The sequence below is a fragment of the Microtus oregoni genome, unplaced genomic scaffold (genome assembly GCF_018167655.1).
Source record: "Microtus oregoni isolate MIOR12 unplaced genomic scaffold, Mior012 000015F_ref0000493, whole genome shotgun sequence".
Classification (NCBI taxonomy): Eukaryota; Metazoa; Chordata; class Mammalia; order Rodentia; family Cricetidae; genus Microtus; species Microtus oregoni.
Window position 1 is genome coordinate 11,645,573 of NW_024543074.1, and position 143,480 is coordinate 11,789,052.

General features: G+C 47.3%; 1 protein-coding gene across 2 annotated transcripts; it reads left to right on the top strand.

Moving 5' to 3' along the window:
* The first annotated feature begins 1,745 nt into the window (after window positions 1–1,745).
* On the top strand, window positions 1,746–59,838 carry Ypel2 (yippee like 2). 2 transcript variants are annotated; one of them, XM_041665016.1, is made up of 6 exons: window positions 1,746–1,924; window positions 22,424–22,493; window positions 22,810–23,123; window positions 51,307–51,350; window positions 52,599–52,707; window positions 55,388–59,838. In XM_041665016.1, exons 3-6 carry the CDS (start codon window positions 23,007–23,009, stop codon window positions 55,475–55,477), a joined length of 360 nt encoding a protein of 119 aa, XP_041520950.1. In that variant the 5' UTR covers window positions 1,746–1,924; window positions 22,424–22,493; window positions 22,810–23,006; the 3' UTR covers window positions 55,478–59,838. The 2 variants fall into 2 exon arrangements, with proteins under 2 accessions (XP_041520950.1, XP_041520949.1); XM_041665015.1 differs by lacking the exon at window positions 22,424–22,493.
* Window positions 59,839–143,480: the final 83,642 nt, after the last annotated feature.

The following is a 143,480-nucleotide window of genomic DNA, read 5'->3' on the forward strand; positions in this document are numbered from 1 at the left end:
TGAGAGTTGGAAGGGACTTCAGAAACCATCTTATTTCAGCCTCCTTATTTATTTTCACAGTAATAGGAATTGATTCTAGAACCTCAAGCATAGCAGGCAAGAGGCCTATGAGCCCCATCTCCAGCCCCTTATTTCAGGCTGTGGGAACTAAGGCCTAAGGACACAAAGTAATTTATCCAGGAGGTAGCCTGGGCTGGTAATCAAATCTGAAGAATTTAATATACGTCCTTAAAGCTTAAACCTTTCAAGTTTGTGATTAATTAGCTGAAGGCTTTTTGCACCCAGAATTTAGACTTCTCAAAGTAGTCAACTGTAAACAATGACAGTATTCTAACACCGAAACTGATACCTACCAGCGACCATGAGACAGTTTTGGTTTTACTAACTTTGGGACTGCATTTATACCTAACCATGTGATGTCCATTAACTGAAGACAACTTGGTTGATTGAATGTACATTAGAAACAGCTGGGTGAAGTTCCAGGTGACATTTTGAGTTACTTGGGGATCTACCCAAACACCATACTGGGTTTATGCAATAATTACTGCAGGGCATGAGACAGAAGTTACCTGGGCCTCCTGCAGCACCTCACAGCCAGAAACATACTTTTTTTCACCTAACCTAGGCAGGCTAGGAACTGGCTACTCAGTTGAGCATGACCTTGAACTTCTGATCCTTTTTCTGGCTCCACTTCCCAAGCACTTGCTTGATAAGGCATGGACTACCCTGCCCAACTACCATGTATTTTCTTCTTTATAAAATGTCAATGAAAACATTTTTTTGCCCCCATGCCATGCAGAACCCCAGTGGAAAGGCTAGACCTGCTCTATCCTGTCTCTGGCAGGAATTCTTTATCAAATTGACCTGTTTTCCTGCTGGAAGACTCTGCCCCACTCCACCCACCTGGTACCTCCCTGGATTTCCCGACTGTCAGGAGTTTATTTTTTAACCTTCTCTTCCCTGAAAAGCACCACCCCATTGACCCAGAATGCCGACTCCTCCTCTTTGGTCAGTTTGACCATTCTTATTCTACTTTCTGGTTATGTTAAGCGACCTCATTAACTTCTGAAGACCCTGGAAAACCTATTGCTATAGGGCACCGCAATTCCTCTAAAGTCCTTCTGCATGCTCTTCCACCCCCAGTACTGGGATTGAACGCAGGGCCTGGCACACACCAGACCGTCCTTTTCTGGTTTTATCTGGTCGGAATGACTAGCAGGGCAGAGAGAATTGTCTCTCTGCTTCTGAGCAGGGCATGGGTGGGCCCGCTGAGACTGTTCCTATCTTATTAAATCCACTTGCCTTCAAGTCTGAGGGCCACTTCTGGTAACTTAGGCTCTGGGTCAGGAATTAAAAGCGAAGGGAGGAAGGAATTACTATCTAGGTTTTCCAAGAAGTACTGTAAATCCCAAGTCCCATCGTAGCCCCGGGTCCTGGGAATCGCAGTAAACCCAAACAGCCTCCAGTCTCAGAGAACTCACCCTTCCCAATCCTCTCTCCTCCCAGCCCCGCCCGCTAGCTGACCGGACTGGCGGGACCAGGACCTCGCCACACTCCTCGCACGCGCGCCCCACCAGGGCAGAGGGGCGGGTGGGGGTTGGGGGCGGGAGGCAGGGGAATCAGGGGCGGAGTTCCGTCCTCCGCTGATTGGCTCCTTGCTGATGGGCTGCGGCCGTGCCGGACCAACCGGTGGCGTGTTGCTATGTGCTGAGCTGATGGGATAGGCGCGGGGGCGCGTCTGTCACCCGGCAAGCCCCCGGCCCGGACTCGGAGGGATGCGGAGCGGCAGTGGCGGCGGCGGTGGCGGAGACTGTGGCTTTAAGAGCGCACAGGGAGCGCCAGAGTCAGCCGTGCAGTCCTTCGTAGCCAAGCACTCCGGAGGAGCCGAGCCTGGCGCTGGCGGGACCGGGCAGCCTGCCGCCAGGTAAAGGGATCGCTGGCCGGTTGCGCGTGGGCGTGGGGCGCTGTCCGCGCGGGTTCGAGCTGTTCGCCTTGGAGACGGTCGGGCTCCCGCACAGCACGCAGCCCAGCTCGGTTGGGGCGATGCTGGGGAGGTCCCTCGGGATCTCCCCAAGGGTTCTCGGGGCGTCAGGGGCGGGGAGCGGGCTGCGGCGGCCACGTGACCGGTTTGTTTACAAACACTGGCGCGCGCTCCGAGTTCGGGGCTTGGGGAAGACCGCGAGCTGACTGGCGATGGTGGAGACCGCAGGTCTGGGCGCTGCCGCTTCCCTTGTTTGGCTTGATTTCCCCCGCGGGTGGCACACGGTGACACGGGCTGTGTGGTCTGTGTCTCCACCGAGACACTTGGGTCTGGGGCACACGGCCCTCAAAAGTCCCCGGAGTGCTACGCCAGCTCCAGGCCGAGGGAACCGCAACGAGTTCCTGCCTGGACGCTTCCCGGCACCTCCCCAGCGGCCTTGCCAAGGGGTGGGCGCGAACTCTGCTGCCAGACCCGCTGCGGGGGCCTCTGCGGAGGGTTCCTCCCCGGAGCTGGCTCCTGTCTCTCCCTGCTTCAAGTTTCACCTGCTTGCTTGCTGACTCCTTTCGGGTGATTTTCCTGAAAGAGTGGGGGCACACGACAATACTCGCGTCTTGTGACTGGCACTAAGGAGGGGGACCACGCCTGCTTCTTTGGACCCCTTCTGCAAACAACTGCCTGCCACCTCTTGACCTCACTTTTACCCACCGTTTTTAGAAAGCTGAGTGAGCATCCCCCGGTTTACCCAACCTTCCACAGTCCGGCCTGGAAATGGCAAATTGGTCTGCTCAGGAGCTCTGCTGGGTGTTTGTTTTTTGCCTCTTTGTTGATTTATTTGTTATTGCCACGTTGGAGTGTCTTTGAGCTACCGAGTTGGAAAGGCTTAGGGCTAACAAGGGCCCTAGCTACTAGTCTTTTGTCCTGTCGTTCTAGCAAGATGGGCTCTGCCCAGAGCTTTGGCCAAGACTAGGATTACTTTTCTGTATCCCATTTACAGAACATTAGAGACACAAAGGAATTACGGAAAATCTCAGGCTTGTAGCTCTGCGATAGTCTGGTTTGGGGGTTCAGAATCTGATCAATAAGATGGGGTTCACACTTTCCCACCTTTTTGCCACACACTGCCATAGGCTTTACCTGAATCCAGCCAACTTTCTTTGCTTTTAATGCTGATAATTTTACCTTCAAGGAAGTTTCATTCTTTTTAAATATTTTTTTTAAAATTCTGTAGTTTACAAAATAATGACTTTATTATGCCATTTTCATACATATGTATCTTTGTGCCTGGTTCATACTCAGCTATGACAGTTACCCCATTTTTGTCCTGTGCTGTGAAATGAGTGGCAGTGAGTTCTTTACACTGCCCAGCATCGGGAGAGCTGGGTAAACTTCACTTTGACTTCTACGATCTGCTCCCTACTTCATGACAGGGTCAAAATGGGATGGAGTGGGGGCCTGGGCTCATGCCCTGCCTCAGTTGGGCTCTGCCTTACCAGTTTAGAATTCAGTAACACCATTTCTTGGATCTTATCTCTCTGCTTGAATTAGGGTAGGGATGGAAAATAAACTGCTAGCAATAGTGGTGTACGACTAAGTCCTGAACTCTTGGAGGTAGAGGCAGGGGGATCACTAAGGCTAGCCTGGTCTGTGTAAAGGGATTCCAGGCTAGACGGGGCTATGTAAGGAGATGCTCTTGTCTCAGAAAATAAACAAAAACCTTTCGGTTCTTTAGAACCACGATTTTCAAACTTTGAATCCACAGTAAGGAACATGTGCACTGGCCAGCTATTGAAAGAAGTTTTGGGAAGTGGTAACTATTACCCACAGTACCTGCAGTATGCCGGGATGTTTGTTTTCCCGCTTCATTAGAAAAAAATCAACTGGTGGTCATGACTCATTAATTTGATTTCCTAACCAAATGGGTCATGACCTCCAGTTTGAGAAACATTGGTTTAGGGCGGAGGTCCTCTAGCCTGAATGCACGAGGGCTAGAGTAGGGTTTGGAAATACAGTGGTTAAAAGAAATGCATATGTGTATCTGTGTAATTCCTATACGTTAAGCATACATATGCATATGTATAGCGTGTTAATTACTCCTCTCATAGTACAGCCCAGGCTGGCCTGGATAGCCCCAGCCTCAGCCTCCATAGTGTAGAGATTACAGGCATTAGGCCCCACATACCTGTTTAGAGTTGCTAGTTCGGGGTGCCGCGTGGCCTGTTGGAGGACAATACAGGTAGCTGATTAGAAACCATGGTCTCCCGGGGGAGTTGATGGCTGTGCACACGGAGAATGGATATGAAGTGCAAAGTCAGGAAGCTGTCCCACATTTGGGTGCAAGCTTTCAGATCACTCAGTTCCTAGCTGTCGCCCTTTGAAAGGGGCCCTGGCATGGTGGCTACACCTTTGGTTCCACCACTCAGGGGGCAGAGGCAGTCAGATCTCTTGTTCTGCATCATAGCTTGTTCCAGAGCCACTGGCACTACAGAGTGGGACCATGCTCAGAAGCTTAGGTAAACAGGTGCCCTGCTCCACTCCAGCCCCCGGGAAGCTGTTGCTCCTGGCTCTGTAGCACTGGGTGCTTCTGAGTGCGTGGGGGGATGGAGATGTGAGCGGTGCTGACGCTGACAGCTGCTGTGTGCGTTTTTCGTTGTCATAATGATGTTAATGGTTTTGAGGCAGTCCGTGCCTGGGGGGGATTAACAACTGGCCAGCAGAAGAAAGGATTGATTTTGTTTTGTGTCTGGCTGGTATTCCAGACTGTGTAGCCCGAGGGAAAGGCAGGCTGTGACTTTACTTTGATTTGGGGGTTTGGGGGTGGGTGGGTGGGCGGAATCAGGGACTTGTCTATCATCAGATGTTAATAAGAGACTAAAGTTCCCACCTCTCTTGCCTAGTCAGCTGTCTCTTTGAATTGCATGGGCACAGTGTGTGCAGGTGGGTCTTCTTAGTCATTCGGTTCCTGATGCTTTTACCTCTGCCTTTAAGCACAGATGTACAGAAACACGCCGGTGGAGCTGTACAGTCAGTTTCTCTTACTTTGTCCAAACAGGTTGGTGGAAGAGGTTTCTTTGAATTAAAGCTGCAGTTTAGCTTTACAAAGGACACTTAATTATCCAAATTCAGATTCTCCTCTGGTCCTTCTTGGCAACAAAGTGCCTTCCAGGAGAGTGTTCACTGGGAGATTGTTTAAATTAACTTTAATAACGCTCCATTTGGCCTAGCTGCTCATATTCAGTGTATCCAGTTTTGAGCACAGAGAAAAAATGAAAGAGTGGCAAGGGCCAACAAGTCTTAGGAAAAGCAGAGGGGAAGGATTGGAAAGGAGATCAGGCACAGTTCCCTTTGTAAACTATCTCAGCCTTTCTCCGGGTCTACAAACCAAACCACTGGGTCCTCTTGACAGGTACAAAGCATCATCTTGAATTCTAGCCCACAGTGATGGAGAGGTCACCAGTGCCCTCCTGCCTGCCTGCCTGCCAAAGGTATTTTGTTAGGGCTGACAGGTTTTTGGTGATGTTCTCCATAACAAAAGGTGCTGTCTGCTTGGGTCTGTAAAAGATTGCATCTTCCTGAATTTCCCCGTGGGCTGCAGCAATTTCTTCCTCATGCAGGGTGCAGCTCTGTGTGCCCTCCCCCGGTTCGCCCCACCTTATCACCTGCCTTTCTGCCCTCATTTCTGCTGCAACTATTTGGGCCTTTCTGAAACATGCCATGCTCACAAGCAGTCTTCAGAAGACTTCCTATGTGCCCAGGCTGGCTTTGCCCTCCTGGTCCTCAAGCCTCCACCACTGACTGCTGGATTATAGGTGTGCATCACCACACCCAATTTAAACCTTTTTTTTTTTTTTTTTTTTTGGTTTTTCGAGACAGGGTTTCTCTGTGGCTTTGGAGCCTCTCCTGGAATTAGCTCTGTAGACCAGGCTGGCCTCGAACTCACAGAGATCCGCCTACCTCTGCCTCCCGAGTGCTGGGATTAAAGGCGTGCGCCACCACCGCCCGGCTCAATTTAAACCTTTTTTCCCCCTTCTGGGTCACAGCATTTTCTTTTCAAAGATTTATTTCACTTGTATGAGTTTTGTCTGCATGTATTTATGGTGCCAGGTTAGAAGAGAGTATCATTCTCTGGAACTGGAGTTCTAGATGGTTATGGGCCACCATGTGGGTCAGCCTCTACAAGAGCAACAAGAGACATAATCTCTAACTTTGCTTGTTCTTGTTTGCCTTGTCTTTTTTCTTTCTTTCTTTTTTATTTCGAGACAGGGTTTGTCTGTAGCTTTGGAGCCTGTCCTGGAACTAGCTCTTGTAGATGAGGCTGGCCTTGAACCACAGTACTGCGTGCCTCTGCCTCCGTGCCTCTGCCTCCGGAGTGCTGGGATTAAAGGTGTGCACCACCACCATTCAGCTTGTTTGTTTTTTCTATGGTTCCTTTCCTTTCCCAGGTGAAATCCTGCCCCTCCCTGACTGGTTACCAGCAGCTGCTCTTTGCCCAAAGGCTTTTTTAATCCCTTAACTTTGTTTTGACAGGGTCTCTCCTGTCTGAAGCTGGTCTTGAAATTTATGTCTGGCCTCTTTCTCCCTAATGGTGTATTACAGGCCGAATTCTGCATCTTGCTGGTCTCCCAGTGTCATGCATGCTAAGCTACATCCCCAGCCTCCAACTTTATTATTTTTAAAATCCATTTACTTTCATGCAAAAATTTATTGTTTACTTGTTTATTGGAATGGAATATTGAGCATCAATTCCCTGATGACAATACTTGGCATTCAGCAGGTAATGGATAAATAAATACCTGTTGGTTAAAAGCGTAATGCCCAAAGAAGCAGGCCAAGCTTTAAGCTTTAATCTCTATAGAGCAGGAAACCTTTTTGAGGCAGGTTTTTCTTTGTTGTCTTGCATGGCCTCCAGCTAACAGAGATCCACTAGCCTCTGCTTCCCAAGTGCTGGGTTTAAAGGTGTGCAACTATTTCTAGGAGAATACGAGAATGAGGAATTTTTTTTTTTTGTCTCTTGTAATGAAGATAGTATTTTCTGATTTTCTTTCACACCTTGCATTTTCCGCAATTTTTTTTATTCCTTTATTCCATTGATAGGTTGCCAGTCTCTGAAAGCTCCACAGTCGCTCATTGTTAATAAACATCTCTTGCCTCTTGCACTGACCTCACTCTGGTCCTCCCTCGTTGGGTTTTCTTTCTTTTTTTCTCTGACATGCATTAGCATTTCTATCGGTAATCACACATTTCATTAAAACCAGCAGGCCCTACAGTGGAGCTGAGGGCCTGGCTTCAGAACCAGAAAGAACCGGATAATTAGCTCTGTGACCTTGGGCAATCTACAATTCTCTAAATCTTTGGTCCTTATTTGTAAAATGGGACTAATAATAGTTGCCATCACTCAGGATTTATGAGAGGATTAAGTGAGAGAATGCAGGGGAAACCAGGCCTAGAGCTTGGCACCTAGGAAGCACTCAGGGCCTGCTATTAATAACAGCATAATAGTATGGGGTGGACTCACTCCTGGCTGGCAGGAGTCCATTCCCAGTCAACTGATCTGGCAGTGAGTGGTGGGCAACTACCAAGTCTTCATTTATATTAAGTAAATAAAGGTCAAAACCAGACGCCGGACAGAGCTAGAATGGAAATTATACTAGAGATAAGGTCTCACTGTAGCACTGGCTGGCCTGGAATCTGCTGTGTAGAGCCAGCCTCAAGATCACAGATTCACCTGCCTCTGCCTCCTGAGTGCTGGGCTTAAAGCTGTTCACCACCACATCTGGCTGGAATACAATTTAGAGATCATCAGATTGTATACAGACTGCTGTTCAACTCTTTTCTTCTTCTGGATCTTGAGATGGGGTCTTGCTGTACTCGGGCAGCTGGCTGCTTCCTATTGAAGACTTAGTGTCTTTGGAAGAAGGAATATTGGAAGCTTTAGAAAAGGCATACTGTGAGCTGGGTGGTGGACAAGGAGGAAGGATTAGGTGGGTCTCTGAGTTCAAGGCCAGCCTGGTCTACAGAGTGAGTTCCTGGACAGCCAGAGCTACATAGAGAAAGCCTATGTTGAAACAATAAAACCCAGAGATATATACCACCATAAACAAACAAACACGCTGTCTACTTGTGGCCTTGATTAATCAAGCTGGGTTGACTGGAAGCCACATACTGAGACCCTCTTCTGTCTTTCTTCTCCAGGAGCGCTTTCCCTGAGTGCCTTGCTTTCACAGAAAACACAGGAGAAGGAGCTTTATATAACTTGTTTCTGCAGTTCTCAGGATTTATATTGTTGAAAACTTGCTACAGCCTCCTATAATGTCTCCTTTAAGAAGTTGGAGGGAGAAATTCTTTTAGAACACAGTGCCAGGAAAAGCCTTGGCCCTCCAGAGGAACTGGTATGCTTTTTTGTCTTGAAAATTGGAAGTTTATAACTGCTCATATTTCTCTTTTTGCTTTGACTGCCAGGAGGTACAGAGCCAAAAACTGTGGCTTGATTTAACTAACTCCATGGAGGCCTGCATCATCTTAATATTTTTTTTTCAGGGTTAACCTTATAATTTTTGTTTTATTTCTAATTTTATATGAATGACTTGTAACATTAGGTTCAAACTTGATATATGCTGGATTGGGAATTAAATCTAGTAAGATAATTTTGTTTTAGAAATCTAAACCTTGAGGCTTAAGCAGCTCAGCGGGTGCCGGGAGGTAGAGACAGAAGCAGCGATAACTTGGGGTAGCTGGAACTGATCACGGTGTTAGGTGTTAGCGATGTATAAACTGGCTTGGTGGTGCACTTCTGTAATTCCAGTACTTGGAAAGTGGAGGCAGGTGGATCAACTAGTTCCTGGTCAGCCCAGGATCTGAGAAAAATCAAAGCCCCAAGTACAGATCATAGCTTCAGTTTCTCAGGTCAGAGTTCTTTCTATTCCTGCACATTTTAGAGGAGTACCTAGCCCCCAATTGCCCTAAGCAAAACACGCTTCCTTTTCCATGCCCGTGATCTCTCCACTGTGGTGCAGAGATGCCACCCGCATTTCTGTTGCATGGCTGTTCTGTCTTCACAGCTATAGGGCAGCCCTTCCTTCTGGTCTTGAGAATGGGTTATGTCCAAGCAAGATTGCCAGCTCGGAAAGAAGCAGGCCTAGAGTTTTGCATGCTTCTGGCTGGGAAAGAGAGTAAGTTGATGTGAAAATGGCCAATGGGTACCACTGGGCTCAGAGAGGGTCTCTGGGGGAAACGGCAGCTGAACTTTGTTGTATCAAATTGGCTTTATTTTGTTTTGGTTGGTTTAAATTTAGTCCTGGGAGACAGTAACTTCCTAATCATTGCAGGTTTGTTTTTCCAGTTCCTTTTGGGAATATAATACCTGGGGCTTGGGAGCTTAGCCTTGGCCACAACTACTGGTGAAGAACTTCTAACTTGGGCTGAAATGTAATCTTGGTGTTCTTTGTTTTGTTTTCATGGGTAATAATCATTACTCAGATAATAAGAGCTGGGGGAGATAAAGATGAGTTAGGACATGCACCTGTCCCCTCCAACCAGTGATGAAGGTATATGTATAAGTAAGCAGGGTACGAACTAGAAAGACTTATGGGGACAGGGAAAGAGGGGTGAGCGCTTGGAGGTGAGCCTAAATAAAGAGGTTCTAAAGTGAGGGCAGAATATGCTCTGGAGTGCACACTGGAGAGTGTGGGACCTCTGCCTGGGTTCCATTGCTGTGGTAAGGGACAACTTGATGGACATGAACTGTGACTCTGTTCTTAGGAATAGAAGGAAGTTGGAGAGCTTGGAACAGTGGCTCGTTGGCACGCGCTTACTTGTCCTCAGTGGAAAACCTCTGGAGATATTTATTCATCTCATTTTCCCATCCCCCCTCCCTCTACCTCATGTGGTCCAGGCGACTCTGAACTCCTGAATCTTCTGCCTTCACCTCCAAAGACTGGGATTTGAAGATGTCTAGTTTCTTCAGGATTTCAGGAAAAGGTGGTCTGCACACCTAACTAAAGCCTCAGAACTAAAGACTCTTAATAAGAACGAAAGCCAGTTTGATCCTGTGCCTAATCTGTCACCTTCCCTTCTGGTTCCGGCTGTTCCCCCAGTCCTTTCCCTCCTGCTTCTCCTCAGTTTTGTAAGGATTATTTTATGTGTGGACATTTTGTCTGTATGTCTGTCTGTGCTCTGTGTGTGCACCTGGTGCTGAAGAGGATGTTGGATCCCCTGAGATTGAAGTTACAGATGGTTGTGAAGCCATCATGTGGGTTCTGGGAATTGAACCCAGGGCCTCTGGAAGAGCAGCCAGTGCTCTTAACTGCTGAGCCATCTTTCCTTTTTAGCTATTTATTGTTGAAGTATTGAATCTGATAGTATTCCAGTGACATCTCAGGTCATTATATTATACATATTATATTCTAGCATATATTATAGGTATGTGTTGCAAACCTATAGTTCAAGCATTTGGCGGTCAGAGGATTGTTTCAATTCTGAAAGGCCAGCCTTACCTCACCCCAACCAATAATTTGTGTGTATATAAATTTATTATATTTTTGTGGTGCTGGGAATTGAACCCAAGGCCTTGTGCCTGGCAGGCAAGCATCTGTCGCTGAGCTGTATTCCTCAGTCCAAGGATTAGACTTTCAAAGTTTTCCTTTGCATTTTGAAGCACTTCCCCATCCCTATTAGCTACATTACTATATCTATACATCTCTAGCCCTGTATTTTGGGGCAGCATCTTTCTTAGTAAGTCTCTCAGACTGACCTTGGCTGTGCTAGCCTACTGCTTAGCATGTAGATTCTTCCATTTAGCTTAAACTCTGGAGGACACAGGGACCAAGGCAGCATCTTCCCAGACTTCTGATTTGAAAGGATCCATCCCAGTACTAAGGATCCATCCCAGTACTAAGGAAGGAGGAGCAGAAGGTGCTGGGATTCAAGGTCATCTCTAGCTACATCACTAGATTAAATCCTGCTCAGGCTGGCCTTGAACTTCCAACCTCTTGTCTCAGCCTCCCAAATGCTAGGGTTTCAGGCATGCACCCTCACACCCACCTAACTGAGCTTTCCAGGTTTGTACTTCATGTCCGGCTCTGGGATGACCCACAAACTAGTTTTGCAGGAGCTTCTTAAATGGAAAGGCCGAATTGACAAAGTGCCTGTGAGTCTGTCCTGCAAGGAAAGCAGCTTTGTCTGTGAATTAAGGTCTACCTGCCGTGCACGTACGAGAGGCACTGACACCAGAGTCCTTCCCAGACTGGCCTCTCATTGTCTTAGGCATCCCTTCGATACTGTCTCTTACCTTTCTCGCTCTCAATTTTAAAAGTTCAATTTCTAGATTTTAGCTGTGGAAAGGCAGGGAGCTCAGCCACAGACAGTCTGAATCTAGAATGTGGGATTTATGAGAACTAGGGATAAAAGTGAGAAAGCCAGAGGCACGCTGACAGCTGAACAGCAGAATGGTATTGGCAGGTCTGGGATGGATAGCTTGGAGTTAATTGGGGCCCAGCTGTGCCCTGGAGACCCATCCGAAAGAGAAATCAAGGTCGTGGCAGCGCCATTAGTCCAAAAGACATTCATTAATCCAGCAGATAGTTGAGTTTGGGAAGCCCAGAAACATCAGACAATCACTGACAGAACTGGATAGTTCCTGAGCCTGAGTTCTGAGGGGAGGGGACCAGACTGGAGCTTGAAGGCAAAGGAGAATTCTGAAGAGAGGCCATATCATTTCCTTTGGGGAGTAGGTAAGTTGGGGGTCACACTGGGTCTCCCTATTTAGCTAAGGCTGGCCTGGAACTCACTTGCCTTGGCTAGCCTCAAGTGTACAGCAGTTTTCTTGCCTCTGCCTCTCGGGTTCTGGGATTCCAGACAAGACCACTGCTAGCCCGAGTCTCTTGTGGTCTAAAGCTGTGTTCTCAACAGAGCTTCTAAGTGTCTGTTTTCCATTATAGTTAAGTCTGGCCCTGTCTGGGGTGCTGTATGGGTACTGCTCCGGGTCAGGGAACACAGAATGGATGTTACTTGTTTTATTTTAACCAGGATTTCATCTGGAAGTGTAAAGGCTGACACTAAAGGGGGGCAGAGTTGGCCTGGAGGAAGAAAGGTGAATGGGCCCTCGCCTGCACTTAATAAAGGCAAAGCTGAGGGGTTCTATGCCCGGCCTGAAAGGCCATGATCTGCAGTTTAGACTGCCTGTGAGTTCTGTGGGATCCCCGGGGAGAGGGTGCCTAGAGCAGCCCAAGAGCTTCTAGGGTTCAGAAGGCACATACAGCCTGGGTAGGGTCATGTGGGAGCTCTCATGGGTATGGTGGAGAGGTGGAGGATGAAGGCTCAGGGAGGCAGAGACAGCGTTCCAGCAGGCAGGTAAATACACAGAGGTTCACGCTGCTCAGTGGGGCTATGACCTCATAGTGCTGAGTCTCAGTCACCATCTCCCAGTCCTGGTGACTTGGCCCCTCAAGAGTCAGTTGCCTTTGTTGGAGTAATGCCCAGAATTAGGTATAAGACTTGGGAGGTAGGGTCTGTAAGAGTGCAGGTGGGCAAGCAAGCACAGGAGAAGGTTTAAAACCACCAGCACGGTTCCCAGTTGTCCCCAGTTAACCAGGTTTCAGGGCTCCCTAGTGTGCTGAATGCGGAGTCCCAGAGAAACCACCGTGGAGGATGGGTCAGAAAACTGGACCTTTTCAGGCACTTTCATGCCTTGTGGGATAAATTCTATCTCAGAGAAAGACATTCTTTGTGGGCTGGGATAAGGGGCTGCCAGCTCTGCTTAGGGTTTGATTTGTGCTGGCTGTTGAGGGGTGAGCAGGTTTTTACAGGGCCTGGGAGGTAGATTAGAATGTGGCAAGTAACTGGAATAATTCGAAACAGTGTAGTAACTGACTTGGTCTGTTAGCTAGGCTTGGAGTGGAGTGGGGAGGCGATGAAAATTGGCTCAGGCTCTTGATACCACCAGAGGCGTTCAGACTGTGCCCTGTAATTGGATAGGAAACTGGTACGGGTTTTGAAACACGAGAGAGATGTGCTCAAATTGTTTTAGAAGTAGAATTCTAGAATGAGCTGGAGGCAGAAGAGCTGAGTCAGTAAGGATGGACGGTAGCCCATGGTGAAAGGATGGGGCTCGTAGTGCTACTGCCGAGGACTGCCACCGGTGAAGGAATTACAACCAGGTCTGGGATGTAGCTCAGTGGTAGAGTGCTTGCCAGGCATGTCTGGCACTGGGTGTGATTCCCAGCATCATAAAAAAAAACCCAGCTAATTAACCAAAACATACCAAAAAACAAAAACCTAAGAAGTTTAGGGGACCTGAACTAAGTAAAGGAAAAGAAGTTGCCTGCTTGGTCAGTGGGGTCTTTAAGGAGATGGAGGCTGAACATCTGCCTAGCGTGTAAAGCACTGGGTTCAATCCCTAGCACCTACCTGGTGGTTCACAACCATCTGTAGCTCCAGTTCTAGGGGATCCAGTGCCCTCAGAGCTCTGCAGGCCCCAGGCAGTCTCTGCACATATAAACACAAAGGCAAAACACTCGATACATAAACAAATCTAAACAAACTACTTACAAGGACGAGTGAGAAGACTCAATGGTGCAAGCCTGGAGAACTGTGTTGTTCTTGTGCCCATGCAGGTGCTACAAGCATATATGTATACATCCATGTATACACATTTACATGATAATAAAGTTATGTTTTAAAAGTGAAGTACCTGCAGGGAGTTGAACCCAGGGCCTCATAGGTAGGTAAGTGCTTGTGGTGGTCTGAAAGAAAATGGCCCCCAAAGGGAGTGACACTAGTAGGAGGTGTGGCCTTGTTGGAGGAAGTGTGTCACTGTGGGGTAGACTTTGAGGTCTCTTGCTCAAGCTTCCTCAGTGTGACTTTCAGTTGACTTCCTGAGCCTGCAAGGTGTAGCACTCTCAGCTCCAGCACTGCGTCTGCCTGCACACCACCATATTCCCCATCATGATGAAACTGTAAGTGAGCTGCCCCAATTAAATATTTTCCTTTGTAAGAGTTGCCATGGTCATGGTGTCTCTTCACAGCACTAGAAACCCTAAGATAGTGTTCTTCAGTGAGCTTCATCCCAGCCCATGGTGTCAACTTTGGTAAGCTTCATTTGAAGTGTCTTAAGAGTTTATCAGAAGTGCCTCTTAGAAAAGAGGTTAGCTGATTGTTGGTGGCACACGCCTTTTGGTGCGGGAGAATTGTCTGTAATCTGTCAATCATGTTATAAATAAATGCTGATTGGCCAGGCAGGAAATATAGGTGAAAAAAACCAGACAGGAAGTAAAAATGATGTAATGAGTACAGGAGAATTCTGGGAAGGAGGAAGTTGATTACTCCCACTCCTGCCCAGACCCAGAAGACAGAGGCAGACAGATCTTTTGTGAGTTCGAGGCCAGCCTGGGCTACAGAGTGAGTTCCAGGACAGGCTCCAAAAGCTACACAGAGAAACCCTGTCTCCAAAAACCAAAAAAGCTGGGTGGTGGTGGCACACGCCTTTAATCCCAACACTTGGGAAGGGCAGAGGCAGGTGGATCTCTGTGAGTTCGAGGCCAGCCTGGTCTACAAGCCCTAGTTCCAGGACAGGCACCAAAGCTACAAAGAAACCCTGTCTAGAAAAGCAAAAAAAAAAAAAAAAAAAGGGGGGGGGGTCAAAGGTACAGAAGCAGAATGCACAAGCTAAGTGTCTGGAGAGGAGGAGGCTGGGAGAACATCATGATTGAAGTGAGGCCTATATTTCTTTGTTTTCAAGAAAGAGGGTGTTGCTCAGGCTGACTGGAGCTTGCTCTATTGTTTAGGTCGCTCTTAGACTAGCAATCCTCCTGAGTGCTCTGGTTGTAGGCATGCACCACCTTGCCCAGCTCAGGTCCATAAAGCTTAGGGGGAAGGAGCTGCATGCCTCACTGCGGCCCAATAGTGTGAGCGGTGAATGAAGCATTAGCGCCTGCACCTCGCCTGTTACACTGGCCCGTATTTTTGTTACTCAGTCTTGATTGTGATTTATGATAATCGGGAAGCTTTGCCGGGAACTTCTGTGGCATTAACCCTGGGATCCAGCAAGGCCCTCAGCAATCTGAATTCTTGACCTGCTCTGCTTTGCCGACCTTCCTCCTCCCCACCCCCACATCCCCATTGAGCCATAGTTTGTTTGTTCTAACAGAGGGATGCTCCAAGCAACATTTAAGATGATCACATGGTATGAACTCTTGTCCCAGGGTGGCTTAGAACTCACTGTGTAGGTTAGGCTAGCCCTGGACTGTGCTAGTCCTCTGGCCTCAGCCTGAGTGTTGGGTCACCATGCCTGGCTTATGCTGGGATTTTGTGTATTAGAATTCTCACTGTCTTCCCTGTCCTCAACAGGAAATTTTCAAAAATCTGTACACTCAATTCCAAGATACTTTTATAAACCCTGCACGTTGGGTATTTTCTTTTGCTTTTCCTGATGGTGAGGCGTGCAAAGACAGATTTGCATTTGAACTCCAGTAGTATAGCAGTTTCAAGAGCATTCATTTCAAGCTGGGCCTGACCTCCTTATCATACATGTACACATGTGGTGTATGTACTCCTATATTTTAAATTGTCTGTTTGTGCGTGTGTGTGTGCCATCATGGCAGGGAGCATGGTGATGGAGAAGTAACTGAGCTGTATCCTGACCCACAAGCAAAGAGCAGGACACTGGAGGCCTGTCCTGAGGCTTCAAGCAAGCCTACCTCCACTGACAAACTTCCTCCAACAAGGCCATACCTCCTAATCCTCCTAATCCTTCTCAAATAATGCCACTCCTTGGTGACCAAGCTTTCAGATAGAAGCCTAAGGGGGAGCCATTCTTCTTCAAACCATCCCAAAGCCCTTATTTTGCTATTTTGGAAAAAAATAAGATTGATTTATTTTATGTGGTGAATGCTTTGCTGTCCTGTATGTCTGTGCACCATGTGTGCCCGGTGTGTGTTAGAAGGCATTGGATTCTCTGGAACAGGAGTTAAATGGTGTGTGTCATCACGTGGGTGCTGGGAATTAAACCCATGTCCTCTGTAAGGGCACCAAGTGTTCTTCTGAACCATCTCTCTAGTGCAGCTCTTGGTTTTTTGTTTGTTTGTTTTAAATATATTTAAAACTTAGATTGTACATTTGAAAGAACATGCGTTTCCTCCTCCAAACACCCCCATTCCCCCCTCTCTTCCTTTTAGAACTCTCCCCTAGTCCAGTGCAGACCTTTAATGCTAGCGCTCTGGAGGCAGCATTCTGGTCTACAGAGTGAGTTACAGGACAGCCAGGGCTACACAGAAACTCTGTCTCAAACAAGAGTTCTTTCTAACTCTTTGTCTGCTCTCAGTTCCTTTTCTACTTTCATGACCCATGTATATTTTCCAGTTTAATTCTAGATTCCTCATATGAGAGAGCTAACTTCTTTTTTCTTAATTTTACTATTTGATCCTAATTTTGTAACTATTTTAAATCCTAATTTTTTTTTGAGACATGATCTCATTCTGTAGACCAGAATGAGGTCCAGCTCCTTCTACTTCTTCTTTTTTTTTTTTTTTTTTTTTTTTTTCCTCGAGACAGGGTTTCTCTGTAGCTTTGGAGCCTGTTCTGGCACTAGCTCTTGTAGACCAGGCTGGCCTCGAACTCACAAAGATCCACCTGCCTCTGCCTCCCAAGTGCTGGGATTAAAGGCGTGCGCCACCACCTCCCGGCTTGGCACTAGCTCTTGTAGACCAGGCTGGCCTCGAACTCACAGAGATCCACCTGCCTCTGCCTCCCGAGTGCTGGGATTAAAGGTGCGCGCCACCACCGCCCGGCTTCCTTCTACTTCTTGAGTGTTGGGATTAAGGTACACGTACACACTACCAAAACTGGCCCTGTATACAATTTTGTAAGTTATCTTAAATCCATTTTGGAGCTGGGATTTATGTAAGGAAATAACAGAAGCCACCAGATTTCAGTCAAGTGGCCTTACGTGTCTTCAGATAGTTTTTTGAGTCATTTTCTATTTTGCAGTTGTAGACACAACTTGTAGTATTTGACCTTCTTGATAAGCAGACCCAGCTACTTCTGCCCTATGCCTATTGGAGGATGTTCAAGGGAGCCATTCTTTTTCCATACGATGTGCTAGCAGATTTGAGCTTCCCCAGGTAAAGTGCTGCACTAAGCCATGCCTTACATTGCTCTGCTAACAGATGTGGCAGAGGCGCCATTCTGTGGCCACTCTGAATGGACTTTCTAAGACCTGCGTGCTCTGTGAACGTGCTGAATTGCAGGCCTTAGAAAATGAAGGTTGGTGGATGGAAAGTGCTTTATACTATAGGACAAGGTTCTACTTAAACGCTAAAACACAGAATTAGAGGGGCTGGAGTGATGGCTCAGTGGTTAAAGGTACTTTTCAGAAAACCTGGATTTGATTCCCAACATCCACATGGTGACTCAGCCAGTGGTAACTCCTGCCCAGGGGCTCCTACATCCTCTTCTGACCTCTGAGGGCATCGTACACACATGCAGATAAAATACTTATATGCATAACATTTTTTGTTTTGTTTTAATTTTTTTTCAAGACAAGGTTTCTCTGTGTAGCCTCAGCTGTCCTGATACTAGCTGTGTAAACCAGTCTGGCCTCGAACTCACAGACATCCTCCTGCCTCTGCCTCCCAGGTGCTGGGATTAAATGCTCCACTGCCTTCAAACATTTTTTTTTTTTAGATATAGAAACCACTAAATCAGACTTGGGCTGGCCATGCAGACCTTTAATCCAAGCCCAACAGCAACAAGAAACTATTGAGTCACGATTTTAAAGAGAGAAGGAGGAGTGGTCCTTTAAGTGGCCTTTATTCCCAGAGGCGGAGGCAGGTGGAGCTCTGAGTTCAAGGCCAGCCTGGTCTGCAGTAGTTTCAGGACTGCCAGAGCTGTACAGAGAAACCCCGCATCAAACAGATGTATGCCTGCTCAAGTCAAGACTCAACTCTATGTCCAGTCCAGGTTGTGATGGATGCTGGCTTTATTTCAGAAGGGGCAGGACTTCTTGCTGCCTATGGATATCTATATAAGAGGTATCAATAAAATATGACAGACTTATTTTTTCTGTTGAGAAATTTTTGTTTGGTGTTTTTCTATTTTTTTTTGTGGGGGGGGTTTAAATTTGAGGCAAGGTCTCATTGTGTAGCCCTGACTGGCCTGGAACTTGCAGTATAGACCAGCCTGACTCAAACTTGGAGTGGTCTTCCTGCAATGTCAGAATTGTAGGCCTGTTGTGCCTTCACACTCGTCTCATGGCTGCCCTGGAATTCTCCCAACACCGTGAGTCAGCCAGGGGCACAGGAGCATTGGTGCCTTTGGTCCTGGGAGTGGGAACAATAATTCCTGTGCCCCTAGTTGGCGAGAGTGATTGTAGCTAATCAGGGCAGTTGAGAACCATTTGCCTGGTATTGCTTTAGAATACGTCTCTCACTCTATCGTGGGATTCGTCTCCTTCGGGATGAAGGCGCTGTTACTTCCTTTCAGGCATTTTGCCCAGTGTGAGAAGAATCCAGACCGAATCCAAGTTTACCTGCCTCCAGGTGCTATGTTTTTTGCTATGTAGCCCAGACTGTCCTCAAACTCATGGCATCTTCCCGCCTTGCTTGCCAAAAGCCAGTTTTCCAGTACGGCCACAGGGACCTTTGTTGGCTTAAGTCAGAACGGACGAGTGAGGGCTTGGTCACGGGCTAGCGTAAGGCTGTAGCAGAGTGCAGCGGGAGTGTGGAAGTGTGGATGAGGGTGTGAGGATGGGGGGCTGGACCCACACACATGTTCAGGGTGTTTGTCCCACGCGGCACCTTCTCCGTTTCGCTGGCCCCTAAGAATGGGGAGCCCTGGGCCGTCTCATTTCATTCTCAGGCGTCTCCTGTTATTTGGAGTGGGGAAGTGTGAGGGTCAGCAAGTTGAGGAACTTGCCAGATGTCACCCTGCTAGGAAGGACTAGAACTCATCTGTGACATTCTAGAGCCCACTTCTAGTCACCTTCTGCCTGCTCTACCTAAACAGCACAGGCACATGTTAGGTCCAGCTTCCGAGGCTGTTGTGGGATGCTGCCCGGCTTCTCAGGTTCCTCATTGCTTAGCTAAAGTCAGAGTACATGTCACTCTTCCTCCCCTTCACACCTGGGAGGTACAGTTTTGAATTTCAGTGGCTACTGTGACTCTCCGTGGGGAATAGTCTGTCAGTCAGGAGGGTTCCCCGTGCCTTTGGCTCTCAAAATGGTATAGCTGGGGTCTTTGTTTTTAATCATAATATTTCACATTTTTCTTTCCATGGTGAGCATCATGAGCCAGCTAGGGGTGGTAGAAAGGCTTTCTTTAATTTCCACTGTTACTTCACTTAAAATGCTATTTAAATTGTACACACACCCTAAGGCTTTTGATTATTGTTGGAAATCAATTGGACTTTGCAAAAAATGCTCAACAAGTTGGACTCTTGTAATCTATGCACACGGTGGCACCATTAGCAGGGACCAAAGTTCAGAAATTAAAATGTGCCAAGTGCTGTGCCCGTATATGTAATTCATTTCTCTTCAGGAACTTCAATGCATTTTCTTTATTGAGAATTAAGTCAAGCAATTTTTAAATTTATTTTATTTTACTTTTTTCCAGACAGGATTTCTCTGTAGCCTCGGGTGTTCTGGAACTCCTCTGGCCTTGTACTCAATTATATATCCACAGGTGTATGCATATACACACACCACACATACATACACATGTGCTCATACACACACAGAGCTGGGATCAAAGGCATGCACCATACCAGACAGGGATTATTCTTAATTCATTTGAAATAGAAGACCCACTGTAATCGGGATCTTTCAGGTAGGGAGATTTACCTTTAACCTGGGCCCCATCTAATGCTGGAAGCCTGTATAAGGACGTGGAAGAAGGAAGCTTTTGCTCTTCAGCTGCTGTTCTTACAGCAAGTCTGCTGATGCTGGAGACCAGCGGAGACTTCCAGCCTCTGATCAACTACTGGGTTCTCAGACTTTCTGTTGATAGACAACCATTAGACTAGCTGGACTGCTGACTGCCTGTACTGCTCACTACCTGGATCAGCGTAATAAGTTCCATGTGTGTGTGTGTGTGGGGGGGGTGTGAGTGTGTGTGTGTGAGTGTGTGTGAGTGTGTGTGTGTGTGTGTGCACGCATGCGCGCAGCACTGAGGTCAGAGGCATTGGATCCTCCTAGGCTGGAGTTACAGGCTGCTGTGAGCCATTTGATGTGGGTTCTGGAAACCAACTCTGCCAGTGCAGTGTGTGTTCTTAACCGCCCTCTCCAGCCCTCTCGTTTCACTAGTGTTCTCTCTCGCTCCCCTGCTCTAGGTCTTTCTAGCTGTCCTGACAGTTGAATGAACATGGTTACATTTCTAATACTTTCTGTATGTCTTGCGCACTCCCCCGCCCCCAACTCCCAGAGAGAAGTCCCTTCTATAGGATGCTTGTGAAATTACTAAAGAACAATAATGTAAGACACATTATAGTGCACATCTTTAATCCCAGTGCTCTGGAGGCAGAGCACTTTGGATCTCTGAGTTCAAGGCCAGCCTGGTTTACTAGCCTCAGGACAGCCTAGGTTACTTAGTGAGACCCTGTCCCAAAATACTCCTCCCACTAAGAGGACAGTGAGTCTGCCGAAGACAATGCAAATGTCCACGGCCAGGTCTTTCCAGGGTTTTCCAGCACCGTGCAGCCTGAGCCAATACCTACACCATAGCATTTTCTCTCCTTTTTCAGTTCAGAGTCATGTGAGGTAGATTGCATGGGTCCATGTTTGTGACCTACTCAGCATTTAATGCATGCTGCAAGTGCTGCTTCTGTAGAAGGAGCTGTGAACGCTTTTGGATTTAGGGCATAGCCAGGAACCTCTGCCTGTGTACTTTTTTTAGGCTTCCTACAGAGGAGAAGTGAGAAAAGAAATAATTCTACTCCAGGGAAATACATAATTGAGAAGCTGTCTGCGTGCATAAGAAAACACGCTATGGCCTCTGTAAAGCAGAGAGGCTGCCAGGGCCATTGTTTTCCCTTCTTTCCTTGGTGTTTGTGTAAGCCCCAGGGGTTAATGTTACTCATCCTGGCCCCTGGGCAGCCAAGGCTGTGGACTTGAACCATTTGGCTTAGACAGCTGGGCATGGTGGTGCAGACTTGTGCTCTCAACTCTACAGAACAGAGGCAAGAAGCTCCAGGCCTGCCTGGGCTATGGGAAAACAAGACAAAACAAAAGGAAACAACCCAGACTAAACAAAAAGAACCCTCCTGCTCCCACTCTGCTAATAAGAAAGATGATGTGGACTGGGTGCTGCCTCCACTTCCCTCTTCTTCTGGGATTTTTGTCCTTGCTAACAACTGAACAGGAATATTGGAAATATTGAGGCTATTTCAGGAAAGCAACCCAGTTCTTCATCTTGAACATGGAAGAAACTGAGCAGAGAAGACATCTTGCCCTGGCCCCTGTGGGCCCAAGTCTGAATCCCTTCAGAAATCAGACAGGTCACACAGGAGATGTGTGTTGGGCATGGAGCCCACGTGGCTCAAGGATGCTGGGAAGAGTTGCTGACACTGTTAAGGGCTAGGGACCACTTTTACCTTCATGGTTGTGCTGGGCAGTGGTATCAGAAAAGGGTAGCGCGCAAATGTGATGGCTGTGGTGGGGAGAACGAAAGGCTTGGGGTGGGAGCAGCCTCCCATGGGAAAAAGCACAGTATGATATACAGGTTTTCTGTTAAGTATAGGTGGATCCCAGATAGTCCAGTACGGGAGAGCTTGTTTTATTTGTCTTCCTCCCCCATTTCTCTAAATCATTGAATCTGCAAAGCATGATGCACATGTTAATTAACACTCACGGCTCTCCTGGGAAGACAGGCAAGTGGGAACGCCTGCCTCCCCCATTAGTGAAGTCCAGGGAATAGACAGGTGCCAGAGCCTCAGGTAAGCAAAACTTCAGAGGCATTCTTCCAAGTGGCTCCACTGGGAGCCCCATCCCTCTCCCCCATTCTTAGCAGGCCAGTGAGAAGGCTGAGACCAGGTAGCAATGGGAGATTTGAGAATTGGAAAGGAATTGTGAGTTCCATGGTCATTGTGATTTTTCAAATGTTATGCTTGCTAATTTAGGCCTTTTTTTTTTTTTTTTTGGTTTTTCGAGACAGGGTTTCTCTGGTTTTGGAGCCTGTCCTGGAACTAGCTCTTGTAGACCAGGCTGGTCTCGAACTCAAAGAGATCCGCCTGCCTCTGCCTCCCGAGTGCTGGGATTAAAGGTGTGCACCACCACCGCCCGGCTTTCTTTGCCTTTTAAAATACACAAATAAACACATACACTGGGCTTCTTGTCGGAGCAAGGTGTTGCAGAGAGAATCACTTCTCTCAGACAAGCTGGCTACCACCCTTCGGGGCATTGCTAAGTGGGAAATCTCACACTTTATTCCAGCTGAGGCTGTTGTGCGGTTTGCTTCCCTGCAGGTGGTGGCTTCAAGTGTTGGCGTGCTCCTGGAGTCTGAAAATAGATGAGATTTCTGGACTGTTGGATGTGGTGGGTAGCTGAATCGCTTCCGAGTCTGGGGGTGTGGGTTCCTAAGTGGTCTTCCCTGGGGGCTGCCAATAGCCCGTCTTCAGTTCTGTGCTCAGGGATGCTGATGATGCCAGTTTGCTAGGCACCTGTGTCATTCTTGGAACTACTGAATCTCCAGTTACCTGACAAAGCCAGCAGGCTGGAGTGGTGCAGTGTGAAGGGTCAGAGACAAGGACGGGTCTTCTGTGGCCAGCGTCTGCTGATCCCTCTCAGGTGTTTGCGGTCATCTTGTCCGAAGCTTTGCTCCATTTGATGACAGTGTTTTCCTTTGCCGCAGGCTGCCGAGAACCAGCTGTGGGCCTCTGCTAGAGAGTCCTTCCTCTGAAGACGTCACCAGTGTGTGGAGCCTGCCGCACACCCACCCCCTGCCAAACCACGGCCTTTACCTGTGTCTTCCGGTGTTTCCCGTGCGACCCGTCCTGTGGGAGTGCCTCGTGGGCTGCCCCAGAGTTCGCCCCGCGCTCAGCTGCACCGATGGTGAAGATGACAAGATCCAAGACGTTTCAGGCATACCTGCCCTCCTGCCACCGCACCTACAGCTGCATCCACTGCAGAGCTCACCTGGCCAATCATGACGAACTCATTTCCAAGGTACTGGTGTCTCGAAGGCCTTTCTCGCCTCCCAGTAAAGGTGCATTTCCTGTTCCTGCAGTCACAGACTTACAAGCTCTCCTACAGTCTAGGATGTTTGCACACTGTCTCTAGAAGGAGAGGGCCAACCTGCAGACTGTCCACTGAGAATCAACTCTGAATTGCAGGGACAGAGTAGTGGATCAGTTTGTATTTGTTTTGATTTTTTGAGACAGAGTTTCTCTGTGTTGCTTAGGAACCAGTCCTGGAACTCCCTCTGTAGACCACACTGGCCTCGAACTCACATAGATCCGTCTGCTTCTGCCTCCTGAGTACTGGGATTAAAGGAGGCATGCGCCACCACCGCCCAGCTCGGAGCAGCTTATGTTAGAAGTTAGATGTCAACCCTGTTAGAGGCTTTGGGGCCTGGCAGCTCACAGTTTTGTGGTTCATCGGGGCCTCTGTATGTTAGGCAAGAACTCTACCACAGAGCCACGCTCCATCCCCACTGTTAGCTCAAACGGGAGAGCCCCTGGCAAGCCCCAAGGAAAGTGGCGAGGCTGAGGCATTGTGAAAACTTGTCCTTTGGGGAGGAACAAAAGTGGCCTGCTGAAAGGCTGAGCCCCGGGCCTGAAGGAACCTCTATATAAAGTGATACAGAGTGACATTTGATCATAGCTAAAGAACAAGTCCCTGTTTTCCCAGAGGTGCCTCGACAGCTGCTTCTGAAGTTGGGGCTGGGGGTTACTAATGAATAAACTCGGGTTCTCAGTTGTGTAATACAGGAACTGAATACTTCGGGCGGTATTCTCAGGGGAGCTATCTCCCTCCCGGCCCTGGGTTCCCAGGGGAGGAGAAACAGGTTTTACTAGGCTCGATGACAAAGAGAAAAAGATCGTGGGAGAATTCCTCCTTTAATAGCATCTTTCCTGAGAAGCTAGCCTCCACACAATTAAGGGACAGACAGATACTTAGGCAAAGACTCTTGCTTTCTTCTCCTTGGGTTTGGTAGTCTCGGCCCAAGATGGGTGACAGCTCCAGCCCGCAGTTCAGAACATTCCTCTTGCAGCTGGCTGCCTTGACTGGCGCATGAAGGCTGGCCAGATAATCGAGGCTGCAGTCACAGATTCTGAAATGAGGGCCCAGAACAGAGTCTGCTGTTGTGGGTCTGTTCCAAGCTGCCCAGTAACACACAAGCTCAACCTCGATGCCCCAGGGCCCTGGCAGAATGTCTACCTGTTCCACTCTTCTTCATCCCCAAACTTTGTTATTTACACTTAAGAGAGCCTTTAGCTATCTACTGTATCATCTTGGTGCAGGGTTCTTTGGAGTTTTGGGGTAAACCCTTGACTGGAAATTTGGATGTGGGAGGCCATGTCTATGGAAGAGCTAGCCAGTCTCCTGGCATGGAATGTGAGCCAAAAACTCGTATTTGAGTTGGCGCCGTATCCCTTCCACAACCTTTTCCTGGAGACATTTCCAAAATAAGTGTTTCTATCTAGGGAGACATCTATGGCACCATTTTAACATAAGGAAGAAGTGTCTGTGGTGTAAGAAGTCAAGGCTCCAGTGCATTTTAGCATCTGTGTACTGACTAAAAAATGCTATTCCACTAACCCTTGTGACTCCTTAAGGTGAGTGGAAGGCCAAGCCATACCAGCAGGGAAAAGATGAAAAGATGGATGGAAGTCAGATATTCTGTAGAGATGGCAATGACCTTCGAGGTTATCTCTACTGCATTTGGTCAGGTGGACAGGGCCGTTGGTGGTCTGCCACGTCCTTGCTTTGTTTCAGTTAGCCACGAGACACAAGCGGCCTTCTGTGGATATGAAGGTGGGGGTCTCAAGCCTCTGCCGAGAGCAGCCCCCCTTTCTCATGTACCCTTCCACATCCTTCTGTTGTGTTCTGTCTGACTTAGTCCCCAGATCAGAATTTGACCCATGGCAAAAACTCAGTAAGTGATCAAATAAACGGACAGATGAAGACTTGTGAGATGAGGCAGAAAGAGAAAAGCTTGGTTGGCCTTGTGTCCTCCTTCCTACCCACTCCCGGGACAGGAAGGCTCACAAGTCCAGGCCAAAGTCAGCACAGGCCTTGATTTCATTGGCTGCGGCCAGTGCACAGATGGGGTACATCAGGGCTGGAAGATTTAAAGAGTTGGGTGGAATGCCTGGCTGGGGAAAGAGTGAGGGAAGGGTGCTGGGGAAGGTACAAAGCTTCCTTTATTCCGCTCTGCCACCCCCAGCATTAAATAATCTATACATTCTTATGCACGTCTGCTTAATGGAAAGATCATTGCCTCGGCCCCCTCCTTGGAAAAATGGGCCTTTTCTTTTCTCGTGCCCCCTCCTCCATTTAAGAAAGTTCAAGGAGAGAATGTCCCTCCTGTTCTCCCTCTTGACTTAATCTCCTGTATGGTTTCAGAGTCTGCCCAGTAGGAGTTGAGAGCTGGGCAGCAGATAGCGGGGGTGGGTGCAGTGGAGCAGCTAAATGGGGCTTTGTACGTGAAATGGGGTCCTGAGTCAGAGAGCTGGACCTTTGTTTGGGGGGCTGCTTTATTATAGCGCACGAGATGCAAAGGTCTAGAGCACAGAGTGAGCCTAGGAGCAGGGATTTCAGGCTCCCTTCCTATCAGCATTGCTAAGCCATCAGGGAAGTACAACATGGTAAAGTTTAAACAGCCAGAGTATGTTGATTCTGGTGCTGGAAAGCTGTGCTGGGGTTGCTTCCTTCCCAGCCCTCTTTACAGACCCAGGAGGTAAGCTGCCAGCAGCCAGCTGCCCAACCTCTGAGTCTTTCCTTTCTTGCTCATAAAATGGGCAAAATGCTATTGGCTGTTAATGGAGTCTGACATCTGTGAAGGCTAGTGTAACAATGGACCATCAACAGACACATTGACTTCTCACACTTCTGGAGGCGGGGAAACCCCGGATTTGGAAATTTGGCAAACTCAAGGTTGTCTCAAGGTTCACTTTTCAGTTCACAGAAGGCTTCTTGTTACTGTGTGGCCTTCCATAGTGGGCAGGGCAAAGGATCTTTCTCTGGCTTATTTATGTATTCTTGTATTTTCTGTATGTGTTTTGAAAAAGTCTTGCTGAGTTGCCTGGTATGGTCTTTGAATTGCTGGGCCAAAGTGGTCTTGCTGCTTTGACCTCCCAGGTATCAGGGCATGTGCTACTGAGCTTGGCTTCTTCTGGCCTCTTTATCCTGACAATCATCTTACTTATGAGGGCTCTGCCCTCGTGGCCTAATAACTTCCTAAAGGCCACATGTCCCAATACATGTATTTCAACATGATGGTGGGGAGGCGCCATTCAGACCCATAGCAGGGGGCAGGTAACCACACTTTGTGTGTGCCTCCATAGCAAGGCTTACCTCATGGGGTTGCCACACAGCTCAGGTGAGGTCAGGGGTACATAGGTGGTTTGTAAATATGAATGCAGTATGAAATGGTTCCATTTCTTCTCTTGGTCTTCCCATGCAAATGTAGAGTAGGGGGAGTAAATTGGAGGGGGGTATTCTGGGTAATAGTCACGTGTTTTCCATTAAGACTTGTCTGGGCATTGTATGTACAGGGGGGACAGTTGGGAGCCTAACGTGTCCATAGGAAGTAACACAGACTTTGGTCTGTGGGAGGGGAGACCTCCGGGGAGTGTGCCGAGGTTCCTACAGCCTTTCTCTTAGAGGGTGTTGTGGTCCCCATGCTGGGGTGTTTTGAGTTGACATGAGGAATTGCTCGCAGTGTTGTTTCTTAATGTTGGCAGGCCCAGCATAAAAATACACTGGCTTCCACTGGATCAGTGAGTCCGTATGCCTTAACCTCCCAAGCAGTCAAGATCTATAGGCCCCTGCCACCAAGTCCAGTTTCACAAAGCTTTTGTGAGGATGCCTTGCCTTGCTGTCTGCCCGCCAGCCCTCAACTGAGCGGTAGGGCGTTTGGAAACTTGTGACTTCATTCCGAGACTTGATCCTTATCGGAAGGGCTTTGTGGGAGGCTGTTGGGTGGGTGTCCGGGCAGGTGGAAGGAAGCAATATTTTGCTCACCACCCAACCTACTTGTTACTGTTTGGTCGGATCTGTGGGTCTGATTGTTTTCTGGAGACAGGTGTTCTAGGACTGCAGACTGTCTGGTCTTGATGAGGAAACCATTCTGGGTGTGGCAGTGGACCAGCCTTAGGTCAGGGCACTCTGAACCAGCGATCTCTATCTCAGTCTGGGCCACCTTCTGTGCGAAGGGTCCTGAGCTTACTTGCCTTCTAAATAAGGCTGGGAACTCTGGAGGCAGGTTTTGTTCCTTGTGGGGTTCCTCAGGCTGGCTGTGGTGGCATTTGGCCTCTCCTCCCGCTAAGAGATTTTCTGTGGCATTGCTTTGAGAAGAGGGGTGGGAGGGTGCCGTGTGCTGATGCTGTATTGATCTAGTGGCCGCTAAAGGGCTAAGCTGTCCTTAGTTTCCCGCCTGTGCCTTTGAGCCCTAGTGTTCCACAACTGTGGTTCCCAGCAAGCCTTCTACCTCTCACTCCAGTGCAGTGGCTTAAAGGTTGCGGGCCTGGCGGGGTGCTGCTGTGGTGCAGAGATCTGTCCCACCCTGCTGACCATCCTGTCAGGCAGGACTTTGTTTCTCCTGGTTTCTGCTGCCCACCATTCTGAGCTTTCAGTACCCTAGCTGGGTGTTAGAGGCGCACACCTTTAATCCCAAGCACTTGGAAAGCAGAGGCCAGCCTGGTTTACTCAGCGAGTTCCAGGACAGCCAGGGCTACACAGAAACTGCCCGTCTCAGCAAAAACAACCACATATACTCTTAAGCAGTGGTCCTCAACCTTCCTAATGCTGTGACCCTTTAATGCAGCTCCTCATGTGATGGTGACCTCCAACCATAAAATTATTTTCATTGCTACTTCATAACTAATTTTGCCACTGTTATGAGTTGTAAATATCTGGTGTGCAAGATATCTGATATTCGACCCTCAGGGTCATTTGACCCACAAAGGGGTCACGACCCACAGGTTGAGTACTGATGTTCTAAAGTATTAAGGTCCTGGGCTGAAGATGCATCTAGCATGTAGGAAGCCCTAAATTGGATCCCCAGAACCACAAATATGGCAGTCTGTGTGTGTGATTCCAGCTCTAGGGGTTGGACACAGAAAGGTTGGGAAGTTCATAAGTCATCTTTGGCAACATAGCAAGTTTGAGGCTAACCTGAGCTACATGAAATCCTATCTCAAAAGAGGAAAAAAAAATCACATGAAGAATATAGGAGAAAACAAAATGTCTTTCCTTTTCTTTGGGCAAATCTACAAGCAAAGTAGATGCTGGGGTATAAGATTGGTACTCACGCTCCCCCTAAAGCACAGCAACTCCTGAGTAACGCGTCCATGTCACAGGGCCGTGGGTTTGGCTAGCTTGCAAAGCATGTGGAACGCTCACTTTGAGTATGTGTGAGTGTGTATGTGTGAGTGTGTGTTTGCCTGAACGTATGTGTACCTTGTGTGTGGCCGGCACCTTAGGAGGATGCTGGATCCCCTGAGTTACTGGAGTTACAGGCCTAAGCCGTCATGTGGGTGCTGGGAATTGAACTCTGGTCTTTTGCAAGGCTGACCAATGCTCCTAACTGCTAAGCCATCACTCTAGCCCCTTTTATTTTTTGTTTTTTTAATCCAATGGATATATGCTCTACTGGATTAAAAAATTGAAATAAAATTAGTATTTCTATTTTGACAATGGGGAGGAAACAGGATTGAAGCTTGTTCTATAAATATCTATCTCATAGAATTTTTTTTACTGGGGCTCCAGTTCTACCTGGTAATTAAAGGACTCTCAGAATCGGGAGGTTGAACTATCATTGTGTGGCCTAGTTGGGAATCTTGTGCCTCTGAGTCTGTTTTTCTTTTTCTTTTTTAAGTTCTGTGTATGTGTGTGTGTGTGTGTCTGTCTGTGCTTTCCTGTAGAGCCATAGTCAGTTTCATTGTTGTCCCTCAGCTGCTACCCACCTTTTCTCCCACAGACTTGGCTGCCTGGCTTTCCCAGGTGACCCGGGAAACCTCCCTGTCTCTGTCTCCCAGTGCTGGAATTACAAGTGAATACCACCACACCCCCACCTCCACTTCCACACCCCATACCTCCCTCCACACCCCCCTCCACACTCCACACCTCCCTCCACACACCCACACCTCCCTCCACACCCTCACCTCCACACCTTCCTCCACACCCCCACCTCTACTTCCATACCCCCATCTTCCTCCATACCCCCTCCACACCCCACACACCCACACCTCTCTCCACACCCCACACCTCCCTCCACACACCCACACCTCCCTCCACATCCCTCACCTCCACACCTCCCTCCACATCCCCACACCCCGTACCTCCACACCCCCACACCCCATACCTCCATACCTCCACCTCTGCACCACCACACCCCCACCTCCACTTCCACACCCCACACCTCCCTCCACACCCTCACCTCCACACCTCCTTCCACATCCCCACATCCCGTACCTTCACACCCCCACCCACACCTCCACCTCCACACCACCATGCCTCTCACACTTGGTTTTCTCTCTTTCTCACCCACATATTTTTCCCTTCACACCCAACTTTTCACATGCTTTGTGGAATTCAAACTTGGGTCCCCATGCTTGTGCAGCCAGCTCCGTATCTCCCTAGCAGCAGCATTCGTGAGCTATACCCAAAGTTTATTCCAAAGGATTTTTTAGCAGTTAGGCTTTGTAAAGGGAATCACACTTCCAACTTTAAATTATTTCCGTTATTTCAAGTGCTTACTCCCCAAAAGCCCTGACTCCTAATGAAGTATTAGCTCCTTCATCCTTCTCCAGAGCTGTCTGCTGACCACCTAAGGTGTGTGTGCATGGCGGGGGGGGCAGGTAAAAGAGCTGAACAGAAAAATCTCTGAACCAAGTGACCAAGTGACTTGGTAAAACGCTATTTGGAACTGGAAACACTGTGCCATGTAGTTGGTGACTTCAGGGTGAGACGAGGCTGATCCTCTCATGACAGTGGGGACCAGGCTCGAGTCTCTCCTGAGACAGTTATCACCAGTATGTTGACACCTGTGTCCCATTAGCCCATGTGTTACTTGAGGTGCTTATGATGTCACGTTATCTCTAGTGTAGTGCTTCAAGGTGGCAGATTTTCCATTAGTAAAATATTTGCACCACAAGGCAGGGTTTCAACTAGGGAGACGCAGTCTAGGGTCTGTGGACTGACTGAAGGAATCCCTGAAGTTACGTGTGTAAGTATATACACATGTGTATTTTTTAGGACGATAACTTCCGTCCGGTCTCTGAGGTTGTTGTTTGAACCATGTAAACCCCTATCTGCAAGAGTAAGGGTGTGTGCATACCTCAAGAGTGCCCTTGAACCAGGGGTGGTGGCACTTGCCAGGGAATCCCAGCACTTAGGACACAAAGGCAGGAGGACCTTGTAGAAGTGGGTGGGAGGGGCAGCATGAACAAGAGCAGTGGAGAAAGCTTGAAGGGGAAGCCAATCTTCTGGATTAGTAAGTGTGTGAAAACAGATTGGAGGGATAGGTTGAAGCCAGATTGGAGTTAGGCTTCATCCTGTTGGCAGTGGATATTACTGAAGACGGGATAAGCCCTCTATGGCCAGCTTGTGATACATGTTGCTGTCATTTGGAAGATGAGCTGCTAAGGAGGGGCTGGAAGGCGACTTGATTGTGTCCACGGCTGCGCTGCTATATGGTCTGACTGTTCTGGAGCCGAATGGTGATTCAGGACCCACTGTAGAGTGCTGTTTGGCAGAAAGTGTACAGTTAGTGGTTGAAACCATGAACTCCTTCCCTTTATGGTGTGAACCAGGGGAGTCAGTTCCGGTTCTTCGTCTTCAGCCAAGCGTCAGACTGGTCCCTCAGTCATGGTTGCTCCCTGGGAAAGCGAATGACCTGGCATGTGTCATGCTGCTCACCGGTCTGTTTTCTGGGGGCGCTTCTGGGGGACTGGGGGCCTGATCATCGTCTTTTTGTGTCTTGTTGCAGACTACAGGGAGCCGGAACGCAAATCCGATCCATTGGGATCGTGGGTATTTTAAATAGCAAAAAGGGATGTTGACTTGACCAAATGAGGTGTGTCCTGCAAGCCGGCTCTGTGGCTTATAAATGCCTGCCTGCCAAATTTACCCCTAAGCTATGTGGACACTTAGTGAGGTCGCAGGTACTTAAAAGTGTGCGTTTCCACTCAAAATAACACAGAGAGAGATGTATAATACATAACATTATATGTATCACGTCATATATTATAATATATATTTTTGAGACAGGGTCTTGCTCTGGAGTCCAGACTGGCTTAGAAATCCGTATATAGTGTAGGCCTCAAACTTGCGGTTGTTTGTCCTCCTGTCTCAGCCTCAAATGCTGAGATTACAGGTAGGCATGAACCACTCTTCCTGGGAGAGACTTTCTCAGGAATGCTCATGTTTGGGGATAAGACTTCGCTGTAGGACTGCCCCCTCCTGTGGTTTTGTGTTAGCCCAGGCTCTCCCTCTGGCCTCTGGAATGATAAAACTGCTGGTTTGTCTCCTGCCCAGACTCCCCTGCTCCTGTGCCATCTGTTCAGTGATATTCCTTTTCTGTTATTCGCGCCCTTCCCCCTCATAAAGACAGTCTTGCTAGTTTCTCAGCGCTGCCTTAGCCTGCCTGGTGCTGGGATTATAGGGTGGAGTCCCAGACCCAGCCTGAATAATACTTCTTTAAACACTTGATCTCAGAGCTAGGGAGGAGGAGATGAAACCAGCATGATCCCTGATCCTCGCAGCGAGGAGCTGGAAATCTTAGCAGGTGAGATGGAATGTTGGCCTCACCTCCTGCCGCTGCAGAGGGCCGAGAGTGGTGCTGAGGAGAGCAGCCACTGTTGACTATCTGCTGTGTGTCCACCTCCCCAGATGTGCTGTTCCTTCTCATACTTACCACATCCCTTCTAGGTAGGCATCAGGTGGCTTGCCCAAGGCCAAGGTTACAGAGAAGTCAGGTAGGCCATTTCAGATCTGCCCAGTTCTTCTCGCCACAACCTGTCTGTGTGGCCCGGGCTGCTCCTTTGGCATTGGCTGACCTATGATTGTGTACAAGTGTTGGTGGTAGATACACCCTGTGTTGTTGACATAGCCCGTGCCTGGGGACTCTTCCCTGTTTCTCCACTTAATTTCCACACACTGGAGTTGGTGGGTTGGAGCATTGGGGGTGCATGGCACCTAGGGCCTCACCCGCACTAGGCAGGCTCCTTGCTGCTACTTGAAATCCCAGGGCCTCTATCCATTCTCGAAGATCACCTAAGAATTTTTCCCGGGGAGCTGTGCCCTGCCTGTAAGAGTCCTTCCCCGCTTTGAATTGTTATAAACTCCACCCCCACCCCCAGAGTCTCACTGTGGTCCAGGCAGTTGGGGTCTAGGACCTTAACTCTGGCCTCAGCCTCAGGTGTGCTCTTAATGTAGCCTTGCCTTGCTTCCTAATGAGGAACTTTCAGACCAGATACCTTTGAACCTGAGCTTACTGCCTTGCACATTAGTGCTTCTAAGAGCTGGGCGCAGCCCCTGCAGCGGGGGAAATGAAGGTGTCAGCCTGGGATCTTCCAAGACTGCTCCACTGTGGCTCCCTTCCTCTGCACACATCCCTTCGACCTCCCCCTCCAAGGTTGCAGTAAGGCGTGAACCAGCCCACCAGTGTTCAGATCTTGGCTGTTCACCTGATAGTTGTGCAAATTAAGTGACTTTGGTGTAAGCGACAAAATAAGAGGAATATGTCGAGAGATGTGGTTGGATTTTTTTAGGGAAATTAAATGAGGTGGTAGTGTTCACAGTGTGCTTAATAGCCAGCAGCAGCTTCTGCCGAGGAAAATCAGACGGAACATGGCGCTCAGATAGAACTGGGGGCTGGCACTCTGTATCTTCTGGTCTCGCGGGAGGCTTAGCCATGCTAGCCATCAGTTATCCTGTTATCTACCGAGGCCTTTCCAATCTGGACTCTGTTTTCTTTACAGTTCTAAGGTAATTAAATAGCAGCACCTAGCAACAGGGCCCTTCGGAGGCCTTGCCTCTGAGCAACAGAGGGGCTCCCATCTTCCCTGATAATCTGTCAAGTGAGCTTGGTTTTTTTGTTTTGCTTTTGACCCACATTTCAGCCAGTTACAGAGACTTCAATCCACTGTGACAACCGCTGCCTTGACATCTGGAAGAGGGTTTCCAGGCTGGTGTTAAGTCCCTAGCTGTGAACTGCTCCGTTGGTTTGCTTCATTCTGTGAGGCTGCAGCGTGGGGGTTGGGGCCTTTCTTTTGAAAGGAGCTATTTTCTTTATCTTAAAAAACAAAGCAAAACAAAAACTGATATCTTTGTTCCCAAAGTTCAACAAAACTCCGGAGGGGAGGGTTTGACCTGGTGATCCCTAAGTATTATCTTTGAGGTCAGGGCTATCAAACTCTGTTCTCTCCTCTCCCCGGCCAATGGCTGGTGTCAGGAGGAGGGGGGTGGGGTGGTAGAGAAAGCTCCACCAGCTGCTGCTAAAAACAGCAGCATCCACTTGTCCACAGACACCCTCTCTAGACCACAGTAGTGTCAGGGGCCATAGCAGGTGGTCCCCCTTTTCGTATAGTTCCTCTCCCTTTGGGTCTGTTTTGGGAGGCAATCTATAACCATGAGAAGAAAAACTGCCCAACTTTGAGGAACTAGGAGCCCCTTTTCCTTCCTGTTAGAGTTGGCCCCATTAAAAGCATTTTTCATTTTTCTTTTTAGCATCAGTTTCTCAACAGATGGATGGGGAGAGATGTGTGTGAGCTGCCGCGTGCTGTGAGCCCTGGCCTTAGCTGATAGACCCAGGGTCTGCAGTAGCAGACAGAAGCCTTAGCCTGGGGGAGTGGAGTGGTTCACAGAACCTTTGGCTACTGGTGGGTGACAGCCACAGTGGGGGTCCTCACTCTGGGCCTGACCCTGGAAATTATCTCGGGTACCGAGAAGCCAGTATCCCTATTCTGTTTTCCGTTCAGATTGTCTTTACGTGAGATGTCCCATCGCGTTCAGCTTCCTCATGACGATCCTAGAGTATCAGGACCTTGGTCTAGCTCAGTCTAGTGAAACTGCTTGCCGTTGGCTTCTGTTTGGGGAGACTGTCTGTTCTCAGGGCCTCTCCTTGTTGGCTAGTGGCTGCTTGGTCCCCAACTCTGGACCTGCTAAAAAGCTGCCAAAGTTTCTTCCTAGTAGCCTCCTCTTCTCTCTCTAGACTGAAAGCTCCAAATGACAGGTAGGGCACTGAGGTGGGTTCTTTATTCCAGACAGATTCACCCAGGAACCTTGAGGGGTAGATGCATATGAAATCATATTTCTTCATCCTCCCCCTACCAGGAGAAAGAAGAACCGCAAAAATATATCTGTGGGGGAGGAGAGCGCCTCCCTGCCTGTCTGCTTCTCTGTGAAAACAACAGGCCATTCTGCCCTGGGCACTGAGGGGTGGGGGTGCTGGGTAAGTACATGAGGAAGAAGGAAAGCCGATAAGATAAGCCCTGGCACATCTAGGTCACCAGGCTGCTGCCAGCCACCTGTGTGATTGGTCACCTTGAAACCGAGGGGGGGGGGGTGGACCTCTGGTTCAGGGCTAGACTGGCTGACTTCCCATGCCTTGGTTTATTCAATAAACATTTATTGAGCACCATCAGGTGCCAGGTCATGTGCTAGGTATTTCAGGCTCCTGTATGTCTCTGACAGGCTTGTGGATCCCAGGCTTGCAAAACAGCGCTAAAAAAAGAAATGACTTCATTCAAAAAACCGAGCTTGCAATAGGGAGTTGGGGGTGGGAGTGAGAGAGAGGAGCCTGCCCCAGGAGGGAGGGGCTCTTGAAGCTTGATCTTCTCTTCTCCGGGTTAAAGCCAGGGGTCTGCAAGACTCCATAGAAAGACCAGATAGTAAACATTGGGCTTTGCCGAGCACATGGTCCTCACGGCTAACCTCTGTGGTACTGGAGAAAACATCAAGAGAGGCAGAGAGCCCCTGAAACCTCCTTTACCAAAAGCACGAGTGGCCCGGGCTTCCAGGCCTTGCCAGTGTTTCGGGCAGATGTTTGTTTTGAAATGCCTATTGTGAAGTGAACAGTGGGGAAGGAAAGTGGTGGCCCCACAGGACCCGACATGGCAGGGACAGTGCAGGAATTGAGGCAACTATGGAAAATTCCATTCCTCTGGCTCGCTTCATTTTTAGCCGCTGAGCACCCACAGGTTCCCACCATAGGTTAAGCTGGTGACTGAGCCAGACAGTGTAACCAGGCTCACTATCTAACTGGAAAACATTGCACAGCCCTATTGAGTAAAGAGTCAGTGGCACCATCCTCAAAACCCTGTATGGAAGGGTCCGCTCACTTCTGCTTCAGGCCTGGCTTTGAGCAAAGTTTTCAGCGCTGTGTTGGACAAATATCTTAACCTCACTGATGAAGCATACAGGGAGCACTGCTGTGTGAAACGCTTGGGGCTGTAGAGGTGGCTAGAATCTAATTAACGCCTGTAGACGGCCTGTGTTTCTAGTGCAGCAGCTAAGCTGTTGTAAAATGGGTCAAAATGCAGGCTTTCCTGCGCACCTGATCATTCTGTATACTGCATAGATGGGTACGCCAGAGCTGCGTATGCCAGAGCTGCATGCACGTGATGGGATTCCCTTCTGAGCAGAGAGAGTGTGTTTCGGGTCAGCAGGTGTGGGTCTCAGGGTGCACAAGGCCGTGCTGAGGAGTTTAGACTTAATTCTCTGTGCCATAGGGAACCACTAAACAACTTTAGGGAGGGAACAATAGGATTTTATTAGAACTGGGCAGGAATAGGATAGTGTGGCTGGTTTCAGGCAAAAGTGTGGCTGGTTTCAGGCAAAAGCGTGGCCTGGAGTTGTGAGTGACTAGCATTGTTGATACTGTACAGCAGCTGGAAAAGCATCGATAATGTGGCGTGGATGTTGATAATTAATAACCATCAGGCTGCACCCCCTTCCAGTGATGCCGTCAGGTTAATCATTTGCAAATGACAGGAAGGCAGGGAGACTTTGAGTGGACCTGTAGTGACCCAGAGGCTCCCAGGGCCTGGGCACTGTCGTCTAGCATGTCCCTGACTTATTGAGTAAGGGTACCTGAATGGCTGGTGATTGTAGCCCCTAACCGAGAAGATTTTTTTTCTATTTTTTAAATATATCACATTTATTTGTGCACGTGCACGCAGTGAGTTTGTCTGTGCAGGAATATGTAGAGAGGCCGAGGCCTGGAGCTTGGTAGTTTGGCTATGCTGATCCGCTGTGGGTCCCCTGATTCTGCCTGTCTCCTAGCCATATCTCCCCGCTCCTCCCCCACTCTTCTGCCACCCACTGCCACTGGGGTTATCGGTGTGTGCTACCATACCCAGCTTTTCTGTGGATGCTGGCTCCGGCTTGCACACAATCAGCTAACCACTGAGCCATCTCCTTAGGCCATATTTGGCTGTTTAAAGACAAGGACTTACTATATAGCCTAGACAGGCTTTGAACTCTAGATCCTTCTGTCTTACCTCCAGGTGTGGACCAGCAGGCCCGACTCTATTTGTTTAATTTTGCAACTTTTATTTTTCTGTGAGTGTGAGGGATAGAGTATATATTTGGGCGTGCCTGCTGCGTCCCACGTGTGGAGGTCAGAGGACAACGCGTAGGAGTGTGTCCTGGAAGTCAGGTTATCAGACTTTATGGCGATCACTGTCTCCCAGTCCCTATTTGTTTAAAAGTGGGGTTTTCTGGCTCTGCTTGGGCGCAGGAGGGGATGGAGAGGGAACACATGATCCTCCGCAGGGGTAGAGAGTAACCAGTCTTCAGTTGTTTGCTGATTAACTCCCCGCTTTCCTGAAACTAGACCAGAAGAGGAAACCAGGAGTCAGCAGGGCTTGGGAGCCTTAATTAACTGTGGTCCAACTAGGTCAGGGGAATGTGACCTTTGGAGTGCCCCCCTCCCCCCAGACATGTATGTCCCAGCTCACTGGAGCAGAGTTCCCCACCACTGAGGGGTTGGGATGCCAGCATCCAGCCAAGGGCACCTGTGAAGCACAGACCTGCCTATTCATTCCCTTCCTCCCTGCACTCTGGCCCCGCGGGTGCTGGTGTTGAGTTGCTCTGCCGCCCAGTCTCCTGTTTCACATCCTTAGGCTGAGCTCCTGCAACCAAATGCTGTGTCAGCCTCCCTTTCCCACTTGTCTCTCACTGATAGATAAGGCTGCTGGGGGGAAGGGGAGGGTGGAGAGCCAGCTAACACACGCGCGCCCCCCCCCCCCCCCCCCCCGCCCCAGGTCCCTTTGTCAGAGGGCACAGTACCCTGATGCTGGCAGATGGAGTCTGGCTTGGCCGGGACGGAGGTTTTACCTTTGGATGGGAACGGGAGGCTGAAGTTTGCATCAAGAGACAAGGGAACTCATTTTGAGGTGTGAGCCTCGAATAGAAGGGCTCCCTGAACCACCAGGCCCCTTTCTGCATAATCTCCCTTGGTCCTGCCAGGTTCCCAGTCCAATCCCCTGGGCTGCACTGAAGTGAGACAGGACTGTGGTGGAAACGAGAGGGAGAGGAAGCCAGTGGACAGAAGATTCCTGCTTCTGGATGCCTGGTCCTTGGGAACTGAGATGGAACATCTCCCCTTTCTCTCTTCTTTCCCTGTACTGAGTAATGAATGAGGTTTCTGCCTAGCTGCGCTGGTTTCAGTTTACCTGACAAATGAGAGTAAATAAAGATGGCAGCAGTGAGGAAGCCTACAATGTCACTTCACAGGCCTTTGTGGAAAACCCAGGGACGCCTAGCCGGAAGTCCTTCCCATGATCCAGTCCTCGGAACCTGGTTATAGAGATCACCAAGTTACCCAATAGAATTCATGACCCAATCAGTCTTAAGATACTTTCCCATGGCTATCAAAGATGACCTGTGGGTCCAGTCCAGAATGACAGAGTCCCAGGACCTGGGCCTCCACGTCTGCATTGGTCTCGAGGATCCAGTGTTTTCAGATGTGTATAGAAAGGTGGCAATTAGATGTTTGTTTCGGAATAACCCCAGCCTCTGCATTCTCCCAGGAGTCCTAGCCCAGGGAAGAGGATTAAAAATAGATCTGAGTAGTACTTCCTGCCTGGCAGATGGCTGACAGCAAATGCTAGGGCTTGTGGCTGACCTTTCTTCTGAAATCTGCTCCGTGTTTCCATGATGCTAATTGAGTCCCTTGCTAGACCTAATCAGAGACTTGGTAACGGACTGCAAAACACCAGGGCTTGCCGTCCTGGCTGCATTCATGGAGCAACATGAAAGCCCTGCAGTCTGGGTGAAGCTCCCACTTCTTGGTCCCACTGCTTGGTCCTTGTTTAAAAACTAACAAGCTCTGCTTTGGGATTCCCTGCCCGTCTGGTAGATACTGCACACCTTCTCCGCCCCATCAGGGATGTTGAGGAATAAGGGATGAAGATGCCCGGTGTGTAGACAGTAGACAAGGCTTACAGAAGAATGTGGATGGCTGAAAGGGGTCAGGGTCTCTCTTTGGGGGTCTAAGAGTGGCCCAGACCCCATCTACTTTCCTCACCCTTGGAATGCAAATAATACTACCTACATAGTCCCAGGGTTATCATGAGAACGTCTGAGTGCTTAGTTATCAGGAGTGCTTAGGGGCCTTCAAGATGGTCTGCTGCAAGGCTGATGATCTTAGTTTAGACCCTGCAACTTAGAGTGGAGTGGAAGGAGCGACCTGATTCCTGGAAACTGTCCTGACCTCTGACCTCCATGTATACACAGTCACCAAACAAATGAATACATCTAAAAGATTGCTTAAGACCACACCCCAAGGGTATAAAATTGTGGGAAATATAAGGGGTGGAGTCTTTATTTTGTCCAAATAGCTGATATCTATACTCAGGTGGCTGAGGTGAGATCAAGTAGTCCAGGGTTACCTAGGCTATATATCCATAACAAGACCCTGTCTTGTTTTTGAACATCTGTTTGGACCACTTGCTTGCTTGATTTTTGTTTTTGTGTTTCTGTTTGTTTTTGGGACAGGGTTTCTCTGTGTAGCCCTGGTTGTCCTGGAACTCCCTCTATAGATCACGCTGGTCTTGGAACTCAGAGAATCCATCTTCCTGAGTGCTGGGATTAAAGGCATGTGCCACCATGCCTGGCTCCACTGTTGGTTTCTATAACGTGCAATAGGGAAGGTTGCTGGGCTTCTGACCTTCCTGGCTTCTTAGATTTAATCCTGTTTCCTCTCCGAGGAGCACCCTCTCCTGTGAACAGCCCCAGACTGTTGCTCCCATCCTCTCCGGGCCCCAGCCATCTTTAAAATTTTAACTGTGTTAGCATGTTTTATTTATGTGTTTTAGGCCTGTCTCCTACTTGGCCAGATTGTAATAAGCACCTTCAGTACACAGATGACTAGTTAAAATCCTCCGTGGTATCCAGCAGGTCTTGCAGATTTAAATAAAGAGCACTAGTATGATCACGTGACCACACTGGGTGGTTCTGAGCCCCTCCCTTGCTCCCTGGCCATTTAGACATCCTCAGTTCTTTACTTTCATAGACTGCCCTAGATTGGCACCTTTCCCTTTGACTAGGCAATGTTTTCCCAGGGCCTGATAATTCACAGTGAGCCCAATACTTTCCTGTTGGCCCAGGAAGAAAGATGAACACCAGATTATACGGCAGGAATTTTAGTTTCTCCATCTGAGTGCTGAGAGCCCTAAGCCAAGGGATCATCAGATAGGTCAACCAGTGAAAAGCAAAGAGGACGTTTACCACCACGAGCGTGGAGAGGTCTGAGTCAGAAACCTTCAGTGTGCCAGGTGGCTGTTCTCTAGAGACTATGGACTCGGGGGTCTGCTCTGTAAGAGACCTTTCTCAGCTCCCCCCTTTCACAGAGAGCACTGGGGACACTCTCCTCGGGAAAGGCAGGTTATGGAGTTTTTCCTAGCTTAGGAGCCAACAGGCCGGTTATTCCGATCTGGTTATGTTCTATTTCTGGAGTTCATTGTGTGTGCCTCCTGGCCTTTTCGCAGCGCCTTCCGCGCTCTTGCCTGGTTTCTGTGGTCTGCACTGGGGCTCTCACAGCCCCCACCATGTCCTCTTCCCCTTTCCTGAAACAGGGTCTCTCTCTAGCTCTGGCTGTCCTTGCTGACTACGTAGACAACATCTGGAGCTCAGAGATCTGCCTGCCTCTGCTCCCCGAGTGCCCCACTACACCTGAGTCAGGCTTTTATTTTCTGGCGTCCAGGCTGGCCTGGAGTTCACTGCGCTGCCTAGTCAGTCTCAATTTGTGATATTTCTCCTGCTTCAGCTCCCCCTCTCAGATGCTGATCATGACCTTTTAAGTAATATATCTGACTTCACGCGTGTGTCTGCTGAACTGGAGATGGGAACATGCTAATACGGTAGAAGCTGCCACCGCAGGAAGGAACATATTCATTAGCCTCCTTTAGTTCATATGATCAACCTGAAGTGCAATTAATTGTTGTAAGACCTTGTACGTGGATTAGCATTTCTGGGAGGAGTTGGTGTTTGACATTCAGGGCTGAAAATGAGGTACAGAAGCATAGGGCATGGGCAGGGAGATGTGAAGCCAAGTTAGGTAGAGAAAACACCAAGGATAGTTGAAGGAAAGTAGACACTGTCGTTCCGCTGTACAGAGGAGGAACGTGGGACCAGAGACGCAAAGCTCATGACAAAGTGCTAGAACGAGGAATTAAAAGCCTGGGTTACCCAAGCACAGTCATGTGTCACAGTCTTTCTGAGAAATTTGTCCCCAGAGTTGAGCCTTGTACAGACATCACAGAGCACTTACACAAGCAAACCTAGCCGGTTGTTCGGTCACCATGCCTTCCACTCCTAGGGGACTCTTAGTTCTCCCTTATATAGCCATGGATGGCCCGCAAGTAACCATACACCAGGCTATGTAGATCAGGCTAACTGATTCTGCTCCCGACTTAGCTATACTCTATTACACCAAACCGCTGGATGTCTAGTTCACAGACGCTTGATGCAGACATGCAGACATGCAGAACTTCAGGTAGGCAGCCCTAAGGGGAAGGGGCTCACTCAGCTCATTTAAGAAACTTGGCAGTGCCGGGCTGTGGTGGCGCACGCCTTTAATCCCAGCACTCAGGAGGCAGAGGCAGGCGGATCTCTGTGAGTTCGAGGCCAGCCTGGTCTACAGGAGCTAGTTCCAGGACAGGAACCAAAAGCTACGGAGAAACCCTATCTCGAAAAATCAAAAAAAAAAAAAAAAAAAAAAAGAAAGAAAGAAACTTGGCAGTAGGGGCCAATTGGCTGAAGAAGGTAGTGAGTTTGCTCTAAAAAGTACTGGGAGATTGCGATAAGAGCAAGAGCCATGTGGGTCTGTGAAATAAACAAGAGGAAGTCGTCCTATGTGTTTGGAGGGCTTCCAGGATGCTCAGAGTGCAGCCCACTACGGGGGCTTTCAAGGGACTATGGTTACTGGCGCATTTGCTGTACAAGGCCCAAGCAGCCTTCTAATCCTTCTTTGCCAACGAAAGGATTTTTAAGGAGCTAAAAAGCTAAAAGCCAACTTCTTAGCTTTGAATTATTTATTTCAAGTGTTGTGAAATAATCTTTCAGTAGTGAGCTGGAGAGCTGTTTTTAGCCCCGGGGTGCAGAACATCCCCTGGGTGGTCCCTAGACAGCCTCACACACCATAGGTCCATAAATCAAGTTTTTTGTTTTCCTTTTCGTTTACTCAAGAGCAACCAAACTCTGAAGCAGTTCACTGTAACACAACTCAGAGAGCTGACTGGTAAGCCAGAATTCGAATTCATTAATTTCCAGCGCTTAATCCTGAAAGCTTGGACTGTGTGTTATCTTCCTTGAAGGTAAACCCACTTGAGCGAGAGTTAAATTTAGACTATTAAGTAAACATGGCATCAGAGCAGAGGCATTTGAATGGCCGACGAGATTTCATCAGTTCTGACAGATTGACCCATCCCTCTCTCATTAAAGAGCTGTAAAGCTCTACTCCGGTTAGTGCTACTGCAAGGGACTGGAGATGGAAACACTCAGAGACAAAGGTCATCCTTGCTACAAGAATGCCAAGTTAATTGTGCTCAGGGGAAGCTTATATGGCTCTGGCCACTCCCCAGCTCCCGCCATTTTCCCTGCTGTAGACCCACCAGCCTGCCATCAAGGTCTCGTGCTCAAAGCAGCTGCAGGCTTCTCAGAGCAGAGGAAAACAAGTTGTTTTGCTCAGAGCAGCTGCAAGCATAGGAAAAACAAGCCGCTCACAAGGAATTCAGGGTCCAGGGGTCCACAGCCCCCCATAACTCCCAACAGAGACAGCTTTCCCCAGTGAATGCCTGCTAGGGAAATCTTGGGCTGGGAAGTCAGAAGCCTTAGGCTTACAATGACCTTGACTTGACAAGTTGAGTGACTCTGGGAGGTTCCCAAAGTGACTTTGGGTGTTTCTTGTTCTGTTTTGGAGGTGAAATCTGAATTGTTCTCTCTACACCCTAGTGCCCAACATACATTTGAAACTAATTCCCTTCTTTTTAGAAAGTCACTTATACCATACCCTTGTTACCCCGACTTTGTGCTCCCCCAGATTTTAGAACCAGTTGCCTGAGTCTCTCATGTTGTTGTTTGACTCTAGGCATATTCCTTAAGCATCTGTAAAGTGGGGGATGATTTAGCCTTCCTCACTGTATTGCCTAGAGGACTGGCTGTGTTTGGATCAGTTTGGATCATGCCTGGTCCATGGTGAGTACCAGGCCAGTGTGAACCATGACTTCTTTCCAACCCTTTTTTAACTACATTTTAACTCACCATGTGTGGTTCTCTCCGTCAGGTGTTGGCTCTAGGGAATGAACTCAGTGTTACCAGACTTAGCAAGTGCCTTAACCCGGTCAGCCTCCTTGCCACCCATTCAGTCCTTTTCATAAACCCCTTTAATCTTGTGTTACTGAGCCGGGCGGTGGTGGCGCACGCCTTTAATCCCAGCACTCGGGAGGCAGAGGCAGGCGGATCTCTGTGAGTTCGAGGCCAGCCTGGTCTACAAGAGCTAGTTCCAGGACAGGCTCCAAAGCCACAGAGAAACCCTGTCTTGAAAAACCAAAAAAAAAAAAAAAAAAATCTCGTGTTACTGACACTGCCCAATTTCTCTGAGTGATTGTTAGAAATATTTAGAAAGCAGTTCCTTCTGTATTGCGTGTCGCTTACCTTGGAAGGCACTGGGCGCTTACTGCAACAGGAGTCTGTAGGTTTTAACTGCTGGCTCACGTCTTCTTTAGTTTAAGGACATTTCATTTGCGTACGCCTCATTGACTTTGGGAATAGGAGTCTTTTATATTTTAATTAGTATATTTAAAATATATTGATATTTATGCTTTGATCATAGTAATAGCATTTTTCCTTAAATGATAGCAACCCTGAATTGTTTTCAAAGGCCCGAAGAATTTGAGAGGAATTTGAGCTCCAATATGAATACTCTTTGTTAAAAGTTTTTAGTTTTATAGATGAATGGCATCAAAATTAAAGCAAACTCAAATTTCTTTTTTTTTTTTTTTGTGGTTTTTCGAGACAGGGTCTCTCTGTAGCTTTGGAGCCTTGCCTGGAACTTACTTTTGTAGACCAGGCTGGCCTCGAACTCACAGAGATCTGCCTCCCGAGTGCTGGGATTAAAGGCGTGTGCCACCACCGCCCGGCTAGCAAACTCAAATTTGATTTGAATTTGATGCCCAGTAGCAAGCTGCCATTACATCATTCCGCCACCCCCAGGGGCCGGTTCAGAAAAATGTCATCTTCCTGAGCAGGCCTTGTGAGGCTGACTTGCCGGCCTTTGTCCTGGGGGGCAGGGTGTGTGAGTTTGAGCACTCTCTACTCTGTCCTGTGAAGAACGAGCATTTGCCAGCCCTTACTTCTCCAAGGGAGGAAGGGAGGGAAGGAAGGTCCTGCTAACTGGCAGCATCTGTTTTCTCACTGCCTGGTTGTTTACTTTGGCCTCTACCACTCGAAACCACTGCCGCACACTCAGAATCTTCCCTGCCTTTAGTGCAACAGAGAACAACCACAGCTCCAAGTCCAGCTGAGGCCCTGGGACAGCCGAGGGACGAACCTGAACCTGTAGGGTCTGGAGTCTGGGATCTCCCTGAAAGAACAATGAACAGCATCCCTCTTAGCTAGAATATATTGTGGAGTAGGTAGTTTTCCAGATTCTACATGGTCAGAGACTCAGAAATGCCTTGCCCAGGGACATGCCGCTAGGGAGAACTGGTCCAAGGCTTCCCAAGCACCAAAGCTGCCTGCATCCTCTTTGCCAGACACCAGGCAGTCATGACTGGGTGAGCTGGGGCACCACCTGTCCTTAGGCCCAACCTTGAAACTTCAGGGCACCTGGGTCAACAGGAACAGGAAGTGAAAGGTCTCACCAAGGCAGAGATCCCCAACTATGCCATACCTTCAGCAATAAATCAGGCACTCGGGGCTCTTACCACTTTTTGCAAATACAGTGACCATGAATTATCCCATGCACAGCAACTATTTCTTCCTTTTGAACAAGGCCCTTCACCTGGGCAGTGGTGGTGCACTCCTTTAATCCCAGCACTTGGGAGGCAGAGGCAGGCGGATCTCTGTAAGTTCGAGACCAGCCTGGTCTACAAAAGTTAGTTCCAGGACAGGCTCCAAAGCTACAGAGAAACCCTGTCTAGAAAACCAAAAACAAAAAGTGTCCCTTCTCTGCCCTTCCTTCAGTGAGACCCATAGGCCACAGGCACAGAGGAACGACGAAGCCATCCTGTTGAAGTCCCTTTCCTTATGTTTGTTTGACACAGGGTGTCCCTATGTAACTCTGAGTCACATGGTACTTATCACGTAGAGATGTAGATAGTTCTTCCAGGTGCTGGGATTATAGGTATGTCACACCACTAAGGCTGCCAGATCCCTATGTGAAGGTTTTTTTCTTGGTAAATCATAAAGATACCCAAATGGCTTTGTTTTATCCCAGTCTTCCTGGTAACCTATGTCCCAGTGTGGAAACCACAGCCAGGAAATACCTTCATAATTAACCACCTCCCCATTTCCATGTGAGTCCATTTCCTCGGTTCTTATCGTAGAGACAATGGAAGAAATCCCCTGTAGGAGTCTTTTCCTCTTAACTAAACAGTCAGCTTCTATCAGCTACACGTGTGCTTCGTTCTGGAAGTTTCTAGCATTGTTCATTACTACCATTCTTCTCACTTACCCATGTGTTTCTTCAAGGGTGGCATCCAGGAGGATCTAGCATTGTTTGGCTGGGGTTCCAGCCCTTTGCAATGGCTGTGTTTTATTGTGACCTCACGGACACTAACGATAGACAGAGAAAAAGACGAGAACGAATAATAGGAAAATGGCTGACCTGACCCTTTCTCATAACATGCCACATCTGTTTCCTGTTGGGTATGGGGAGGCGACAGCCACAGTTCCAAGGGGAAAGGTCTTACTGATCCCTGATCCTCCTTTGTACCTGTATCTACATACTTGGCTCCTGTCCTGATGAAGCATTTGAAAGCGTTTCAAAGGTCAGTTTTAACCACCTCATAAGTATAGTTAGTGCCTCATGCAGCTCTTAGAGGTGGGAGGAGACTGGCTGCCAGGGGCTGGGGCAAGAGAGAGAAAGGGTGCTGAGATTTCTTTCTGGAACATGAGAATGTTCTGGAATTAAACATGATAATGATTGTACATAGCAATCCAATGATAATGATTGGACTATAGCAAGATCCACTTAATTTTATATTTAAAGACATATTTCCATCATCCTTTTTATGCCTCAAAAGTATTTTTGAGTCAGAACCTTATATTCTAGCCTAGGCTGATCTGGAACTCACTACCCTCATTCTCATTCCCTCTCTCTTTCTCTCTCTCTTTTCTGGTTTATCAGACAGGTTTTCACTGTTTAGCTCCAGCTGTTCTGGAACTAGCTCTGGTGGATCAGGCTGGCCTTGAACCTGCAGAGATCTGCCTGCCTCTGCCTCCCCAGTGCTGGGATTAAATGTGTGCGCCACCACTGCCCGGCTCTTTTCCCTTTTCATGATGACACCTGAGTTGCAAAGTGGGGAAGCCCCACCTTTCGGCTTGGTAAGAGAGAGGCTGGAGAGCTGTTAAAATCACTCGGTCCCCTTGGAGTGGACCTGGATTTGGTTTCCAGCATCCACGTGGAGGCTTGCAGCCACCCGTAACTCCTTCCATTTTCAGGGGAATCTCATGCCCTCTCCTGACCTCTGAACACCAGGCACACGTGATGCATGAGTACACACATAAACGATTTTATTTTTAATAGTCCCCAAGAGAAGAGCCTTGGAGAGTTAAAAAGTCAACTTCTCTTCCCTGAGGTCCTGAGAAGCCTTGATTGGAAGTAGAACTTTCTGCTCTGGCCGTCATCTATCTTGTGGGGCTTGCTGGTTTCCTTGTTTTGTGGTTTGGTTTGGATTTTGAGACAGGGTTTCCCTGCAGCAGCTCTGGTTGCTCTGGAACTCTTTGTAGACCAGGCTGGCCTCAAACTCAAAGAGATCCACCTGCCTCTGCCTCCTGAGTACTGGGATTAAATGTGTGTGCCCGGCTGCTTCCCCGTCTTAACTGCCCTTTGAAATAGTCATGATTTCCATTTATGGATGAAAATGAGAGCCGAGAGGCACGAGTCAGCAGGTGAGTGGGGGTGTCACAGTCAGGACTGGAACACCAGTAGGTCTTCTGGAATGACGAGCAAGTGCTCAGTCTGTTGCCAGAGGTTGTACCTGCTCCCCACATCGCTGCCTTCTGCCCCCTAATGCTCCAGTGTTCACTCTTTTTGAGGCAGGGTCTTGTGTGTGACCCAGGTTGGCCTCCCCGCATTCCTCCCGCCTCTGCCTCCCAAGAGTTAGGGTTGCAGGCATGTGCCACCACACCCAGCTTCAGCAGCTCCCTGCTTGAAAAAGAAGTTGCTGCCTTCCAGACGCCCAACAGGGCCAGAACTGAGTGGTTTGGGCCCTTTCTGTGTCTTTGAGCCGCCTGGAAGGGCTGGGCCCACTGCTGGTAGTGTACTTTGAAGGACAGAAGAAAAGTTTTGTATGCCAGAAACAAAACAAAGCCTTTGGTTCTGGCCTGCACACCAGCCTTGGTTGACACACAGCATGGAAAAGAACTGCTTTGTTGCCTGGCAGTAATGACAGCAAACAAATGTGTCTGACAGTCTGGCATCTCCTGGTCTCGGTTCTATTTGCCTTGTTTTAATTGCTTCCTTAGCTTCCTTTAGCTTCCCCACCTTCGGTACCACCCTCACCCAAGGGAACACCAGGCTGTGCCAGGTTGTGCTGGGCTGGGCTGGGCCAGCCCTACGGAATACAGTGACCCAGCCAGGCTATTCTTGCTGTGTCTATTTGCAAGAAGCCTGTTGTTCTCCCTGTCTGTTTTTCTCATCGTAAATGTTGGGTTGGCAGGGTCCCCAGGGTGGTGGAATCCGCAGTGGAAGAGCGGCCAGACTTCCGCCTCAGAAAATGCAGCGGCTCTGAGTGCCAGGCTGGGGAGACAGTGGTAGATTCTGCTTCTTGGAGCGTACCTGAAGATGTACTCCCACCAGAACAGCCCTCCTTGGGTCCAGCACCCTTGGCAGGGCCTGGACTTGTGCCAGCATACTCTTACCAAACAGGCCTGGAGGATCTGTCCTGGCATATCTGTGAGCCACCTTTGAGCCCAAGGAGATTGTTTTCTTTGCCACACATCCTACCTCACAGCCCCTGCTCTCTAGGAATTTTAATCTGTGTCAGGCTCCTAGCAGTTACTTCTGAGCAATGCCCTGGAGCAGATGGGCGTTCCCAGTGCAGTGCTCTTTTGGCAAAATGCTTGAGCGTAAGTTTGCTGGTGCTGTGAGTGTGCTGCTATAAAGTATATATGGTGTGAACTTTTTATATGGCGCCCTGAGAGATGGCTCAGTGGTTAAGAGCACTGGCTGCTCGTCAGAGGTCCTGAGTTCAATTCCCAGCACCCTCGTGGCAGTGAGCACACTATCCAATTCTCTTCTGGTGTGCAGATAAATCACCCATGTACATCAGATACATAAGTGCATAAGTAGAGCCTTTTCTTTTCTTTCTTCCTCCCTTTCTTTTTTCTTTCTTTCTTTTTTTTTTTTTTTGATTTTTCGAGACAGGGTTTCTCTGTAGCTTTTGGTTCCTGTCCTGGAACTAGCTCTTGTAAACCAGGCTGGCCTCGAACTCACAGAGATCTGCCTGCCTCTGCCTCCCAAGTGCTGGGATTAAAGGCGTGCGCCACTACCGCCCGGCCTTTCTTTTTCTTTTTCTTTTTTTCTTCTTCTTCTTTTTTTTTGTTTTTTTGTTTTTGTTTTTCGCGACAGGGTTTCTTAACAGTCCTGGCTGTCCTGGAACTAGTTCTGTAGACCAGGCTGGCCTCAGACTCAGAGCTAACCTGCCTCTGCCTCCTGAGTGCTGGGATTAAAGGTGTTCACCACCACTGCCCAGCAATATGGATGACTCTTAAAAGAACTGAGCTAGAGGCTGGAGAGATGGCTCCATGGTTGAGCTTTTGCTGCTCATACAGAGGACCTGGGTTCAGTTCCCAGCACCCACATCAGATGGCTCACAGCCGTCTATAACTCTAGCTCCAGGAGGTCGACACTCTCTTTCCTGTCCTCTGGACATCAGTTTACATATATAGTCATAAATAAAATATACCTTAAAAATTTGTTTTAAATAATTCTGAGTAAAAGAGGCCAAACAAAAACTCTTACACGGTGTATGAGTGACAGAAAGCATTGACTGCCTGCCGAGCCGTTATTGAGAAAGGGATGCAGAGGAGAGACTCAAGGGAATCCTGAGGCACGATGAATAGTCTGTGATCTCTGTTCTTTGTGTCTGTCTGTCTTAGTATTGTCACCCTGGCTAACCTGGGACACTCTTAGGTAGACCAGGTTAACTAACAGAAATCGAGGCAGGGTGTGGTGGCACGTGTCTTTAATCATAGGATTCTACTATCCTAAAGAAAATGCACATCCGCCCATAATCAGACTGTCTTACAGACAGATGCCAAGTGATGTTCTGAGGTCATAGAGTAAATCCGCATTTGGTAACTGGTTCTTTGAGAAGAAAGGGAGGTGAGGTGGTGGAGTTAACAACAATGAGTTTCATATAAAAATGTATTGTAGTCTAGTGCAATACACGAGGTGGGCCATCCCGGTATACATAGTGAGTTCCAGGTCAGCCAGGGACTGGCCTCACCGTGTGAGTAATGAGGGGTGTGTGTGTGTGTGTGAGAGAGAGAGAGATCCTGCTTCAAAAAACAAAACAAATGCTACTTATAAATCAGTGCCACCAGGCCTGGTGATTATCCTTCATCTTGATGGTGGTGATAGCTTCACAGGCATACAGATATCAGGACACATGAATTCATGCACCCCAATAATATTTAAAGAAAATACAGAGGCAGTTCACTGGAATAGTATTTAATATCTGCTGACCTGAACTGGGTGTGATGGCTCATACCCATGATCCTATCAGCTCTGGAGGCTGAAGTAGGATTACTGGGAGTTCAAGGCCAGCCTGGCATACATCATGAGACTCTGTCTGTAACTCCAGTTCCAGGGGACCTGACACCCATGGCAAAACACCAATGCACATAAAATAAAAATAAATAAATCAGCAATCATTATGTGCCAGATTCACACGCTGTTCTGGGGGTCCAGAGAGACTTGAAGATGTGGGTCATGCCCTCTGAAACTCACAGCATAGTTGAAACTAAATCCAGATGGAGAGACAGAGGAAAGTGCATGAACTAGGAAGCCCGAGAACCAGGTGGGCAAAGCTGCGCACATTAACTAAGCAGTGTGATTGGGCTTGGGCTAGAGTAAGCGCTACAGTGATGAAGCAGCAAGAAGAGGCCACTAAGTCGGCACCTTTTGTTTCCTTGGACCGTTTGTGTAAAGTCTAGGCTGTCACCGGGACCTCCATGTTCAGTATTTGAGGCCATGATACCCGGAGCAGCTTCGCTGTGCCTGGGAGGTCTTTGGCGATGTTTCAGGAGACCTGGTTTGGGTGTGGGCAGCAGCTGGGGAGCTTGCTCCTTGAGCTGCACCTGGGCTGGAAGGCATCCAGCTATCCAGCTGTCCCAGTGGCCACTTTGCCCCAGGAATGCTGCTCTCTCTGTGGCCAAAGACACCAACTTCCAAAGACCTGTACTTTGACAAACGACTGTCTGAGGCACAGGGCTCTAAACTCTGCTGTCTCTTCTCGTCATCTGTCAACAGACGCCCCAGATTTCTTCCTTGTTTCCTTGTCCATTTTTATACTTTTTTTCCCCCCAGAGCTGACTAGGAAGTTAAATTCGGATACAATTGTCATACCACATTAAAAATGCAAGCAGCAATACAGAACATGGCTGGCGCATGTTGGCCAGACAGCTCAGTGAAACTAGAGATGGGAAACACGGGCAAGGTTTGTGCTAATGGAAGTAGATGCCAGTTTGCATGGCAGCTCTGACTCCTTTCTGTCCCATCCCCGGTCACTCTGCCACTACACATGCAGAAGGCATACCCAGCTAGAGGTTGAAGTGCTGCGGCTTCTGCTGGGTAAGCATCTCTGAGACCTAGAGACCAAGCCACTTCCACAGCAGAAGTGGAGCCCTAGACTCTTCCTCAGGACCCTAACCGCTGTGGCAGGTGGAAGTGACCAGCGCCAAGCGCGTGATGAGAACAAGTTCTTGTGCCGGGCTCTGAGTAAGAAGAGGACAGACTGTTGCCCCTGGCTTTCTGTGCCGAGCTGCTGTGTGAAGCGAAGGCTAACACAGATGACTGACATCAGCTCAAACCGGGAATCGTAGTGTGGATTAATCCTCTCAGCGAATTCGCTGTCAGGCAGTGTCAAGAACAGAGGGGTATTTAGTTACCCAGAGTTCTGTTGTTAAATAAAGATCGTGTTTCTCAGTGTGCTCCATGGTAGCGCTGGTATTTGAGGCTGCACCAACACGCCAGCTGGCTGCTTAACCTGTACCCGGTCCCTCTTCTCACCTGAGCTGGTAAATTAGCCCCCTTGCAGGCTGGCTTGATCTCTGTTGAACTGTTTGTTCTGCCTTCACCTTCTCCCCCATGCCTCCTGCCAGCTAGACTCTGCAGTCTGCCAGTTCCCTTTTGCAGGGAAGGTCAGGCTTGTGATTTGGGGTCTTTTCCCAGATGGGCACAGGAAGCGTGGATGTCTAACAATTGATTTGTTTTCTTGTATTTCAGTCGTTCCAGGGAAGTCAAGGACGAGCATACCTCTTTAACTCAGTGTGAGTGTCTCTGAATGGAGCATCTGCTTATTGGGTGAAATCCCTGAGGGGCGGGGAAAGTACTCCTCAGTGACTGGGCCATGATCTCTGCCTTCTCAATATTAGTAAGACTCCTAGGGCCATTGGCTAGTAGTCAGTGTCTGTCAGGTACCTTAGGTGAAATTTTGTAGGCAGCCCCTCCAACTATAAAGTACACACTGCAGTGCCCAGCACTGGGTCTTCCCACAAGGAAAACACGGGGGAGGGGGGGCTTCTTCAGCACAGAGGTCAGCAAAACCTGAGAAAGGAGAAAGGAGCGGGGACTAGAACCTGTGGAAGGCTTCATACCTTCTGCCGAGGATGTCTACACAGCTCTTTATCAACCATGAACACGCGAGTCCTCTGGCTGGAATAGGAAGGCATTGTCAACCACGGACACGCGAGTCATAGCCTCTGACTGGAATAGGAAGGCAAAGCTCACAGACACTTGAACTATGTAAGAAAATCTAGCACAGCTTGAAACAGGTGTCATGTTTGGTAGTCTAGGCCCCCTGCCCTTATGCTAAGGCTTGCTTGCCAGCTTAGGCATCATCAACTTTTTGGTTTTTCGAGACAGGGTTTCTCTAGCTTTGGAGCCTGTCCTGGAACTAAGTCTTGTAGACCGGGGTAGCCTTGAACTCACAGAGATCCACCTGCCTCTGCCCCCTGAGTGCTGGGATTAAAGGCGTGCGCCACCACTGCTCAGTCCTCTGGAACCTTTTAAGGACCTGTCTCAAGGCTGTGAACCTCACTGTGCAGTTGCCAGATTAGGGGAGAAGAGCTGTCTGGGCAGGTGAAGGCAATGCTCCCCAAAAGCCTGATGGCATGAGTCAGGTCCCTGGAAATCCTTATTGTAGATGAAAACCCACTCCCGAAGTCGTCCTGCCCTCCACATGCACAATAGCATGCATGTGTCCCCAACAAGTAAATGTAATACAGTTTTTCTTTTAGTTACAAGATTAAAAATCTGTGTCAGGAAATTTAAACCCTAAACAAACTCATCCAGAGCTGTTTTGGTTAGCTTGCAGAATTTAATCTTGCAGATCTAGTATTTATTCCCTCTGAGATATTTCCACATGGCTACCTTTCATTTCCACCCTAGACCATTTTCTTCTCAGTGCTGGCTTCCCCGGGAGCAGTCCTGTCTAGTCAGTTTTTGCCAGAAGCTCAACTTGAATGGTTGTTTACCCGGATGTCTAACTACCCGCTCTCTTTCTGTCTTTGGCATAGAGTTAATGTGGGCTGTGGGCCTGCAGAAGAGCGGGTGTTGCTAACAGGCCTCCATGCGGTCGCAGACATCTACTGTGAAAACTGCAAAACCACTTTGGGCTGGAAATATGTAAGTATGAAAGGGCCTGGGTAGAAGGGGCCTGGAGCGGTAGGTAGCAAAGGGCCTCCTCTCTGAGGGCTGTTTTCTTCCACTAGTTTCCCTCAGGCCTGACAAGTAGCTGACTCCTCCAAGCTCAGTCCTTCACCTGTTCTGGGAACGCCCTGTCGGTGCACATGTATACATTTATAACAGGACTTAGTAGCATCTGACTGGGCACTGTGTGTGGGGATGTGTTATGTAACAACACCAGGAAGATGTCTCAGCAGAGTGCTTGCCCACAAGCATGAGGACTTGAGTTCTGATCCTCAGCACCCATGGAAAAGATAAGTTGGGTGCAGTAACACGTTTGTAATCCCAGAGCTCGGTAGTTACAAACCAGAATACTTGGGACTTGCTGGCCAGCCAGTCTAGCCAATTGGTGAGCTCCAGGTTCAGTGGGAGACTGTCTCAACAAAGCAACTGAGGAAGACACGTGCCATTAACCTGTGGCTAACACACATCCTCTTTTCCCCCATCCCAGTCTCTCTCACTCACACACCCAACTACGCGTACACATAAACAGATATACATCTGCAGAGAAAGTAATAGAAACACTGGCTATCTAAACACTTGTATTGCCTGTACACAGCCTCCCTCTAAGCATTGGAATGAGGTGGAAACCTGGCTCTGTCTCTTAGGTGGCTTTACGGCCTCATTCTCTGCTTTTTAAGTGCTAATGAATATAGTAGCCCCTGGGCATGGTAGGTGGTGGCCGACCGATCTTGGCCAGCCAGCCTTGCTGAGGAAGTAATGAAAGCTCTGAAAGTATTGACGTTTATGTAGGGAAATAAATTATGAGCAATGGGACTGTGGCGGCAGAGGTGTTAGGTCTTGCCGAGGACCAGACTGGCCTGCAACTTGGGTCCTTTCTCTTCAGCCTGCCACGTGCTAGAATCACAAGCACAGACCATGCGGTCCCAGTTCTGATGCTGATCATCTGGGGACACAGTTATTCTGCTTTTCCTCTGTCTTGTGACTACATTCTCCTGGTTCCCCTCACTTCATAGAACCATTCTCTGGTCAGCAAGATAACTAAAGCCCAGGGGTTCTGAAACACCAACAGGGTTTGGTTTCCTACTGACTGCTGAGGCTCAGGCAGAAGAGACAATTTCCACTCCCCTGTACCGCAATTATTCCCCGAGTTACAGCTCCAGGGACCAGTGTTCTCAGTCCTTGATCCTACACCCAGGCAAGATGGTGGGGACAGGTTCTGTACTGGGATTTATTTATTTATTTATTTATTTATTTATTTATTTATTATGTATACAACATTCTGCCTCGATGTATGCCCACACGCCAGAGGAGGGCGCCAGATCTCAGTACAGATGGTTGTCAGCCACCATGTGGTTGCTGGGAATTGAACTCAGGACCTCTGGAAGAACAGCCAGTGCTCTTAACCTCTGAGCCATCTCTCCAGCCCTGTACTGGGATTTATGTAGCCTCTATCATCACCTTGGAGCACAGCAGTGAAAGAGACACACACTTGATTCATCTAAGGTGGAAACAACAAGAAGGGGAAACAGGACCGGGCTGGCCTCATACTACTTGTTTCTCTTGCTATCCCACCTAAGCCGAACAAGTACATTTTAGGATATAACCAAGGCTGGAGGGATGGCTCAGCAGTTAAAAGCTGCTCTTGCAGATCCCAGGTGATAGCTCACCACTGCTTGTAACTCCAGCAAAATGTCTATGCACATAAAATAAAAATATTTTTTTAGACCTTCATTTAAAAAAGATTATAACCAGGCTTTCCTGTGTTCCTAGAAACTAGTGGAAATAATATACAAACTTTAGATACATCTATAGGGCATTCCTCTAGTAAGCTTCAGAAATCTGGGTTACCTAAGGAGCTCATGAGTGTGTGTGTGTGTGTGTGTGTGTGTGTGTGTGTGTGATTACAACAGGGAATACTGTGTAGCTCTACCAACAGCTGTACTTTATTCACTGAAGCCTGTTAGCTGGCTTTTAATCTTCTAGTGATATGGCAGTGCAGAAAACACGAACATTTCAGGGCTGGAGAGATGGCTCAGAGGTTAAGAGCACTGGTTGCTCTTCCAGAGGTCCTGAGTTCAATTCCCAGCACCCACATGGTGGCTCATAACCGTCTATATGTATAATGAGATCTGGTGTCCTGGTATGCAGGCAGAACACTGTATATATAATAAATAGATAAAATCTTTAAAAAAATAAACATCTCCTTAACATTTGCATAACAGGCAATAGAAACTGAACGGGAATGTTGTGTGCATTAGGAAATATGGGGTACTGTGGATAGAGATAAGGGAAGAAGCTGGGGAGACAGGGTGGCACAGCCGGCAAAGGAAGACATGACCGGTAAAAGAACTTACCAAGATGGTGGCATTGAAGCAGAGGTTTAAAAGAAATTCTGTCATGATACTGAGGAAGCCCATCTGTTCCCTCCATTGTACTGTTAAGTACAGGAACTCAGTGCTTGTGTGCTAGCATCTTCAGTAGACCTGACTTGCTGTCCTGGTGCCTCTCATCAGCACCATCCCTGCCTCTAGCATCTTCAGTAGACCTGACTTGCTGTCCTGGTGCCTCTCATCAGCACCATCCCTGCCTCTGTGCCTCAGCAGTTACCTGTTTGCCTTGGATCACTCAGCGTTCTTTCTCTTCCTCTCTTTTATAGGAACATGCTTTTGAAAGCAGTCAGAAATATAAAGAAGGCAAATACATCATTGAACTAGCACACATGATCAAGGACAATGGCTGGGACTGACCCGACAGCGTCCATCCGGTCCAGCATCCACATGAATGCCATCCAATCGAACATTCTACCCAAGCGTGAGAGAGTGACTGAACACTTGGTTCCATCCATTCAGGGGCCTTGCCATCAGGGGGCATACTCCTACCCTGACGCCATCTTTTTCGGTGACTGGCCTCTGAATCGCTGTCTCTCTGTCTCTTTGCTTTGTATCTGTTTGTGAGTTGATCTTGGCTTCTCTGTTCCAGTGTTGGCTGAAAACAAAATGACAAACAGAACAGATCCTTGGCTGTGTGGGGCCGTGTGGTGGCGTCCACCTTGAACGGGGGCCCCCAGCCCATATGAGAGCTGCCTAATTGTCAGAGCAGTGGCACCTGGGCACAAGGAAGAGCAAAGATGAACCCGAGAGTCCTGGGGTTGGGGAAGGGGCAGGAGGGTAGAGGTAGAACAAAGCCGTGCTACTCTTGGGGACCTGGCTTGAAATAATTGACTCTTTCTACAGGACAAAGAGAAAAAAAAAATACCTCATGGCTATGTTCTCTCTGACGACAAACTTCTGTCCTAACATCAAATGTGCCAGGATAGCAGATTAGCACAAGAAATGGCCCTGATTCTTGCTGACAGGGCAAGACCCTGGCATTCTGGGCCACGGAATGTCCTTCTAGGGTGGGTAGGGGGTAGGTAAAGCCCAAATGGGTTTTAGTGACTCTGATGCCTCCTGCCCCCACCCCACCCATGGGCAATCACCTTCTTGGTTTCTTTCACTCTTTCAGTGAAGGGAGAAATGCAAGATGCAAATATTCCATTTAGCCAGCAGCACCCTGAAATCCACAGTGGAGGAAAGCCAGGGAGCACGGGTCGCAGCCTGGGAACTCCTGATAACGAGCAGGAAAGTAACAATGGGTCACTAGTCAGCAGTTCTGTGGGAGCAATGCAGTGAGGAGAGGTTCGGGGAGGAACAGTTTAGATTTGGGCCAGTCTGGGCTCGGCGCATCCTTCCTCGGGGTGCAGTAGCTTCCACGGGATTAGCAGTTCTCTGTGCATAGTGTTTCTGGTTTGCTTTTTTTCTCCAGTTCCATCATAACCTAGGAAGCAAAGATCCAAGATTGCATCCCCCTCGTGCCTCCATTGTTTTAGACCCGAGTGTCTTATGTGGGGAGAGTAATCTTCTGACAGTGTGGTCCTGCAGTGGGGAGGAATCATAGGTTCACTGTGGCCCCCTCACCCATCACCCCACCCAAGCTTTGCATTAGCAATGGGGAAAATTCCCTGTAAGTCTCGACGCTAAGGAACTTAGCGCATTGAGTCAACACTGAATGTTTTACAGCTATGACGTGGCACATGGCTGAAACTCATTTGAATTAATTTCATTTCCTAGGCAGAAAATAATGTTAAAATACACACATAGTAGGTAATTCTCAACATTGTTCTCCAACTAGGCTGGTCCTACAGGAAAATGCACTTCTTAAAAAAAAAGCCTAATAAAAGAATTCATGGGAATAAGAATCTGTAAAACTGGTTAACTCAGACTAAAGCATCTGACCCAGGGCATTTTCAAATCTCATCTTCAACAGAACTAATTTCCCAGCAGGAGAGCTGTGGTTCCCTGGCTTTGTCCCCTGTGTCCTGATCTGGGACTTGGCCCTGCCCTGCTGGTGGTGATGGCGAGGTGGCAGAGAGCTGGTCAGGCCTGTTTAACAGCAGATCGCTCCTCTTGTGGGACATAAGGATTCCTAGAAACAGGATTTTGTTCCTCAAGTCTCCTTGTCCAGAGCCTTGGAACATTAGCTCCACCTCCCATCCCCCACCACCACCACCATGGACTGCAGGACAGACTGAGCCTCAGAAGGAGTAAGTTTTGCTTCCTGAAAACCACTTGGTGGCTCCCAGGCTCAAGTTCTCAGTGACACACATTTTTTCCACTTTCACATTCCAAAACTGTCTCCAGAGTCATGCCTTGTCGCGTTCACCCCCCAATCCTGCCCGAGGGAAGTGGCCTTCATTTAAGGATTTGATTACACACACCCTTTGCTCAGGGAATATCCCAGCTCTACTAAAGTCCTTTTTCTTTTTTTAATGGACAGTGGGGGTTAAACCTAGGTGGATAGTTTTTCTTTAAAACTAAAATTAGTGAGGCGTAGAACTTGGATATGTGATGTCCTGCCATTCTCAAGGGTCAGAGAAGGAGACCAGTGTGCCACTGTTTTTACTTGGTGGGGTCCTTGATCATCCTGGACCAGAGCAAGCTCCAGTAGGAGCCTGGTTCTGGATTTTTCTTGAACTGCTGTCTGATGAGCATCCAGTGGGTGTCTGGCACTATATATGGTGCCAAAAGGGAGTAGCAGGTCAGTTTTTCCATAGCTACTTTGGGGGTGGGACCAAAACCCATTAGGCTTCTCTTTGTGGCAATGACACCAGAAGTGCTTCTTAGACCCTTCGCTCCATCCGCGCTCCATCCGCGGCGTGTCTGCCTGACACTTAGCAGTGTGACCCTCGCTCCACCCACGGCTTGTCTGCCTGACACTTAGCAGTTTTAGAGTCCACAGCTGAGCAAGGGAGACAAGCGCGCTCCAAGCCTCCGTCAGTTTCTTTATTTTCCTCACCAAATTATTGACTCAGCATAACCAAAGACCTCATCCATTCACCCCACATAGGTTCAGGGAGTTGGAGTTGATCGGGTGACCTTGGGCAGGGGTGGGTGAACAGCAAAGAGTGAAAGGGAGGGGCCTCAAGTTCTGTACCTCAGCCCACAGCTGCCTTCGTTTTGAACTGAAGACTAGCTGACCAGCTCCCATTCCGTCTCCCCGTGCCACTGTAAGGTAATAGGGCCATGGCCACCCTGGAGTACGTTCACCCCCTCCCCCATATTTCCCTAGGCTGCTAATGGGTGAATGAGCATGAGTCAAGGGTAGCCAAGCTTGATGCCCACGGGCTCTCGGCTGGGCCTGGCTGAGTCCCGCCCCAGCACCTAGTCAGATCATGTAGATAAGTAAATCTTTGCTGGTAGATCAGTGTGTACTAAAGCGGTGTCCCCTTTATAATAAGGTTTTCAAGTCTCTTGTGAAATATACTTTTGTAAATAATATTTAATTTTTTAAATAATATATTTGGTGCTGTATTCTCAGATCCCTGGGAGCACTTTGTTTTCAGTTCTATGGCTTCCTCTCTGTTTCTTGAAGTACATTTTAAGGGAAAGAGTAATCACCAAGATTTTTTTTTTTTAAAGATCTGTCACTTTAACTTGGATTGAGGCTTTAAAACATTTTTTTTTTTTGCATTTTTGTGTTTGCGTTTTCCCCAGTGGAACAGACTGTAGTAAATTACCAGGTTATGAACTGATACTTTCTTATCCTGTCTTGGCTAGAAAAGAAACAAGTTTCAGTAGTAATAACTTAGAAGTAATTGCTGTAGTTGGGAGAACTGAGAAATTGAAATCGTGTGTGTGTGTGTGTGTGTGTGTGTGTGTGTGTGTGTGTGTGTACTTTCTTTTCTACTGAGGACACTATATGAATTACAGTTTACATCTTGGGCACGCAGAGTTTCCCTCTCTGGTTTCCATGTCTGAGTGGACCAACAGCATGGAGCAGGATTTCTCTCCCTGAGTTGGAGTGTGCTCTGTGTTCTGCTTCTAAAGCTGGCAAAGCAAACCTGTAAGATGAAATCGAAGTCAGGTCCATGCTTCTGAGATGTGAACAGATCAGTCACACATCCGAGGGCTCTGATTGTTCTAGAAGCCAGGTCATATTAAATGTTAACTGGTTCTGGTTCAGGCTAAAAGGACATTGATAACACGATATCTTTTTCTTTTTTCTTTTTTGAAGGTCGGATTGCTTCAGGTTCAGGCAGAGGCTGACAAATCAAATTTTGAACATCACTTTTGTATTTAAAAAAATCTGCCTCAATGGAAAATACATTCTAGTTCTGTGAGGGGGAAAGATTGTTTTTAAAATCGTGATTGATTTCTAAAATTACTATACAGTCATGAAATGTACCAGAATCAAAGATAAAGCCAAGAAAGACCTTATTGTCTCTACAAGGTTAGCTCTGCCCCGTGTTCTACAGTGTTTTGGTGAAGGCGGAATCAGTCCCCTCTTCCCAGCCCGCAGAGACTTGTGTACCACAGGTTTGTCTGTCTGTCTGTGTTTACAAACTGTATTGTTGGATTTCAAATTGTGTTTGTTTCTCATTTTCGGTTGTCTTTGGTGGCATTTTTTTCCCCCGCAGGTCACTTTGCTCCAATAACAAAGGCGATTGTTTTTTGAGTGATTCGTCTTCACCTCTTTTCGGTATCTGTACATAATGACTCAGTATTAGTGAGAAGTTGCATTGTTTGTCGTTTCCTATCTGTGTTGGTGCTCATTTGAGAAAATAAAGTTTTCAAATATTAACTCCGGGGCCGAAGGCATCTGTTTTCATTGACACAATGTGTATTTTGACATTTAACACTTACACTGCTGGGTCGTCTGTCTGTCACTGGTCACAGGCCTGTTAGCTGAGTCCATGAAGGACATTTCTTGAGGACAGCAGGCCTGTTCATGAGTGAATCTCAGATCTCCTGTTCATCTCCTTTCAGCTGGCTTTGGCTATCAGAAGTGAAGAATGAGCCTCCTTCTCCAGTTATCTGTGCCATGACCCGCCTTCTGAAAACTTTTCTGATGACATCCTCTTTAGAGGGAGGATTGCGTTAAAGGTGCGGGGGTGGGGATTAACAATGGAAGATAAATATCCAATCCCAATACGTGAAAAAATAATAAAAAAAATAATTTTTTCCAAAACCAGGTCTCTGTGTAACAGCCCTTATCTGTCCTGGAACTAGCTCTGTAGACCAGGCTGGCCTCGAACTCACAAAGAGAGATCTGCCTGCCTTTGCCTCCTGAGGCTGAGATTAAAGGTGTGCGCCACCACCGTCTGGCTTAATCAAATCTTGCTCAGGTATTAAATTGAGATTACAAACTTGAGAATTCTGTCTCTGTGATAAGTCAGCTCGTATTTTTTCCAAGCACACACTCTTGAATAACCAGTCACTTGTAAGTACCTACATGCACTTCTATGTGCCAGTGCTGGTTTTACTCTACATTCAAACCCAAGGCTTCGTGCGTGCAAGGCTAGGCAGGGACTCTACCAAGCTAGATCCCCACCCATGCTCTGTATTTTAAGCTTCTTCAGAGGGATGGGCATGGTGGCACACCCCTTTAGTTCCAACACTCAGGAAGCAGAGGCAGGCGGTTCTGAGTTTGAGGCAACCTGGTTTACAGAGCAAGTTCCGAGACAGCCTGGGCCACACAGAGAAAATGTGTGTGTGTGTGTGTGTGTGTGTGTATGTGTGTGTGTGTGTGTGTGTGCGTGTGTGTGTGTGCATGTAAAACAAAGCCCCGAGCTTGCGTCCCACACTTTTCCAGCTGTCTTCTCTGGGCCCAGCTGCAGCTGTCTTTTATTTGTCGCCGAGCATGGTCTCCTTCCTGTGACCTGTTTGCTTCAGTAGACTTCCCGTTATCATCTCATTCTGGTTTGCCTTTAGTGGACAGAGAGGAGAAAAAAATACACGCAGCGGACGGCCAGTTCTAGGCCAGTCATCCTGGGCCCTTGTTCTAATCCCGCTGCCTACAGTGACCAGGGAGGGGAGAGTACAGTGTACCTGACCTGTGTGACTCCTGGTGCTTGGCTTGCAGAACCTGGAGCAGGGACCTTAAGCTCAGGCTCTTCCTTACATCCCCCTAGGAGTTCTCAGCACTTACAGGAGAGCAGTGACAAATGCCAGTTACAAGAGATGGGTCAGGAAGCAGAACATCTGACTTCACGACTCTTGGGTTTTCCCCTATACTGTTTCAAGCTGGGTTTTTATTCTTTGATTTTTTTGTATTTTATGTGAATAAATGTGTTGCTAGCATGCATGTCTTTATGTCCTTTGGACCCTTGGAACTGGGCTTAGGGATATGTGTGAGCCACCATGTGGATCCTGGGAATTGAACCCAGGTCCTCTGCAAGACCAAGTGCTCTGAACCACTGAGCCATCTCTCTAGCCCCTGTTTTATTTTCAGACAGGGTCTCACTACTTAAGCTTAGCTATCCTAGGACACAGGTACTGGAGATCAAAGGCCCAGCTCCCCTTCCCCTCCAGCCTTAAATTGGCTGTGGCTTTTCCGAGGCACAATCTAGTCGGCCCCTTGCTCTCCACACCATTGCTTTCACACTAATTCTTCCATTTAAAGGTGAGGAAACCAAGGCTCTGAGACCTTTAAATGAATCCCCAAGGCAAAACTAGGATTTTGTGGGCTCGGTGACTGACACTGTGACCTTGGCACTGGGGAGACTGGGGTGGGAGGATTTCACTGAGACCTGCCTGGTCAACTGTGTGCTTTTGAAAATAAATACAGTGCCTAAGACCACACAATGGTGGCTCACACCTTTAATCCCAGCTCTAGGGAGGATGAGGCAGGCGGATCTATGTGAGTTCTTCGCCAGCCTGGGCTACAAAGCAAGTTCCAGGATAGCCAGGGCTACACAGAGAAGCCCTGTATTAAAAAACAAACCAAGAGCAAAAAACAAAATTTTAAAAAGGCCAACTTTTGGCCATCTGGTCTGCCTGTACTGGCCAGGGCCAGGTTCAATGATGAGACCTGTCCTAAAAAATCTGATGGAGGGGGGACACGGTGGCATTTGCCGTCAAGCCTGAGGACCTGAGAGAAATCCAGGCATTTTTTTTTTTTTGTTTTTTGAGACAGGATTTCTCTGTGTACCTTTGAAGTCTGTCCTGAAACTCACTCTGTAAGTCCAGGCTGGCCTTGCATCTAGAAGTTTTTACAGAACTGTTGATTGTTTTTGTTTTGGAGGGAGGAAAAAAAAAACATTGCTTTCCATTAAGAATGATTAAAAAATAATAAAATAACTCAACCCTTGCCCATGTAAACGTGACCAAGATATCTCAATACCTGGCATCCGTGGGTGCCAATCGACTTGTGAACAAGGCTAGGGGCTGACCTGACTCTAATAGCCATGCTCATCAAAGCAGCTGTGACTGCTTCCAGGTGCCCTTCCAGAAAGCAGTGAGGAAGGTCATGTGACCCTCACCAGCAATCCCAGCCGTGCCTTCCTGCAGATCCCTTCCAGCTGTCTGCAGTACTGTCTGGTCTCAGGGGCAGGAAGGTGCAGCAGATGTATTACATCATCTGTGCAGTGACTGGTGGAGAGACTCTTGAATGATGTGGTTATTTGGGGGTCACCCACAGGGCTATAAGTACCTCCTCACTCATGCTTCTGTAAGCCCAGCAAAGTTATTGGTTCCCAAAATTGGATCTTGGCGTAATGGTCTACTTTGGTCTATCTTTGGAACTCTATGGGGAGTATGGGAGGTGGGTAGATGTTTGCTCTGCCCAGGAAAAGGTCACTAAACAGCAGGCTTGGCTGCACCCCTTAAATCCCAGCAGGAGAAGGCAGAGGCAAGGGGCTGAACATTGAAGAGCAGCACGGGCTATATACTGAGATTTTTTTTTTCTTGAGACTAATTTTTCAGATTAAATGTCATATGTCACATGAAGAGATTTCTAATTTCCAAGTGATATGAGAATCATTTTAATAGAACAGCCAGAATATTCTGAAGGCTCTTAGCAAATTATTGGAAATCCATGACAGAACAATTAAGTGTTTTGCGGGGCGATTAAAATAGTGTTAATGATTTATCTCAAGTGCATGAACTCAGAGTCAAGGTAGATATATGGTGGCTGATTGTAATCCCAGCGCCTGGAAAGTAGAGGCAAGATCAGAGCCAAGGCCATGCTGGGCTACACAGCCACTTTGTGGCCAGCCTAAACTACACTCAAAGGAAAACAAACAAAAACAAAGCAAACACACACAATCTCCAGAGTCAGTAGGAACCCTGGCTCTTGAGTTCCGAGGAGGATGTACAGCCTTATATCATGTACAGCCTGACATCACCTGATTCATGCATAGACATTCATCTCTGAGAAGTTACTTAACTGATTTCTCTCTGGGTCTCAGAGATGCCAGCAGCAACTCAAGTTATTAAGTCGAATACACCCAGTGCTTGGGAGGCAGAGGCAGGCGAATCTCTTGAGTTCGAGGACAGCCTGGTCTGCAGAGTGCGTTCTAGCATAGCCAGGGCTGTTACATAGAGAAACCCTGTCTCAAAAAAAAAACCAACCAAAGAAAGTCAAATACAGTAACTCCATGTAGTATCTGGCACACATAGACTTCGGTGCATGCCTCCTTCATGATGTCTCCCCGTGGCATGATTACTGCCCGTCCTGATAGACACTGTTAGCAGGTAAGGTACAGTATTCAGTCCTCATAACCTACAAGGAGGGAACAGCCACAGGTTACGTAATTCAGGGTTCTGAGCTTTCGAATGTATTAATATGAGACTCAGACCCTACGCAGACAGTCAGGCTTTTAATTCTTGAAGAGAGTGTGTGCAAGAGAAGGCAGGCTGGAGGCATGGCTCAGCAGTAGCGTGCTTACCTAGCACACACAAGGCCCTGGGTTCTACTCTGAGCACCGTTAAAACAGAACAAACTACATTAGAGAAGATGGAGGAGAGAGGGGATCAGAAAGTCCATCCTTGATTTTCATGGGCACTACCTTTGTGGTCTTCAGTAAACCAACATGTGGCTCATTATACTTCTGTCAGAATCCTGTCCACCAGTCATACTGCTCTGGCCTCTTCTGGTTCCCCCACTGGGCCAGAGGGAAGCCATATAACACATCAGCCATGCTAAAGAATCAGAAAGGCTTTGTTTATGGCCTTAATTAAGGAATTTCTTTTTTTTTTTTTTTTAATTAAGGAATTTCTTGAGGGAAAATTTTGGTTTCTTATTAGCCTGCAAGCTACTCCTCAGGCCCACAATGGCAAACAGGCTCCTGAGCCCTGCTTAAATAATCATTTAGGGAATTTGGGCATAGTTCTCTCTCCAGACTACTTCCTGCTCTTTGGGGGCATTCACAGGGACATTTCAGGGGCTCTTGGTCCATCAAACCACACCAGTTAGAAGAAATCCACAGGTCCTCATGCTCTGTGGAAACAAAAACAGAACCTCTTTCCCAAAGCAACATATCCTTAGACCCATAGTTTAAAGTCAAAATACCTTTTTTCGCAGTTCCTGTAATCAAATGTCTGTCTCCAATCAAAAAAACAAAAGAAAACACAATATACATAATCCAAATTCTCTGTGCACATTCCATCCTTTCGTGGTTTATAATCTGACTGTCTATAATCTGTCTAAGACTTACTCAAACACACATAACACACATACTCATCTTTAATCCACCCTCACCATTCCCAAGGGCAGTCTCGCTGGGGCCTCCACTTGTAAAACTACACCGGTTCCATTCTGTGCCCTACTCACTATATGCTATAGGAACTAGGCTGGAAATTTTAAAATATACACACAGAGACAGACAGATACATCCTTGAGACAAGTATGCCAAGAATGTCCCCTTTATTGTGCTCAGGGGCAACTTGTATAGGGCTCTGGCCATGCCCCAGCTCTGGGGATCTTTCAGCTGCAGATCCACCAGCCTGCTGCCGTCAGGGTCTTGTGCTCAGAGCAGAGGAAAACAAATTTCTTGTTTACAAGAAATTCAGGGTCTGGTGGTCCGCAGTCTCCAACATTCTGTACCAACCCAGCCCCCTACAGACACTGAAACCATAGTCTGGATTGTGCTGGTGGCACAGCTCTGTCTGGAACGTGATATATGTATGACCCAAACTACTGCTAATCGAATAGCAAACCTGTTTAACCTTGGCCAGGGCCCAATCCTTTACTGCCTTTACAGTTGGGAGGAGGTCTCCCAGCACCCACATCTCCTGGAGGCTCTCAGGCTTGACGTCGTTACCATGGCAACAAGACATAGCCAATGTTCCAATTTCATTTTGTTTTAGATCTCAATGATATTATAAAAGAAATTGTTTACCAAGGAGAATGTCAGCCATCTGAGAGAGAAAGCTGCAGGGGGAGAGGAACCACTGACCTTCTGGAAGGACCTGAGGGAGTTTCTGTTTAACAAAGGGGTTAGAGAGTCATCCTGGAAAGAGCTGCCTCCCAGGTGCCTGGCGCAGGCCAACTGCGTCCAGAGCTTTGGACACTTCCTCTTGCACTGGTGACATCATGTTTAGCTTGAGGGAGGCTTGCCTTAAAGGGTGGGGTACACAAAGACTGAAGAACCTATGCTGAACTGGGCGGTGGTGGCACACACCTTTAATCCCAGCACTCGGGAGGAAGAGGCAGGTGTATCTCTGTGAGTTTGAGACCAGCCTGGTCTACAGAGTGAGTTCCAGGACAGGCTCCAAAAGCTACAGAGAAACCCTGTCTCGAAAAACTGAAAGAAAAAAAACAAACAAACCCTATGCTGTGTTGAAGCTCTCTCCTGCCCATGTTTTGGGGATCCTGGGACAAATGCCCACACTTAGATTTCCAGCTTCTGTACATGGATGGGTTAGTTACTCCCCCCCCCCCCCCGAGGTTCAATTGACTTGAAGAGTTGTGAAGACCACGTCAAGGTAGGCATACTAGTACTTAGGCAGATCTGGGACCCTCAACCTGAAGTCTCACTGCTTAGGCAGTGGTGAGGGCAAATCTGGATGTGTGTTCATTAAAATGGAAAAAAGCAATCCTGCAACCACACAAAGAGAAGTATGAGTAATATAATGGAGGCGTCCTCTCTCTCTCCCCCTTCTCCTCTTTCTCTGTCTTCCTTTTTTGGTATCACTTCCTAAACAAGTTTGTCACTTTACTATTTTTTCCTATTTTGGTGGTACTGATGTGACTGAAGTGGGAACTGACAAAAAGTGTGCTGGGATGGACGTGTGACAGAAGGCAGAAGCCCATCCTTTCTCCGGCATCATCTAAGGAAGAGAACCTGGTGGGAAACAGAAATACAGGCCCACCTGAGAGGATGACACCGACAAAAGACCAAACCCCTGGCTGGATGCTTTGGGCTCCCTCCTAAGCCCTCTGGAGTGTGTCACCCTTTCTTAGTGAATCGTCTCTACTTTTGCCACATCTGTCAAGGCCTTTTCTCCATCTCTCTTCATGGTAGCTACTGGGAATTTTCAAGTAATCCATTCTAGATTTCTCTCTTAAACTCCATTAAAATTGTTCTTGAACTTCCTTCTGAGTTCATTTCTTAAAAAAAAAAAAATTAGGGCTGGAGATATGGCTCAGTGGTTAAGAGCACTGACTGCTCTTCCAGAGGACCCGAGTTCAATTCCCAGCACCCACATGGTAGCTCACAACTGTCTGAAGATCCAGTTACAGGGTATCTGACACATTCACACATAAAAAGAAATAAAGTTAAATAAACCAGAAAAAAAATTATTGAGACTAAGAACTAGGGGTGGAAAGATGGCTTAGCGATTAAGAATACTTTCTGCTCTTGCCGAGAACCTGGGTTCCTTCTAAGCATCAAATTGGCATGGGAGCTGACAACCACAAAAATTCATGCAAGCATATACACATACATACAACTAATTATTCTATAAAAATATGTGTTTAATTTAAAAAAATAAACTAAGAACCTCAGTTTTCTCAGTAAGTCTGACATAGAACGCGGGTCCTTGTCCACACTAGGCAAGCAGTCCTATGGCAGATACACCCCTCTTCTAACCTGGTTTTTGTTTTGCTTTGAGACACTGTCATATAGCCGAGGTTGGCCTGTCCCTGTGTTGTCAAGACTGGGGTTGCAGGTTTGTCACCCCCAGAAACCACAGAAAAAGGGTGAAAGCCCCAGTTTTCCCTGTGGAGGAAATGTTTCTTTAACAAAGGTGTGCCTTTTTCACTTGCCCAGTGAAGGAGAGGTCCGCATTGCCACAGCGTTTACTGTCTGGACTAGAATGCATCTGTTGTAAACTGAAGCTGTGACTCAGTGGCAGAGGCTCTGTCTAAATGCAGGTTCTGGCTTCTGCCTGCCCTCTACCCATTCCCCGCAGAAGTAAAGAGTTGCAGAATTCTCTCCCAGGGTCCTTGCTCTGCAGCCCCTCTTCCACGGAGTCCCTGAAGCTCTTAGCTGGGGTCTCTGGTATCGCCCTTATCAAGTAAGCAGTATTTGCCTGTCCCCTCTATAGCTCCTAAGGGGGCAGAGGCATAGACTTTCTGTCACCCAAGGGCTTAGTTCCCAGACCTGCCTAAATCAGGCACTTGTAATTCCAGCATTAGGGAGGTGGAGGCAGGATCATCAGAAATTCAGGGTCATCCTTAGCTACCTAGAATTTGAGGCCAGCCTGGGCTACATGAGATCCTGTTTCAAACAACAAAGAAAGTTCTGTTGAGGCTAGGGAGAGGCTCAGTGGGGAAGAGCTTGCAGCATAAACTTGAGTTTGATTTCTAGCAAACCACATTAAAACAAAATGGGGTTTGGGGCACACACATATAATCCCATTGTGGGTGGGGGCAGGGGGAGAGGTGGAGCTAGGAGGTTTCCTGGGTCTCTCTGACCAATCAGATCCTCTGAGTCATGGAGCCCCAGACCACTGAGAGAACTTGCCTCAAAAATAATTTTAAAAAGCAACATAAACAGTACCGCCTGCAAACAGCAACTCTGAGGAATGACCTGGGGCAGTCCCGCTTCCTCACGCGGCCAACTCCTGATAGCACCGTTTTCTCTTCTTGCCGGTTTGCTTATTCAGTAATTCTATACCCCCCTACCTCTGTAGCCTCCGAAGTGCTGGAGTTTGAACCCAGGACTTTGAGCATGCTAAACCAAAGCTGTCCGACTGAGCTATACGCACAGCCCCAAATGTAGCTGTCTTTGTTTTGTTTAGAGACAGGGTTTCACACTATAGCCCAGGCTAGTGTGGAACTCACTATATAGCCCAACCTGACCTTGGATTTAGGGTGATCGTCCTGCTTCAGCATCCTGACTGTTGAGATTACAGGCATGAGCCACCATGTAGCCTGCCACTGCCTCCCAAGTGCTGGGATTAAAGGCTTGTGCCACCACCGCCCGGCTTTTGCCGCTGAACAGCATTCCATTGTATGGATATACCCCTGTGTACCCACCGTCGATGGACATTTGTGTGGTTTCCAGTTTTCAACTGCTATGAAAAAAATTCTGTGAACGTTTGCAAACTCGTTTGTGTAAATGTGTGTGTCTGTGTATAAATGTAATTTTTCAAAAAAATTTTTAAAATTTATTTATGTTTTATGTATGTGTGTTCAGCATGCCGAGAGGGCATCAGATCCTATTATATAGATGGTTGTAGCCACCATGTGGGTGCTGGGAATTAAACTCAGGACCTCTGGAAGAGCAGCCAGTGCTCTTAATCACTGAGCCACCTTTCCAGCCCCATAATTTTTTCACAGTTCTCTTTGGTGACTTCCTAAGACTGCGACCGCAGGATCTTGTGCGGGGGATTTTAAGTGTATAAGAAACTTGCGTTTCTAGCAGTTGCATCCTTTCGCACTCAGCAGCATCTTGGAGTTCTTGGTTGAGCATCACTGTTGCATTTAGGGTCAGCCAACCATTCATTCGTCGGTTTAGTCGCTGTCACAGAGTACATGGTCCCCACATCTGGTTTTTACCAACGTTTTTCTTCCTTGGGATAAATGTATATAAAATCCTATTTGGCAAAATAAAGTTCAAATCCAAGAAGAAATTCAAGGGTGAGTTTCTATGGTGATTAAAAACAGGGAGCCCGGCAGTGGTGGTGCATGCCTTTAACCCAAGCACTTGGGAGGCAGAGACAGCTGGATCTCTGTGAGTCCAAGGCCAACCTGGTCTACAGAGTGAGTTCTGGGACACCCAGGATTGTTATGTAGAGAAATCCTGTCTTGAAAACCAACCCCCACCCTCACCCCAAAAATAGTGCCAGTGAGATGGTTCAGAGGCTAAAAGCCCTAGCTGTACAAGCCCGATGACCTCAATTTGATCCCCAGAATTCCCAGTACTGACTCCCAAAACTGTATCTGGGATGGTTTGGGGTAAGAGAGGACGAAGAGAAAGGGGGAAAGCCTGGGAGTGGGTGGCACATGCTTTTAATCCCAGTAGATCTCTGGGAGTTGGAGGCCAGACTGGTCTACATAGAGAGTTCCAAGACACTCAGAGCTACATCATAGAGACTGTGTCAAAAACAAAAGGGAGAGAGGAAAGGAGGAGAGAAGGTAGGGAGAACTGGAAAAGGAAGACATAGCAAGAGAGCAAGAGCAAGAGAGAGAGAGAGAGAGGGAGGGAGTTAAAGATTTCTTCTTGCTGTGTGTAGAACAATGCAGCAAACATATATAACAAAACAGGGCCAGGAGTATAGTTCATTGGTAGAGCATGTGCCTAGCACACCTAAGACCCTATATTCAATACCCAAGACCTACCCACACCCATCTGACCCACCCCCCACAGGAATAAAATACCCCATGGCCCACCCTGAGATGGGCCTGTCTCATTTATTTCCCTCCTTCAAGCTGAAAGTGCTTGCTGTTTTCTGAACTGGCTATATCAGTCATCTTTTTCAAACCAAGCAAAGTGGACAAGGGACACGGGCCTAAGGCTAGAAATGTTGGAGAATCCAGGTGACCGGCTGGCAGAGCTTGTTTTTGGTTTCTGGGCAATAAATCAGAACGCAGAAGTGAGAGTCTCCTCCTAGTTTTAGATTCTGTTTGGGTCCATTTCCCCCAGAGACCCAAGGAGACACAGCATGAAGGCAAATATGAACTCTGATGAAATAAAGCACCCACATTTGAGAACTAGAATCCAAGCATTTGGTTCCAAAAATAATGGTGTTACAGTGGGGTCAAACGAAAGAAAAGAGCTGGTAGCATAGTTTGTAGGTGTGGGCACACCTCTGTGCCCATGGCCACACTCCCTTAGAGCCTGTCTTATTACCTGTCACACTAGCCCTTAGGGTGGGCCTATGGCTAACTCACTTTCCTTCCCTCCTTCCTTTCTTTGTCCCTTTGATTTTATTTTCAGACAAACTCTCACATAGCCCATGTTTGCCGTAAAGTCATTATGTGGCTGGTGTCGGGAATATGGGCAAGTACCACCATGCCTGGCCTTTGTGTGTGGGGGGGTGAAGGACAAAAATTCGTATGTTGGAACTTCACTGCCATGTTGGGGCCATCCTGCCTTTGCTTCCCAGGCACACGAGATGAGTCTCTCTGGTCCGCCGCACCCTTCCCACCACGACGGCCCAAAGACAACCGCCTCTGTGGAGCCACACAAGAACTGATGCTTCAGCCAGGTGGTGGTACTCACCTTTAATCCCAGCACTCAGGAGGCAGAGACAGGCAGATCCGTGAGTCTGAGGCCAGCCTGATCTGCAGAGTGAGTTCCAGAACAGCCAGGGCTACATAGAGAAAGCCTGTTTCAAAAAAATAAAACAAAACACAACATCAAAAAAACCCTGGTGCATCTGAATGCTCCAGGTTATCTAGGGAGGAGACAGGTGTTATGTTATGTGAACAAACAACGCCTCCCAAAGATTGCATCTCAATTAACAGCACCTTCCCCTCCCAGCTTACTAGGTTTCCTATCTAGTTTGGTTTCTTTCTGTCATTCGACCCTCACATCAGACTCTTTTGCAAGGCCCCACATCGTACAACCTGGCAGTTCTCATGCTCTCCAGTCCTTCTGTTGAGGATATTTGTGTTTTTCTTTCTCTCCAGTGCGGCAGGGGCCAGAGGTCCTAGGCATGCTGGATAGTCCCCCGTACCACCTTCTGTGGCTGAACCGCGGTAGTCTCCTTAACCAGCGGTTTCCCCACGCCCTGTCTTGCTCCTTCCAGTACTTTCCCACTAGTCCTGAAGTCTTCGAGAACTTGTCAACTCCTCTATAACTGCATCACAGCCAAACTCTTGGAGGCCCTACATATTCTGAATCAAAGCCTGGCAACACCGGACCACGTCGTAGGCCTTGAATCTGGGCCTCTAACACATCCACTGCCTGGGGACTTGGCACAGAGGTCTTTAACACCGAGGACGGTCTTTCCCAGCTGGACCCGGGCGTCCAGGACTTCAGGAGCCATCGGGCGGCTCCTCCACACCACCCCTTTGTCTTCCAGTCGCTCTCTAACCCTAGTCACCTGGCTTCATGTTCCTCTGCCGCCTGTCTCTAGAGCCTTCTTCCCTGCCTCTCCTTCTCTCCTCCCTTTTCACTCTGTCTCTGAATGGCTTACAGGATGACACCACCGTACTTTGAACGCAATAGGTAGGTGGTCCATAGTTTGACTGAACGACTCGTGTGGAACTTTCAGTGAGATGGTTCCACGAGGGCAGTGTGGCTGATGGCTGCCTCCTATGCTGGAGAGAACCCCATCATCCAGCATCCAAGTTCAGTCTGAACATGAACACAGCTGGAATTCTGGGAGCCTCACCATTTCTTAGGTCCTGAAGTATTCGCCTTTCATCTTCCTTTGTGTTTGTTTTTTTGATATTTATTTATTTATTATGTATACAATATTCTGTCTGTATGTATGCCTGCAGGCCAGAAGAGGGCACCAGACCCCATTACAGATGGCTGTGAGCCACCATGTGATTGCTGGGAATTGAACTCAGGACCTTTGGAAGAGCAGGCAACGCTCTTAACCTCTGAGCCATCTCTCCAGCCCGTTTGTTTGTTTTTGAGACAGAGTGTGTAGCCTGAAGGCCCAGAATGTTATGCCAATCAGGCAAAACTCAAATTCACAGAAATCTGCCCACCTCTACCTCATGAGTGCTGGGACTAAAGGTGAGTGTTACCACGCCAGACCTCAGGTTTGAACCAGTATACAGATTTTCAAAGCTATTGTGGCCAAATGGCTCTAGAAATTGATGCTGGGCAAGTATCATTTTGTTACTGTTTTTATTTTTTAATTACTATTATTTAAAGTGATTTTATGGCTGAAGTACAGGAGATAAATTTATACCAAGTCAGAACCTACATGACTCCTAACTGGGGTTGGGGTGGTGGTTGCGGGGGAGACATGGGAACAACATGATACAGAGAGGGGGAATCTATTGTTGTTGTTTGTTTTTTGAGACAGGGTTTCTCTGTGTAGCCCTGGCAGTCCTGGAAATTGCTCTATAGACCAGGCTGGCCTTGAACTCATAGAGGTCTGCCTACTTCTGCCTCCCAAGTGCTGAGGTTAAAGGCTTTGCCACCACCGCCTGCCTTGAGGGAGAGTCTTATGGTGAAGGAGCCAATCTGAATTCGGGTCTCTGTTTAGCATCATTATCCTCTCTGTCTCTCAAGATGCTTATACAAGGCATCTGCTTTTGCAGTTAGGTGGCAGAGCACCTCAGGAGGTACAGGAACAAGTCCTGTGGACTTTGAAATTCTCAAGATTTTATTGCCAGTTACAAATGTACTTGCATATATCATGTGACCTCTTCTGGGCCATACCAGTCTCTCAGGAAGTCTGGCTTTTCCTTTTTTCTTTTTTTTTTTTCTCCAAGACAGGGTTTCTCTGTGTAGCCCTGGCTATCCTGGAACTAGCTCTGTAGACCAGGCTGGCATTGAACTCACAGAGATCCACTGCCTCTGCCTCCAGAGTGCTGGAATTAAAGGTGTGTGCACCACCGCCCGGCTAGGAGTCTGTTTTTTCTTGGGCAGTTTGTGCATGGTTACTTTACATTGTCAGATGCCAACTTCAGCCTCATGGGGTGTGACAGCCATACTGCAGACCCCATTTGGACAGGCTCTTCCCCTGAGGGAGCATGTCACCCAGGATGACTGCCTGGCAGTAAAATGCTACAGTTATTGAGACAGGGTGTCACTGTGCAGCCTAGGCTAACCTGGAACATCTATGTAGCCCAGGCTGTCCTCAAACTCTCTGCCCTCCTGTTGTGAACTATTACTTTAGCTACGTCAGGGTGTGTTACATTTGTTTATGTTGTAGATTATTACTTTAACTATGCTAGGGTGTACAGCATCTGTTTATGCTGTTTGCTTAACGATGTAAACATGGGTCACATTTACTTATGCTGCCTTTGTTAAATTATATAAAAATGTGTTGTTGTTTTGCTTTGCGTGCCTAAGGCCCCTGCTTGGTCTAATAAAAAACTCAGTGGCCAATAGCTAGGCGGTAGAGGGATAGGCGGGGCTGGCGGGCAGAGAGAATAAGTAGGAGGAGGAATCTAGGCTTGAGGGAGAAGAGGAGAGAATGAGAGGGAGGAGAGGAGACACCTGGGGCACAGAGTAGGGCATACAGAATAAAAGAAAGGTAAAAAGGCCCAAGGTAAAAAAAACATAGATGAAGAGAACAGGCTAAGTTATAAGAGCCAGTGGGACAAGCCTAAGCTAAGGCAGCGCATTCATAACTAATAAGTCTCCATGTCATGATTTGGGTGTCGGTTGGTGACCCAAAAGAAAACACCTACTCCATTCTCCTGCTTTAGTTTCCCAGGGGCTGGGATTATAAACATGTGGCGCTATGCCTGACTTCTGCAAAGACGATTTTATACCTTGATGAAACAACCAAGACTCCAACCGGTAGTCCGCCTTTTCCAACCCAGGCTTCTTCTGAACCTCTCAGCATTTTCTACAAGACTCTGCAGAGCAGATAACGATCCTCCTTATCTTGCATGTAAAAACCTGAAGCCCAAAAAGATGCATAATGTGTCCAAGGCGGAAAAACTGATAGAAGATGAAGCTCAGAGGTAGGTCTGTTCGGCCCTGATGTTCTGAGCTGGTTTATGGCAGACTGACTATCCAAATCCTTTAGCCATCAGCTGGCTAATGCCAATTTAGGAAAACAACCCTGAGATGAAGAGTTCTAGAAAAGTAACTCTAATTAGCTGGCCCAGCAGGAATGGAGAGCTTTATCTGCGAAAATGCAGAGCTGTTTGACTTCTAGAGATTCAAGGGCAGGACTGTGGGGTCCCCAAAGGAAAGAGTTTTGACGAATGCTGAGATGAGACCATGAAGAGCTTCTCCGGGGTATGTTAGGGAGAGCAATGTCCTCACAGAGGACAGGAAATACTGGGGGTCAGAACCAAGGAAGCTGGTAAAGGAGGCAAGTGTAGGACAAGAAAGGCCCTGTCACTGAGGACAGGGGGATGCTGGAGGGCGCAGAGCAGAAAGGGAAGGGAAATACTTATCAGTAGAGAGATGGAAGAAAGGATTTTCAGCCTCCTCCCTTCTCCCAGAATTCATTTCTAGGCACCCCTGACTGAGGTACCCTTATGTTCTTCTTGGGGCTTTTGTTTCGGGAAGCCACCACCATAAATGCCAAGCTCAGGGACTTTCAAATGAACAGTGAAAAGAGACATTCATGTGCAATTGCTACCGAAGTCCCTTAGCTCTTAAGTGCCACCCTTTGGGCTTCCCTTTGAGCCGCCACCGTTACTTTCTGTTGCTGTAATTCTTTCATTAGCATCTCCCATGGTTCTCATTATTTACACTTGATAATTCTCATACTCCTTGTCTACAACACAGTCTTTTTTTTTTTAAGTTCATTATCTTGTGTTAAGAACCTGGAACAGAGCTGGGAGGCGTTGGTGCACACCTTTAATCCTCACACTACAGAGGCAGAGGCAGAGGCAGGTGGATCTCTGTGAGTTCAAAGCCAGCCTGATCTACATAGAGAAGCACATTCCAGGCCAGATAGGCCTACGTCAGGAGACCCTGCCACAAAACAAAGCAAAACTATGATTTGTTAGAATAATTGGACAAGTGTTTGTGTGGCTGGTCCTTCCCTGGGGTAGTCTTTGTGGCGTGCAAATAAATTCTAATGTGTGTTTCCCCTCAACACGTGTTTGTAGGTGGATCCAGGCTAGGGATAACACAAAGGACAGGCATAGAAAGGAAATCTGGACCATTCTCTCAGGAGTGTTGAATATACCTACGACAGAGGGGAATTTTGAGCTGCCCTTTTAAGACAGAATCTTACTATACAGCCCTGGCTGGCCTGGAACTTGCTCTGTATTCCATGCTGACCTCTGGCTCACAGAGCTTCACCTGCCTCTGTCTTCTGGGTGCTCAGTTTAAAGGTGTGGACCAGCATCCAGCCTGCGCTGCGATTATGGAAAGGCGCCTGAGCCGAGTTAGACCCAGCACTCTCCTCTCCCTCACTTGCCCTAGTCAGTGCCAGGCTAGAGGCTGCACACAGGGGTGGGGGCAGGTCATGCTGGGGCTTGCCCTGCTTCACCCTGCCAAGACCTCTGGCTGTCAAGCGTAAGCCAGCTTCTGGCAAGCAAGAAGGAAGCGAGCCAAGCTGGAGCAAGCTCAGTCTCCCGGTCCCTCCCCGACAGGTGAAGGAGTTTGATGAGAAGAGCCACCTGGTACTGGGTGCAAGGGACCATTATTTGTCGTCTAATGATCAGGTTCTGAGGGCGGACCTCTTCTTGGTAGGCTGAAAGTATCATCGTGATACTTTGTTGCTCCTTTGGCCTTCCAGGCAGGAGTGTTGACCTGGTTCTTCTAATGAGAACTTTGAAAATAGAGGAACACTCCATGGTGGAAACAGTGGAGCCCTTTGCTTTCTGGCTGTGTGCGTGCATACGCGTGCGCGTTTGTGCACCGGCAAACTCAGATCCTTTCCAAAAACAACAAGTGGTCTTAAACCCGGGGGTCTTATCTCCAGCTCTCGGCTTGTCCGGTTTTACTGGGAAGAAACTGGATGGGGGTTAGGCATGAAAAAAAAAATCTTTTTGGTAGAGTTCTGGGCGCTCGAAGTGCCCCCACCCCATCCAGCTAATCAGAACTCCTGTAAGTAGGTCACTGTATTACCACAGAGGCTGAGAAAGGATGACCTTGGTAGAGACTAACTCCAGTTTGGCTCAGAACTGGACACCCAAGGTAGCTGAGAGATCCGCATGGCAGAGATGCCAGCAGCCACACTTTGTCAGTGGTGCCCAGGAATACCTGGGGGTAAGATGACAGGCTGCATGCCTAGCTTCTGCTCCGAATCAGGGTCACATTCGCAGGCTTGAAACCCTACAGCAGTTGGCTTGTCGTTTAGTCTCTCAGCCTCTGTATCAAACTGCCTCAGCTGTGAAAAGCCAACCACAGCCTCTGTCTGTACTCCCGGATGAAGCGTGTGTTCCCTGCAGGCCCTTGGCAACCCAGCTCAGGAAGGGCGCTGCTTCCTTGCTTGCGATGTATTATTAAACTGTAATCATTCTGGGAGTGGGGTCAGCCAAAGCAGTGGCTATTAATAGGGAGGTGAAGAAAGCTGACTCAGAAGGAAGCTGACTTAGGCTGGTGAGCGGAGCCGGGCCACCTTGGCCTACAATCCCATGTAAGAGGTCAGGAGATGGGACAGACCTGAGCTCATTTCCCTCCTGGGGCAATCATCAGCATTATCTGGAGCTCTCAATTTGGGAAATAGCAAACCTGAAGCAGTCCTGAGCGAAGGGTCACTTAGCTGTCTCTCCCTGGTCCATGGGGAGGTGCAGAACCCTGCACAAATAGCCGGAGTGGCCATTACTCAGCAGCGACCCTTCTCTCCTTGCTGTGGATCAATGGGACTTGGAAAGGGGCACTCGGGCTCCATTTCTGTGGCTTCTTTCGGCCAGGCAGCCAGTGCTGACCCAGCCCTTAGCTTGTCGGAGCTCCCTAGAGGCTGAGACATCTGAGCAGGGTGATTCCATTTCTGGCTTGGTGGCGAGGCTTCAAAGATGTGGCTGTTAGAGAAAGGTGGAAGTGGAAAGGTGAGGGCCCACAGGGGATCTTAAAGCGTGGGAACAAGATAGCCTTCGTAACCTGTGTAATGTGTTGCACTTCTGCAGGTCTTGGTGATGCCAACATCCTCTGGCACCTGGAAATGGGATAGATCCCCAGATCATGCCCAGAGGATGTCGTGGCAGACTTGAAATGAGCTGGACTCCTGCTTTCCAGTCTCTGTCAGACCATAACCCACAGCCTGAGTACTGGGTTCAGCCTCACAGTGAACACTTTATATATCTCCACCAGATACAATAAGTGGCATAAACCCCACCCCCCAGGAGAGGTAAATGGTGGAGAGACTTGGTGACAGAGAGGAAATGAAAACCTGAGCCTGTAAGACAGCGAGGGAGAGAGGCCAGGCCACAGCTAGCGGCATCTGCACTTGAGGCGCACCCTGCCCTTTGTAAGACAGTTGTAGTCTCTTCTTTGTTGCTGTTGTATCCACACCCTGAGGAGATGGATGCAGGTGTGCACATGCATGTGTGTGTGTGTGTGCGTGCGCACATGTGTGCACGTGTCTGTGTCTGCGTGTGTTGTGAGAACTGCTAAAGATGTTCAGAAGAAATTCTTTTTTTTTTTGTTTTGTTTTGTTTTGTTTTTTGAGACAGGGTTTCACTATGGCTTTGGAGCCTGTCCTGGAACTAGCTCTGTAGACCAGGCTGGTCTCGAACTCACAGAGATCCACCTGCCTCTGCCTCCCGAGTGCTGGGATTAAAGGCGTGCGCCACCATCGCCCAGCAAGAAATTCTTTTCATTGGTTAGGTATGTTTCCCCAAACTGGGAGACCCATTTTGGCTCCTGGGTCACTGAAGGAGCATGGAGATGGGACATGGAAGATGTCTTCTGTTTCCTACACTATTGCTTAAATATCCCCTGGGCTGGAGCTCTGGGTAGCCCGGGGACTTGCAGATTACAGAGCACTTTAATGACACCATTGGTCTGTCTGGGGTGTGTGCTCAGCAAGTGTACCACCATTAAGCTATGTCCTCAGCCTGCCTTTTGCTTGTCTGTCTGTCTGTCTGTCTGTCTGTCTGTCTGTCTATTGACCCACTCTCCCTAAACTGCTCAGGCTGGCCTTGACTCACTCGGTAGCTCAAGCAGGGCTTGAATTTGCCATTGTGCTAGCTCAGCTTCCTTGGGTGGCTCAGATCACAGGCCTGTTCCTACACTCCCACGTTCAGCTGAGTCGGTGTGGGTTTTTTCTACAGCTTTCTAACACATCTGAGCACCATTTCCTGTGATAAGGACGATCCACAGATTACTGCACGCGGTGGCAACAGTCTGCGAGCCCTGTACTCCAGGGAGGAGAAAGCAGGAGGTTTAGAGTTCAAGGTCATCTTGAATTGGAGGCTAGCCTGGGCTACCAGAGACTATCTTTAGCAAACAGATATCCATTTGTACCTGCTTCTTTTAGAGTTACCTAGGTGTCTTTACTATGTGCTTAGATGTATCTGTAGAATTTTTTTCCCTTTAAAACCTGAGTTAAGGGGGCTGGAGAGATGGCTCAGTGGTTAAGAGCATTGCCTGCTCTTCCAAAGGTCCTGAGTTCAATTCCCGGCAATCACATGGTGGCTCACAACCATCTGAAATGAGATCTGGTGCCCTCTTCTGGCCTGCAGGCATACACACGGACAGAATATTGTATACATAATAAATAAATATTTTTAAAAAAAATAAAACCTGAGTTAAAATCCCAGCACAGGGAGCTGGAGGGATGGCTCAATGGTTAAGAGCACTGACTGCTCTTCCAGAGGACCAGGGTTCGATTTCCCGCACCCATGTGGTTACTCACAGCCGTCGGTCAATTCAGTTCCTGGGAATCTGATGCCCTCTTCTGACCTCAGTGGACACCAAACGTGCACGTGGCACACAGACACGCCTGCAGGCCAGCCCTCACACACATAAAATAATAAAATGAATTTTAAAAATTCACAACAAGGGGGAAGAATGATATCTCAAGGTGTGGCTTTCCTACCATTGATTGTCATGTGGGTCAGTTCCTGAGCCTGAAAGAGATCCCATGACCCTGGGCATAGGCCTTGGGATCTAGCCGTACACAAGGGTTTTCAGCCCTGGCTTTTGGGAACATGTTCATCTCTTTACAGTCAGATCAGGCTTGCAAAGAGCCTGAGAGAAATGGAAAGCAGCTTCCCCTCCTTGTTTTGAAAGGTAAATGGCCTCAGAACAGTGCCAACCAACACAGGAGTAGAGGCACCCAGGCCCAGACAGCTGCCTTCACTCGTTGTGGTCAAAGTTAATTAATTTTCACTGTACCTTGAACTAGGTCACCTGCAGGTCTGTACTGGGGGTGGACCTGGCTATCAGAGAAGGACATTGCCAGTCTGGTTCCTGGGGCAATCTCCTAGGGAGGCATACAAAAGGGGACACTTCACCTTTGCGTGGGACTGTCTCTTTTCTTCCGGAGAAGTGACCATTTTCAGATCTGTGGGAGGAAAGGAAAATCTTCCCAAAATAACATCTTTCTGTAGTGGGTTTGAAGCCGGACCCGGCTGCTAACACTATTTTTACCCAGCTCACAGTTCGGGTGTAAATAGCAACTCTGGCTGTGTTTTTTCCCCTGCAGCTGACAGCAGGGTCAAGCTCTTTGAGGCGGAGGCGTCCTGTTATTTTGCACAGATAAAAATGGGATGGAGTTTACCCTCGGTACAGGTGATGGTTCCTGGACCGTGGGGTCAGTGTATAAACACAGATATCACCATGGCTCCGTTATCTCTGCTGTAAACACCAGGCCACGTGACAGCCACGGTGCTGAGGCTGATTTGAAGATGCACAAGTGGAATCACGAGGGGACAGGCAGGTCCATGAAGCCCTGTGCCCTCTGAGGTTCCCTCACCTCAGGCCATGGCCCTCCCTCCTGCACAATCAAACACCTTCTCCTGGGTTGCTTCGCTAAGATGCTTATTTTGCCTCACAGACACAAGATCGGAAGCAGAGGAAAGCAAGCATTTACTCCGAATGTGGAAGGTCTCTAAAAATCAAAAGCACTTAGTTCTCCAGAGAGTGGAGTTCCACAGCCTTCTGCTCTAGAGTCACTTTGAGACCATAGAGACAGGACCAGCTCCTTGCATGTCTCCAGTTGACAGAGACTATGGGGAGCTAACCAAAAATCCTTGTCCTATGTCTGTCATGGGAATGGGGGAGAGACAAGTCCGGCTTCTAGGGGGCATCTGATTCATGAAAGAAAGAAACCAGCAAAGGTGAAGATGGCCCACCCCAGCTGGTAATTCTCTACTTCTTCTCTTCGGGGATGTGATAGGTTTCTGTTGGTTTTCCTTGTAGCCATGTTTGTTACCCAATGCTGTCCCTAGGGCCTTGACTTTAAATAGTGACACTTAATGAGTCAGCAGGAAAACCTGCTCATGTTGGTTATGAATAGCGCAACTTCGTTAAAAATTATTTTGGTGTTTATTATTACTATTACCACGTTTACGTCAACTCGAACTGAAACTCTGGAAGCTGTCCTCAATCTTCAGATCCTCCTGCATCCACCTCGCACGTGTGGAGATTTCGGGTGGACACCACTTCACTTGGCTGCCAGCGTCTCCTTGGGGCAGCCACTGCTCCTTCGCTCGTCAACCCAAGTGTTTCTCAAATATCCGATGCATACTCAGAACTGCGCATCTAGGTAAAATGGTTCCCGTCTCAGCTTCTTCTGGTAGATGATTGTGTAGGAGGCAAGAAAAAAAAAGAATGAGAGGATAGGTAGGAGGCTGAGTAATTCCCACTCGGCTCTTTTGGAGGAAGTGGTTTCGATTGATTCTGGGCAGCTGTTTAGTGCAAAACTCACCGCCAGCTTTTGAGAGCTGTAGTGGAGCTGGAAAGCCTGGATGGTACAAGCGGGCCAGGGGTAGATGGGAAGATGGCTTTCCATTTGAGAAGGATGGGAATACATTGTCTCAACTCACCGTGTCCTAGTTTTCCATGGTTAGCCTGGCCACAGACTCCAAATAGTGATCTCCAGTCTGAACTAGAGTTAGACTGTCTCAAAAGCCAAAGCCGGGCCGGAGAAACGTCTCTGTAGTTAAAAACCTTTGCAGTTCTTTAAGAGGACCAGAGTTTGTTTCCTAGCACCCATGTTAGGTGGCTCCAACAGCCCCAAACTCTAGTTCCAGAAGATTTGGCTCCCTCTTCTGGCCTCCACAGGCACCCCTGTATGTATGTGTAGCATAGACATACACAGACACACATACTTACATGCAAATAAAAATTTAAAACAAAACAAGGTCAGGCATGGTGGCATACACCTTCATTTCCAGTGCTTAGGGGTAGAGGCAGGTGGACCTCTGTGAGTTCAAAGCCAGCCTGGTCTACATAGCAAATTCTAGGCACCAGGGATATGAAGTATCTCAAAAAACAAACTAAAGGGGAAAATAACAACAGCAAAACAAAAGGTAGACAATGGGGATGTTAATTCAGCAGGAGAGCAATTGGCCTGTGTTCAATCCTTGAGTTAGGGCAGGAGTTGGTGGCTCATGCCTTTACTCCCAGCCCTTGGGAGGCAGAGGTAGGCAGATCTCCAGGTTTGGAGCCAGCTTAGTTTATAGAGCAAGTTCAAGAGAAACCCTGTCTGGAAAAACAAGAACAAAAGAACTTTAAAGAAAAAGGGAACGGTGATAAATGATGTGGTCCGGGGACCAATAGTCTGCCTGTCTCGCTTGCTCTCAGGTCCGACGATTGATCCCCAGGATGGCATAAAGCAAAGTGCAAAAAGCACATGCCTGCTATCAGGCACTCAGGAGGTGGAGGCAGAAGGACGAGGAATTCAAAGCCATCTCAGCTGCGTTGTGAGTCTGAGGCTGGCCTGAACGCCACAAATCCCTATTTCAAAACAACAAAACCACCACGTAAGCCCCTGGAAAACAGGGGCAGGGAAAAGTGCCCAGGAGAGAAACTAAAAGCACATGGCAGGCAGGCATAACTGCCAGGCTGATCATTGCTCTGAACACTGCTCATGCCCCAGCATCGACACTCTGGAGTGTGAGGACCGAGGCTGACTGCTGTGGCTGCATTTCCCAGCATCCATCCCAGTGCACCCTCCCCTGGCAGCAGGAGTTCTGCCTTGGTTCTGCCTTGGAGTTCTGCGAGTGACTCACGTGTACTTGTGCTGCTCTGAGATCATCCAGAAAGACATTGACAGTTGGCGTGGGAAGTGTGTGAGGCTTCCGTGCTCTTGGGACGCCTTTGATGGGCATGGCGAGTAGGCACAAAGGACTATTGCCACCTAGTGCCCCTGGTTATGTAATTTCTTTTTTTTCCCCCATGAATTCTAGTTTCTTCTTCTGAATTTTGCTTTAATCCCCCCCTCCCCCAAACAGAATCTATGTAGCCCTGGCTGGCTTAGAATTTACAGAGCTCCACCTACCTCTGCCTCCCGAGAGCTGGGATTAAAGGCGTGCACCACCACCATGCCTACCCCCCCCCATTTTTTGTGTGTGTGCATGTGTGCACATATATGCATTTATGTCTTCATGCACGCCAAGGCATATGCGTGTGTAGAGGTCAGAGAACAACTTGTGGGAGCTTCTACCATGAGACCTCAGATCGAGGTCTCCACCGCTCGTCTATCTGCCCAACTGAATTTATTTATTTTTTTATGATTTCCATGGTGTATGAGCTATTTATGGAGACAGATAATTTAGATTCAAACTCCACAGCTTTGAAGAAGAATCCCGTTTGGCTGAAAGCAAAGTAGAATTATTGACTGAATCTCACCCAGTATACAACAGGACAATACAGTCCTCCCACTTTTAATTTCCTCCCCTCCTCTCCTTTGCCCCCCTGATGCTCCCCTCCTTTCCTTCTCTTTTTCCAAACAAGGTCTCATTAATTTTGCCCAGGCTGGTCTTGAATTCACTCTGTAGCCCAGATACACTTAAACTTGTAATCCTCCTGCCTTGGGCTCTAAAGCAGCTGGGACTGTATTTTTGTACCACCAGGCCTTGCCTAGCTGACACTTTTTTCTATTTTGTTTTCCTTTAAGATAAGGTCTCTGGCCTTGAACTCGCTTTGTAGCCAAGGATAGTCTTAAACTCCTGGTCCTCTTTTTTTTTTTTTTTTTTTTTTTTTGGTTTTTTTCAAGACAAGGTTTCTCTGTGGTTTTGGAGCCTGTCCTGGAACTAGCTCTGTAGACCAGGCTGGTCTCGAACTCACAGAGATCCGCCTGCCTCTGCCTCCCGAGTGCTGGGATTACAGGCGTGCGCCACCACCGCCCGGCTACTCCTGGTCCTCTTGATTAAGCTTTACAAGTAGCTTGGATTACAGGTCTGTGGCCCAGAATCCTTCCTGGCTGGTGGTTTCTTTTATATGAAAGAAACTCAATTAGCAGAGCACTCTTGGCTTCCCCTCCTCTCTCCTCCCTGAGAAGGAGGAGGAGTTTAGTGTGACTGATGGGTAGGAAGGAGGAAGCAGGCTTCATAGCACCCCCTTTTCCTGTCTTCCTAGGTGCAGGGTGGGAAACAGGAGTCTACTGTGGCCCAGGGTCCTCTCCCCGCTTGGCCAAGATGGTCTGATCCTAAGATTGAATCCTGGAGCCCAGTTTCTTGACAGCGTGAGCCACATGCCCAGTCAGTTTATCTGCACGGCAGATTATGTTGGCTTCTCATTTAACTTACTCCTGCTTTCTGATTCCATTTGAAACTTGCAGGGAAGGGGAAGGGCTGCTATTTTTAGTCCCCCACAAAGACCCCAACAGATTCACTGGGAACTTCCTGCTAAGTTTGAGAAGCTGGCTGCTAGTGCTTCCAAGCTTGTCTCTAGAATGCCAGGTTCCTTAGCTGTCAAATGAGCAGTGGAGTGGGAAGGTGTTTTCCCATCTGAACTGTAGTATCAACGGTGACATAACAAATGCCCGGGGATGCATGGATGGTGGGGAGAGAAGCTCCTGCCATCGAGCTTTATAGTCTAACTAGGCTATATCAACTGTGGTGTTTAATGTTGCAAATGAAATCAAGTGATTTCAAACATCGATTGGCTCTTTGGAAATCTGGGAACGATTGGACCCAGAGCTGAGACAACACACATCCTTCCTTGGCCCTGCTTTCCCTGGGTTGGATTCATTCTTGAGCCACCCATGATGTCGTCCCCCCCCCCCCCCCCCCCACACACACACAGCTAGGTACTTCCCGCTCTGGCTGCAGCAGACTGTGGATGTACTATGTACTGCTTACCAGGCAGTGAAGACCCCGCGTCCTAGCTGTCCCTTCAAGTTCCTGAGGTTTTCAGTGACTAGACCTTCTGAGGATATCTTGGGTCACACACTCAGGGGACAGTGCACACTGACCAGAGGGTCCCATCCTGGTATAGTGTCTCTTTAAATGTAACTTTTTAAATTTTATTATCCAGTCTGTGTGTGTCTGTGGGCATGGTGTGTGTGGACGTGTATGTGTGTGGGCGTGGTGTGTGTGGACGTGCATGTCTGTGGGCGTGGTGTGTGTGGACGTCTGTGTCACACAGACTGCAAATGGAGGTCAGAGGCAATTTTGTGGAGTCCATTCTCTCCCTTTACGTGGTTCCAGGAAGAGGTAACTTTTTGATTTTTTGTTTATGTTTTTTGAGATGGTTTCTCTGTGTAGCTTTGGAACCTGTCCTGGAACTCACTCTGTAGACCAGGCTGGCCTCAAACTCACAGAGATCTGCCTGCCTCTGCCTCCTGAGTGCTGGGATTAAAGGTGTGAGCCACCACCGCCCAGCTATCTCTGTTTCTTTTCCTGTTGCTTTGATGACTTACTCTGACAAAGGGACCTGGAGGGGTGGCTTTCTAGTTAACAGCGCTGGTGGTGGCTATTGTCCCAGACAGCCTGCGTTCAGTTACCAGTGCCCATATGGTGGCTTACAACCATCTGTCGGCAGCTCCAGTTTCAAGGACTCCAACACCCTCTTCCAGGCACACAGGTGGTGCAAAGACGTACACACAGGCAAGACTCCCATATGCATAAAGGTTTTTAATTTAAAAAGCACTCTGAGAAAAACAAGGGAATGTGTGTTTATTTTGGCTCACGGTTCAGAGGTCCAGTCCATCCTGGTGGGGCGTCAAGGCGGCAGGAGCCTGAATCAGGTAGTCACATGACATTCATAATCAGAAAACAGACGGGGGAATCCATGACAGTGCTCAGCTCACTTTGTACAATTCAGGGACCCCTGACCCAGAGAGGCCCATCTCAGGTGGTTCTAGGGTCTGGCAAGCTGACAATGAGCTCTACTCTAACAGGGGGCCTCTCTACACGGCTCAGCAATCTGGACGTCTCTTTGGAAGGAAGAAGGAACCACAGTGCTAGTGCTCACTGTTTTGTCAACTTGACACAAGCCTAGACACATTTGGGAAGAGGGACTCTTAACTGGGACAATGCCTCCAACAGACTAGCCTGTGGGCAAGTACATGGGGTACTGTCTTGATTTTTGTTTGATGGGGAAGGGCCCAGATCACTGTGGGTGATCTGTCCCTGGCATAGTGGTCCTGGGTTCCATGAGAAAGCAGAACTAACAGGTTGAGCAAGCCAGGAAGCAGCATTCTGCCATGACCCCTACCTTCCTGTCTTCAGGTTCCTGTACTGAGTTCCTGCCATGGCTTCCCTCAGTGATGCAGTGTGATCTGGACAGGCAAGATAAACTCTTTCCTTTCCAAGTTGCTTTTGGTCATGGTGTTTTATCATAGCAGTAGGAGAGTAACTAATATGACATGCAATAGCAGTCTATGGCGGGGCAGTCGTGGTACACGCCTTTAATCAGGAGGCAGAGGCAGACGGGATCTCTGTGAGTCTGAGGTCAGCCTGGTCTACAAAGTGAGTTCCAGGACAGTCAGAGCTGTTACACAGAAAAACCCTGTCTCGAAAAACCAAACACACACACACACACAAACTAGCAGTCTATGACAGAAGAAAAAGACAAAAAAATACAATGAGAATTCTCTAACGGAACATTTCAGAGAGACTTGGTGATTATATCCTGGTCATGCATGCTGTGGTCTAGTTTACTCATGAGGCCGAGACAGGAAGATGATTGGTTCAGAGCCTGCCTGGGTTAAAGACAGGGTTTAAGGCCAGTCCAGGTAACATAGTGAGACCCTAACTCAAAATCAGAAGTGAAAAGAGGGCTGGGTGGTGGTGGCGCACGCCTTTAATCCCAGCACTCGGGAGGCAGAGGCAGGAAGATCTCTGTGAGTTCGAGGCCAGCCTGGTCTACAAGAGCTAGTTCCAGGACAGGCTCCAAAGCCACAGAGAAACCCTGTCTCAAAAAACAGAGGGGAAAAAAAAATGGAGGAGAATGCTGGGGCACAACTCGGCAGCAGAACATTTGTTTAATATGTGGGGGACCCTGATCAAATTGGCGTGCCAGGTACAGGCTGGGAAGCCAGAATTTACATTGCCAATTCCATGCAAGTGTTATTAAAAGCAGATCCTTGGGACACTGTCAGGATGAATAGACTGTTTGGTTTTGAGTTTGTTTTTCTTTTGCATGGGCGTATGTACGCGTGTGTTTGCTCATGCCTGTGCTGACCACAGAACAACCTTGGATGACCTTTGAGACAGGGACTCTCACTGACCTGGATCTCACCCTTTAGGCTACGCTGGCTAGCCAGCAAGACCCCAGGCTCCTCTTGTGTCTGCTTCCCCAGCATGGGCTTCCAAGCAGATAGCACCACACTTAACTTCTTTACGTGGATTCTGGGGACTGAACTCAGGTCCTAGTTCTTGCAAGGCAAGCTCTTTACTGGCTGAGTAAAGGGCTCTCTCCATCCCTAGACATCCCTTCTTGATCTGGGCCCCCGGGAATTGTCCTTGGGCTAGAGTTTCCTCTTCTGTCATCCTTCCCTCCCCTCCCTTCCCTTTTTGATTAAAAAATATATATTTACATATATCATATATAGCATCAACATTATATAATTATTATATCAACATATAATCTATTAATAATAAATTAATATAATATATAATTAATACTATTCACACATATATGTATCTGTACTGGCTGTGGTGATACATGCCTTTAATTCCAACATCTCTGAGTTTAAAGTCACTCTGGTGTACATAGAGAGTTCTGGGCCAGCCAAAGGTATGTAGAGAAAACTGGTTTCAAAAAATATTGTTTTTTATACCGAGTCTCATGTAGAACAGGCCAACCTCAAATGTACTATGAAGTTGAAGATGGTCTTGAACTTCTGTCCTGCTCCACCTGACTGCATCACTATGACAGGTTTATGCAGTGGATCCAGGGCCTTGTGCATGCTAGGCACACAGTCTACCCACTGAACTACATCCTTAGCACCTCGGGGTTTTAAACAGATTCTCATGCAGCCCAGGCTAGGCTTAAACTTGTTCTGTAACCAAGGATCTTCTTAACCTGGAAACCCTCCTGCCTCCACCTCCTTCTTAGCCTGAAAACCCTCCTGCCTCCACCTCCTTCTTAGCCTGGAAACCCTCCTGCCTCCACCTCCTTCTTAGCCTGGAAACCCTCCTGCCTCCACCTCCTTCTTAGCCTGGAAACCCTCCTGCCTCCACCTCCTTCTTAGCCTGGAAACCCTCCTGCCTCCACCTCCTTCTTAGCCTGGAAACCCTCCTGCCTCCACCTCCTTCTTAGCCTGAAAACCCTCCTGCCTCCACCTCCTTTTTAGCCTGGACACCCTCCTGCCTCCACCTCCTTTTTAGCCTGGAAACCCTCCTGCCTCCACCTCCTTTTTAGCCTGGAAACCCTCCTGCCTCCACCTCCTTCTTAGCCTGGAAACCCTCCTGCCTCCACCTCCTTCTTAACCTGGAAACCCTCCTGCCTCCACCTCCTTCTTAGCCTGGAAACCCTCCTGCCTCCACCTCCCGAGCGTAGAGATCACAGGTGTGTCAGCTTGTGCAACACTCTTGTTTGAAAAGGAGGACGCACACCTGAGAGAGGCTGGGAGGCTGATCCAGGCGATAGGCACAAAGCAAAAGGAGCACGTCCCTTCACTCAAGCTGCCTTGAGTGTGGGTAGTTATTCTCATCAGATGTGAGGGCTAACCATTAACCACCCTGGCACAGACCAGCGCTGTATGAGTTATGAGCCATGAAGATCCACTGGACCTCCGTGTTCTGAGTTCAAACGATCTGTGAACAAGATATAACCCGAGCGAACTGAGAACCCGTGAAGTGCGGCCAGATGTGCGGTGTAAAGGGAGCGAGCTGCTCACCGCCACTGCTGGTTCACAGGAGCCGTGAGAGTTGACACACAACTCAAAAGTGTCTGTGGTAGCTGCGCAGTCCCTTATTTTTCAGGGGGTCATCTGCCTCTGCCTCCCCAGTGCTGGGTCAATAAACGTTTTAGGTACGTTTTATGTAAGAAGCTACAGCAGGGAACTGGGGGTATAGTTCAGTGATAGTCATTCCCATGGTGCACAACCAGATCCACCCTCTCCCCCTGGTTATACAGCAGGCTCTTGAATCCGTTTTTTTAAAAGGGTTTTGTTTTTATTTTGTATACAGTGTTCTGTCTGCATGTGTGCCTGCACCCCAGAAGAGGGCATCAGATCTCATTGTAGATGCTTGTGAGCCACCATGTGGCTGCTGGGAATTGAACTCAGGACCTCTGGAAGAATAGCCAGTGCTCTTAACCGCTGAACCATCTCTCCAGCCCCCTTGAATCTTTTTTTTTTCTTTTTCTGAAGCTGAGGACCGAACCCAGGGGGCCTTGCTCTTGCTAGGCAAGCGCACTACCACTGAGCTAAATCCCCAACCCCCCCTTGAATCTTTTTTAGGATAAGGAAGAGATCACGTGGCCCAGGCTATCCTCCAAGCTTGCTCTGAGGATGACCTTGAATTTAGAATTCTCCTGCCTCCACCCCGCCCCTCAAGTGCTGGGATTACAAATACACAGTGCCAAGCCTGATGAGTGCTGTCCGAATCCAGGTCTTCAGGGTTGCCAAGCAGGCTGTTACTAAGTCACATGCCCTAACCCTCCTTCCAGGCTGGTCTACATAGGGAATTCCCCAGGTCTGCGCAGCTATGCAGAGAGACCCTGTCCAAAACTAAAACAAAAACAAAACAAAAGAATGGATACACTGAATCAGAAAGATGTCTCCCAACATAAGAGCAGTTACTGCTCTTCCAAAGGACCTGAGTTCAGTGCTCAGCACCCACATCTAGTGGCTCTTAGCTGCTTTTAACTCTGACTCCAAGGGATCTGACTCCTCTGGCCTCCAAGGGTATCCCCTCCACTGACACATATACACAATTGAAAATTTAAAAATACTTACCAATGGATAAATTATAACAAGAAACTACATGCAAGCTGTGTGTAGTGGCATAAGAGCGTGGTACCAGGATTTGGGAGGCTAATGGGGTGCATCTGGAGTTGAGGCCCACCTGGAGTACACAATGTAATCAGGGTGAGCCTGGACTCCAGGGATAGAAAAGGCAAAACTGGTTTTATTTCTAGAGAGGACGATGGAGGATGGGTAAGCCGTGCCTGAGAACTGACCTTACACTAAGCCGTAAGCCAGTAGGTTAGGTCAAGAGAATCTAGTCAGTCATACCAAGTCTTTGCATGAGTGTGACTCAGCCCTCTGGTCACGACGGCAGTAGCCAATCTGTACTTTTTCTATTGCTCTTGTGCTGACTCGTGTCACGGTTGATGACTTAGTCCCTTACTTATTTGGTCACTCGCTCGCTGAACCATGACAGAAGGCCACTTGACCTGGAGTCAGGCCAAGGGCCAGGTACAAGGCAGAGCGAGTGAGGTTCAGCATGCTGGGAGCTCAGACCGTAGTCTGACAGATGCTCTAACAGAAGCGCACCCTGAGTGCCTGGAGGTGACGTCTTCAGAAGGGAAGTCACCTGGAAGAAATTTCTAGCACCGAATTTTCAGGGGAGCTGGAAAACCCCTGAAAGAGGAACTGATAGGGGTGTTGTAAGCAGTCTGGTATGCAAGGATCCCAGGTGTGCAGGAAATGGGGCCTGAAAAGGTAAGTGGGGGTTAAGTCATGTGGAATATTATTTCAGCAGCCAAGATGGGAGGGCGATGATAAGGTCTTCAAGACTGAATTTGGAAAGGGAATGAACTCGATGCGTTCCAGAAAGAACAGAGGAATCCAATCAGCCAGACTCGATCCACTGGGTGGGCACGGAGTGAGAAAAGAGTTAAGAATGCAAAAAAATGGAGGGCCGTGATGGTTCATGCCCCTGATCCCAGCACTCCAGAGGCTGAGGCAGGAGGATGATGCAAGTTCAAAACCAGTCTGAGCTGCATTTTAAAAAAATATGATTTGGAAATACCTGTGCAGCTGAGGAATTGGGGCTCTGATCTCCACCACAGGTAATAGATTAAAACGTGCTGTGTTTAAGACGTCTGCAGAGCAGCCAATGGACATGGCTCGTTTGTAGTTAGTAACTTCTTCCTTGTGAGGCTGGAGGTTAAAAGTGCCTGCTGCTCTTCTGCTCTTGCAGAGGACCAGGATTCTGTTCCTAGCACCCACACCAGGCAGTTTACAACTGCCTGTAACCCCAGCTCCAGGGGATCTGATGCCATCTTCAGGTCTCTGCGAGTACTGCACGAGAGTATGTACCCTCCCCATCCCCATAGCCACCTGATTCATTTTAAAATAATATTTTTGTTTTATTTTTGGTTGAGACAGGGCTTCGCTGTAGCTGGCCTGGAACTCACAGAGATCTGTGTTGTAGTTCCTTCACTTTACTCTTTAGATTTTTGGGGGGCCACTGCCCAGCTCCCAAATAAAAGGAGGCTTATTCTTAGTTGTGAATGTCTGGCCTTAGCTTGATTTGTTTCTTGCCAGCTTTTTGTTTTGTTTTATTTTGGTTTTTGGTTTTTCAAGACAGGGTTTCTCTGTAGCTTTGGAGCCTGTCCTAGAACTAGCTCTGTAGAGCATGCTGGCCTTGAACTCACAGAGATCCACCTGGCCCTGCTTCCTGAGTGCTGAGATTAAAGGCATGTGCCACCATCACCTGGCTTTGCCAGATTTTCTTAAATTGTCCCATCTATCTTTGGCTTTGGGACTTTTACATTTCTCTATTCCTGTATACTTTTTCTTCCCTTCTTACTCTGAGTCTGGCTGTGTGGCTGGCCCCTCCTCCTTCCTCTCTTATTCCCTGATCCTTTCCCCCCAGACTTCTCCTCATACTTATCCTCTCTGCCCACTAGCCCCACCTATCCTTGCTCCTGCCTCGCTATTGGCCGTTCATCTCTTTAAAAACATCATCAGGTTTTTAGACAGGCACAGTAAGTAACACAGCTTCACAGAGTTAAGCAAATGCAACGTAAACAAAAGTAACACACCTTAAAATAATATTCTACAACAGATCTTGGTGTCTGCTGTGCAAGTGCTGGGATTAAAGGTATGTGCCACCACACAGGGCCAAAATATTTTTAAAATACTGGCTTTAATGTTGAGAAAGATGGAAACTAGAGGTTAGCTTGGGCATGGGTAGGTGCCTTGCCTGTGGACTCCTGGCACAGACTAGGCAGACTGAAGAACCAGTAGAGGTGAGGCACTTGAGCCGACCTGAGGGGACTCTAGTGCAGTGGCCTGGTCAAGGAAGGTGACCGGAGGGGCAGGGGTTGTGGTGGGGGTAAAAAGGGCTCTAGAGAAGAGCTGGGAGAACCAGAAGACCACAGCAAGCAGAAGAGGCAGCCATTAGGGCAGAGCTGCTGAGAGAGAATTCCTGAAGAGCATCTGTGCCAGTCCCCATTAAAGAAAGAATAGTTAGTTGATGCTTGCCTTGCATGCATGAAGCCCTGGGCTCCAGTCACTGTGTTACATAAACCAGGCATGGAGGATAGACGTTAATCCCAGTACTCTGAAGGTAGAAGCAGGGGACTGAGAAATTCACTTCTACCTAGAGAGTTTTAGGCTAGCTTGAGCTAAATAAAACCCAGTTTGAGAGAGAGAGAGAGAGAGAGAGAGAGAGAGAGAGAGAGAGAGAGGGGTGGGAGGGTATAGGTATATGTGTGTGTGTGTATTTTAATCTTCAAATTCTACTAAAAGCCTGGTGCATCCCCTGCATATTTCTTTGGTTTTGGTCTTCGGGAGGACATACATGTTAAATACTATCTACTGGGCTGGAGAGATGGCTCAGTGGTTAAGAGCACTGCCTGCTCTTCCAAAGGTCCTGAGTTCAATTCCCAGCAACCACATGGTGGCTCACAACCACCTGTAATGAGATCTGGTGCCCTCTTCTGGCCTGTATACTTAATAAATAAATAAATCTTAAAAAAAAAAAAAATACTATCTACTGTGGATACTGTGGAAATGTTTGTTGGGATTGGAGAGCTCAGTAGAAGTTGCTAGAACACAGGAATTGGTATAATTTGTTTGACATTTAAAAGAGTCGTTGTGAGGCCACCTTCACAGTGTTCTAGGAACTAAGGCACGTCTTCAGATGTCACGCGGCGTGTCAGGGCTTTGCCTTTGCTTGTCTTTCAGCCTTGTTTGAATATCTGAAGTGGCCCAGAGAGCGCTGCGGACAAAAGGCACCTTTTCATCTCTCAAGGAGCTCATTGTCCAGTAGAGCTAAACAGGGGACCATTGCTGAGGTGGGCCCAGTCTGCAGCTGAGGACAAAAAACATCCTAGTGCAGAGGCAGGAAACATGGCTGTGAGAATGGCTGGAGAAATCTTTCCAGAAGAGGTAGAGGGGGTGGTACATGTCTGTAATCTCAGCACATGGGAGGTGGAGGCAGGAGGATCAGGAGTGCTAGATCACCCGCTATATAACAAGTTCACGGCAGTCAGGGATACATGACACCCTATCTCACCCCCTAATCCAAGGCCAGGTCTGATGGCACACAACTTTAACCTCAGCACTCTGGAGGCAGAGGCAGGTGGATCTCTGTGAGTTCAAAGCCAGCCTGCTCTACACAAGGAGTTCCAGGACAGCCAGATTACACAGAGAGACCCTGTCTCAACAAAACACCAAAACTTAAACAAAACAAAAAAGTCAGGCAGTGGTGATGCACACCTTTAATACCAGCACTCAGGGAGGTAGAGGCAGGTGGATCTTTGTGAGTTTGAGGCCAGCTTGGTCTACAGAGTGACTAGTCCAGGACAGGCTCCATAGCTCCACAGAGAAGCCCTGTCTTGAAAAAACAAAACAAAAACAAAACAAAAAAACAACAACAAAATACAAAAAAACCCAGCAAAACAAAAACAACAACAAAACAAAAAACCCACCCCAAATCAAACCAACTAACCAAACCTCTGTTGTTTATATTTTTAAAACATTTTACAGGGCTGGAGAGATGGCTCAATTGTTAAGATCACTTGTTGCTCTTCCAGAGGCCCTGGGTTCTATTTCCAGCCCCTTCATGGAGGTTTGCGCCAGTCTGTAGCCCTCTGGGGGTTAAGAGGGACCTGAGCCCTCTTTGGACTCTGTGAACACTGCATGCATGTAGTTCACAGACATACACACAAGTAAAACACCCATACATGCAAAACAAAAAAGATTTAATTTTGAACCAATTTTTCCATTTTTTTCTTTCCCTCTTTCTTCATTTTGTCCTTTGTTCCTTCATTTCTGTTTGTACTTTCAAATCTTAGCTGGTCTGGCATGTCCCCGGGGAAGATAAAGGCAGGAGGTTATTTATAGTTTATCCTTGCTTTGGTGTGGAAAAAAGTTAAGAACCACAGATCCCAGACACCCAATTCCCACTCACTCTGGGGATCAGATGGAAGCCTTGGGGTTTTTGTTTAGTTTTGTTTTTTGGTGTTTTTAAAGACAGGGTTTCTCTGTCTGTCCTGGAAGTCACTTTGTAGACCGGGCTGGCCTAGAACTCACTGAGATCTGCCTGCCTCTACCTCCTGAGTGCTGACATTAAAGCCATGTGCCACCAGGCCCGACTTTCAGCCTTAGGTTTCGAGAGAGGGTCTCCTTATGTAGTGCAGGCGGGCCTGAAACTTAGTACTCTCAAGTAACTGGGAAGACAGGTGTGTGCCACCATGCCAGCTTGCAGCCCAAGTTTTGGTTAAAGTAAGAAGCAAAGTGAGAGGGTCCCAGAAATAATTCTTATCACCCAGAGCCCCACCTCTCACCCCAAGCTGCCTGTGTTCCCATTTTAAAAAGGAGCTGGGACCCTCAAGGGCTGAACATGGATCTTTTTGCAGAGAGAGTTCTAGATAAACAATGGGGCCCCTGCAGCCACAGCATCGCCGGGGAACTGGCTGGGCAAACAGATCTCCAGCCGCACCCTTGATCTCCTGTATCAGAGTCTGTTAAGATATGCCGGAGTGAGCCCCGTGCACATTCGGTCTTGAAAACCTCTGATCTACACGACAGGAAACTGCCTGGCCGGTAAGCTTTATGTCACAGTATCGCAACCGGGGCTTTGCTTTGCATGGTTGATTGACATACGATCAGTTTGTCAGCCTCTATGAGCACGAATTTATTATCAAAAGTAAACTCTACTCATCCTTTTTAAGTTTTCAAAAATATTTATTTTATTTTATTTTTTTATCAGTATCAGGACTCAGGGCCTTCTGCATGCTAGCCAAGCACTCTGCCACTTAGCTATATATCCCAAGCCCTTTTAATTACTTTTATTTTGAGACAGGCTCTCACTAAATTACCCAGGCTAGTTTGGGCTCCCTCTGTAGCCCTGGCAGGTCTTGAACTTGTGATCCTCCTGCCTCAACCTTACAGAGCAGCTGGAATTGCTATAGGCCTATGTTGCCGCCATTGTATCCATTTTTTGGTGGTTTTGTTTTGTTTTTGAGATAGGGTCTCTATAGTCCTGCTGTCCTGGAATTCAGTGTACAGACCAGGTTGGTCTTGAATTCACAGAGCTCCTCCTGCTTTGCTTCCCCTCCCGAATGCTGGGATTAAAGGTGTCTACCACCATGCCTGGCTCGTTGTACTTATTTTTTTTTCAATATTTATTTATTTATTATGTATACAATATCTGTCTGTGTATGTGCCTGAAGGCCAGAAGAGGGCGCCAGACCTCTTTACAGATGGTTGTGAGCCACCATGTGGTTGCTGGGAATTGAACTCAGGACCTTTGGAAGAGCAGGCAATGCCCTTAACCACTGAGCCATCTCTCCAGCCCTGTACTTATTTTTTTATATAATTTATTTAACTTTATGTGAATTGGTTTGAAGGTGTCAGATCCCTGGAACTGGAGTTACAGTCAGCTGCCATGTGGGTTCTGGGAATTGAACAGCTGGCACTTTTAACCACTAAGCTATCTCTCCAGCATTGTACTTAATTTTAAGTTATGGCTCAGTGAATTTTGTGCATTGGCATAGTTGAACATCATCACCACTATTCATCCACACAGTGTACTTTTTCCTTTGGTGTTATGGAATATTATTTTAACTAGGGAAAGATGTGTTATATTTGTTTATGCTGCGGAATATTGCTCTAACTGTGTGAAGGTGTGTTACATTTATTTCTGCTGCCTTTGTTAATGGTGTAAACATGTGTCACATTTGTTTATGCTGAATTTGTTTAACTATGTAAAGATGTGTTGCTGTTTCACCTTGTCTGCCTAAGGCACCTGATTGGTCTAATATAAAGCTGAATGGCCAATAGCTAGGCAGGAGAGGGCTAGGTGGGGCTGGCAGGCAGAGAGAATAAATAGAAGGAGGAAGTTAGGGGAGAGAGGGAAGGAGGAGGAGAGGGAGAGAGAAAGAGGGAAGAAGAACAGAGAGAACAAGGAAGAAAGAGAAGGAGACACATTGGGGCCCAGAAAGTTAGGCAGCTTCTAGTCAGACATGAGAAACAGTAAAAGTAAGATACACAGAAGGAAAGAAAGGTAATAAACCCAAGCCAACATAGATGAAGAGAACAGGTTAAGTTGTAAGAGCTAGTGGGACAAGCACAAGGTAAGGCCGAGCATTCATAACTAATAAGAAGTCTCCTTGTCGTGATTTGGAAGCTGGTTGGTGGCCCAAAAGAAAGACTGCTACGCTTTGGTGTTTGTTTCTTAAGATTTACTTCATTTGTAATTACGTCTCTGTGTGTCAGGGAGGTGTGGGATTTGTGTTTGCTTTGGTGGGTAGCAGAGGAGTTCAGAAGAGGGTGTTAAATTCTTGAAGCTTGAGTTACAAGTGGTTGTGACCCGCCTGATTGAGTGCTGGAGTCCAAATCCAGGCCCTCTGCAAGGGCATCCTTTTACGCGTTCCGCCATTTCTTCAACACCACCGACCTTTGGGTTTGGTTTGTTTTTGGCAAGTTCTACAACTGAGGCTACCCTCAAGCTCACTACACAGCCAACACTGGCCTTGAATTTCTGATGTGCTTACCTCCACCTTCTGAGAACTGTGATTATGGGCCAGCAGCACCATGCCCAGCTCCCGGGTCCTTTCATCTTCCTACACTGGAATACAACATCCTATAGTGCCCACAGCCCAGCCCTGACCACCACGGTACTGCTGGTTCCTATGAACTGGGTTGCTCCAGGTGTCCGTGAACTCTTGTCTTTCTATACGTGGCTTATGTTACTCACGGTTACATCATTGCCATTCACCGCCATTGTAGCTTTTTCTCTTTCACAGCATTTGTGCCTTCTCACTAATGTTAAAGCAGTTTTCTCTCCTTTCTAAGGCTGGAGGACGTTCTCCATCGTGTATCCAGAGTACTGTCTCGTTCCTCCAGGGCAGACATTTGGCTTGCTCTTGTGGATAATGTCGAAAAGATCCCCCTACCTTCCTGTCTAGAGACAAAGTCCCGATGCGTTGTCCTGCCCAGGTTCAAAGACTCACGGGCTAGAGGAACCCTCCCACATGGATCTCCTGAGGAGCTGGGACTTCTAGAGGGGACACCACCATACCCCATACCTGCTGAAGAATCAGTGGGGGTGGGGAGTGAGACAGCATCTCCCTCTGTATCTATAGCCCAGGATGGCTTTGAACTCACAACCTCTTGTTTTGTTTTGTTTTTTTGAGACAGGGTTTTCCTGTAGCTTTGGAGCCTGTCCTGGAACTAGCTTTTATGGACCAGGCTAGCCTCAAACTCACAGAGATCCATCTGTCTCTTGAGTGCACCACCACCACCTGGCTCAAACTCACAGTCTCTTGAGAGCTGGGGTTGTTGACATGCGTCACCACTCAGATTTTTAAGAATGACTATTGCTGAGCACGGTTGCTCACACACGAAACCCCAACACTCAGGAGGTGGAAGGTGGGAAAGAGTTTTAGGCCAGCCTGGGCTGCATACTGAGACCTTGTCTCAGGAGAGAGACAACCATCGTTATTGACAGCCACGCAGTCCTCCCAGCTAAGCCCATTGTCTGGGATGCTAAACAAGTGCAAACTTCCCAGCTGGGGGACACTCACCATGGATTTTTCTTTAATCTATCAAGTCTCTAGATGAGTCTCATTAAGAAAAATGAATTTTCTGTTCTTGGGAGCAAACTGTCCATTTCATTTAGTGTCTCTGTCCTAAAGACAGAGCCAGAGCGAGAGCCAAAACATTCATTTGTGAAGTCCGAGAACTGATCTGATACACCACTTTCTTTTCCTGATGCTATGCACCCAAATTATCTGTGTGAATATAGGAACGTTTTTTCCTTCCCAGTGTGCCGGGTAGCTGGTGACAGGCAGCCGTCTGATGGGCTCTGACAGAGACGCAGAGCCTGTCGATGTTGCTGGGCAGAGTCATCTGTAACCCCACAGCCCAGGCAGTCTCCCTGCTCCGTCCTGATGGCATCGATCTCCCAGCAGGGCTCATCCAAGGGGAGCAGCAGCTGAGCTGATGTGTGACCTAAAGAATTAGGGGGACTGGGGAGAGCCCAGGCAGTAAAGTGCGTGCTGCGCGAGTTTGAGCCCCCGAATTAGGCTCTCCCAGCACCCACGTAAGACCCAAGCGCAGTGGTGTGCCTGTAATGACAGTGCTGGGAGGGGCAGGCAGGGAAGCAGAGTCCCCGAGGCTTGCTGAGGCTTGCTGGCCTGTCTAACTGAATCAGCCAGCACCCGGCTCAGCGAGAGACCTTATCCCAGAAAATAAGGCAGAGAGCGGTTGAGGAAGACATCGGTCCATCTAACATCAGTGTGATCATCACATGTATGCACGCACACATGGACTGAACTACGTGTGTATGGTGGAGAGACAGGGAGGGGCAGAGAAAGAATTATGAATTATGTAAGGGTATTATTTCCCCCAAATGTTGATCGCTCTCTCTGAACCCTGACTCTGGCACATCCTCCCTCTTGCATGCTTTCCCCCAGGCATCCAGTGGGGGCGCTGTGGCACTCTCCAGTTCATCCCTTACTCCGCTTCTAGAAGAACACGGGGTTGTCAGGTTCCCTTGTGAAACCGTGACCGCCACACCAGGCCATTTGGAAGGCAGACGCTAAAACTCTGGATTTCACCTTCCATGGAATCACTTTCACTTGGCAAAGTAAATCTAGCCCTAAAGATAGGGAAACAAGAGCATCTTCCCTGTTCTCCCATTAAGGCCGGGTCCTCAAGGATGAGCGCTTTTGGTCTAATCATTTGTGGGATCTGATTAAGGGCTTTGACAGAGATGTGCACCTTCTCTGAGAGAGGCTATCGATCTGAAAGAATTTACACAGGAGTTCCATTTACCACGTTCCAAAAGAAATTGCAAAAGAACTATAAAACAGTCAACCGTACAAGGGGGAGAAAGGGCCCAGGCCCATCTGTAGGGAAATAAAGAAGCAACAGTTTGCATATGGGTGCACACTCGGTGAATCCCCAGGAGAACCAGGAACTAGCCAGAAGCTATGCTTCTATGAGGAGGTTATACAGGTAGGCAGCAGGTGTGTGCGCGCGCGCGTGCGTGCGCGCGTGCGTGCGCGCGTGCGTGTGTGTATTCATGAAAGTCTGGGAACATTTGTGAGATACTAGCTCACTTGCTGGCAATTGCCTGGAATTTACAACTTGCCACCTCTCAGCCTGATCCCACTCTGTCCTCTTGGAATGCCCTTCCTCTCCTGCCCTTGCTCTCTTGTTCTTCCTCTCCTGTGCTTTCCAGGCTCAGTAGCACCTGCTATGACCTTATTCTAGAGCCCAGGAAATTGTACTGCCTGCAGAAGACGGCCTGGATTAACCTTAAATTAGATGCATAACCAAGGATAGCCTTGCAAGGCCTTGTGATACCAAGAACAGAGCTTCAGTACAAGCTAGTAAAGACTTTATTTCAGTTGTTGAGATAGATTCTTGCTGTATAGCCTAGGCTTGCGTGAAATTCTCTATGTAACCCAGGCTGGTCCTCACACTCATCCCGCCTCAGCCTCCCAAGTACTGGGATCACAAGTGTTTGCCACCATGCTGACTGTTCTGACGAGGCCCAGTCTGTACCAAGGTTGGGGAAATGCCCACACTTTGTAGTTTCAGTTGGCAGTTGAGGGACAGCTGATTCTGCTCTCGGGACTTGGTGGTGTCACACTCTGCCGGCTGGGAGCTTCTAGGCCTTTTTTCTTTTCTTTCTTTTTTTAAATCAGTAAACTTTGAATTGGTAGTTGTTTCTAGGAAAATTTCCCCTCTGAGGTCAAATGCTACCTTGTAATAAGGTCTTTCCCTGCTTTGATCGCTAGTCTGTCCCCTAAGTTAGTTGAAGCCTGAGAACGTGGTTTTGTTACGGGGCAGCCATGGGAGACTGTGTTTAAATTCTAGGAATACATTTGTTTTACTAATGAACCTGAGAGGATTGGTGAGTGATTTTGAGTGTACATGGGCCAGCTCTGTAATGCTAGACCCTGGCCGAGAAGAGCCTCGATTGTATCAGCTGGTTCCCTAAAAAGGCATGCCTTCTACCCAGCATGGAGTGCTGAGTCAGGGACCCCACTATCTGATGATAGGCTCCCACTTTTCTCTCAAGAGAATTAGGTAGCTGGAGGCAGAAAGAAAGCTTGGTTTTCTCTACCTATATCCCATACACTTCCACTTTACCACGGACAAAGATTTCTGCTCTGGTTTCACATAAATTAATCCCTCCCCCTACCCCAGACATAGGAGGTCATGTGGCCCAGGTTGGCCTTGAACTTGCCATTGTAGCCAAGGATGGCTTTATATTTGATATGTAGATGAGGCTGGCCTCGAACTTCTGATCCCCCCAACCTCCACCGCTCCAGTGCTGAGATTCCAGACCTGGCTCAGATTGGTAGGAATTTACTCATGCTAAGTAGACCTCCATAAACAACTTGAAACCCAAGCTGGTACTAGTGAAGCCACATTGGAATGGATTCCTAGCACAGAGCCAACACGAGGGTGGGCCGGTGTGAACTGGAGAAGAGGCCAATGCCAGGACTTTGGAAGGCATGTCTATAAGATCAGGGTGTTGGATTGAGAAGGCGGCACTCACCTGTAATCTCAGCCCTTGGAAGCAAGGATCAGGAATTCAAATCCATTCCTGGTCATACAGGGAATCTGAGGCCAGCCTGGGCTACATGAGATACTATCTCAAGGAAACAACAACAACAAAAACTAGGAAAAAGCTAAAATAAAATCTAGGCGTTGGGGTGGAAATATTACATCAGGCCTGAAGTCTGCTGTAGAATCTTCTACAGGGAACACAGACACACGATGCACCACTGGCTGCCGGACAACACAGTGTCACCGGGAGTCTTGACTGAGTCACTGTTTCGCTGGTCTCAGCCCAAATGCCTGCCCTGATATGGTGCTAGGTCATCCTTTCCTAGAAAATTCGGTGCCTCACTTTGTTACGGAAAGATGTACCCTGTGCTGCCACCTAGCGGCCGTTCCCAGTCAAGGCCAAGCACCCCTTCCCTCTCAGGCCCTACCTACCCACACCGCTGCTCTTCCAGGTGGCCTCATCCACAGAGCCCAGGCCCTAAGGCTGACAAGCCTTTTCAAACGTCGCAGTGTCCTACTTGTTATTTCCTGACTGTTTCCCCACCGTGACTAACTCTGAAAACAGAAAACACCAGGAAGGGGAGAGGAAGGAAGCCGGGAGCCGGGGAGAGGGTTTGGAGGGAAGCAGCAGTCCATCGATGAGGTGGGTGGAGGGAGGCTGAGTCCTCAAACTTGTTAGAAAAGGGAAGAGCAGGTGCCAGCTGTCAGATGGCTCTGCCAGCCTTTCCAGCTTTATCTTTTTAAATTACAATTTGTTCATTTGAGGTCTCAAGCAGCCCGATCAAGTCTATGTGTCTTGAACTTTTTTTGAGAAAGGATCTTTCCACTATGTAGACCAGGCTGGCCTGGCACTCACAGAGATCCTCCTGCCTGAGGTTTCAGGAACGCGCTACCGTACCTACGGACACACCCATTTTCAAGCGGGGAAACGGAGGTGAAGGGTAGCATTACCGAATAGTGCTGCAGGCTGGGGCCTTGGTAGCAAATGGCTCTCCCCGACTGTACACGATTCTGAGTACACACGGCTACAGAAAGGCCAGGCATGTATGATAGCTGCCTGGAAACAGCACGGGGAAGGTTATAGGGAGTGGCGGGGACTGTGGTACAGGAGAACACGTGTCCCAGCTAAGGGAGCACCAGCTGTCGATGGTGGTGATGCTAGCGAAATGGTGCTTCTGCATTGCCAGATCTTCCAGAGTCTACAGAGCTGGGAGCCTGGGATCTTTTGGGAAGTCCTGCTTTTGAAGTGTTGGCAGCCAATGTTGCTTTAAAAAAAAAAAGCAGCATTCTGTGGGCCAAATAAAACATGTCATGAGGCATATTTAGCTCCAAGGCTAACTCTGAAAACTTGGATCAAGGGCTATTTGTGTTCTGGAATCATGACACACTGACAAGACCCTTTCAAGGCATGTGATCTCCATCAGGCAAATGCTGGATAAAGGGGGGGGGGGGGGCAAACATGCAAAGCTCAGACTCATGAGCACAGACAGTCATACCTAGAAGTCTGCAGAGAGCTACTTTGTTAATATTTCACATACTTCTAAAAAGCATTGGATGTGTTCACTCATGAACTTCAGAAACGGTTATTGGCTAGACCCAGTGACAGAGGCCTGTAATCTCAGCTCTTCAGAAGGCTGAGGCAGGAGGATGTGAAGTTTGAGGCCTGCCTGGATGACTTAGTGACACCTTGTCTCAAAATAAAAAGCAAAAAGGAATCTGGGGATATAAGTCAATGTTAGAGCACTTGCCTAGCTCACATAAGGTCTTAGGTACAATCCTTTGTAATGAAGAAAAAGAAACATTTATTGAGCGCCAACTATATGCTAAGTAAAGACAAGTCCGTCTTTTTCTTTTGAGGGGGGTCAGGTTCTGCTGGAGACTTTTAGGGACACACAGTCTCCATCACAGCTACCCAGGGTAGCCACTGTAGCTGCAAAGCAGCACCACACAAGCCAATGGGCATGGCTGGGCCCCTCGAAACGTCTCTGATTAGCAGGCAACAATCCAAATTTGGCTTCTGGGTCAGAGTCAAATCCTGACCTACAAGATTTAAGAGAGTTTGCAGCCTAATGCAACTACTTTCTTATTTGTTTTATTTTGTTTTGTTTTTCAATACAGGGTAGCCCTGGCTGTCCTGGAACTCACTCTGTAGACCAGGCTGGCCTCAAACTCAGAGATCTACCTGTCTCTGCCTCCTGAGTGCTGGGATTAAAGGTGTAAGCCACCACCATCAGTTCAGAGTTGGTTTTCTCCTTCAACCTTGAGGGTCCTGGGTACTGAATTCAGGTCGCCAGGCTTGGTGACAAGTACCTTTACCCACTGTGCCATCTTGAGGCCCCACAGCTATTTTTCTTTAAGGAAACCTATACATTGCATTTTACCTGTCGGGACAAGAATTTAAGGTGGCATCATCCTATGTTCTTAAAGTTGTAAGCAGGATACTAGGATACTCAATGTAACAAGTTCTCTCTCTCTCCCTTCTTCTCCTTCCCTCTCCCTCTCTCTCCCTCTCTCTCTTTCTTTAAGATAGAGAATCACTATGTAGCCCTGGCTGCCCTGGGCTCATTGTGAAAACCAAGAAGGGTTCAAACTCAGAGAATCTGCCCCTGCCTCCTGAGAGCGAGACTAACAACCCACATCCCCACTCCTGGTACCAAAGCCCTCTTGCTAGCTGTCAGTATCTAGTTCAAGAAATTTATAGACAGCGGACTGGAGTCATGAGACTCACTGGAGGAGGTGCTCGGTTTGTTCAGGCTGTCTGAGTTTGACTTAAGATAATTTCCACAAAGGGGACCATTTCCAGAAAACATTGACTTCTATTTTTTTTTTTTACCAAGACTGCGTTATTCTAAAGGAGTGAGTCAGCTCTTTCTTTTTTAAGCAGAACAAATATAGATTTGTTAAGGCTTATTAAGGAAGAGTGAGAAAGAATTGCGGAGGGTGGGAGGGTCACCAAGGAGGAGCAACCCCCTCTCTGTGTTGATGGGATTAGAAACTGCCACTGAGAGGCAACAGGACCTGAGCGTACCTGTTTGTCCCTGAGTCCCCCAGGACTGGCTACTAGAAACCTTCAAAAATATTTAAACAGAGTAAAACAGTAGCATTTTGCTTTCTTATTTTTAATTTTATTTAAAAAATTAAACCTGTTACTATAATTTTCTTTCCATTTTGAAAAAGATTTACTTATTTATTTTGTATATATGTGTATGAGTCTGAGTGTGTTTCTGTACTAATTCATGCAGGTGCCCATGGAGGCCAGAAGAGGGCACTGGATCCCTTGGAACTGAAGTTACAGTCAGTGTGAGCTGCCAAAGGTAAGGACTGGGAATTGAACTCAGGTCCTTTAGCAAGAGCAGCAAGTGCTCCTAACTGTTGAGCCATCTCTCCAGCCCCTTTAGAAAGGACCTTTTGGGAATATCAGCTAAAGATGCTTTGGTGTTCCTGCAGCTGTGAAGGATTGGTTATTATGCAGCAATGAGCTACTCATAGCTTCCTTTTTTGTGCTCATCCACCACAGACCCTTCTGCAGGCAAAGACCACGTGTACCAGCGCTGCCTAAGAGACATGGATGGAAGCACCTGCTCAGGGCCTTGGAGAAAGTTCTCCAACAAGGATGAGTCAGTCTGGCCTCTTGACCATTTCTTTTCTTCTTGACTAGAGCATACATATGACACCTAAGTACTTCAACCATTGTCCTGTGATCATGAAAACAGAAGCTACAAGCTGAGCAAAGGATGGGGGTGGGGCACTGATGGCATCGCTCTCCTAGCCCTGAACTGAAGGCCTTTGCTTCTTTTACTTTCTTCTTTGCTTATTCTTTGTTAAGATTGGTTTATTGGTTTTAATGTGTGTGTGTGTGTGTGTGTGTGTGTGTGTGTGTGTACATGCATGAGTGCAGGTGCCTGTGGAATCCACTAGAGGGCGTCTAGCTCCTGGCCTATAGTTAAAAATGTCTGTGAGTTCCTAGACGTGAGAACTGAGAGCCAAGCTCAGGCCCTCTGTAAGAGCCGGAATTACTCAGAGTCACTGGGCCATCTTTCCTTTTTTACTTTTACTTTTTCAGGATCCTGCTATGTAGACTAGGCTAGCCTCAAACTTGAACCATGGAACAATCCTTTCCCCTTTGTCTTCCAAGTGCAAGGGTTAAAGGTACACACCACCACACCTAGCTTCCTTGGGTTTCTTGCTCTACGAGGAAAGATATGGTTTCTCTGGGGTAAAGCCATTATCATTTAATTTTTTTGTTGTTGTTGGTTTTTTGAGACAGGATATTGAGGCTGGCCTTGAACTCACGATGTAGCTGAAACTGGTTTGGAACTTCCCACTCCCCACCTCTGTAGGCCCCAGAACACCGGGCTCTATTTGAACTATTTAGAGTTTTCTCATACTCACACATTCCATCAGCCACTCCGGGTCTGAAAAAGCAGGGGAGTCTGGCAGTCAGATCTGTATCAATATCCAATTCTTCCTCTGCCACCTTGACAGGTTAGAGTTGTTTAGAATCTCCAGCTGGGTTGTAATTCAGTACTAAAGATCTTGCCTTGCTCTTGCTCAAGGTCTTGGGTTCTATCCCCAGCACCAAGGAGAAATAAAGAAATAGGATCTTGTTCCAAACTAAATAACATATAAAGATCAAAAGCCTTGGCGTTCTCCAGAAGACGTGCTGTCATAATACGTCAACACGAGGTTCTAAAGAAAACGTTCAACCAGGCAACTTCTCATAAAATCAAAGGGCCTGTCAACGACTCCCCTGGAGCAGGTAGCAAACACGTCATGCTGACAGATCACCCAAAAGGTATTTAACAATACTTGACACTAGCCTATCTTTCAGAGTTTCATTTCCTTGTAGTCCATCCTATTTTGTGGCGTATAAATTAAATTAAAGGCCCTTCAACTCTTCCAGCTCCGACTTGCCAAACTTAACACAATGTGATTTCAAATAATGACGACATAAGATGTGCGGGGGTGGGGGGAGGCCTGGAGGGATGCTCAGCCGGTAGAGGTTAGGCTCACAATCAGAAATGCAAGATGTGCTGAGGAGAACTGTGTGAGCTGGCAGTAGCTCAAGTGTGTGCCAGGTGCGTGCCAGCTGTGCGTAGCCTGTATGCCAGTTCAGATCCCCTGGGGCTGGAGTTACATGCGGTCATGAGCTGCCCAAATTGGGGTGCAGGGAACCAAATTCCAGCCCTTAGCAAGAGCGGCAAGCTCTCTTAACTAACGAGCCCTCTTTCCAGTCCTTCTATTTTCTGTTGTTGTTGTTGTTGTTGTTGTTGTTTGCTTGGTTGGCTGGTTTTGGTTTTACCCAGCAACCTGGAGTTACAACGTAACCAACTAACTCCACTCTTGGTAGAAGTCTAAAGAAAGAAAAGGAGAGGGATAAGAAAACATGTGAACACAAGTCTGCATGAAATTTGAACATCACAGCTAACACATGCAATCCTTGCCCTCTGGAAGCTGAGGCAGGAGGATCCACATGAGTTCAAGGCAAAACTGCACAGGGAGTGGCAGCCTCCCCTCCCTGCCCACACTCTTTATCCCAGGAATCATTGCATGTGCTTGTCTGTCCTTCTCACTGAACTAAGGCCCTTCTATTTCTCTCAAGACCAGCCTCATTGGCATGCAACCTATGCTGTCACACGAGAGCCTTTGCCAAAAAGTAGCTAAGGATGACCTTGAACTTCTGATCCTTCTGCCTCCCCCTCTTGACTCCTAGGATTGCAAGCATGGGCCCCCAGGCCTGGTTTGGGCAGTGTCTCAAATCCAGGGCCTTGTCCATGCTAGACAGCCGCAGCTATGACATTCTTGGTACAGTCTGAACAAGTACAGGTGTTCCCCACCCAGCCACCATCTTCACACTTTGTACTGTGGAGTCGCCCTCGGAACCCATCTTTGTGGCCCTAGTTCTTGGCTCAGTGAGGACGCACAGGGTATCCTCCACAAGATTCACTCCTTTTGCCAACCCCACTGTTCCAAGAACAGAGCCTTGACCTTCAGCATGGGTACACTCCAGCTCCTTAGGTACCAGGTACTGTGTTGGCATCTGGGGAGGCCTCAGGGAGCCAAGGCAGGCTGGCAAGGCTGCCTTCCCCATCTCTGCAGGGAGCCGTTCCCCAGAGAGCAGTTAGAAGGGCAGAAGGGCCTACTTCCAGCCTCTGACTCATCTGTGCTCTCAGAGAAAAACTCATCACCTTGGGATCCTGACTATGGCTTGCTGGGCTTATGGGAATAGGAGTCTCTGGTGAGTCTGGATGGATCTAGTTCTCTTCCACAGTGTGAATAAGTAAGCAGTCTATTCTGCCTTTTTAGGTCTCTGTTAAAACCACATTGACATCCATAACTAAAGTGATCTCGTCAGCACCTCTGTTCACTCTGGTTTCTATGTACAGAACAGCTATTGCACCTGCATGGGAAGACTGTCGCTGGCTCACAGGGTTTCTCTGTGTAGCCCTGGATGTTCTGGAACTCTCTTTGTAGGCCAGGCATTGTTGTTTGTCTATAGCCTTCACAATACAATGAAATCACAGCCAGTCTGGGATACATAGGGAAACCCTGCCTAAAAATAAAAGCAGAGAACAGACCAACCAGGTATGGTGGTCCATGGTTATCATCCTTCTGGCAGGAGGGCTGCCAGAAGTTAGAGGCCAGACTCTTTGAAGGAATGAGTTCCAGGCCAGTCTAGGCTATGCTCAAGACCTTGTCACAAGCAAACAAGCAAATGAGGGCTAGAACATGAATAATTCAAAGCACAATGTCTGCCCTTAGTCAGAACGCCACATAGGAACAGAACCTGACCGTCCTGTGACTCTGTTGGTTTTCTATCCTCATGATTGTACTGATCCTGGCCCCAAACCACACTTCCGTTTTTCCCAGGACCAGAGTTCTGATTCCAGCATCCTCTTGGTGCCTCACGAGCCACCTACAACTGCAGTTCTAAGGGATCCAGTGCCCTCTGCTGGCCTCTGAGGGTATCTGTATACACACACACACACACACACACACACACACACACACACAGCCTAAATCTTAAAAATAAATAAAAGCATGTAGTCAGAAATGATAAGCCCTGTATATCAGGTTAAAGGCATATTTACTTCAATGCCAGGAAGACACTGAGGTATTTATTCATTTGTTTTTATTTTTCAGTGCTGGAGATGGAACTCAGGACTTCCTTTATGCTAGGCAAGCCCTCTACCCCGAGCTACACCTCCAACTTTTTCTCTTCTTTTGTTCTTTATTTCCTCTTAAGAAATTATTTTTGAGATTTTAATATGACTGCGTCATTTTTCCTTGCTTCTTTGCTTTTGCCCCCCTCGAATCCTCCTGTACATTCCTCCTTGCTTTCTCTATCCTCCAGCCCTCCACTTCTTCCCTCCAGCTAACTCAACAAGCCCCTGCTGTATAGCTGAAGTTAGCCTCTAACTCACCAGTCTCCTGTCTCAGTCTCTCCAATGCTGGGATCGCAAGAGTGTTATCATGGCCAGCACTGTTTAAGCTTTGCGACATACACTACTAGAAAATATAAGAAACCAGGGTGGCTTAAGGGGAGACTGAGACCCCCTGACATTTTTACTTATTTCATGTTTTTAAGAAAGACCCTCACTGCATAGATCTAGTTGGTCTGGAACTTGCTTATAGACCAGGCTGCCTGACATTCTCATTAGTAAGATGTAGCAGTGGGGTTGGGGTGGGGTAGCTCAGTTGGCAAAGTGTTTGCTTGGCATTGATGAAGTCCTGTGGAAACTGGATAGTGGTGTATGTATACTTGTAATCCCAGCACCCAGACATGGAGGCAGGAGGACCAGAAATTTAAGGTCATTCTTGGCTACATTGCAAGTTTGAGGCTAGCCAGGACTACTTGAGACTGTGTCTCAAAAAACATAAAGGAAAAGACATAAAGGAAAAAGCAGGGAAAGTCAGGTCTCGTGAGAGGGAGACACTATGCAGACTGGCCTGAAACTCGCATTGGTCCTGATGCCCATTCTGGGAAGAAGGTCCATGCCACTCATCCAGCCCAAATGATGGAGAAACTTTTTTTTTTTTTTTTTTTGAAACAGAGTTTCTCTGTGTATCCTTGGCTGTCCTGGAATTCTCTTTGTAGACCAGGCTGGCCTTGAACTCACAGAGTTCTGCTTGCCTCTTCCTCCCGAGTGCTGGGATTAAAAGTGTGCGCTACACTGCCACAGGGAGACTTAATTTTAACAAAGCTAAGGCTCACTCACCTAGCAACCTAGCAGCCAGTCCTAGATGACTAACAGGATAGAAACACTTTCTATTAAAAAAAGGGGGGGGGGTGTCCAGCTGGGAATATAGCTCAGTGGAGGAGCACTTACCCAGCGTGTATGAGGCCCCGGGTTCCCTTCCTAGCTCCTCAATAAACACAAACAGCATAACAGTAAAAAGGGACGGGGGCGGGGGCTGGAAGAGAGCAGAAATGGCCACCTCCCTCTGAGATACTTTGATATTCTAAGCTGTAGCTGGCTCTCCAGCAGCCCAGATCCTCAGGGACCAGGCGAGGCCACAGTCACAGGTAGGAAGCAGTCTGTCAGGAGCCGCAGCTTGAATGACATTGTCAGGCAAGCAGAAAAGAAGGCCAAGGACTTGCTCCTGGGTGTTCTCTGCTGGTCTGCTGTGCCCTTCTGAGTGCCTCCTGACAGACTGTTTTTCTCACATGGGAAACGCACATTTTGAACTTTTGTTTCTGAAATACATTAACTCCCATTTCAGCTTCTAAGGGGCAGGAGGGGGATGTACATAATGACAGCTCATCTGCTTCAGGCCTCGTCTAAGGAAATTATCTCCTCAACGCTTATCAGGTGCTCCTGACCCGCTCTTAAGTGTGGGTATTTTTGAGCTAACTTAGGAAGTGTGTAGGATAATTGTTAGCACTCAGAGGACCTCGCTTCAGACGAGTGTTTAAAATCTCAGATGTCCTTTCTCTGGGGAGGGAAGGAAAAGACACTTGTTTATGTCAGGAGAGCTGCAAAAACCCCAGGGTAGATGGGAAATTGACAGCTCCTGTCATGGAGCAGCATCATAACCCAAGGATTCTACTGTGTAGAGATGGCCCAAAGCCACAGGGATGTCTCCCCGCCCCCTGCCCCCTTGTGTGTGGGGAGAACAAGGATCCTCCTGGCTCTGCCTCTCCATTGCTGAGATTACAGATACTACCACCAAGTGGGTGGGTGCCGGTGATTCAAACTCAAATCCTCATGTCTCTGCGGCAAATACTTTACCAAACTGAATCACCTCCCCAGCCACTCTCTGCCCTCTTTGTTTGTGTTGAGACAGGCTGTCCTCAAACTCACTACTAGCCAAGGCTGGCCTTGAACTCCTGACCCTCCTGCTTCTACCTCTAACTGCTGGGGTTACAGGCATATGCCACCATATCTGCCGCGATCATTTCCCCCCGCAGTTTATCTAATTTTTATTTGTTTGTTTGTGGAAACACTAAAAATATGGCGTCTACCGAAGCAGTCTTCATGGGGAGAAAGAAACCAGTATGTGCTGAGCTTGTTTGTAAAAGGCACTAGGCTAAGGCCACATATTAGTGCTCTTTCAATCCCCACCAAAGTGACTTCAGATAAGTTTCCTTACAGGTTTTATTTTATGCATGTAAAATTTGAGGCTTAGAGGGCGACTTCCAGGTTTCTAACCACCAGGACAGTCCCCGCTCCTCTCTAGGGCTGGACTCAGCTGTAGGCTTTTACGTGACAATATCCAGCCTTGAGGGCAGCGGCCATCCTTACAAGAAAAAGAAGGAAGGTGAAAAGCCCCTTACCTCCACCAGGTTGCACTGTAACCCTGCTTACCTGTGTCCTTCTGCAGCGTTCCACCATGGAGCTCTGAACTTTGCCTGCCTGGATCTTAGTGCCGGCTTCTCGCCACGCTTCTGCAAGCTTCCAGCATCGCTGGTTTCCCTGAGGATGGGGCACAGCTCATGTCACTACCTACAGAGGCCATGACACAGCAAAACGAGCCCCCAAACTAGCTCCACTCTGCAAGGCAAAGCCTGTTCCAAGAATAGGCTCCCCTTGGAGAAAGTTCACTCAGACTCGCAGAACCATTTGGAGGACAGGCATACGAAGGCTAGGGATGGAGCCCAGTGGACAAGCCCTGTTCGGCATATAGAAAGCCCTGGGTTCAGTTCACAGTAATAAAATACAGAGAGTAAGCGTAGCAGGAAAGCACAGAGATGTTCACCTACAGTCCAGGAGGGGAAGGGAGTTAAAGATAGGACTAGATTGCTGAAGGGGAGCAGGTAACTTGGCAAGCCTCATTCTGGGCACAAGACCCAGCTCAGAATATCCAGGGCTCCCTGCTAGGGGATGCAGTAGTGAAACATTCAAGAAGGTTCAATATTAAAGAACTGAGCCAGCCAGGAATGGTACATAGCTGAAATCCCAGTATTCAGAGATCAAGGGCAGAAGGCTGGTCAATTCTAGGATAGCCTGGGTTACATAGCAAGATTCTGTCTCAAAACAAAAACAGGACAGATGTTGAGGCGTGGCCTTTCCTTGCCTGTACCCCCTCTCTGGGCTAGAATGCCACTCTTTTCAGATCACATGTGATCCTAAGCTCTAGCACCCCAGTGTATGTCCTGATTTGGAAATACAGCTATTACAGATGGGATTGGTTTAGGCGGCATGAAAGTGGCCCTGTTCCTAGTACTGATAAAAAGAAAGTTAGGAAGCTGGAGAGATGGCCCAGTGATTAAGAGCACTGGTTGCTTTTCTAGAGGACCTGGGTTCAATTGCCAGCATCCACATGGTGTCTCACAACTGTCTATAACCCCAGTTCTAGGAGACCCAATACTCTCTTTGGGCCTCTCTAGGCACCAGAGATACACATGGTACTCGGATATACATGCAGGCAAGACATACACAGAGACTAGCAAATGAAATTGAATTTAAAACAAGAAGTCTAGAGACACAGAATATCCTGTGACGGGGAAGGCAGAGATAGGGTGAGGTTTCCACCTGTCAGGGAGGGCCACAGCTGACCAGCAAGCCCCTGGAAGCTGGAGGAGGCAGGGAGCAGATCCCCTCACCCTCAGAAGGGGCCCACGCAGCTGGCATTTTGATTTCAGATGTTTGGTCTCCAGATCTAAAAGACAATAACATTTCACTACTGAAGTCACCCAGCTCGTGGTATTTTGTGACAGTGGCCTTTCAAACCAGTGCATCCCTATGCCTCCGACCAATCTAGCCCTGGGTTCCTAAACCAGAGCTTTTTCATAAATATCACATGTTCAGGGCTCTCAGGTAGGCAGAGGGAGATCCCTGGAAGTCAGTGGGTGGTGATGGGAGCTTAGCTCCATAGGGACTGTTCAAAGCCCTGGGAAGTATGTGATGTAAGAGAAAGGGGTCTCAGGATGGAGCTGGGTGTCCACTCTCCGGGAATTCAAATCTTCAACCCAAGTCTGGAACATGGGTGTTGTTTAATATGGCTCACAAAGTCTTTGTTCTCAGCCTTCTCTTTGTTACCATTCAGGCTTGTTACCAACTTGCCTTTAGTTAATCTGATAAAGGCAGCCAGTTTCCATGGTTACCTCCAAGCATGCAGCAAGGTGCCTTTCCTAAGAGACCCTAGGTTTAAGCAAATAGCAAAACATGGCCCCTGGCACAATGAAAGTAACCTGGACCCAAAGAGCAGAATGGGGCACTGGGGGGGGGGGGTGTCAACCGGAAACCCAGTGATTAGGGTTGGATCTGTGCTAAGAAACAGAGCAGAGATCCTCCCTGGTGTTGCATCTGCGCCACGCTGATCCCGCCCTAGTAAGCAAACCCTTCGCCTGGCTTTCCTCTGTTCAGTCACTGCCGGCAAGGATGGCGGGTCATAGGTCACTGGGCCGGCACTCAGGAAATCTCTGCACTCTAAAGTCAGGATGGGTCTCTGACACTCGCAGACAAGAGGTGCCGATCTGAAATGCGTGCTGTGTGGTTACACGTGTGGGAGGAAGGCCGTAGCAGGGTCTGAAACTCAGACAGGCGTCTAGTTCCCACACCGGTTCCCTGCTGCCCTGGCAGCTCCCCAGCGCTCAGCCACCGTTCTGAGTTAGCTGACTTTTCAGATGGAGGGACCAGTCGTCATAAGTCAGCCTTCGTGTTAGGTACCTCTGCCTCGTTGGTAGGATGGCAGGACGACCCTTGCTTCAGAATAGCGGCCACCAAAGTAGAGGTTCCCACAGCCACCCCTCACAGTGACACCGCCCTCACGATGACTCACAGACTTCAGAAAAGGAGCCCACAGTTAAAATGTATTTATTATTTTATGTGTATGAGTGTTTTGTTTGCATGAATGGCTGTACACTGCCACCCTGCTTGGTGTACAAGGAGGGCAGAAAAGGGGGCTGGATCCCTTAAGACTGGAGTTGCGGATGGTTGTGAGCCACCGTGTGGGTTCTGGGAACTGAACTTCAATCCTCTGCAAGAGCAGCTGGCTCCAAGTTGCTAGATTTATGGTGATAATTTATCAGAGTGAATTAGACAAAATCAGCCAGGGGCAGGGGTACACAGAGTTCAGGAGGTGTCCACACGCATGTTTCTGGTCATGCTTTTCCCATGAGCCCTGGAGTCCTCACTCAGAGGTGTGATGCTTTCCACACGGTGTTCCCACAGGGAAGCTCACCCAAGCCTTTCCTGCCAGGTTTTTAATGGGGTCTGACCACATATTGTCCTTGTGGTGTTCAGTCTCCGGGTCCTTCTAAAGGTCACCACTGATATCATTGTGATCCAAAGTTCCTATCCCAAATCTCATGTTAGTTTTTCCAACGGCCAAAGCTCCTAGACAAACAAAAGTGATGATAGGCAGCAGGACATCCAGGAGCCCGGAGATCTCTGACGAGCAGACCAGGGCAAAGGCCAGGCCGCTTTGATGTTGTCCGGTTTTTTCGCCTGCATTCCTTGTCCCCCACAGCCAAGCTGACGTGCCTATCTAGTTTGGAATGGGTTCAGGAGATAGCTGTGATAATCTATGTTGAGCTAAGCGGATCTTACCCAGTGAAAGATTCACCATGGAGCCACTGTCCCCGCTGCTGTGGTAGCAAATTGTGTGCCTTTGTCCTGTTCCTGGGGAGGGACAGCATCTCAACAAAATAATGCCTTTGTGTCACGCAGGGGAGAGTCTACAATCTGTTTTCATTTCTTTTTCTTCTGTGGTGCTAGGGATCAAACCCCATGTATTTACGGTATTGAACAAGTGTTCTACCACTGGGCTCCACTCCCAGATGTTGCAGCCTTCTTGAAATTAATATATATTTATTTATATATAGAAAACTTTTTTTTTATGTGTATGGGTATTCTGTCGTTCTGTATGGCCATGCTGTGCCTGCAGTACCAATGAGAACCAGAAGAGGACGCCAGATCCCCTGGAACTGTAGTTGTAGCCTTTTGGGACCTGCCATGTGGATGGTGGGACTTGAACCCTGGATCCTCTGGAAGAGCAGCCAGTGTGCTCTGAACCACTGAGCCATCCTTCCAGTCCCTGCAACCTTTAAATGCTCTTATACAAAGTGTTCATTGCCACATGAAGAATGGTGGCGTCCCCGTTTGGCCAGTCCTACCTTTCCTTCGGCCCCTGCCTCTTGGTCCAGTCTTAGGCCTTTTCTCCTCTACCCCCAATGCTTCACCCAAGCCAGTCCCGAAAGGCATTCTGTAAATGTGAGTTTCTGGTCGCCTGCTCAAGGACACAGCTGTGTTTGATTCCTCTAGGTGAACACTGGTGTAGATGCTTCTGGCTGCAGGCTTGCCTGCTTTTTGGTATAAAACACCTCTTTTTGAAGATTTATTCTGTGTACAAAAATGATCCCTTTTAATTCCTGTATCTATGAGAAACGTACTCTAAATCCCATGAACAGAAAAATCAAGGTGCAGAGAAAGATCCCCACCCCCCACCCCCCCCCCCCACCCCCCCCCACCCCCCACCCCCCCCCCCCCCCCCCCCCCCCCCCCCCCGCCACACACACACCTTTCTAACCCCAAGGTGGTCCAGCAGGAACAAAACCAGACCTGCTGGATTCCAGAGCTCCAAGCCCTTTGCCACTACTCTGGGTTGGGTGGAACAATCCAGTGAGATCAAGGTGGTTGGTGAGAAGATTCCAGAAGAGAGTTGAGGGTGTGAAATCACACTTGGTGGGATTGCAGAATTGGTGCACTGGAAGAACACACACACACACACACACACACACACACACACACACACACACCGATCCTGCTCTTTTGAGGTAATACAATGCTGCTGCCAATCCACAGACTGAACAGCTAGTGTTAAAGCTTACTTTAAATTTACCCACAGGTAAAATGCAAGCCGGGTCATTCCTGCATGGATTTTTCCATCTCCTCAGAGGAGTGCTGGGGTTACATTACCACATCTGGCTTTATTTGGGTTCTGAGGATCAAACTCAGGTTCTCAGGTTTGCTCAGCAGGCACGTTAGGAGGCAATCTCTCCAACCCCAACAGCAAATCTTCCTACGATTCAATTTTTTAAATAGGTTTGTTTATTTTATGCATGCATGCATGTGCACACCACATGTGCCTGGTGTCTGAGGGTTCCCGAGAAGACGTCGGAACCCCTGGGACTGGAGTTATGGACAGCTGTGAGTGGGATCCCTGTGGGTGCTGGGAACGGAACCTTGTGCATGTGGGCGGGGGAGGTCAACTTTTGGGAGTAGGGCTCTCTCTTTCTGCCTTGGTTCTGGGAGTCAAGCTCAAGTTGTTAGGCCTGCATGGCGAGCCTTTTTATCCACTGAGCCATCTCTGAGGCCTCTTTATTAATTTTTCAGCAAATGCCTGAACCAAGCACTATGGCTAGGTGCCAGGGTAGACAGAAAGGACTGCTCTTATACCGCTTAGAGGTACGTGGTTGGGATCCAGTTGTAGGCCTGCTATCAGCGGGGCAGACTGCACAACCTTCCAACTGCCCTTTATCCCAATGCTGAAACTGTTCATGGAATTTGACCCTTTAGGGGGAGTTTTTAGGGACTGAACCCAAGGGCCTTTCCCATGCTGGCAAGTATCCTACCATTGAGTTTCATGCCCAATCCTTATTTGTCATCGTGTCTAAAGAAGTGGGCCATTTGATTCAGTAACAATATACAATAGTGAATTCTACTCTGCAGAAGCAATATTGAATTCTGCTCATTGAGGAAATAGGGATTAAATTCTAGATAGTTCAATAGCAAATTGCTTCAATAAAAATATATTGATGCAGGGCTATAGCTCAGTTGATAAAATACTTGCCTAGCATTCATGAATCCTGTTTCAATCCCTAGTCCACATAAGACTAGGTCTGGCGGTATACCTCAGAAATCCCAGCATTGGGGGAGGGGTAGAGGCAAGAGGACCAGGAGCAAGGTCATCCTCAATTCAAGGTCATCTTGGTTGCGTGAGACTTTGCCTCCATTCCTTCCCCCAAAGACACTAAACAGATCAAAACATTTGCACATGAGTGTGTGTTCACTTCTGTAGTCACTATTGGATGCAATAATCTCAGAACTCTGGAGGGAGAGACAGGAAGGAAGACCAGAAGTTCAAAGCAAGCCAGCCTGGGCTACATAAAACTCTGTCCTGAAAAGAAAAAAAAATGATAATACTACTTAAATATACTTAGAAGTATTTTAATGTGGACCGTTTCCATAAAGTGGCGTCTCGTCTGTGACAGAGCCTCCGAGAGTCTAACTGCTGTGATGCTACTGAAAATAGGCGCATGGGGAGGAAAGCAGTCAGTGGTTAGAAAGCACCAGGCTCTGTTTTAAAAGCCCGCTGCGGTATCTCCCGCCTTGCTCCTCACAAGCCTTTGATGTCCATATTATTTTTGTTCCTATATCACAAATGAGGAAATTAAGGTCACAGAGTGAGTCCGTGGGAGTCTAGGACTCCCGCCCAAGTCTATTTCGGGCGTGAGTCTGTGCTTTTAATGTCCAGGCCATAGTTCCTCCATAATTGGGAAATGAAGTCTGGGCAAGGTCATTTATTTATGTTCTTGCCTTGTTCCAGAAAGCATTTCAGATATCTGGGTAAGTAACTTGCCCAAGATCGCCCAGACAGTTAGGGGCACAGCCAGGAATCTCTCTCACAAACTGTACAAACCTAGAGATAACACAGAGGTAGACTCCCGATATATATATATATATATATATATATATATATATATATATATTCCCTCACAGACGTGAGAAAGGGAAACAGGCATTTTCTTTGGCTGCTTTCCCGTTCATTGGGCTTGGATGCGTTTTTGACTTTACAGTCTGAGAACACACTGAATAAGATAAGAGAAGTTAAGGGGCAGTGGGAGCAGGCCAGCATGGATGTAGACTGCTGTGGCGGGAAGATGAGACCAAGGACCCAGGAGTTGCCTTAGAAGTGTGTCTGGGACATCAGCATTGCTTAACAAATCAACAGTTTTTAGGAGTAAGCCTACAAAATAGAGAGGAGGACAGTGAGACAATGTAGCAGCTGGGAAGTCTGGTGTTACTGGAAGAAGAGGGAAGGAAACAGGACACATATAGCTTCCTGTCCAGGGAAGATAAGACTGTCAGGCTAGCATAAACTTAGTATGCCTCCTGTGGGTTCAGCACCACACACACACAAGCACACACACACACACACTACACACACATCACAGCATTGTGTGCCTGCACACAAACAAGTAATAATTGGGTTTGAATGCACAAAAAAGATCAAAGCATGAAAGACAAACACTAGCAGAAATCTATTTCTTTAAAAAGGAAAATAAAAGCAAATACATACTCCCACGGTCAAGTATCTTCAGGACAGACCCCTTTGCTCGGTGATTAATCTTTGTCAGTTTGTTCCTCCTCTTGGTTCAGTAACTTTGTCCCTCTTAAAACAGACCCTTCAACAATTTTTCTTTATCCTAAGAACTCTGTCCAAAGAGTTTGTATAAAGAACTGCTTTTTCCTGGCAATAACTTGAAAAATAAACAAATGAAGCTTACCGCTTGTGTGTGTGTGTGTGTGTGTGTGGCTTTTTTTTTAACAGAATATTCCCTTGATTTCAGTTTGAATTATTATAAAAACATTGCAGTACATGTCCCCGAACTTTTTTTTTTTTTTAATGAAAGGAATCTGTCCCGATTTAGTCTCCTTAACCAAACATGCTTTAGTGGGGTGGGACCAGGACTGGCTATAAAGAAAACATAGCCCTTTGACAGCATCCTCTACCCTGGGAGTCTACCCAAAGCTGCCAAGGCAAGGTGTGTCTGAAGTGCTTCTCGTTAAGAAACTTGAACTTGGCCGGAGCATCTGTCTAGAGGGAAGCAGGAGGCTTGGGCTGAGAGGTAGGCACAGAAAGAGAAAATAGTCACTCTGTGTTTTCCAAAGGATCTCAGGGTGCATTTTGCTCGCTCTCTTTAGACCCGTATGCAACTCCAGCTGAGAAGTATTAGCTCCTTAGAATGGATGGATGCTTATGAACCTCACATGACCTAAGTTGTTCTTTTCTGAACATTCTTCTCCCACACATATACTTAAAACAAAAGCCTTCCAACACTCTGGAGGCCGAGGCAGGTGGATTTTCATAAGTACAAGGCCAACCTGGTCTACCGAGCAATTTCTAGAACACCGAAGGCTGTTACACGGAGAAACCTTGTCTTGAGAACAAACTAACCTATGTAAATAAATTTTAAAAGTCTACTCAATACAGCTTTTTGGACAGAATTCTGTGGAATATTGATCATTGTGGCTTCGCTTTTTCCAGGAGCCATGAACAAAGAGTTCTCTGTGGTAAGTGAATGTGTCCGGGACTCCCATCTCTTTGAGCTCATTATAGCTATTCCTTCTCTCTAAAGAGGCCATAAAAAAGATTTAGGTATTTATTATGTATAGTGTTCTACCTGCATGCATGCCTGCAGGCCACAAGAGGGCACCAGATCTGACCATAGATGGTTGTGAGCCGCCACGTGGTTCCTGGGAATTGAAGCCCGGAAGAGCAGCCAGTGCTCTTAACCACTGAGCCATCTCTCCAGCCAAATATATAAAACTTTAAAAAAATATTTATTTTTATTTTTCACCTATATAGCGTTTTGCTCATATGTATGTATATGTATACATGTGTTCCTGGTGCCAGAGTCCAGAAGAGGGTGTCAGAGCCGCAGGGACTGGAATTACAGACAGTTGTAAGCCACTGTGTGGGTTATTATTATAAAATTATTAAAATATTACTGTCACTAAAAGCCTGGCCTGAATTAAGTATGATCCCTCTTTGGCAACTTGGTAAAACCTAATTTTCAACAGGAACAAGCTTGACGTGAATACCAGTAAGGGCGCAAGCAGATTAGGCTTAAACGCCCCATAAAATGACTCGAGGCTTACAGCTGAGCCTGGCCTTATTCTTAAGAATTATGACTGATTAGCAGTTCCAAGAAACCCTGAAAGAAAAATGAGTCATTCCATAACGGCATTTGTATGAAGGAAGTGAGCTGGAATTTAATGGTGACAATGAGTTATTATAAAGCAGCTAATTCCATGAAGAGCAATTTGGTATTTATAGCGACATCATTGTCGAGCGAGTTAGTACAGAATAAAAGCGACTCAAAGGTCTGTGATGAGAAGAATAACAAACTGGAAGCCGCAACGGAGGGCTTGGTGGAGAAGAGAGAGAGAGGAAAGGAGAAAAACACATCATTACACTTCTTCTCAGACTCACGTGCTGCCAGGCATGGTGGCGATGATTCCAGCCTCCTGGAGGCTGAAGCAGGAGGATTACTATGAGCTCATAGCCATCCTGAGCTACATAGTGATCGCAGGTAAGCCCCAAAAGCTACCTAGCGAGACTCTGTCTCAAAAGACTGTATTTGTATTTGTTTTTGTTTCTTGAGACAGGATGTCTCTGTGTAGCCCTGGCTGTCCTGGAACTCACCCTGTAGACCAGGCTGGCTGAACTCAGAGCTAAGGGATCCACCTGCCTCTGCCTCCCAACTGCTGGGATTACAGGTGTGCACCACCACTGCCCCGCAGAATTTTTATTATTATTAAATTTTTTTGATTGGTGACACACACTTTTGAAGGACATGTGTTTATTACATTCTCAGAAGCCACAAACTAGGGCGGTCTCCATTGTTCCTCGGCTACATACCCCAGTCTTATTTAAACTGTAAACGCCTTTTTCTGCTGTTTAACCTCTAGAACCTAAGCCACTCCATGCTACCTTTGGAGGACAATGCAGGCTTTGTTAAATGTCAGAGAGCACGTGAGTAGTTAGACCCCTGTTGTATAACATACTGTGCCAAGAACGCTCTTTTTCCTTCACACATGGTTTGCTAGTGAAGAAACAGAACCCTAACAGTAAAGCCTGTCAGTGAGGCTATTAGTGTAGACATGGTGCTTGCCCCGGGGTGGAAATCAACCCATGCTTTGGCATAACCTATTGGCTTTTAATTGGATCCCAGCTTATTTTACAGCTGCCAGTCTATGAGCTAAATTGCACTCTGAGTATACACATTTATGACTGGAACAGGTCTAATGGTGAATTAGCCCTTGGAAAATGTACCTTGATAGAACAAAAGTTTTCATTCCAAGATATATAGCCTCTGATTGTTTTATTGCACCCAAAACATTGAAATTTGACAATAGTGTAAGACATCTACTTTAATTAAAACCGTGTATATTTTAGAATAAAGTATGTTCCATAATTGTTTCCTAAGAGCCCAGCATCTGGAATGTGTTCCTGACATCACCAACACAGTGGACAATATTTCATTTTTTCAGGACAAGAAAGAGGATGCAGTGAATGCTAAATTATTAAGAAAGAATTATTAAGAAAGAATTATCAAGAAAGAGGATGCAGTGAATGCTAAATGAAGAAAGAATTATTAAGAAAGAATTATCAAGAAAGAGGATGCAGTGAATGCTAAATTATTAAGAAAGAATTATTAAGAAAGAATTATCAAGAAAGAGGATGCAGTGAATGCTAAATTATTAAGGTGACTCTGTTCAGAAATTGCAATGCATTTCCCTTTTCTCGTCTCCTTTCTTCCTTTTCTCATTGTTGTTGGGGATGATCTTGTTCTGTAGCTCAGGCTAGATTTGAACTTGTAATTATCCTCTTGCCTCAGTGCTGGGATTATTGGCACAAGCCAGTAAACCTGATTATGGTATAAATTTTTAAATTTTACTATCATTATTTTCATTCCTGCTCTTTTGTGGCGCTGATATAGGAGGGGCAGGCATGACACAGGCCAAGAGGCAACTCTTTGGGGCCGTTCTCTCCTTCCACCCTTCTGTGGGTTCCAGGAATCCCACTCGGGTCACTAGGCTTCTCAAAGCAAGAACATTTACTCTCTGAGTCATCTCGCTCCCTAAAAAAAATTTAATATTTTAATAAAATAATTTTATTTAAATTATATTTAATTTAAAAATTAAAAACATAGTATTTTATTTTTTAAACAATCTTTTTATTTTACATACCAATCCCAGTTCCCTCTCCCTCTCCTCCTCCCACTCCCCCATCTCCAGCCCCCCCATCCATTCCTCAGAGGGTGAGGCCTCTCATGGGAGTCAACAAAATCTGTCGGTTATCTTGAGGCAGGACCAAGGTCCTCCCCCCCAACCCCCATCTAGGCTGAGCAAAGTATCCCTCCATAGGGAATGGGCTCCAAAATGCCAGGTCATGCACTAGGGATAAATACTGATTACACAGCGGGCAGCTCCACAGACTGCCCAAACCACACAACGGTCACCCATCTTCAGAGGGTCTAGTTGGTCTATGCAGGTTCCCCATCTGTCAGCCCATTATTTTCTTTTTTACATGTCTGCCTAAGTATATGTCCGTGCATTGCAAAGGTGCAGAAGCTGGGGAGAGTTAGAAGAGAGTGTGGGTCCCTCGAGAGGGTCCTGAGCTCCCACGTGGGTCCTGGGAACCAAACCCAGGTCCTATGCAAATGATCCCCAAAGTACATTTTTCTTTTGACGGGAGCAGACGGTTTCTCCATGTAGCCCTGGCTGTCCTAGAACTCACTATGTAGACCAGGCTGGCCTTGAACTCACAGAGATCCACCTGTCTCTGACTCCAGAATGCTGTGATCAAAGGTGTTTGATACCAGGCCAGCTCCCTACAGTACATTTTTATGACCCCTGTCCCCCATAGAATGTCTGTTTTGAATTTTCATTTTTCCCTCCCTTGGAGACTGTAGCTGGAAAAACACAAGCAGCAATTATATTTGCTTAAAAATCTAAAACTATTTTTTGCAGGACCCCTTGACCACTCTAATGTGAATTATAATTTACTTATCCTTCTTGGGAGTGGGTCAGGGTGTGAGGAAGACCTCCCATGCAGCCTAGGCTGTCCTGGAACTCAAGTCTTCCTGCCTTGCTTCCCAAGGGCTGAGATTACAGCTCTAGACTTGACCGTTGGTTTATTTTTAATTATGAGCATATATGGGTGTGGAGTGCGCATGTGAAGAGAGGTGCCCAGGGAGGTCCGAAGAGGGCACCGGGTCCCCTGAAGCTCAAGTTACCCAACATGGGTGCTGGGAACAGATTTAGTGTCCTCGTCAAGGCCAACATGTGCTCTTAACTGCTGAGCTCTCTCCAGCCCTGTGATCATTTGAATTTCAAGATCCAAAGAAAAGTAAGCAATAAATACTACTTTCTAAAAAAATAATTTTTTAAAGAAAAACATTTTTTCTGAGACAAGCTCTTACTATGTAGCTCAGGCTGACCTTGACCATTCACAAAGATCCTCCTGTCTCAGCCCCCCGAGTGCTGGGATTCCACGTGTGTGCTGCCTTCCTTGGCCTGAGCACAGATTTTCCTCAAGGAAAGGAGAGGCTGTCTAATTCACTCACTTTGATGGAGAACTGTGCGAAACCAGAAAGCTGGAAATGGGAGGCTCGGGAGATGCTCGGTGGGTACAGGATTTGCTGGATGAACATGAGCATCCACTAAAAAGCCTGCTGCGCCCAGGCCAGCCAGTTCAGCCGGACTGTGAGCTCCAGGTTCAGTGAGAGACCCTGTCTCGGAATTTAACGTGGAGCGCAATAGAAAAAGACACCCATTGTTGATCTCCGGCCTTCACGGGCTCATACATTTTCATGTATCTGCATCCATACACACACACACGCACGCACACACACTAAATAAATAAAAATACATCTCCCCACAGCTTCACCCACACACACATTAAAAAAATAACTAAAGGAAATGTGTTTATGTAACTCATTTGGAATCTAACCAATCCAGAGAAGACATGAACCTCCACTGGGTCTGTTCCTGCAGTTTTGTAACATAAGGGAAGGAAACGGGATCTTTAAAAGCAAAAGACCTGGCGGTAATGCTCTTGAAATAGCTTTTCCTCTGAAGCACAGCTAAGAATCCCGAGCCTGCATACCCACGTGCACCTAGTTACCACGTGAACCAAGTTATCATGAGCAGGTGTGGGTCTGCGGCCGGGTTTTGTAAAATGGCGGACGAATCCCAGGGCATTGACTGGTTCCTTCATTCACCTATAAACGAGCCAGGATGCGCCAAGCTCCAGCTTTCGTTCATCCGAGTGGAATAGGATCAAGAAAACCTAACCGGATGAACTGAACTAGCTGGCCTCTCTGCAGTGACGTGTTAACGCACCTCTAGCTGCCTTTCTTTTCAATGCTTTGTTTCACTGAGGTTCATATTTTTAGACATTTTCTTTCATAATGAAGGTTGAATGTGATTTTTTTTTAGAAAAAGATTAATTTTAGAAAAGCCACTGTGTGTAGGTTCCATTTTAAAATGTTCTTTTCTGTTGCTTAGGCAAATTGTCTAACGTCACCACGTCAGAGTGCAGAGGGGGCCAGGCCTGTTCAAGCCACTGCTGATCTGAAGGGTTAGTACACTACTTGTTGGCTTTAAGATAATGTGGATCTGCATATTGCTTTAGTGAGTTATTATTATTATTGGCTTTTCGAGACAGGGTTTCTCTGTGTATTAGGAGCCTGTCCTGGAACTATCTCTTGTAGTTCAACTGTGAGGCCTCAAACTCACAGAGATCTACCCGCCTCTGCCTCCCAAGTGCTGGTATTAAAGGTGTGCACCACCACTGCCTGACGAATTATTATTATTTTTAAATACAGGGTCTTACCATGTAGCTCTGACTGGCCTGGAACCCATTATGTAGACCAGGTTGGCCTTGAACTCACAGAGCTCCATCTATCTCTGCCTCTTGAGTGCTGAGATTAAAAGCACATGCCACCACACCTGGCTGTTTTAGGTTTTTTGTTGACAGAGTCTCACCATATCACCCAAGGGAGTCTCAAACTCAATGATCCTCCAGACTCGGCCTCCCAAGTCTGAGGGTGTAGGTGTGAGCCACCACGCCTGCCAGCAAGGCTCTCAGGATGGTAGCACACACCTGTCTCTGAGTACTTCAGATGTGAGGGCAGAAGGATCAGAAAGTTAAGACCACCCGTGGCTCTATAGAAAGTTCAAAGCTGACCTGGGCTGCTTGAGACTCTGTCTTTTAAAAAAAAGGCTTAGCAGTTAAGGATGCTTCCTTACTGCTCTTGCAAGATACAGTTCCCAGCAACCACGTGGTTGCTCATAACTGCCTGTAACTCCAGCTCCAGGATATCCAGCAACCTCCTTTGATCCCCATGGGCTCCTGTGCCCACCTGGTGCCCACACATACACTCAGGCACATATACATATTTTTCAAAATGCCTTTGCTCAACCAAGGGGACTGGGTTTGACACATATTCAAGATCATGTGTCCAAGCTGGAGAACTGGCTCAGCAGTTAAGAGCACTGGCTGCATTTCCAGAGGACCCAGGTTCAATTCCCAACCCCACATGGCAGCTCATGGCTATCTCTAACTCCTGTTCCAAGGGATCTGGGACCCTCACACTGACAAATCTTAAGAAACATTGGCAAGCCGGGAGATGGTAGTGCACACCTTTAATCTCAGCACTCAAAGACAGAAGTAGGCGGATCTCTGTGAGTTCAAGACCAGCTCTGATCTACAAGAGCTAGTTCCAGGACAGGCTCTAAAGCTATAGAGAAACCCTGTTTCAAAAAACAAAACAAAACAAAAAACTGGAAAGAAACATTGGCCAAACACCAATGACCATAAAATAAAAATAAACAAATCTTAAGAAAAAAGGCCATGTGTCACCTGGAAATACACTCGGATCTCGTTACAATCTCTTATTGCTCTAAAGATTCAGATTCCTTAAGTTTTCTGTGCTCATAGCAACCTCCCCACAGCCAGTCCTCTGTTTGTCAGTGTCCTTCAGACTGACCTTTCTAGATGTGTTTGTTTCTCTCTAAGTTTAAAAGTAAGCCTCGCATTTTGGATCCTGATTTGAATTCTCTAATGCTGATGAAATAGGTTTCCCCAGCAAGCATTAAACTTAGATGCCTCCAGGGTAACAGAACAGAGAAGGGATCAGATGGACTAAATAAGGTTCTGAATCCCTGAAATAATCAAAGGCCTGTAGAAATGCAGGCAAGGGTACTCAGGATAAACAGACTGAAGAAACGGAATGCCTGTGAGATGGGACTGGAGAGCTGGCTGAGAGGTTAAGAACGCTGATTGCTCTTGCAGAGGGCCTGTTTGGTTCCCAGCAACTGCATGGTGAGTCACAACCATCTGATGCACTGTGACCTCCAAGGGCACCAGGCACACAAATGGTGCACAGACATACAGGCGAAATACACACACACAAAATAAGATGAATAAATCTTTAAAAAACTAAAAACTCACGTGGAACAGAGCAATCCACACTTCCCTGTGTCTAGCAAGAGGAGGAGAAATAGAAATCGATTTGCATTTGTTTATATCTGCAGAAAGAAATTTTGGAAGGGCAAGCAAACAGAAAACTAAAGAATTTCTGGGCCAGTGAGAGGGTTTAGCAGGAAAAAGAGCTTGGTCCCCATGTCCGGCATGAGAGGGGAGAACGACTCTCGGAAGTTGTCTTCTGACCTCCATTTTCAACCACAGCACACAAGAGCACATACACAGATACACACAAAACACATATTCAACACAGTGCATAGACCAAGTCCAATGTGCTAAGTATTTCTGGCTCCCTGCTAGTAGGTTTCTCCACTGACACAATAAGCAAGATCAAGCTGAATCAAAAAGACCAGGTTTAATGAGCAAAGTGTTGCTCGGTGACTCTCAAGCTCCCAGAGTGAGGCGGGGGAGGGAGGAGGAGTAATCACAGGGCAGGTCTGGGGACCAGAGCTGAAAAACCCTGTAGACCAGGCCTTGAGCAGCTCAGGGGGAGGTCCCAACGCTTGGTGAGCTTTCTGAGACAGGCGGGGTTTGGAATGGGGGAGGGGAGTTAAGGGGAGCTTCCAGCTGAACACAACGATGCACATACAATAAAATGCATTCGCTTTGCATCAAGTGCAATGATACAGATGTACAAAGATATTATAATAAAATTCGTTATGTTTACAATGAGATTTAATAATAAAAATGCATAGGTTGGAAGAGGGAAAGAAACACTTCCTCCACATGCCACTGGGGCATGTTCTGTTATTAGGAGAGGATGTTAAAGGCTGTGCGGTGCAAACACTGTCCAGCATATCACCAGGGATCACCACTCCCTGGAGACGCCCCGCCTCCTCCAAGTCACTCTGCTTTGGGGAGATGATAAAACGTAGCTCTTCAAAAGACATTTCAGATTCTGCAAGAGGAATTTCTCAGCCTGAAACAGGCTGTTCAGAAAACATTTTACTTTTTAAAGCAGGTCGGAAAAGTTGCTATTCTCATCAAGAAAGAGCAAGAGATTTTTAAAAATTGCTTATTTTCCCCAAATGTATAAGTCAAATAATGACAAGTAGTTGGTAAAACCTATTGCTGAGTTAGACAAGATGACAGTTTCTGTGATAGTAATTCAGATTTTTTTTTTTCTTTGTCTTTTGAGACAGGGTTTCTCTGTGTAGCCCTGGCTGTCTTGGTACTATCTGAGTAGAGCAGGCTGGTCTTGAACTCACAAACATCTGCCTGCCTCTGCCTTCTGAGTGCTGTGATTAAAGGTGCCCACCACCACTGTCTGGATTAGGAATAATATTTAATTTTAAAAATTTAATTCAAGCTGGGATGTCATGGCACATGCTTACAATCTCAGCAGTTGGGAGGTGGAGGCAGGAAGATCAGAAGTTCAAGGCCAACCTCAGCTAGTAGTGAACCTAAGACCAGCCTAGGCTACACTAGTTTCTGTCTCAAAAAACAAACAAGCATCTGGAGGGCTATGGCACGTGGATTTTTTGTGAGCTTAAGGTCAGCCTGTTTCCTGTGGTACACCTTCTCCAGTCACACTGCCTTCTTTACCACATTCAAGTCACTAAGCAAGTATTAGTTGCATGTTTCTACCGGGGCTGCCGGCAGCCTAGGACTTTTATTCCCATGGGGGAGTAAGATAGTAAGTGATTCAACAAGATGCCATATTGGGATAAACAAAACAGGCTACAGGCTAGATAATGACCGTAGATGGTGGTCAAAGGGGAAAGATCCTGAGGAGAGGCACAGGCTCTGTCTGGGAACACGAGGCGTCATGATTGGAAGGTAAGTGAGATTTGGAGGAAGCGTTTGGCTGCCAAGGTGGAACGGTGTGCCTGTGTTACTCTCGGTATAGTCCGCGCGCCACTGTACAGTATGCGAGCCTACAGCCTGCTTAGCTTTTGACTGACCATCCATTCCCCTCCTTTGTTTGACTTAACATCTCGAGACAATTAGGGAAATATTTGTGAAACGTAGAAACAGACCCCCACCCACCCGCCCGGCTTCACCCAATCCAAAGGCTCAGAAAGTTGTTAGACAGCACCTAAGGCCTATGGTAGAAGTTTCCCTGTTTCACTAAACCCGCCCCCTGGATGTTTCCCCAGTGTATTTGAGAAGCTTGTTGATTGACGACTTTCATTATTCTGTTGCTATGCCAACTACATGAAAGTGCTATAATGTTGGAACATGGCATTTGACGAAATCCAAATCTGTTTTCTGGTGGCCATGGCCAGTCATATTTGGCTCCCGAATAAAGGGTCTTGCTTTTGGAGACAGTAACTGTTGCCACCATCCAAGGGGCTTCAGCACTGGGTATTTTCCTTTCAAATGTCTCAATATTTGTAAGGATAAGATATGTTACATTCTCTTGAAAAATTCAAAGTCCTCAAGTCTCTTGCTTTTTAGGGTTGACAAGGACTCACTTTTATTTGTATTCTCTGTTTGTTTGCTTTTTGTCTTGAGGACAGGATCTCATTATGTAACGGGCTGTCCTGAAACTCAGAATGTAGACCAGGCTAGCCTCTAATACCAGAGATCTACCCGCCTCTGCCTACTGAGTGCAGGGATTACAGGTGTGTGTCATCACACCCAGCTTTTATATTCTTTCTGTTTGCTTGTTTGTTTGTTTGTTTTGTTTTTTCGAGACAGGGTTTTGTTCGAGACAAGCCTGTCCTGGCACTAGCTCTTGTAGCCCAGGCTGGTCTCGAACTCACAGAGATCTGCCTGCCTCTGCCTCCTGAGTGCTGGGATTAAAGGTGTGTACCATCACCGCCCAGCTATATTCTTTTATAAAACATTTTTTTTTTTTTAGAATTTATGAAGTGCTAGAGATATGATCATCAGTTAAGAGCACAGGCCTGCTCTTCCAGAGGACCTGGGTTCAGTTCCCAGCACCCACATGGCAACTTTCAAATTTCTGTGTTTCCAGTCACAGGTATCTGTCCCTTTTTTCTGACCTTGGTAAGTACCAGGCACTCACATGGTACACAGATACACATGCAGGCAAAACACTTATACACATAAAATACAAATAAATAAATCTTAAAAACCAATTTTACCAGTATATGTTATTTAACATATAATAATGAGTCTCATTCTGGCATTTTCAAAATATACAGAATGCATGTATATTATAAAAGTGTGTGTGTGTGTGTGTGTGTGTGTGTCTGTTTGTGTGTCTGCATGTGAGTGCGGTTACTCATGGAGACCAGAAGAAGACATCAGGTCCCCCGAAGTTACAGATGGTTGTGAGCCACCTGACCTGGGCACTGGGAACCAACCCGGTTCTCCTGAAAGAGCAGTGAGCATTCTTAGCCCCACATAAACACTATCGATTTTTATCACATTCCCTCCACTCTCTTCCTGCCGATCCTTCTCACCTAACCCTCTTCTGTTTCCAGGTCTATGTTTATGTAGGACCCAATGGGTTCCCTGAAGTCTCCTTACAGGTGCCTGTGTGAGGGACTAATTACAGCCCCAGGAGCCTCTTGCTTGTGGTCACACCACTGAAGAAAGTGTTTCTCTTTTCTCTAGTGACAATTAACTCCAATAGTGCCTTAGTGGAGGTGAGGCCTCCTGAGCTCCTTCCTCAATGTTGTCTGCATTTTATCATATAATTTCCTTTCTTAACTTCTACAACTTCATTTAATCTTAAAAATCTAATTCCAGCTGGGATGTCATGGGGCACACATTTACAATCCCAGCAGGTGGGAGGTAGAGGCAGGAAGATCAGGAGTTCAAGGCCAACCTCAGCTGCTTAGTGAATTTCAGGCCAGCCTGGGCTACATGAGTTTCTGCCTCAAGAAGCAAGCAAGCAAGCATTTGGGAGACTGAGACATATGGATTTTGTGAGTTCGAGCCCAGCCTGGTCAACACAGGGAGTTCTAAGACAGCTGGACCTACAAAGTCAGACCCTGTCTCAAAAACAAACAAATAAACAAATAATATGCCTTTGATTCCAGCACTCCATAGGCTGGATCTCTGTAGGTTCAGGCCAACCTGGTCTGCATAGAGAGTTCTAGGACAGCAAGGAAAGAGGCCCTACCCTGTCTCAAAACAAAACAAAAAGAAAGGCAAAGAGCAATTGGGGAAGATATTCTAGCTAACCCCTGGCCTCCACATGCATGCACACACATTAAAAAAAATATCTTAGCATCAACCCCAAAGAATGAAACTTCTGAGCATATCTTTTTGTATTTTATTTTTAAATTTTATAGTTATACGGAGGATGTTTGAGGGTATGCATGCACACACGTGGAGGGCAGAGGACAACACGCAGCAGTCAGTTCTCTCCTAACTTGTGGGTTCTGAGGATGCAGCTCAAGTCTTTAGACTTGGCAGCAAGCTCTTTACCAGCTGAGCCACCTTACTGGCCCCTGGAGGGTGGGATTTTCTTTGTTCAGTTGCTTTATTGGGGCTCACTGACTGTTGTTTAACGTGGGGTGTTATATTTTGTTTTGAACCAGGATCTCTGGTAGCCTAGACTGGCCTCAAATCTACAATAGGTGTAGCTAGGGATGACCTTGACCCCTGACCTTCACACCTTGACCTTCCCAGCACTGGGATTACAGGTGTGTGTGCAGTCACACTTAACTTCATTTGTTTTCTTTTGTTTGCTTATTTGTTGTTGTTTTGTTTTAGACATCTCAGTACCTTAGGCTGGCCTCAAACTCCACTATCTTTGGGGTCAGCACTGGAGTACCTGGGGCGTAGACTTGAGTCTGGAGTCTGACTTGGTCTTTGGGGTTAGTCTTTATTTGGGTCAGGATCTCACTGTGTAGACCAGGTTGACTCACAGAAATCTGTCTGTGTCTGCCTCCATGTACTGGAGTGCTGGGACTAAAGATGGGCATCTCCATGCCTGGATTCATTAGTTTGCCTTTAAAGCTTGTCCTTCTGTAACTGCCGGCACTTGTCCTTCTGTAACCGCCGGCCACAATACACACATGATTTTGACGTGAGATAAAATATTGAGTCAAAGGATCTACACGTCATCTCTCAACTTCACAAGCATACAGGATAACTAGTGTAGGTGCTCACCTTTTGAAACCTCAGTTATCCATTCAGTTAACCAGAGCCCCAGGCAATCCTCTGGGCACAACGGATAAAATAGATTTGTGATGTTCTTCCAGCCCTTGAGTCAGACAAGGCTTTTGTTAAGTCCTTAGAGTGAATAATTTGTCCACTTACAAATTGTATATTTGTGTAACTGCCATGGACGAACATGACCTTTACTCTATGTGGCTTACATATTTCATCTTTCATTGTTTTCCAAAGTCTAACAACCACCACAGTTTAGAGGGTTTTTTTTTTTCCCTCTCCTCTCTCCTCCTCCTCCTCACCACCTCCAGAGTTCGGGCCATTGTCACCATGACAACCAGAACAGAAAGCTTTGGAACCTTCTCTCTAACTTCTTCTCTATGGGCACGTAACTCGCTGTAAGGACATTTTTATATGTCAGCCACACTGGACCCTGGAGGTCGTTCTTCAATTAGATCATTAAGTCGCATTGAAATTGGCAGTCTAGAGACAAGATTCCGATGGTCAAGGAACTAGGATCCTCACGTCTTGTATCAAGGAAAAGAAAGCAAAGTGTAGGGATGTGTGCTCAAGTCTCAACAGGATTTCACATCTAAACCCAAGCAGAGTTCTGGTCAGTATGTCCAAGATCCTCCTAAGCCAAGCCTGTTTGAGCACTAAGAGACTGGAAAATAGTTTCAGCAGCCAGGCAGCCAAAACCTGTCCTTTAGCCTTGGGTTCCTATCCCCATCTGCCTCCTGGGCATTCCCCTTGGCTCTCCAGCTCCTCTCAGCAATTGTCCCCTCCTTCTTCTTCCCTCCTCTTCCTCCTCTCCATAAACAGGTGCACCAAGCAGCCAGTCTCCCATCCAATGGGAGCCATTCTTATTTGCCCCTCCCCCTTGCCTCTTTCCATTGCAATCCTTATCAAGCCCTAACTAGAACAGACGTGTTTTTCTTCTTCTTCAGTCCCACCCACCGCTTTCAGTGAAAGCATAGATGCCTTCTGCCTCTATTTTTGTTATTTGGGTTTTTTTTTAATGACTTATTTCCTGGTATGAGTGTTTTGCTCTTGTGTATTTCTGAGCAAAGATGGTCAGATTTTTCTAGGACTGCAGTTGTGGACAATTGCGAGCCATCCTGCGGGGTGGGCGAGTGAATGCAGGTCCTCTACAATTCCAAGTGCTCCTAACCACTGAGCCACCTCGCCAGCCTTATCTTGGTCCTTTGAGACAGTCTTACTCTATGGCTCAAGTTGGCTTCAACCTTGAGATTGTCTCTACCCATCTGGTGCTGGGGGTGCACATCTAGAGTCCACACCTGGCTGCACATCTGTAGCTCACACCCAGCTGCACAGCTAGAGTCCACACCTGGGTGCACATCTGTAGCCCACACGTGGCTGCCTGGGTTAGTCTAGGCTTCTCTCTCATTCTGCTTCTTCATCGAGAAACCACGGTGTTCTTTTCAAAGGATAGAACAGGGACTGGAGGGATTGCTCAGTGGTTAGGACTGCTGTCTGCTCTTCCAGAGAACCTGAGTGCCTGTAGCTGATCCCAGAGAGATCCTACATCCTCATGTGGCTTCTGAAGGAACACCCCCACACATGGCATTCACACACACACACACACACACACAAAATGAGTCTTTAAAAATAGATTAAAGGGAAAAGAAATAAAAGGGATAATAATCATAGAGCTGTTCTCTTTAAAATTCCTTTTAGCCTCCCCTTATGTATGGAATAAAAGCCTCTACTCCAGTTCCTCATCCAGCCTCACCTCACCCCTACCCCCACCCCTACCCCAAACTCCCCTCTACTCCAGTTCCTCAGCCAGCCTCATCTCACCCCCACCCCTACCCCAGACTCCCCTCTACTCCAGTTCCTCAGCCAGCCTCATCTTACCCCCAACCCCTGACTGCCCTCTACTAGGCTTGAAATTGCCTGGCTTCAGTTTCCTCCAAAGTCAAAAAAAGTTGCCACAGGTCCTGCTTTTCCCACAATGCTCTTCGCTCATTTCCAAGCCTTTACACTCTCCATCCCTTCCTGGAACCCATTTGTGATTTTGCCAGCTTGTGGTGGCCATTTCCTTCTCAACCTTGAGATCTCAGTTAAGTGCCAACCCCTCAAAATGACCTCTGAGCCGGGCGGTAGTAGGCACACCTTTAATCCCTGTACTCGGGAGGCAGAGGCAGGCAGATCTCTGAGTTCGAGGCCAGCCTGGTCTACAGAGTGAGTTTCAGGACAGGCTCTAAAGCTACAGAGAGAAACTCTGTCTCAAAAAAGAAACACAAAACAAAAAACCCCAAAACAACAACAACAAAAACACCCTCTGACCAATCCTATTCAGAACTGCCCTCTTCCATCAGTGAGTCTCCATCAGGACCCTTGGTTTATTTCTGTATAAGACTTTCCAGAACAAATGGCTACCTTGTCTACACATTTGTACCCTTGTTTGTCTCCCCAACTAGGAAAGGAAATTCCTTGTGGGCCCGAATTCAATCTTATATTCAGGATGAATGGTATACATGAGGCATTATAAGTATCTGTACATAGCAGGCGAGCCTGCCCGCAGGTCTGCTGAGGACCTCTCCTCCCAGGAAAGGTGCGGGCGCCTCTTCTCCCTTCGATGCCAGGGCTCGGTGACTGGGTTCTGCTCAGAAGATGCACAGAGTGATGTGGGAGTGTCATATATCAATCTGTTGATTTCATTGGTTAAGCAATAAAGAAACTGCTTGGCCCTGTGGGTGGAATAAACAGAACAAAATGCTGGGAGGAAGAGGAAGTGAGCTCAGACTCCACAGCTCTTCTCTCAGGAGCAGACACCTCAGAAGAGACGCCATGCCCCGCTCCCGGGCAGACACACACGATGAAGATCCGACCCAGGATGGACGTAGGCTAGAATCTTTCCGGTAAGACCGGTGCTCACAGATTATTAGAGATGGGTTGATCCGGATATCAGAATTAGCCAGTAAGGGCTAGAGCTAAAGGGCCAAGCAGTGTTTAAAAGAGTACAGTTTCCGTGTAATTATTTCCGGTATAAAGCTAGCCGGGTGGTGGGAAGCAGCCCTGCCGCTCCTATTACTACAACAGAGAATTTGTTTGAGGAGAGTATTAAGTGTGGGATGGGCTGAGTTAAGAAAACCAGCAGAAGGTGTGCAGATACCAACTGGCAAAAGCAGGGAGTCATGGTATGTGGAAGGTGCCGGGAGGGGCACAAAGGACTGACCGGGCAGAGTCCAGGAAGACCCAATGCTGGGAAGAAGGACCACCATCCATCAAGGCACGTGGTCTCAGAGGTGACAGCAAACTGAGACAAGAATTGTATCATCTTTTCTTACTCTGCCATGACTGGTCCATTCCCCTCCATGACAGGGGCCCAGCAAGGGAGTCAAGTCTTCAGGATATCCGTCCTCCCAAATCACACAGACAGAGACAAAAGGAGAGAGATGAGCATAGGACTCAATCCCAGCAGCTGGGCTTTAGGCTGGTTCTGCCCCTCTGTCTCGGCAGTTAATCACAATGGGAGTTTATATTCAGATTATGACTGACATTTTTTTCCTACCATGGGCCAAGGAAATAAAATTTTTTTAATTTCTTTCTTGTTTTTGTCATTCTGAAAGGGGGTCTCATGTCACCCAGGCTGGTCTTGAACTCACCCAGTGTGGCCGAGAATGAGCTTTCTAACTCTACCTCCAAGTATTGGGGTTTCAGAGCTACAACCATCACCATAGTTTTGATTCCTAAACAACCAACTTAGCAATGAACCCGAGAGCACAGTTCCTGGGGGCGTTGGAGCCTGCTTTTATCCTGAACAAGTGGGTGAAGTGTTTTTCTTATTAATAAGCACGACGCCACCTACTCAAGGAAAAAGAAAATGGTAATCTTATTAGGTCATCTTCTAAATTGCATTATGAAACTTATTGATGATATTCATAGTATTTTCACAAAGTCTATGGAACCAATACTCGGCCAAATTTGATTTCTAGGTTCTGTTGAAGCAGTTGCAGGGAAAATAGCGCTGCAATCTGTTTTTCGGAGTCAAAATGCTTTCCTGGGTTCCAGTGTTCATCCCTCTTTGATCAGTTTGCTGCAGGAGAGCGTCTGGAGCTGACTCATTTTGGTCTACAAATACCAAATCGCTCCCGGGTCTATTTCAGGGAGATTGGTCATCTTGGAGCTTTTGCAGACATATGCTGGAGGACAGATTCGTGGAATGCAGGTCTTCCTGAATGTTGGCTGTGCAGGTTTACCTTGGAGGAGCAGTGGGAGCTGGGCCAGCTCGAAACAGCTGGAAGAATCGGCAGTGTCAATGTACGGTTCCTTTCTACAATTCTTCAGTTTAGAATTTGACTTGAAAGCTTAGCTGGATATACTGAATGCTTCCATAGGAGCAGAGGGGCCGATGGGTACAGCGCCAGCTGCCTAATTGATTGTCTCTGTTAATTAGGTCCTGGATCTGTGAATGGAGCCCCCCAGCCGCAACAGCAACTGGATTTTCAATTCATTTTTCTCTCTGCTTCCAATGTTCTGGACATTGGCAACACTATTTAATTATAATCTCACCATCTGTCTTCTCTCTGCATTGTGTAACAGTGTGCTTATTGATTTATTTAAGCTTCAAAGATAACAGAATGCTATATAATAGGATTCAGAGAAGATGGATTATCCCTCTACAGTTTATAAAAGAGGCAAATTGCTCTATGCTTTCAAATGTTTGAAACAGACGCTATGAGAAAAATTCAAATTTGCCTCTCTGATTTTCCTGTACTCAGAGATGCCCCCAACAGAAAATTATGTCCTAAAGTACCTAGATACCACCTGGCATATATTCCAAGAGAAACAGAGTGGCCAATGAGGTTTAAAAAAAATTACCTGGAAAGCCAATTTGTAATGATAGAGATCTTAATTGAATCACCCGGGACCTTATGCTTAACAATATGCACCAAATGCCTCTGGCTTCCGCCTCATTAACAGTGCTATCCCTCTTTTAGACATGCTCTGTACAGTCGGGGTAGAACCATCGAAAATACACACTACAGGGAAGCCCAATGCCTTCATGATGTGTGTGTGTTTTTATGAGGCCATATGTGTTTAAAATGGCCTCGCTTCTTTCTTTCTGTGTGTAGTGACCTCATCGAGTCAGCCAGATTAAAGGATGCGGTCATAAACAAACAAATAAATAAATAAGGTAGTTTCCCATCTAGAGATGAGAAAACACACTGCTGTAAACCTCACGGAAACCAAGCTTCAGAAACTCTTCGCGTTGACTCAGAAACCTCTCAAATACGTGTGAGGTTGGACTCTTGTTCTCTCAACTAGAAGGAATCCAGGTGCTGAGTCAACTGGCTGTTGGCGGATGGAGAGGGTTAGTGAGGGTCCCAGTTGGCAGGTTGCTCATCAGAAACCCATATGCTTGCTCTCTGACAAGGATTATCGTCATCTTCCCATCACTCCTAGGTTAGTTCTTAGCAGGCATAGGAGCCAGCTCCATCCTGAGGGAGGCTCCTGCTGTGAAACCAGAGCTGGCAATGAGTATTAAACAAAAGATCAGAACTCGACAGCCCGAGAAGGAAGTGTGCAATGTTGGAAGTAACGCAGGGGTAAGGGAAGCTTCTAGACAGCGCGGAGAGAAGTGGAACTCGGAAAGCTTTCACACCACGTGTGCAACTTCTGTGTGCTAGGGGCTGGTGACTATGTAGGGACATGAAGTTTATAATGTAATGTGTATATATACTGTGCATATGTTATTATATACATATACATTATACACATACATAGTACGTATATAGACATACATACAATACACGTATATTCACGTATTTTTAAAATAGAATGGTGGAGCAATGCATTTATTATTTTTATTTTGTATCAGGTGTGGGCCCTGTTGTTGTTGACACAGGGTTTTTCTGAGTAGCCCTGGTTGCCCTAGAACTCACTCTGTAGACCAGACTGGCCTCAAATCCAGAGATGCACCAGCCTCTGCCCACCCGAGTGCTGGGATTAAAGGCTTGCCTCACCACTGCCCGGCTTCAGGTTAATTTTTTTCTGAGAGGATTTATTCCTATTATTTTTAATTCTGTGTATGTGTGGGGGTAGAAACACATGAGTACAGCTGTCTGGAGACCAGAGGTCTTGGATCCACTGGAGCTGGAGTTCAGAGGCAGTCGAGAGCTGCCTAACCTGGGTGCTGGGAACTGAACTCGGGTTCTCCTGGAGAGCATCACAATATAGGGAACAACCTCTCCGGTCCCACCAGCTGTGCTAACTTGTTATACCCAGCTGATGATCCAGAGACGCCTTTGGGGGTCTGGTTCACACACGGAACAGAAGACAGTCATTTTCATTTTTAATTCACCAGACCAGCAGAAACAACAGCAAAGGTTTTGCTTTGTCCCCTCCTCCCCCAAAGGATGTATGCATGCAAACTTCAAATTTGTTAATCTCCGTGGAAGTGGGGAGGTGTACTTGGTGAAAAGGTTAAGCAAAGTACACCAGGTGAGAATTTATCATCTTCAACCTGTCCGCCTACAGCAAGGAAATTTCTTCAAAAGTAATTTTAAACACAACAGAGTCAGAAAAAGGTGTGGTTGTCAGAAAATTAGCAAAGGAAGTATAACAGGGTGCCAGCTCCTCCCCTAGCGGAGTTATTTCTACCTCAGGGGTTAGTTCAGTGCCCTGATTAGCTCTACCATGCAGAATATAATTAAGTAAGTCCTCCAGGAGACAACTTCCTAATTCCTCTAGTTGAAAATTAGTTAGACCATTAATTCAGATGGGCTTTCAAGCCAGCATCAACCCCACACAATAGGCAGTTTGTGGCCAGTGGAAGACAGTGAGTGGTGCGTGTGTGTTTTACTGAGCTAGCCTTCTCTTTTGTCTATCAGTTTTATTTTTGTTTCCCGAGACAGGGTTCCTCTGTGTAGCCCTGGCTGTCTTGGCTCTCCCTCTGTAGACCAGGCTGGCCTCCAACTCAGAGATCTGACTACCTCTCATGTGCTGGGATTAAAGGTGTGTGCCACCACTGCCAAGATATATAGTGTTCTGTCTGCATGTATGCCTGCAGGCCAGAAGAGGCACCAGATCTTGCTACAGATGGTTGTGAACCACCATGTGGTTGCTGGGAACTGAACTCAGGACCTCTGGAAGAGCAGCCAGTGCTCTTAACCACTGAGCCATCTCTCCAACCCCCTAATGGGATTCTTATTTCTACTTTTGTTCAAGTTGATGTGTATTTGTTTGAGCCAATATATGTATGTCTGAGTTGCTGTTTAGATGGATGAGCTGACACATATATGCCTATATGTGAGGATGAGGTTGAACACACCTCATCCTAAGAGAAAGTTGCTGTGATGGTTTGAAGGAGAATCCCCCAGCCCCCATAATATTTAAATGCTTGGTCACCAAGGAGTGGAACTGTTTGAAGGGATCATAAGAATTAAGGGGCGTGGCCTTGTTGGAGTAGGTATGATCTTGTTGGGGGGAGGGTATCACTGGGGTGGACTTTGGGGTTTTAAAAGTCTATTCCAGGTTCTCTCTCTGTCTCTGTCTCTGTCTCTCTCTCTCTTTCTCTGTGTGTGTGCCTGCTAATCAGGATGTAGCTCTCAGCTACTGCTCCAGTGACATGTGTGATGCTGTGTTCCATGTCTTCAAGATATTGGGCTAAACTTCTGGAACCGTAAGCAAGCTCCCAGTTAAATGATTTCTTTTATAAGGGTTGCCTTGGTTATGGTGTCTCTTCACAGCAATGGAATAGTGACTAAGGCAGCAGCATATTGCTGAGAACTAAATGGGTCATGGTAACGGATTGGGAATCCTAAATCAAAATTTAGGAGAAGGCTAGCATGGTGGCACACACCTTTAATCCCAGCACTCAGGGGTAGAAGCAGGAAGATCCCTGAATTTGCAGCCAGCTTGCTCTACTAAGCATGTTTCAGAATAGCCAGGGCTACACAGAGAAACCCTATCTCAAAAAAAAGATAGATAGATAGATAGATAGATAGATAGATAGATAGGTAGATTATTTATGGGGCTGTAGAGATAGCCCAGGGGTTAAGAGCTCTTGTTTCTCCTCCAGAGGACCTGGATTTGATTCCCAGCACCCACATAATGGCTCACAGTTATTTGTAACTCCTGTTCAAGGGGAGCCAGTGCCCCCTTCTGGCCTCTGGGAGCACTGTTTGCATTTCGTGTACACAAGCATCCTATAGATCACAGTTGGTAGGAGCTGGTTCTCTCCTTCTGCTATGTGGGTCTCAGGTTTCAAACACAGGTGCACAAGCTTTCACACTGAGCTGCCTTACAGGCCTTGGGTCTGTTTTCAATCTTCCTGGGTTCACATAATCAATACTGCTTTTCTCACCACAGGTAAAGATAGATGTTCATGGTAACTGACGGGGAAAAGAGAGCATTTATCAGATGCAAATATATATGATAAAGGAGAGAAAGCGAATGAATCCTTACCCACAGCACCTCCAGTGGTTCTCAATTCCCTCAATGCTGGGACTCTTCAGTACAGTTCCTCATGCTGTGGGGAACCCCAACCATAGAATTAGTTCATTGCTTCTTCATAACTATAATTTTGCTGCTGTTATGAATCATAATGCAAATATCTGTATTCCCCAATGGTCTTAGGTGACCCCGTGAAAGGGTCATTCGATCCCCAAGGGGTCTCAACCCATAGGTTGAGAACCACTGCTTTAGACTAAGAGTTTAGTGGGACTGGAGAGATGGTTCGGCAATTAAGAGCTCATACTGCTCGTACAGAGGACCTGGGTGTGGTTCCCAGCACACACACAGTGGCTCACAGACATCAGTAACTACAGTTCCAGGCAATCTGGTGTCCTCTTCTGAATGCAAGGACACCAGGCATGCATGTGGCGCACATACATACATGCAGGCCAAACATTCATATCCGTAAGGTTTTTTTTGTTGTTTTTTTTTTGGTTTTTTTTTTTTGATTTTTCGAGACAGGGTTTCTCCGTAGCTTTTTGGTTCCTGTCCTGGAACTAGCTCTTGTAGACCAGGCTGGCCTCGAACTCCCAGAGATCCGCCTGCCTCTGCCTCCCGAGTGCTGGGATTAAAGGCGTGCGCCACCACCGCCCGGCCGTAAGTTTTAAAAATCTAAATGTTTTTAAAAAGTTTAAATGTATGAAGCAAAGTGTTTACCAAGCGTTTTACATGTATTCTCTTATTTCTTATACAAATCTTAAATACTTTATAGATTTCAGCCCTCTAATCACCTGAAAGATTTCCTCAGAGAAGAAATTACTTTAGGGAGTGGTCAGCACCCTAGAAGGTGCCAATGGCAGAGAGGAGATCAGGAGGCCAGGCAGTCTGTTTCTGGATTGAGCAATGTGGTGTTTTAGTGTGTGTTATTTTGTATGCTGCCTACTGGCCTTCATTCCCCCCTATCTCTTCCCAACTGTACAATGGTCTGACACACTCGTGTGTCCCTAGGATCTAGAACAGAGCCTGGTGCATGGTAAGTGCTCACTGAGTCATCATCAAATGTTTCCTGAATATTAAAAGAACAAAATTACTGTGGAAGTTGGGTGTGGTGGCACACATCTTTAATCCCAGCACTTGGAAGGCTGTGAGTTTGAGGCCAGATTGGTCTATAGCAAGTTCCAGGCCAACCAGGGCTACGTAATTAGGACCTACCTCAGAAAACAATCCACAGAACAAGGAAAATTAAATATTTCTAAAATTCTCTTTGTATGAAGAAAACTTTTGTATTGGGGTACAGGAGGAAATGATGTAAAGAAAAACCAAGACAGAGTCTCCATATGCAGTGCAAGATGGCTTTGAACTCTCAATTCTTCTGCCTCAACCTCTTGTATGCAGAAATTATACGGGAGCATCTCGTGCCCAGATAAAATTTTAAATGATTTATTCAAAATTAAGCAAGGGCTTAACCTCACTGTATCCGTAAGAGGGGATGGCTCAGTGGGCGAGGCACTTGCTGCCAAGCCCAAGGACTTGAGTTCAATCCTTGGGACTCACAAGGTGGAAAGAGAGGACTGGCTTCCAAAAGTTGTCCTTTGACCTACACACACACACACACACACACACACACACACACACACACTGTGATATATGTACAATTTCTCCAGCACAGAGTAAGTGTAAATACATTGATAAATAATTGTAAACTATATTTTAAAGGAGCTGATAGCAATGCAACAATGTTTAGCACTTTACTTAGACTGGTGGGTGGGGTTTAGTAGGTACTCCATATGTGCTTCTTAGATCTGAGAGAGTCACGGGAATCTGACCCCACAGCAGCACGGCAGGCTGTTCCAGATAAACACGTCATTGGTAAAGCCAGTTCCATCTGCTTGGGAGGGGATTTGTTGTGCCTCTCCCTCTATAGCCACGTTTCGGTCTCACTTAAACACCAGAAACAATTGAAAGGTTCCTGGGGGTTAGGTTTCTAACCAAACACATTCCAATGTCTCTCAGGGTTGGCACAAAGGGCCGTACTAGATCTGGGTCAGTGTTGCTCTTATCCTTGTTTTATTTAAAATGAAATAACTCTGAGAGCCAGGTGTGCAAGGTAGCTCACACCTGTAATCACAGCACTCCAGAAGCTAAGGCAGAAGGAAGTTCCAGACCAGCCTGGCATACAGAATGAGACCTTATCTCTCCTCCTCTCCCCACCACTCCCAAATGTAATGAATTTGCGCACACCACCCTGTTTCTTTGTTTAGGCTCTGTAGCTCAAACACCACTCCTTTGTGGATCTACAATGGCTAGACCTCCTAGACCTACATCTTCCTCTCGGTTGTCCTGAGAGTGGAACAGACGCCAAGCCTTGGAAAGCCCACACGGTTGCAATCTAGATACTTGGCTCCAAAGGTTAACTAGGAAGCTTCCAGGAGCTCCTGTAGGTTTAAAGCAGGCAAAGATTCCATTTTCAAAGAGGTTGGCCTTTAACAAGGGAAAAAATGTGCTGAGTGAGGAGGGTCAGAAGCGGGTGGGATAAGCAGTTGGAGCTGAGAGTCCGTCTGGATTATCGCTAAGCAGCCTTGGCCCGGAGCCAAGGCTTGGAGTTAATATTTCTCCTTTGTTGTCCAGTATTAAGCAACACGCAGCCTTCTGCTAGTCTGCAGCTCTTCCTGCTTCAGACCCTGAATATTTGACCCTCATCTCTTCCGCTCGGAGATGGACGGAACTGATTGTGTTTTTGGCACCGGTGAACTCATACCAGATAACAGGAGGAGATGCCAGGGTGGAGATTAAAGTTAAGATATTTTGGAAATCAGCACTTGGGTGAAGCTATTAAACGTTACAAAATGCTAAGGACTTGAAAGACAAATATTTAAAGAAAAGCTTCGAGCACAGACTTTTCCAAATAGGGGCAGAATTTGCATTAGTATGGCGATTCTATTATTATTTTTTTCTATTATTATTAATATTATTATTCTACGTAGGTTAGTGCGGTGATGGGAGGAAGAGCTGAATCAGGAAGGCCAGAACACTGAAGTGTGAGGCAGGAGAATGACTTCTTAAGCCTGCAAGTGTGCCCTGTGAGATGACTCACCACACCATGCTGCAAACTCCCTGTATTCTTGTCTTCACGGGGGCAATAACATCTCTGCAAAAGTGACTGCGCCTGACTGGCCTGTCATTATTTTTAACACGTTCATTTGTCACTTCCTAATATTAGATGCTGTGCTAACTGCTTTGCATATGTTATTCCCTTTTATTCCTTATTACCCTCCGCCCCCCCAAAACAAACAAAAACCTCTGCAGTAGGAGCTAGCTATTAACGTTCTTCCTTCATACAGAGAAAACAGCCGTAATCCCTTGGTCAGGCATCCGGGAGAGTGGGCAATAAATTACCAGGGAAGAGGAACAAACACAGTTAAGGGCAACTTCACAAGGGTAAAGTGTGCTTAGCTGGAATAACAGGATGCTCGGGTCAGGAAGGAGCTTTCTGAAGCTAGGGCTCTTTGAGTAAGAAATAAACACAGCCCCATTTCCATTCATATTCTGTTTCCTTCCCTGAACTGAGGATTGCGCTGGGTCCGAGAATAATGACCAAATGAAAGACGTGTGCTATTGAGAGGCAGACAGCTCAAGTCTTTATGCTATAAAGCAGGGCTTTTAAAGCTTTTTCCAAACAGGGCAATCTCCTGGGCAGGGTGGCCTACTTCCATGGTAACGCTTGGGCTCTAAAATCTGCTTCTCTTCTTCTTCCTTTACTGATCTGAAGATGGGCACCCTCTGGTTCTAAGGAACCGAAGGTGAGGTGTCTTTCGGGCCTGGGGAGTAGCCATGGCTTCCTGGGGAGAGGTGACAGCTGAGGTGTCTTTCGGGCCTGGGGAGTTGCCGTGGCTTCCTGGGGAGAGGTGACAGCTGAGGTGTCTCTTCAGCAGTTATTTCGTCTCCCTGCAGCAGGAGCCTCGTGCGCCAGGGTGTGAGCAAGCGCTGACCTATTTTGGATGCTAAGACACCATGGAAGCACATGTCCGGGCCTGGGGCAGGGTACAGAGAAAGGAAGGCACCAGATTGTGCAGATCCTGAAACACCGTGTGAAGAAACTGAGCGCTTTGGAGATGCTTTAAATGGCCTTTGTTTTTGTTATTTTAATATTGTTTATAAGATTTATCATTTGTAGATACATTATTTATTCATTTATGTATTGATATGAAATAGACTCACATAGTATGTATGTTTTATAAATGCAATTTACTTGGGGGGTTGACGGGGTCTTAGGTAGCTGAGGCTGGTCTCAAGCCTCTCACTGCCCTGCTTCTACCTTCCTAGTGCTGGGATTTCAGCTATGCCCACCCTGTCCAGATGGAAAACTGCTATTGTTTGTCTCATATTTATCAAGTCTATTATTTTAAATAGGAAACCTTTACAAATATTTTCTATTTTATCTTTAATTTGGTTGAGCCTTGATTTTGTAGTCTGGCTCTATCTCCAGTAATTCAAGACAATGAACAATTTTAAAAGCCCTTTCCTTTTTGTGAAACACTGGACCCAGAAAAACTCACCTACACCTTCCTTTGGCTGTGCCACTTCCCACTTTCATGATGGAAAACTTTCTAATTGGTTTTAGTTTTCATGGTGCTGGGGATCAAATCCAGGGTCTTACATAGCTATGCAAGGTCTTTATCACCACTGAGTTAAATCCCCTGTGTGCGACACACACACACACACACACACACACACACGCACAGTCAGCTTCAATTTCTAACTCAGGATGGCCTGGAACTTGATATATAGAGAGTGGTGTGGACCGGTCTCAAGCTTGAGATCCTCCTGCCTCAACCCCCCAAGTGATGAACGTAATTGCCTTTAATGCTTACAAATTTATTAGCTTAAAATAATTTTATCAATAAAGTATAATTACTTTGTAATAATTAAAGTAATAAAACCTTGAGTTAAAAAGTTCTTTGGGCTGGGTCCAGAGGCAAG

Excerpts from the sequence above, each read along its gene's own strand:
- Ypel2 (XM_041665016.1), top strand. The coding sequence starts at position 23,007 with ATGGTGAAGATGACAAGATCCAAGACGTTTCAGGCATACCTGCCCTCC. Across the intron at positions 23,124-51,306 it reads ATGACGAACTCATTTCCAAG|TCGTTCCAGGGAAGTCAAGG; the intron begins GTACTGGTGTCT and ends CTTGTATTTCAG. Across the intron at positions 51,351-52,598 it reads GCATACCTCTTTAACTCAGT|AGTTAATGTGGGCTGTGGGC; the intron begins GTGAGTGTCTCT and ends TCTTTGGCATAG.